This window comes from Onychostoma macrolepis, chromosome 14, assembly GCF_012432095.1.
Source record: "Onychostoma macrolepis isolate SWU-2019 chromosome 14, ASM1243209v1, whole genome shotgun sequence".
In the NCBI taxonomy this organism is placed as follows: Eukaryota; Metazoa; Chordata; class Actinopteri; order Cypriniformes; family Cyprinidae; genus Onychostoma; species Onychostoma macrolepis.
This window is the reverse complement of record NC_081168.1, coordinates 2245141-2389319: the sequence shown is the minus strand read 5'-3', so window position 1 is coordinate 2389319 and position 144179 is coordinate 2245141. Positions and strand designations below refer to the sequence as shown.

Here is a 144179-nt window from a genome sequence, read left to right as displayed (position 1 = left end):
GATCTCTAGATGTTTCTGTGCCGTTTGAGTCAGAGAGTGTTAATGTGTAATTCCCTGAATCTGCTCTGATCACACGGTTTATTATCAGAGTCCCATTAATGACTGTCACGTTAGGTCTGTTATTATAAAGATCACATTCACTCATCCTCATCCTGCCATTCTTTACTCTACAAACTGGATCATCTTTTGTGTTGTTTTTTCTCTTTATTATCTTCAGGTCATATTTACTAGCGTTCAGCACCATCAGCAGATTGAGTTTGTGTCCCAGAGCTGCGTAACAGGGATCAGTCTGACCAAACCTGCAGAACTGATCCAGACCTGAAGAACAACACACACAAACACATTGAAATGTACAAAAATCTACAGACATCATGAACAAAAATCAGGCACAAATAGGGTTACCACCTGGTAATTATATGAGTGTCATGTCATAAAATATTTTAATATGACTGAATTTTTATGTAATATGATCACAATTTAATAAAAAACATTGTAAGTTACTAATTTACCAAAGTTTTACTAAATTTACTAAAGTTACTAAATACACAGTTATTCAAACAGTGAATAATACAGAAAGCAAGCACTCTCTCTTTCATTCAGGTTCCTGGGCACCACTGTCTCTCAGGACTGAAGTGAAAAAGGCCCAGTAGAGGCTGTATTTGCTTCGCCAGCTGAGGAAGATCAACCTGCCACAGTTCTACTCTGCCATCATCGAGTCTGTCTTGTGTTCATCTATAACGGTTTGGTTTGGCTGAGCTACTAAATCAGACATCAGAAGACTACAACGGACAGTCAGGATTGCTGAGAGGATTATTGGTGTATCTGTAAATAACTAGAGATGTTCCGATACCCTTTTTCCCTTCCCGATACCGATTCCGATACCTAGGCTCAGGGTATCGGCCGATACCGAGTACTGATCCGATACTGTGTATCTGGTTATACAGCTATACTTACTAGCCCTGTATGAATTGATACATACAATTATTTTACGGTGCGCTTCACCATAGATAGATAGTCTGGCGAGTAAACAAAAAATATAATATATAATGTTTGGAAAAAAGTACACTCTTAACATCAGTCAGTCAAGCATTATAAATATATTATGATAATCAAGTATTATTTAATGATAGAACTTTAGCAATTAGAATTAAAACTTGGTAACCATGTATGAATGCATATTAGTCATTTTAACTGAACTTAGGGAAAAAGGGTGGTGGTGCTTTTTTGATCATTCAGTGTTTCTGTAAAAATGGGGAAAAAACTATCAATAATACTGATAAGATAATAATAATCATACTATGAATTCTACTAAGAACAATATAAATGCACTAAGGATTAACGAGCTGCTGGATTCATGAATATTAATCACGTTGTCTGCATTGGCTCGAACTGATTGGCTGAAATCAAAACAGGGACGATAATAGGTGAGCGCCAGCCAATGAGATTGTCGTTTGCTCATTAGCTCCGCCTACTACCGGAGAACCCGGTAGTTAGAATTCCAAAGGAACTCTGTTATTTTGACAGAAAAATACAACAAAGAATATCGTTTACATACCATTCGGAATTGACGCGCTACATGTAAAAGACTCTCTCTCTGCGTTTGAGAAAAAAAGCAAAGCGACGGCGAGTTGTCTGCTTCACACTAGAGCTTACGGTACGTCAAATACAGGTGCGCTGCGCATTCATTCAGATGATCTGAAAAATAGATCGCTTGACGGAGAGAGAAACTCTGAAGTGCTCAGTCAGAGTGTTCGGCGAGTGACAATATATCTCTGCTAAACTTATACATAGCCTCCAACTCACACACTGGCGAGTAAAATCTGATTATTTATCAGCCAGTGGCTAATATTAGACATCATTTAGTCGCCCAGGGTGAAGATTTAGTCGCATATGCAAGTGATTTACTGGCAATGTGCTTGCGCGTTTGTATTTCTTCTTCGCTGCTCTAAATAGTGGTTGCTTGTGGCAACACAGCACAGCTTCCTGTGTTTGCATTCTGAGCAGCGAAGAATAATTGATTTCCTATTTGCAGCGTAAAGCAAAGCTAGCGCGCATAACTATAGGTCTTGTTTAAGAAAATGGTATCGGATCGGTACATGGGTTCAAGTACTCGCCGATACCGATGCCAGAATTTTTTGTGGTATCGGTGGAATTTCCGATACTAGTATCGGAATCTGAACAACCCTATAAATAACTTATCAAAACTTTCATTTGTTAATAGCACATATGCACATTCACAATTCTGTCTATTGGACATTTTTATTTTTCTCTATATTGTTATTTAGAATTTGTTGTCTATTCTCTTTATTATTAGTGTTTTTATTACCTTAAGATACACGTATATCTGCACTATATTTGTATTTTTTGTACTGGAAGCTTCTGACACCAAGACGAATTCCTTGTGTGGGTAAACACACTTGACCCTTTCTGATCTTGAATGTGTGTACAACAGTTAGCGGAAGCCATGCAATTTATAAAGTTTTAAATATGGATATGTTTCTTACAAAAACGCATTTATTTGCTTTAAAAGGCCTTTATTAACCCCCTGGAGCCGTGTGGAGTATTTTATGATGGATGGACGCAGTTTATTGGATTTCTATTGGACTATTGAATCTCAACACCCATTCACTGCCATTATAAGCTTGGCAGAGCAAGGACATTTTTTAAATATAACTCCGATTGTATAGAAGGAAGTCATATACACCTAGGATAGTTTGAGGGTGAGTAAATCATGAGGCAATTCTAATTTTTGGGTGAACTAACCCTTTAAATGCATTTTACCAGATTCAGTGCATCTTGAACTTGTAAGATCTGGCAGGTTTGATCAGAATGGATGTGTCTAGAAGTAGTTCTGTTTGGAGTAGCTGTATTTAACGACTTTTGATGAGTTCCACACTGATTTCTTTGCTTCGCTTACGCAGTCGTCATCAGCAGAAAAATCCCTGTCTGTGAATGCACTGACTGGTTATTTCCCCGCTCTATAGAAGATGACGACTGCGCAAATGGATTTTTAATAGCCAATCACATCTTTTTTTTTTATTGTGGTATTTTATTTTCAGGAAGAAAAAATAATAGAGCCTATAGATCCCTTACTGCCATTATTAACATTAGGTTTAATTGTAATTTACACTATTTGTTGTAGCTCAGCACTCACACATCCTTGAAGAAAGTGCTGTAGGTGACATTCACACCAGCTGATGAGAAACTCTTACCGTAATCTGATGTCTGTGTCGATGTAGAGGTCAAACTAGAGGTCACGGCTGCAGGAGTTGGTCCTGTAATAAAACATCAGTGCAGAATCACCTGCTTTCTCTCTTAATTTTAATTAATGCAGAGATAATTAATCATTTTGAAGAATTAAGTGGCTGATTGAGAGAATCGATTTGTCTGAATCTCATGAAACCTGTCAAGGACACGTCCAGGTCACATTTCATTTCAAAACTGTAATTAGTAAATTATATTTAGCATGTTTCATTTAATGTTTTTAGGGCATTAAACCCTTATGCATTGTGACATTTACCCCTCAAATCTCATTTCTGACATATGAGGAAAATGCAAAAAAAATCTCAGTAATTTCAGTTCAGAAATTCTCAGTACATTATTGCAAAAAAACAATATTAACTATAATGTTTATAAAATATACCTGACAATAAAATGTACTGTACCTGAAAGAAATGTATCATATTGCAACACATAAATATGTATGGTATTGTATGCAATTGCAGTAATAAGAATCAAGTAACATAATATCATTATAAATAATTGCAATTATCAAAAAAAAAAAGAAAAAAAGAAACTAAAACATTAAAGATCAAAAATCTAAAACATTGTAGTAAAGAAAAATTAGGGAGTAGGAGTGCTTTAACTTGTCATGAAAATAATGCAAATAAAATGAATGGTTGTAAAATAGTCCTTATTTTCTATGCAAAATATAATTTATTTTGATTTTGGGGTGAAATTTAATGCCATGTCAGCGACTGCCAAAAAACAAGTGAAAAATAGTCAAAGTAAATAAATAAAATATATATAAACATCAAACAAAATCAAAAAGGTTTTAAAGTTTATTTTTTAATTTTTTAAAAAGAGACCATGAACCTAACCTCACTTTATTAATAATCTTTCCTTAAGAATCAGCCAAAAAGAAGAGTCATAGAGCAGTTAAAACCATCACAATCCATCAAAATACACTTCAGAAATACTGCATTCTGGCTCAAGGGGATTCTGTGGTGAAATATGACTTTGCATGTTCTTGACAGGTTTTCTGCATCACTCTTGTTGCTGTTGTTTAGCAAATACTTCAATCATGAATTAAAATCTCACCAGGACAGGGTTTGAGTCTAATGGTCTTCTGTGTGTGACTGACGTGGTTCTTCACACTGCAGATGATGTTTCCATCAGTTCCCTCATCCAGATCAATGCTGCTGTTTCCATCCATCAGTGGATCTCCATTCAGAGTCCAGCTGTAGAGGAGCTGATCCCCCTCAGAGGAGCAGAACACCCTCATCACCCCACTGGAGGAGCAGTTGATTGACACTTCCACTGAGCCAATAGGAGCTGGAGGGAGGGACACATCACAGTCACATGACAAACACAGACAATCTTGTTACTATTACTGGAGGATGTAGTGTGTTTACTGTGTGCTACAGGAATAAAAACCTTCACAGAGATTCAACTGATTCATTTGCATGAGAGTGAGATCTTTGGAGAACATGAGATTGTAATGAGTCTGATGAGAGAGTTTCTGTACCTTCAACAATCACTTGAAGATCTCCAGATGTTTCTGTGCCATCTGAGTCAGCGAGTGTTAATGTGTAATTCCCTGAATCTGCTCTGATCACACGGTTTATTATCAGAGTCCCATTAATGACTGTCACTTCAGGTCTGTTATTATAAAGATCACATTCACTCATCCTCATCCTGCCATTCTTTACTCTACAAACTGGATCATCTTGTGTGTTGTTTATTCTCTTTATTATCTTCAGGTCATATTTTCTAGCGTCCAGCACCATCAGTAGATTGAGTTTGTGTCCCAGAGCTGCGTAACAGGGATCAGTCTGATCAAACCTGCAGAACCGATCCAGACCTGAAGAACAAAACACACACAAACACACACACACACACACGTTTATTTGACTATATTACAGAGCTCTTTTCATAGAACTAACCCAAATCCTAAACACAATCCTCACAGAAACCGGTGCAAAACACTACATTTAGAGCATAAACATTTTTCTTAAAGGTGCCATAGAATGAAAAACTGCATTTACCTTGGCATAGTTAAATAATAACAGTTCTGTAAATGGAAATGACATACAGTGAGCCTCAAACACCATAGTTTCCTCCTTATGTAAATCTCGTGAATAAAAAAGACCACTGAAAAATAGGCGAATCAGAACATAACACCGACTGTTATGCAACAGTCGGGATCACTACGCCCCCAGCATTTGCATATACCCGCCCATGTTCGAGGCCAGCCACCAGCCGAACCATCAGAAGTTCTGCAGGTATTGTGAAACAAGTGAGGACAACAGCGAAAATGGCAGACCATGGAAATAAATGTTATATTCCAGGCTATGCAGGGGATGTGAAGTGCAGGGATGGGTTGGTGTCTTTATTAGATTAGATTAGATTAGATTAGATTCAACTTTATTGTCATTACACAAGTACAGGTACAGGGCAACGAAATGCAGTTTAGGTCTAACCAGAAGTGCAATAGCAGCAAGTGCAGGATATACAATGGTTGAATAAGTGCAGGACAAGGATATGTACTGAATATATGTATAAATATATATAGAAAGATGGTTATTAATATAAACATAATTTACAGGTGAATATGTATAGTGAATAAATATACAGATGGCTATTACTATAAACAGAATTTACAGGTGATATGTACTATCAATATAATATATATACAGATGGCTATTACTATAAACAAGGTGTAAAAGTGCAGTGGAAGTGATTGCATATTACAATTAGACATACGGTGCAAAATGTTAATGTAAACATTGATAATGTAAACAACAGTCGGCAGTGCAAATGAGCATAATCCAATTTAGGTATGGTAGTGCAAGACACAAAAGTAAACAGTTGTTACTGTAATAAAAATTTACATTCAGTAGTGCAAATAAGGCCGATGTGAGGTAGGACAGAAGAGTTAGTAATATATGAGGAAGTGGATCAACGGGGGGTAGAGTTCAGTAAAGAGACAGCTCTGGGGAAGAAACTGTTCTTTAATCTGCTGGTCCTGGTCCTGGTCCGGAGGCACCTGAAACGCCTGCCGGAGGGCAGGAGAGAAAACAGTCTGTGGGCTGGGTGAGAGGAGTCCTTAAAGATGCTGCGAGCTCGATGCAGACAGTGTTTCCTCTGGATGTGTTCGATGGCAGGTAGTGGAGTCGCTGTGATGCGCTGGGCAGTTTTCACCACCCGCTGCAGTGCCTTGCACTCCGCAACAGAGCAGCTCCCATACCATACTGTGACACAGTTGGTTAGGATGCTTTCTATTGCGCAGCGATAGAAGTTCACCAGGATAGCCGAGGAGAGCTGATTCTTCCTCAGTGTCCTCAGAAAGAAGAGGCGCTGGTGAGCCTTCTTGACCAGGCTGGAGGTGTTGGTTTACCACAACATATCCGCCGAGATGTGGATCCCCAGGAACTTGAAACTGGAGACACGCTCAACAGCCATTCCATTGATGTGGATGGTGTCGTGTGTGCCTCTTGACTCCTTCCTGAAGTCCACGATGAGCTCCTTCGTTTTGGTGGTGTTGAGGAGCAGGTTATTTTCAGTGCACCATGTGGCCAGGTGCTGGATCTCCTCCCTATAGGCAGTCTCATCGTTGTTACTGATGAGGCCAATCACCGTAGTGTCGTCTGCAAACTTGACGATGGGCGGTAGTCATTAGGGCACCTCGGACTAGAGTGTTTTGGCACTGGCACAATGGAAGTGCATTTAAAGCATGTTGGTACGGCTGCTTGGGCAAGAGACAGATTGAAAATGTCTGTAAAAACCCCAGCGAGCTGCTCCGCACATGCCCTGAGAACACGACCAGGGATGTTGTCTGGTCCAGCAGCCTTGTGCGCGCTGATCCGGCTCAGTTCCTTGCAGGCATCTGTGGAGGAGAGTATGATTGGTGGGTGGTCATCTGAGGGATTGAGCTTGGTGGCAGTTTCTCTGTTGTCTCTTTCAAAGCGAGCATAAAAGTAATTTAGCTCGTTCAGGAAGTTGACATCAGTGGCTGCGGGGGTGGAGTGGGTGGGTTTGTAGTCACTGATGGCCTGAATGCCCTGCCACATGCGTCGAGGGTCAGAGTTGGAAAAGTGTCCCTCTATCTTTAGCTTGTAGCAGTGCTTGGCCTTTTAGATGCCCCTCTTCAGGTTTGCTCTGGATGTGCTGTAGGCTTGTGCATCTCCTGATCTGAAGGCAGTGTTGCGTGACTTCAACAGGAGTCGCACTTCCTTGTTCATCCAAGGCTTCTGATTTGGATATGTGGTGATCTGTTTCTGGGTTGTAACACTGTCAATGGTGATATTGATATGATCCAATACAGAGGAGGTGTAAGAGTCAATGAGTGCGTTTACATGGACCCTCTTAATGCGATTATAATGAGATTTTGGCGATATTGCGATTATGCTTTACCTCATGTAAACGCAATACTTCGATCTAAATAATACGATTAAGCTCATAATCGCAGCAAGCATAATCGTATTAACATAGGTGGCGTACGCCGATTTTAATCGGAATATACAGGCATGTAAACACCTTAATCGCAGTATTGCCGCTCTGACCAAAGTGCGCATGCGCTTGTGACATATATGAATAACGTGACATGCACCTGTAATAATACGGAGATTAGAAACGATGGAGGGGAAGAAAGCATCGCATTCTGAGGAAAACACAACAAGCTGCCAGCAGTCTCTGTGCAACATGATCTCACAGAATTCCGTGCAATGTTCACGGACTTAATTAACCCCGAATCTGTGGTGGCATCACGGAATCGCCGAAAATTCCGTGATGGGCTCACAGAAAAAATTCCGTGATGGACTCACAGAAGTGATACCAATGTAAGTCAGTGACAGGCATCAGCCGTGCTCCACGCACGGAAACCAGTGAATCCGTGCATGGACCACGGCTGATGCCTTCTGTGAGCCCATCACGGAATTGTTTCTGTGAGTCCATCACGGAATTTTCGGCGATTCCGTGATGCCACCACAGATTCGGGGTTAATTAAGTCCATGAACATTACACGGAATTCTGTGAGATCAGGTTGCTCTGTTCCTTACCCTCATCCAGAAAGGACGAACAGAACGCGACGGCAGCGTATAGGCAAACAAATTCCATCATATTTCTATCATGGCGCCGAAAAAACGTGGAATACAGCGATACAAAATCATTATGCATTAGACGTAAATAGATTAAAACAGCGACCAGTAACACTGCTCTTTCTGAGTCCATCATTTGTGCTGTCCAGTGGGGTATGTGAATAATGGCAGTGAAAAAATTAACCACAATTCTTAGCGAATAATAAGAATAATGGAAATTGCATGTAAACGGGAGTAAGAGCTTTGCTCTTGACATGTAAACATCAAAATGCGATTAAGTCCTTACTCTGATTATTGGAAATAATCGCAATATTCGTGCGCATGTAAACGCAGTCATTGTCTGTGTGAGCGCCACTGGTGGCTTGAGAAGCAAACATACTCCAGTCTGTGTGTAGAAACCTTTCCTGGAATGTGGAATCTGCCCCCGCAGGCCACACCTTGATGGTCTTCACTGATGGCTTCACACGGTTGATGAGGGGTGCATATTTGGGGGTGAGGAACAAAAAAAGGTGATCTGACTGTCCCAGGTGGGGGAGGGGTGTCGCAACGTAAGCTCCAGCCATGTTTGTGTAAACATGGTCTAAGGTTTTGTTTCCTCTGGTGTGACAGGAAACATGCTGGTGAAACTTGGGTAGCACTGACTTTAAGTTTGAGTGATTAAAGTCACCTGCAACAATAAAAGCCGCTTCCAGGTGATCAGTCTGTTGTTTACTGATGGCTGCGTGAAGTTCTTTCATAGCAAGCTTGGCATCAGCATCCAGGGGAATATAGGCTGCAGTTATAATGGTGGAAGTGAACTCCGCGGTAGATAAACGGTCTACATTTAACCATGAGAAACTCAAGGTTAGCTGAACAATGACTCCCAACAATAGCAGAGTTTGTGCACCAAGCTTTGTTAATGTAAATGCACAATCCACCACCTCTGGTCTTACCGGAGCCATCTATTGTTCTATCCGCCCGAGTGTGTGGCGTCCGCTAGCTCAATAGCGGTGTCCGGTATTCCGCTGTTTAACCAGGTTTCCGTGAAGATTAGGACGTTACAGTTCAAAAGTTTCTTGCTGTGTGTGATGCTGAGTCGAATCTCCTCCATTTTGTTCACTAGCGACTGTACATTGGCAAGGAAAATGCTGGGTAAAGAGAGCCGGTGTGGTGTTAGCCTTAGCTTAGCTCTTAGTCCTCCGCGCTTCCCCCGCCTTTGTTTACGATCTCGACGCCGCCTGCGAGCACTTCCGCCCGGCCGGGTAGGGTGCATAGCCTCGGTGTCCTAGCGATCTCAGGAAGGAGTCAAGATTGTCCATAAAATGTCGGAAATTCGCAAACCGATATCCAAAAGCTCACAACGGGTGTACGATGTAAAGGCACAACTGTTCTGCACGAACAGGCCCGAGATGAGTAAGAAAAATACCGCAAAATTGCAAAATCTGGAGAGACCCAGAGCCTCGCGATGTACTCGCGCCGCCATCTTGGGTGTTATTCAGAAAGGCACGGAAAGCAAATAACGTGTTCTACTAAAATAACGCGAGCCACTAAAGGGACATGATTAGCTGCTTGCTAGCTGTAGCCTGTTACAGTACATAAGATTTCACTTACCACATAAACAGAGTAAGGAGAGATGACTGAGGATGATGGCGAATGATTTACAGATCCTGAGCACCACTGACAAGCATCTGATCTTGTAAAATGTGTGGTAAGTACTGCCGCTGCATAGTATAAAAAGAGTTTGTGCGATAGTGTATCTTGAAAGTGAAACTATAACGCGATTGACCGATCATTCAAAAGCCGTTTCAATGCCTCGTGTATTAATAACGGCTCCCTGATGCCCGCATTTTATATACAGGTGCATCTCAAATTAGAATGTCATGGAAAAGTTCATTTATTTCAGTAATTCAACTCAAATTGTGAAACTCGTGTATTAAATAAATTCAATGCACACAGACTGAAGTAGTTTAAGTCTTTGGTTCTTTTAATTGTGATGATTTTGGCTCACATTTAACAAAAACCCACCAATTCACTATCGCAACAAATTAGAATATGGTGACATGCCAAACAACTAATCAACTCAAAACCATCTTGCTTTTGGATTTATTATAAAATGACTATTATAACAGATTTGGTTACACTTTATTTCGATAGTCCACTTTAGACATTCTACTAACTATAAGTAACTTTGTAACTACATGTCAACTACATGTCAACTAATTCTCATTAATTTGTAACTACATGTCTACTAACTCTCAGTAGGGTAGGTTTAGGGTCAGTAGAATAAGTTGACATATACTTGCAAAGTTTCTCATAGTCAGTATGTTGTATGTTGTGGACCCATCAAAATAAAGTGTTAGAAGATATTAAGCAGACAGTCTACTAATACTCTAATGACTGCTAGTTGACATGTAGTTACAAAGTTACTTACTGTAAGTAGAATATCTAAAGTGGACTATCGAAATAAAGTGTTACCACAGATTTTTGTACTTTTACTGTACTGAAGTATGAATAAATATGTTAATAGTATAATAATTAAGTAATAACGCATTAATATTTTAACTTTAACTAGAAGCTGCTAAATATATTCAGCCAACACAGACTTGTCACTGCTGTAGGTTTATTATTCTGAATTTACACTGCATCACTTAATGCACAGGTCTATTTTGACATCGGCTTGCCAGATAGTTCATTCTATCCATTGCTACAATATTTATCAGTGTCAATCATGGCAATGACTTGTGGAAGAGTTTAGCTGATTCACTCGCATAATTTTTTACGCTCATGTTTGTCATTCCTGAACTTACGTGGACAAACAAAACTTTTCTTCAAATTTTAAACGGATTATGAGAGAAGCCTTTTTTCTTGATATAATGGGAAGATCTGCAAGCGTGTAGAACTCCGTAAACTTGTGAAAGCAATAAGTTCAGAGTGGATTCTAACTAACCTGTAAATACCTCTGATCTGATTCTGATCTGATTTGTGCATGACACGTCGCTATGAAAATCATAAGATGATACGTATAGTTTATTTTATTATTTCATATTGCGTTTTTGTATAATTACCATTGTCCACTGACACAATATATCACCATAAAAAAAAAAAAAAAAAAATCAAGCTGTCATTTCTTGGGGGTCCTAAGCAGCCGCTTAGTTCGCTTATGCCTTGGGCCGGCTCTGCCGCCTCCAAAACAAGACATTGACGAATAATCATCATCTCACCATAGGCCCCGCCCACTGACATTCAGTTGCTTAACGGCTGACTTGTTTACACTGATTGTGAGTGTTGTCCTGCGTCAAAAGCAAATAGAACCCATTAAAATAACTGCTGCTGTCTTGCCTACACTAGATACAGTATACAGAAGCATGTTCACTTTCTGACATAGTCTCTTGACAATAGGACAAACAGAAGAATGAAAGACCATTTGATTTGACGCGTTTGGTTTAAACAGCTCATTCATGACTTTGAACAGACATCAGAAGGATCCCAGTGTTAGAAAAAAGCAGATGTTTGTTCGGAGCATTTTGTTTTGTAAAGGAGGCACAATGTAATGGAGAGTTCACAAAGAAACATTTGTTGAAAGACAAAGTGGTACTGAATCTGAGTGCAGCTGCATCAGAAACCACAAGTAAATGATTTCATAATGCTTAGTCTGTAAATGATGGTTTTATATAGATCCTGTTGTCAAAACACTTACTCAAAGCGTGAATAGTGAGGAGGCATCGATACTGTTTTATATGCAATGTTTTTCGTGCAAAAACTTTATTAACATTATAAGTGAACCTCAAGGAACTTATTAAAATTATAATAATAATAAAAAAAATACATGTCATGACCCCTTTAAAAGGTAATGCATTTTTATCAGTCACTTAATGTTATTTGTACAGAGGTACAAAAATCAGCTGTTGAATTTTTCCTTAGAAGACTATATGGAGACTATAATTATAAAAACTATTCATTTGATTTTATGGGCCTTTAACGCAGACACTGTTTTACTTTAACTAGGCACTTCCTTCTGGCATAATATTCTATTAATACACACTGCTAAGACCAGAAAACATCTTTTAAATAATATTACAGTGTTTTTATTTGAGAGATTGATCAGCAGCATGAGTTTGATGTGAAAGTGACTCACATGCAGCAGTTTGCAGCAGCAGCATCAGTCCAAAGATGAGCATCATTTCTCAAGTTTTGAGCATCAAGTCCAGATGAGCATCAAGTCCAGTTTCCAGAAGAGCTCAATCCCAGCAGAAGAGTTTTAGATTGAGTCTCACTCACAAACAGCAACTCCACTGACACATCAGGATATTACATGACTTTAACAAAGAAAGAAGACAGAGGAAGTTTTTCAGAGAGGGTCAATGCGGGTCAAAGGTTCGTACTTAAATACCTAAAATAGACACAGCAAATGAAGAGAAATCAACCAAAACCAACAGAATAATGTAAAAGAACAGAAGCAGACATGTTGAAATAAGAGCCTGTCCTCCAACAAAAAACGACCCTATAGGTCGTTTGTGCAAGCCCTTATTACGACCTATATTTACGTTTTAAAGTTAAGCGCCCTCTAGCGCGCGTAAAAATAATGACAGTCTCGTGTTGCGTCTGTCGTCATGAAATGACGTATGACTGTCATTACCAATCAAAATGCGTGTTTATTTAAATGCAATATGTGGACTTTTTACACCGATCTCACAGTATTCGTACATATTTTACTAGGTGGCTAATTCATACGAATGACCACACCTAACCCTACCCCTAAACCTACCCCTTACAGGAATCATGCTTTTTAGTGCACATTTTATGAGCGTGTGCGTTCTCTGGGATCGAACCCATGATCGCATGATCACGTAATTACATATCATCATATAGCGCAATGCTCTACCAACCGAGCTACACGAAACCCATAGACATAGATAAAAGTGTACAAAACATTAATATGAAAATGTCCTGTTGCCGATAGAGGCGCAATTGTAGCATACGCTCTGATGGGTCGTATTTCAGGGATTTGGACAAACGACCTATACGGGCGTATTGGTTGGAGGACAGGTTGTGAAATAACTCTACTGATGGAGTGTCAGGTCTGAATCTGATGAGAGAGTTTCTGTATCTTCAATATTAACTTGAAGATCTCTAGATATTTCTCTGCCATCTGAGTGATCGAGTGTTAAAGGGGTGGTTTACTGCGATTTCACTTTTTTCATTTTAAATAGTGTGTAATGTTGCTGTTGGTGCATGAACAGTATCTGCAAAGTTGCTGCGCTGAAAGTTCAACGTAAGCGGAGATATCGTCTTTTAAAAATCAGGAAGTTTAATGCCTACAAAAACGACTCATATGGGACTACAACGAGATACTTCCCACCTTTATTTATATAGCGCTTTTACAATACAGATTGTGTCAAAGCACTTAACAGTATCAAATTGGAGGATAGAGTGTCAGTAATGTATAATGATAAGATTAAACACTCAATTTTCAGTTAAAGGCATTTCACAAGCATACGTAAAAAACCCATCAAACCCCTCCCTCCGGAACATGCCAAAGAGGGGGCAAGGCCATGTTCTGCGGCTGTGTCGAAGAGGAAGAGTTATAGTGGAGAGTTGTAGCCATGCCGTCGAAACGGTGTAATTTTCACCCAGCTGTCAGGTCTTCTGTGTTCGGGCTTCCTACGGAGGCTTGTAGTTCATCAACAATGGTTAACATTTATGTTTGATTATGTTCCTGACAATTACAATCCTAATTTAGCTCTCTGTGCTGCGCATTTTACGGAAGACCGCTTCCAGAATCTACACGAATTCAATGCCGGATTCACACAGAAACTATTACTAAAACATGGAGCAGTTACAACTTTAAAACCAGAGGCAGCAGTTGTTGGGCCACAACCTGTAAGTAAGATTTCATCATTTTAAATGTATTTGCATGTATAATTTCAGACGTAATGTTATAGTTTGATCAAGGACGTAAACAAATGCCAACGCTGGCTTTAGTAGCCAGTTAGTTAAATGATGTTTCGTGTGTCTATGACAAACGCGTACAAACATTTTGGACCCGAATTTGTAATTATGTACTAATTTTGTAAATGTATTTTCCATGTATACTTTATGACGTAATTTTTCGATTTGATCAAGAACGTAAACACAAGCCAACGCTGTTTGGTTATAGTGGCCAGTTAGTTCGATGCTATTGTGTGTATAAGACAAACGTGTACTAACTTCAAACAATTATATGTAATCACAACAGCAAACTTCCATTCAGTAACGTTTGTAAGAGCCGTGCTTGCGGAAGTTTTGCTTGACTCTCTTCATTACCGATTTCTGGGTCTGATTCTGGCTCAAACTGATACGGCAATATTGACACCATTATTTACATTTGACCGCAGCACATGCAGCTGTCGCCAGTGAAGGTAATGGGCGTGAAGTTTCCGGACAATGTGCAGTACGCGGTTTAGCCAATCACAACACACCGGCCCAACTAACCAATCAGAGCCCATTGCCTGTTTCTGAGGGAGTGGTTTCATAGAATCAGGAAGTCAACCGGTCGTTCAAATGACAGAGGAGAAAGCGGCTTACAATAAAGGTGAAATATATGAAAAATAAGGCGTTTTTTAACAAACGAAACATGAAGACATGTTATATTGCACCCCATAAACACAATCAAGCAAAGAAAAAAAGCAGTAAACCACCCCTTTAATCTGTAATTCCTTGAATCTGCTCTGATCACACAGTTTATTATCAGAATCCCATTAATAACGGTAACTTCAGGTCTGTTATTATAAAGATCACATTCCCTCATCCTGCCATATTTTACTCTAGAATCTGGATCATCTTGTGTGTTGTTGTTTATTCTCTTTATTAACCACGGTAAATATTTAATAGCATCCATAATGTTTTAAATGTGTTTAAAGAATATAATATTACAATTATAAAATAAAGTAATAAAATATAAAAAATAAGGTATTCAGTAAACTAGCACACAGATGAATGCAAAGATACAATGAAAAAGAAAGTAATTTAAGAAAATGGAAAGACCTATTAGTGTTTCACATTCAGTTCTGTTGTTTTAAAAATTTTAGCACAGCACATTTGTATGCAAATGCAATCAACCATAAGTTAATTCTATCTGTGTTGGCATTATCGTAAATATTGTGTGCTGAATGAATAAACATGTTCTATGTATAACATCATGTAGGCGTCAGCAACTAGACCACAGTCTTTACCCTTTAGCACAATGCTGACCAAACTTCAGCACAGCATTGACTGCATAGCAGTCAGCATAGCACTTTCCATTAACTGATATTTCTACAGTTCTATATTTTCATAAAGACATTTACACTTTGACTGCTTTTATAACAGCAGAGCTCATAATAAATCGTGATTTCACTTTTACCCAAGTCAAACTAAAATGTGAGGGTGAAAATGACATGCGCAGTGAGTCAAATATACAGAAACAAACTGCTAAATATAGCACTTGTCATAAGGATATAAGTCAGTTTTAAAGCTTGCATGTGTCGGTTGAGTGTATATTAACAAATCTCACTGATTACAGCAGTTTGTAAAAATATTTTCTCCTGATAAAGAAGCTTGGTTTGTGCTGAAATGATGAAACTGAGAACTGTCATTACTCCGGTTCAACACACGAGGTCTTCGTCAGCACAGAGCTATCCATCTGCTTCCTGTTTCAGCCTCTGCTTCATGTCGGACCTCAATCTCCTGAAATTCAAGAGAAATTTGACTGGTTTTCAGATCGGATTAGATCAAATATTGAAAATGATTCGTTCATAAGAAAAAAAAAATGGATTTGATCATGTAACCCAGTGTTGGTTCTGATCAAACCTTCTGTAACGTATGAGCCAGGACAAGGAGGAGCGAGAATCCAAATGCAAGCACAGGGGTTTATTAACACAAAAAAACATAATCCAAACAACGAATCAGGGTACAATCCACATAGAGGAGTCAGGAACATAATCCACATGGCGCCGACAAGAGCAAGAGCAGAAACCAGGAACACACATACAGGAAACAACAACCAACAAACCACACCTGAAACACAGGCCTTATATACACGCAGGCTTAACAAGCTAATGACACACAGGTGGAAGTAATCACACAACAAAGAGTCCAGGCAAAGGTTTATGGGAAATGTTGTCTGTGATGGAATGGCAAAGGAGTAAGGAGCCCTCCGGTGGAGCTCATGGCACTCCAGCTGGTGATTGTGACAAGGAGGCTGTAATGAATTCAGACCAGGGCTGGATTGGTAATCGGGCATAGCGGGCGTTTTCCCGGTGGGCCGACGCACTTAAGAGGCCAACAGAATGCGTTTTTGTTTTTTTTGCCATCATGCAGGGACAGCGAGCAGCCAGTGGCCCATTGATTTGTCTCCTGTATTGACAGCGTAAACCACCCGATCACAAAGCGCTATAGACGGAGCGATTACGTATTTTGCTCCGCCTACACAAAGATCGCTTCACTTCGTCGGCTTTTCCCACGTTTTCACAGCAGCTTTATCGAGAACAGGCTTGCTCTGCGGTGAGAAATGGCCCAAAGAGCCAGGCAGGAGTTTTTGAACAGTAGCCTAAGATTTTGAATGTTTTTTAAAGAATTATCTTCTGCTCACCAAGCCTGCATTTACTGTGAAATATTTTTACTATTTAAAATAACTGCTTTCTATTTGAATATATTTTAAACTGTAATTTATTCCTGTGATCAAAGATGAATTTTCAGCATCATTACTCCAGTCTTCTGTGTCACATGATTCTTCAGAAATTATTCTAATATGCTGATTTGCTGTTCAAGAAACATTTTTACATATTATTATCAATATTTAAAACAGTTTTTTTTCTGGATTCTTTGATGAATAGAAAGATACAAAGATCAGCGTTTATCTGAAAAAGCTTTTGTAACATTATACACTATACCATTCAAAAGCTTGGAGTCAATATTTTTTATTTTTTACTTTTGGGGGGGGGGGGGGGGGGGTTATAGAAATTAATTATTTTATTTAGCAAGGATGCTTTAAATTGATCAAAAATTATGATAAAGGCATTTACAATGTTACAAAATATTTATATTTCAGATAAATGTTGTTCTTCTGAACTTTCTATTCATCAAAGAAACCTGAAAAAAATTCTACTCAGCTGTCTTCAACATAATAATAATAATAATAATAATTATTATAAATGTTTTTTGAGCAGTAAATCAGAATATTTGAATTATTTCTGAGGGATGATGCAACTGGAGTAATGATGCTGAAAATTCAGCTTTGAAATCACAGGAATAAATTACATTTTAAAATATATTAAAAAAGAAAACAGTTATTTTAAATAATAAAAATATTTCACAATATTACTGCTTTTGCTGTATTTAGGATCAAATAAATGCAGACTGGTGAGCAGAAGAGACCTTTGACGGGTAGTGTATATCAATGCCAGTCCAGCCCTGATTCAGACTCCTGATTTAGAACTTCAGTAATTAACTTAAATCTACAAACTTCTAAATGTGATTTCCGAGGTCTTTAATGCTGAACTCTGTTACTGTGACTGAAACTCTTCCATCTCACAAAATAAAACTTCTCTAACTCTGCACTGTTAATAAAACACTATTAACACAGTAAACACATAATTTAAACACTCGAGACAGAAACCTATATTAATAAATTGCTGTAGACTACTTTGTAATGTAATATTACAGAGCTTTTATTTGAGAGGTTGATCAGCATGATAAGAGGAGTTTGATGTGAAAGTGACTCACATGCAGCAGTTTGCAGCAGCAGCATCAGTCCAAAGATGAGCATCATTTCTCTAAAGTCCAGTTTCCAGAAGAGTTCAATCCCAGCAGAAGAGTGTGATGCTGCTTCAGTCACACAATCACTTCTCACTCAGACAGAAGAGCGACTGACACTCAGCTGTGCTCACAATACAGTTATTAAACTACTGCACAGTTTCTGTCAGATAAAAGGAAGTTGAGATCATTCACAGGTTGGGGTTTTGAACAGGACACAAAAATAGCTGAAACATATGATTAACCATCAGGGTGGGGACTTTCCATTGACTAATGCTTCTGCAGTTTTATATAAAGACATTATTTAATACAACCTGAATTCCGTAAATGTTGGGACATTTTTTAAATTTGAATTAGAATTGCAAATCACATGAGCCAATATTATGCACAAAATTAGCTCATTTCAAATTTGATGCCTGCTACAGGTCACAAAATAGATGGGACGGGGGTATGTTTACCATAGTGTAGCATCTCCTCTTCTTTTCAAAACAGTTTGAAGATGTCTGGGCATCGAGATTATGAGTTTCTGGAGTTTTGGTGTTGGAAATTGGTCCCATTCTTGTTTGTGTGGCGAGAGTCATTACAGGTTTTAACAAACAAGCCCAAGTTCATCAACTTGTAGAAAATGTGACTACGCCACCTGGGGGAGTTTCGCTCAGGAAATAGAAATAAACACCAAAGTTTGTTATTAGGTCACACAGGTTCGTTTCTCCTATACAAGAGTAGGCAAGAGACGTAGGTACCGTATAAAAATACAGTTTTTTAACAGGATAAATTCACAAATATAGAAAAATCACTTAAAATAGCCTCAGTGATACTATGCCACCCCTGGCAGCTCTTTACAAGGACATGTTAAAGAGGCAGTTAAACTAAAGAGTATTAGTAGACTGTCTGCTTAATATCTTCTAACACTTTATTTTGATGGGTCCACAACATACAACATACTGACTATGAGAAACTTTACAAGTATATGTCAACTTATTCTACTAACCCTAAACCTAACCTAACAGTCTACTCTGAGAATAAGTTGACATGTAGTTACAAAGTTACTTCTAGTTAGTAGAATGTCTAAAGTGGACTATCGAAATAAAGTGTAACCGTGACTTTTGACTGGAAATACACTATAGATTCATTTTAAAACATTTTATTTTTATTTAACTTGATACCAAAGTTCATTTTAATTTCAACACTGACTCAATTACAGTTTTAAAGAAAATTGTTTATCCACATTCAATAATAACACACAGAGCTTATGAATAAAAAAATACATATGTGTGGCTAAACAAGTTAAACATTATGTAAAATACAGAAGATCTGCTGCTGCTCTCATGAATCTTCTGCTGTGTGTTCATGTTGATCTGTAAATCTTCTCATCCTCACTTTCTGATCTTTCTGTTTCTCTCCTAAAAACATCATCATCATCATCATCATCATCATCATCATCATCTTCACACTCTTAATATCTGCATGTCAAATAATAATGATGATAAGTGTCTCTCACCTGACGTGTGTCTCATGTAGATGTGAAAAGCTCCTAACAGACCCAACAGAACCATCAGCTGGAAACACCAGACCAGCACAAACACCACAGACACTGAACAACACAAACACAACATTCAATCAACAATTAGGCAGAAAACAAAACCTTAATGTTGTAAGCAGTGACACATTCTGATGTCTGTGTGCTACTGATCACTGATATTAACACTATTCACTGCTGAGAACTAATGACACTTCTCAAGAATTAAGAGAACTAACTGTTTTACATCATTGGTGTTGCTGTGGTTTTTATATATACAGTATCTGGACATTCATGTATTAAAAGCTCACCAACAGGACAGGGTTTGAGTCTAATGGTCTTCTGTGCGTGACTGACGTGGTTCTTCACGCTGCAGCTGATGTTTCCATCAGTTCCCTCATCCAGATCAATGCTGCTGTTTCCAAACATTGGTCCTTGCTCTAGTATTTTTCCATTCAGAGTCCAGCTGTAGAAGATCTGATCTCCCTCAGATGAGCAGAACACTGAAGTCTGATTGGAGGAGCAGCTGGATGACACTTCCAATGAGCCAATAGGAGCTGGAGGGAGGGACACATCACAGTCACATGACTCTTTCTCAACCTATAATCAGCATCAATCTCAAGGCATTTCTAAAATAAAATATATTGCTGAGAGCTTCTATACCTTCAACAATCACTTGAAGTTCACTGAGAATGACCATATCTATCTCAGTGACCATTGAGCTGTAAGTCCCCGAATCTGCTCTGATCACATTGTTTATGGTCAGAGTCATATTATCAAAGAAAAACTCAGATCTGTTTCTGATGGATTCATGTTTATTTATGATCAGAGTCACATTTTTTAAGAACTCAGATATGTTTCTGATGGATTCATAATCATACTCTTTATTTTTATTTATGCTAAAAATTTTCAGTCTACTGCCATCATTTAACGTCTTATACAAATTAAGGTATTGAAGTGCAGGGTTCAGCTTCATCTGCAGATTGAGTTTGTGTCCCAGAGCTGCGTAACATTGTTTGATCGTATATAGTTTATCAAACCTGCAGAAGTGATCCAGACCTAAATAACAAAACACACACAAAATTAAATTCACCGACATCGACAGACAGAGTCAGTTACTGCTGGTATAAATATCATCTCTTATCATGAATTTCAATCAGACACAAATCACACAAACATTCATAATGAGTTCTACAGAAGACACGTATCAGACTCTTGATCTCATATCAGATTAAAAAGTAAATAAAACACATTTTCTACATTTCCTGAAACTTTTTGAAAACTTTTTTCAAAAACTTTTTTTAATAAATAAATAAAAAGCTGGCAGAAGGCATATATAACTCACAGAAAAACATCTCCAATCCATCACTGCTCATAATTTAATTCATATAACAATAAATACACGTACAGCAGCCAGAATATCAGAGGTCTGGTGTATAAACCTTAGCTTCCATGCACATATCTGGATTTATAAATAAAAATGGCAGTATGTGTGCTCAATGTAAATAGAAATATCGAAATATCATGTATGACTTTAATAGAAATGGCATGCTACATTTTAATGTTTGATAACATAGAGAATTGCTTGGCTGTGAAATTTCTGTTTTGAATTTTGCTCTTTTGAGTGCAAAGAAAATAGTTTAATTCAAATAATGACTGCAGTGAAAAATAAAATATAATGAACCATTACTGATATAGAGGCATGTTATCAGAAAATAAAAAACAGGAAAGAGAAAGTTAGAGAATCGTTAGCAGCGATAAAGCTGAACCATGTGATAATGTGTGAAAACAAGAATTGAAGTGCAAATCATTTTATATGCAATGCTGGTTTAGTTTGCAAGCTTCAAGTTAAAGTAGTATGTCGTAAATGCTATTTCCGGATACATAATCAGCTGTTATTCTTCACAGAAGCAGATTTCTGAGGAGCTCTGTCAGCTGTGTGTGTTCAGACTCCTGCACTTTATTTATGAATTACCTCCAAAAACTAAAGACATTTTTATTCCCACATAATTTTGGGATCTTTAACAAAAAAACAAAAAACAAAAAAAAATCCAACTCTTTTACTTTAAGTTTTGCAATTAATTAAATATTTATTTGTATTTATTTCAGAGATTGATCTGATTGATCAGCATGATAAGATGAGTTTGATGTGAAAGTGACTCACATGCAGCAGTTTGCAGCAGCAGCATCAGTCCAAAGATGAGCATCATTTCTCTAAAGTCCAGCAGAAGAGAATCAGATTGAGTCTCACTGACAGACAGCAGCTCTACTGACACGTCAGGAAATTACATGACTTTTACAAAGAAAGTAAGAGGAAGTTTTCAGAGATCGTTACTGTGATTTAACACTTCCTACTTAAACACACATTCACACACACACTAATGACACTTCTCAAGAATTAAGATAACTGACTGTTTTACATCATTGGTGTTGCACACACACACACACACACACAAACACAAAACTGAAAGTCAGAGAACGATAAAACAAGAAGAATCATTTCACAGTCTCATTTCTAAAAGTGTCTGCAATTATTGTTTGGCACGACTTTGTTTGAATTTTATCAATGCAAACTTTCTATGAACAAAGTTAAAATAAAAGTTAAATTGTTTACGAGCTCATCAAAGGCTTTTGATTAATATCAAACAGACTTCAGTGTTTATTATGAGCAAATGCAATATAATACAATAGAAATGGTGTCTGAAATGCATTTGTGATGTGGAGCCTAAAATTAAAACAAAGGAAAACAAATCAGTGAAACCCAGTGAAAAGGAAACTTAATTTCTCAATTCATATTTCTGAAGAGATCTTGTGAAGAAATATGTGACTAAACATGTTGAGATCTGTTGAGACAAAGCAAAGCAGAGATCAAAAATCAACACCATAAAACTGACACATGGATCAAGAGGAACAGTTATAAACAGATGAAACAGACACTGTTAATGAGGAGAAATCAACCAAAAGAGCAGAAATGTGAAATAAAGCAGATTCTAGAAGAATAAACATACAAAAAGATCTGATTCAGAGAAATAAAAGAGTTTGATAGTGGATGAACAGAAGGCGTTTCATGTAATGATATAAAAACACTGCTAGCTCATTCACAGCAGAAAGACAAAAAAGCAATAAAACAAATGTCCAGAAAATAATCCAATCAAAAAAAGAGCTTCATAATTAAAACTACACAAAATGTCTTCCGGCTTTATTCTGTAAAATCTCCTGCAGTCGACAGGTAAAAGCTGGATTAATGTGAGAATCTGTGAGATTATGAAGTCATTTCTCATAGATGTGATGATCTGCTGCTGCTCTCATGAATCTTCTGCTGTGTGTTCATGTCCTTCTCTAAATCTTCCCATCATCACTTTCTGATCTTCCTGTTTCTCTCCTAAAAACATCACATCATCATCATCATCATCATTCAAACTCTTAATATCTGTATGTCAAATAATGATGATGATGATAAACATCTCTCACCTGACGTGTGTCTCATGTAGATGTGAAAAGCTCCTAACAGACCCAACATAACCATCAGCTGGAAACACCAGACCAGCACAAACACCACAGACACTGAACACATGAACAACAACCATTAGACACAAAACAAACCCATCCTTCATGTTTCCAGGAGTGTGTTTGTTAAACTCGTACCACATTCTGATGTCTGTGTGCTGCAAATTACACAAATTAATACCCGCGTCTCCTGATGGTATATTGAGGTCTTATGAAGCGAAACGATCGGTCTGTGCAAGAAACTGAACATCATTTACAACATTAATATATAATCCAGAGCCTCAGGGAAATGGGGAATGTGATTCTTTTCCGGAAACTGTTCTTTTTGCATGACATATCTACAATAAATTAAAGCACCCAATAATTATGTCAAACATTATTTTTTTATTTTTTTATTTTTTTTTGTGTCTAAAGCATATAAAGTGAATAAACTAGTCTTCATCAGCTTATCTTTTTACATACACAATGAGAAACCATAAGAAATTTACTTTTAATTTCACCGTTTCATTCAAGTGTTCGGTTCACAAATGCACATATCAGCGGCTCATTAGTCTTCGGTTCGAGTCAAACTGTTTCCTCAGTTCAGTGACTGTTAGAGGAACTGGAGCACTAAATGAGTTAATTCATCAAAGGATCAGATTCGCCGCTATTTTGCAACATTGTAACAACTTGTAGTTTTGTGCTGCTCAAGCCGCGAACTGTTTCAGATGCTTCAGTTCGATTTGGTGAATTTATTCAACTAGTTCACCAAAAAGAACTTGTTCAAAAGAATGATTCGTTCGTGAACCGGACATCACTGCAGACCGTTTGCCTGAGGCTCTGGATTACAGATAATAATGTTGTAAATAATGTTCAGTTTCTTGCACAGACCGATCGTTTTGCTTCATAAGACCACAATATATCGTCAGGAGCCACGGGTATTCATTTGTGTTTCTTGATATGTTTTAAAAACGGGCAGCTGCTGACTTGCATTTTATGAATCACCAAGGACCACGCTTTAAGCTAAAAATCTTCTTTACTGTTCTACTCTACAAAAAAAGTCATCTAAATCTCAGATGGCCCGAGTGTAAGTAAATCAACAAGATATTTTAATTTCTATGGCAATATACAGTAAGCAACATACTGCTATTTAAGATGCTTTTGACTAAATTCTTCCAGAGATTCAATAATGAGCTGCATGAATAAAAACCTTCAGAGAGATTCAATGGATTCATCTGCATGAGAGTGAGATCTTTGGAGAACATGAGATTGTAATGAGTCTGATGAGAGAGTTTCTGTACCTTCAACAATCACTTGAAGATCTCTAGATGTTTCTGTGCCATCTGCGTGATCGAGTGTTAATGTGTAATTCCCTGAATCTGCTCTGATCACACGGTTTATTATCACAGTCCCATTAATGACTGTCACTTCAGGTCTGTTATTATAAAGATCACATTCACTCATCCTCATCCTGCCATTCTTTACTCTACAAACTGGATCATCTTGTGGGTTGTATATCTTCTTACATATCTTCAGGTCATATTCACTCGCGTCCAGCACCATCTGCAGATTGAGTTTGTCTCCCAGAGCTGTGTAACAGTGATCAGACTGATCAAACCTGCAGAACCGATCCAGACCTGAAGAACAAAACACACACACACGCACAAATATAACAAATATAAAGTAAGAGAGAACATTGTGGATACGAAGGGGTGAAAGAGGAAGTTGGACAGAGAACTGTTAAAAAAAAAAAAAAAAAATTCTGCAGAAGAGTAGCTGAACCAATTTCAATAAAATGTTTACTAGCTCCTTAAAAGGTAAATCAATATGGTTTAGTTGCTCAGTGAATGTACAGCTGTTACACTCTGCACAGTGAGATTTTATACAGATGAAGGAGGTTGTGAAGAATTCTGACTCCTGACTTTGAATATCAAAAATGAACTTAAAGCTGCAAACTTCTATGTGAATTCATGGGTCTTTAACGCAGATGCTGAACTCTATTACTGTGACCAAAACTCTTCCATCTCAAAAATTAAAACTCTACACTGTTAAGAAAACACTATTAAACTAAACTAAACTAAACTATTACACTCAAAACAGAAAACTATATTAATAAATTGCTGCAGACTATTTTGTAATGTAATATTACAGTGTTTTTATTTGAGAAATTGATCAGCAGCAGAAGTTTGATGTGAAAGTGACTCACATGCAGCAGTTTGCAGCAGCAGCATCAGTCCAAAGATGAGCATCATTTCTCTAAAGTCCAGTTTCCAGAAGAGTTCGATCCCAGCAGAAGAGTGTGATACTGCTTCAGTCACACAATCACTTCTCACTCAGACAGAAGAGCGACTGACACTCATCTGTGCTCACAATACAGTTATTAAACTACTGCACAGTTTCTGTGAGAGAAAAGGAAGTTGGTTGAGATCATTATTGAAGCAGTTTGGGGTTTAAGATCTTGCACAAGAACACAAAACTAACTGACACATACATGTGCTTTTCTTTCTTTGTGTGACTACAATTAAGGAATAAAAACACTGCTGACTAACAAACATCTACTAAAGAAAACATCTGTCACGATTTGCATGTCTTCTGTCAACTTTTCTAAGTCTGAATCCACGAGGTCTGACACAAAATCATAATGGACGATGTTCCCTGTTACTGCACTGGAAAACTGACCATCAGAAGTTTATCTAGGATATCTGAAGTGTTTATTTATTTTTTTATATTAAACCACAAACAAAAATGAGGCACAAAATGACCTGTGCTGTGAGTGAAATATTCAGGAAAAACAGCTAAATAAAGCAGTTGACATAAGGATATGTATAAGTTAGTTTTAAAGCCTGCATGGGTGGTTTGAAAGTGTATTAAACTCTACTGCAGTTTGTAAAAACCTTTTCTCCTGATAAAGAGGCTCAGTTTGTGCTGAAATGATGAGACTGAGATCTCTGTCATTACTCAGGTTCATCACACGAGGTCTCCATCAGCTCAGAGCTGTCCATGTGCTGCCTCTTTCAGCCTGGTTTTCATTGATTTAATACTGAAAATGGTCTGTTCAAAAGGGGAAAAAAGATTCTAAAATTGGATTAGATCATGCAATCCAGAACAAAATGTAAAACAACTTTAAAATTGGTCAAATATTACAATGTCTGTATCATTGTATCAAGTCACTCAGGACTTCAGAACACAGGGGTTGCATCTGAAACCGCCTACTCAATGAGTAGGTACTTAATTTCAAGAAGTACTTACTTAACGAGCGCTAAAAGAGTACGTACTCTACAGCCAAATCTCGTTGAGTATGAATGAGGTCCGCCATGTTTACGTTATCATGTGATTTATGACGTTATAACAAACGCAAACACAAAACTGGCTTAAATCTCCTTGTTGTCCTCTTTTTCTGATTGAATATCTCTCTCGTTTCATCCCTGAGGCTTATAAATAACAAAAACAAATGCAATTTTAATGCATTATATGATTATATGAATTTTATGATTATTCAAAGAGAGTCAATCTTTTTTTTCCCTGTGTATAATATTATACTATGATGTACGCAAACCCATTATAGTTATGTTTTCTTTTCTTTCTTTTTTTTGGTCATTATGACTGTTCATTGTTTAAGATACTACCATATTTCCCTGAGCTTGTATGTTCTTCAGTAATAATAATAAAGGAAAATAATGTTTTGTTACAATATGATATTACAAACATTGCAATGTTTGTAATATCTGCACAGAGACGTCAATCAGCTCAGAAGATCTCATCTCTGGAGAAGACTGTTGATTTTACAATCGAAAAATGTGAGTATTACTACTTAGAAATTAAGATTACCTCAGAAAGCAGTGGTAGCCCAACACTTATGAACAATAATAATGATAAATGCTGACCAATAATTATTTTTTTTAGTAAAACAAGCAAAATGTAATTTGCTTTTTCATATGCCATAGCTATGCATGACACACTAGACAAATGCAGCCAAAGTGAATACATCTCAATTTTCAGTCAAGTAATGAATTAATGCATGTGTTAATGAAACAATTATATTTTATTTACTGACAACAACAGGAAACATTAATAAATGAGTAAAATGTAAATAAAAGTAAGCATGACAATAAATAAATACAAGTCTACAACACATGAAACAAAGCTTTATTCAAACATATTGTTCTGTTAATCATGTATTTACACATGGTGAGCCCACATCAACACAGCTGATCCAGTTCTGCAGCTTTATTCTGATGAAGCAGCTGACCACCGTGTCCACCTTCACCTGTCTCTGCCGTCCATCACGTCCCTCACTGCTGCAGTCACACTGAATCCGATCATGGATGAGAAAGAGACATCGAGGCTATCATTGTCTGAGAGCACAGAGAGGATGAGTACCACACAATCTTGAACAAGAGCAGAAGAATGCGTGCAGGACAATCTGCTGCTGCTGTGTCTGCTCCAAACATCTGTGTGCCTGCTCTCTATGAGAACAACTACCTGTAACACATTTACACGGAGCAAAACATATTACATATGTTGTTAGCATTCCATTTCTTGACAAATTTAAATTTCATACGTTTACAATTACATGCTAATTTTTGATATAGCTTCGATCGTTACTTTTGTGGTGTAATGAATTGGTCTGCAGAAGGTTGCTGGTTTGATCTCCGCAGTCGTCACCACCGGTGTCTTTACTCCGAGCTGCTGCGGGGGGGATCGGGGTCTCTGTAATAAGAGCATTGTAAGTCACTTCAGATAAAATTGTCTGCCAAATGCATAATTGTAAATGTAAAAAAAAGTGAATAAATTAAAATTTAAATGTAAATGCTTTTTTGTGCCTTGGCACAAACGCTCAATAAAGCTGCTTATTTCTTAGTTTATTTCTTCAAACATACATATATATATATATATATATATATATATATATTCAGTCATTATTTACTTGCCTCAATGCTGTTCAATCCTTGTGTGTGTGTGCGCGTGTTCCCCCCAACTCAAAATAAACTACACCTTAAGATTTAAAAGATGTTTTATTCATTTCTATAGTGTACTCACTCAAAGTGAGTACACTATAGAATGGCAGCATTCCTCCATCAGTCAGTCTTCAGTGGATAAACACTCGTGTGTCTCTGTAACATCAGACAAGAGTCAGTCAGCTGTGATTTATCTGCTCAATACTGCATTTACATGTTGAGGTAGACGCTGATGCGTTAACTCACTTTTTATTCAACACACATCTTCCTCAGTTTATCTACAATACTAATGGACAAATAAAACAGATAAGTTATGTTTAGTTACTCCACGTAGATTTGTATATTTACATTACATTCATCTAAAGCAGTGTTGACAGTGAATTCTACATAATAGCACATACATCACTCACTCAGATGTGTGTTCATGTTGTGATGTGCTCATCTGTAATTCTTTTAGTACATTTTCCTGTCTAATGTTAAATAGACATTTAGTAATCGTCTTTAAGATGTATATGGTTTATGTAAATGCACTCTGGAGACGTGCATGTGTTTACTGGAGCTCCGCTGTTCGCTATACATAATGAGACGTGTTTTTACAGCAAAATCACAAATATACTGTAACATTACTGTCTAGCGTCTTTACACCTTCAGCAAATCAACAGTTTACTCTAGACGCACGTCTGAATCTCGCGAGAATTAGTATGTCACCCAGGAATTCTCGCCTACTCTATTATGGATACTGAGGTTTCGGACATACTTATTCGCTCGCTTACTGCTTTTCGCCTACTATATAGTAGAGAAGCAGGCGGTTTCGGATGCAGCCAGGGACTAATGGGATCATTAATGGCACAACAGGTGGGAACAATGAACTGATCAAGACACAGGCAAAACTAGGTCACAACATGAACTCAAAACACACAGACATGTAACAATCATGTGGTTTATACATATTTAAAATTTAATTCTATTAATCCTTTCTGTGCAGTTAAAAAAATATTTTGTCCCCATAATATAATCCCCAAACATTTGTCAATATTAATATATTTATAATATTTATATTTTTCTATTTATATATTTGTTATATATTTATATTTATTTGTTGGGAGTCGAATGAGGGAAACTGAAAATAATCAAACTTTTCAAAATTAAACAACTAAAGTGACCCAACAAATCTTTGCATTGTTACTGTAAACTATTATGCATGTTCAGTTACTAAAACATGTTCAGTTTTATTTGTCAAAGCCAGTTTTTACCTGCAATTTATTTATTTAGTTATTTTTGTGCTTTGTGAATCTGCATTTCAGACCCTGTGATGGAGCTTCACTGAACTCTAACACTCATCAGTCATTCTGTCTTTGACTCGGATGCAGTCAGCTGGTGTGTGAATGAAGAGAGGATTGTGATCTTCTGTTGACTGGAGCAGAGACTCATGGGACTCGTTGAGTTTGTAGCTGCTCAGAGCGACACCTGCAGGAGGAAACTACAACTACAGCTGCACTCCTTCACCATCATCTGACCTCATTTCATTCACAACAACAGGGTTAAAATCAGCTTAATCTGATTTATCTGAACTTAACTTATCATTAAAGATACATTGCAGATGTTTGTTTAGGTAAAATTAACAAATTACTCAATTATCAACAAAAATGATCAGATAATTGATTAATTCCTTAATAAATGAGTGAGTACATTAAAGCATCAGGATTCAAGTTCATGTCGTTATTTATGGTAATTAATCTATATTTTCAGCCGTTTTATCAGATTTTGTCCTATGTCATATTTAATTAGGTTAGTGTCATTGCCATGACAATATTGTTTGACTTCCTCTGTTGCTATTAAAAATAACATCTGGCCTGACTGAGACAGATTTTTTGGGGGAGGTTTGTTTGTGGTTCATGCTCTCTCAGAAAAATGTACAAAGCTGTCACTAGAGCACAGGTATGGGCAGAATTTCAGAAACATGTATTTAAAATACATATTTGAAACATATATTAACATATTTGAAAGCCTTTTGAAAAATTCAAATGTAATTTATGTATTTAAATACATTTAAGATTAGTATTATTGTATTTGTACCAGTCAACCTCTGTAAGTCAATTTGGATAAAATTGTCTGCTAAATGATTAAATGTAAAGCAATTATGTTTTAACCACAGATTGTGACAGAGAACAAATCTGCATATCTAACTGCAGATAAACTTCAAAACAGGAAAAATATATTCTGTAATTTAATGAATAACTTAGTATTGTATAATTTTTTCCCCCCACTATACTTGCAAATGGTAGAAAATAAATAGTGCAATCATCTAGATAACAGAATGACAGCTCTTTATTTAGATAACACAGTAGGATAAAGCATCAGGCTGCACATGCACTTATGAAAAAATGACACAGTCTCATAAAACACAAGTGAACTATAATCCTAATCAATTAATTGACAAAAAAAACGCAGCATTGGCACACCCATAAAATAGCAGCACATGGGATAGAGACAAGACCCATCCACAGGGGGTAGTACGAGAGAGAAGATTATTCCCAGCAATCAGCATCGATCACTGATGAAAACATGAAAGTCACCTCATGTCCGTGTTGTCAGTGTAATGTTGGCGCAGGTTGAACAGTGAAATGAGTGCAGTTTGTGCAAATGTTACGGTAACACAAGACAGACAGCAACTAACTCAACTACCTCACATTTACCCGTTCGGACGGCCTATAGCCTCTGAAAGCTCAATAGCTAAATATAATTAATTCAGGACCTACATTGGTCTGTTATTTTTCACTTCCAAAACTGTATCGGAGAGATGCTTCTGTGACCTTTCTTTTCTCATGGAGCTCCTGAGATGAAATTACAATTCCATGTATATATACACTGTATATATTTATATATATACACATACATACAGAGTTGGGTAGTAACTGATTACATGTAATATGGATTACGTAATCAGATTCCAAAAGTACTTGTAATTAGAGTACATTCCATTTTATAATGTTCATAATTAGATTACAGTTAGTTTATGGATTACATGATTACATATTCACACTGTGGCAGTCGATCATTCAGAATTTATTGATTCTTCCTAATTCTTCTTTTTTTCATTTAATGTTTACAGTTCACAATGTTTACAGTTGTCACTTAATGTGCTATTAATATTATGCATCCTTTCAGAAACAGTAAACCACGACCAGTGGTGTAACTTAGTAATGATGGGTCTATTACTATGGGTCCCCTGGGCTGCACAGTTATATCCCTCCCTTTTACACGTTGGTGGTGCGTCCGTCACCATATCACCTGAAGAAACCGCCCCTGATAGATGGCACTCATGGAAACAAAGCTCTTTATGAGCCGCATACTAGCAAGCTCAGGTTTTCTGTGACTCCTGAATTTCAGTTGCTTTGAAATGTTTTATTTATTCAAAATCACCAACTGCTGTGTTTTCATTATTTATGAGCACTTGTGCACATCGATCAGCTACTCGAGATTCACGATTAAAAGCTGACTCTCATTTAAGCTTTTTCTTGCCTTCATATTGTCACAGCTGCAAATCGAGAAGTGCTAAAAACAGAAGTGCTCAGTGGATTGGGGAAAAATAACATGCAATTGGATTCCTCTTATTTTCATTGTCTTGCTTGCTCTACATCTCATTCTCTGGAGCGTTTGAGTGGTTCGGAGTGAACGTCACCTCGCCGTACTGAACCTCATCCTCCTCCTCCTCCTCCTCCTCCTTCTTCCTCTTTGTCTGCCTTCGGACCGCAGCGTATTCCACATCAGCAGCAGGGAGCGAATCTGTGGAGAAGCGATGAAAGACGAGACATTACTGGACGTCTCCACACATACTGAGGAGCTGTTGCTGTTAGTCTACTGCAGAAATAGCAGCTTTACCACTGACTGACAAATCAATGGAGTGAAAACATTTTACTGGTAAAGTAACAAACAGTAATAATGAAAAGACTCAATGCAGTGCAAGTTAAGAGACTCTCAGAGCAGCTAGAGATGAATTTCATGCGTTTATGTCCTGTTCATATATTGAGGCAGCAGAGGCTGAAAATATCGTGAGTGTCATGTGTGCTTCAGTATGTGCGTATAGTAAACAAAACCGCACGTCTGTGCCGCTTCATTCACACAGAGACATGCAGAACATGCAGGATTCCTATTTAAAAGGGACACAACACACACATTTTCTGCCAATCTCGTGTTAATCTTGAATACCTATGGAGTAGTATAGTCCAATTTCAGTGTTTGCAAACAGTGATGCATGCTTTTAAAAGACAGATACATTTCTTTTCTTTTAGTCTGAAAGGGTTTGAAGGGTCTAAATATGAAGTAATACATTGATTAGAAAACTTTTTATTTTGCAATTAGTGATAGTGAACATATGACATTGAGTTTTAGGCAGTAACGTCACTAATTCAATGATTGAGGCTAATAAACCACAAGCTGACAGATTCTTGTGTTGTTTTACAGAGTAAAGTAGATCTCTGAGCTTCTCTGAGTTTCTTACCTGTATTCTTCTTTTCATCCTTTTTTTTAAAATAGACATCACTGTATATGAGCTCCGTATCTCCAGCAGCGGCTGATGGGAAAACACTTACATTAGCAACAGATCAACTACAATCTCATATTTCAGTCATTAAAGTATTGGCTTCAAAACTAGATTTATAACAGATCATGCCAAACATTTTTAACATATCAGACTGTTTGCATGTAACGCATTGAGAAAAAGGATAGGAAAGAATACAGTAGTATCAGAGTAATTTGCATATGTAAGTACCCTCCAAAAATGAACAAACACTTCATTAAACCTCAGACGAGTTAAACGTGTATGTTAATGAATTCCAGTCATTTGTAAACAAGGCGTGCATGTGTGCACATTTACAATTGGCAATTTATTCCAACATTAAACATACTGGTTAACTCATTCATTTGTAATTACATATATGGTAAATAGTGTTATTGAAATGCAGTGTCAGAAGAACACTAAACATTTAAATGTTTTAAGTGAGTTTCAGAAGTTGATGTAAAAAACCAACTAACAATGTGAAAATATGATCACTTTCTTGAATCAGGACAGCTTTATGAATCATTTACAGAAAAAAATAATTAAGCTCATGTTTCTTGAATAAGGCTAAATGACTTTAACCTTCCTATTCATAACGCGATCATACGCGAGTACTAGTAAAAAAGTAATGCTCAAAATCATTATCAGTCATGAGGCTTGAGGAATAATATTGTTTCAAAGCCTTTCTGCCATTTTATACCAAATTAACACCAGAAAGTTTGTCAAATCTCCACCAAAACTGGCTCAGATAGTCTTCATAACATTTATAGTGTTTCTACTTTTAGCGTAATTGTCTTTGAAACTGTCTGTAAGAGAGAGCAATGACCAAACAAATATATGCAGCACGTATAACATATGATCTACAAATCTTCTCAGCATTTTAAGGTATGATAACCCGGGTGTTTGGCTCTGTAATTGACGCTTCAATAAAATATTACAACATTTTAACATTCATCAGTTATTAAATGAACTACAGATTTAAAACAAACTGACCTGGTGTCGACTTGAGCTGTTTCTTCTTGTAAACGTAACATACAGTGATGAACAGCAGAATCAGGATCAGAGCAGCGCAGCCCAAAGCAATCAGAGAGACATCTAAAATAATGAAAGAAAAAACCCAAGGCCATTTAAATCAAACTCCAAAAACTGCTTCAAGAAGTTCAAGAAGTTGAAGAAGTTTGCTTCAAGAAGTTCATATGAGGACAATGCAAAAATGACAATAAATAAAATAAAATGATAAATTCACAATACATTAATGCAAAAATCTATATTAATTATATAATATGTATAAAATAACTAAAATCATCATATCATCATAAAATGCACCTCAGAAATACAGTTGCATCAAAAAAAATGTATTGAATCAAGTAACAAAACATCACTGTAAATAATTGCAATTCCAAAAAACAAAAAAAAAAAATTGAATTGAATTGAATTCTAAAACATTAAGAAAGTGTAGGAGTGTATTTAATTGTCATTAAAATAATGTCGCAATGCAAATAAAACGAATGGTCCTTATTTTCTTTATGCTAAATATAATTTATTTAGTTTTTTGGATGAAATGTTTGTTTATAATTTAGTGCCATGTCAGCGACTGCAGAGAAACAAGTGAAAAATAGTAAAAGTTAATAAATAAACTACAGGAGCATCTAAAAAAATTAGAATATCGTGAAAAAGTGATTTTTTTTTAAACTTATTTCAAAAAGTGGAACTTTCATATATTCTAGATTATTTACATGTAAAGTAAAACATTTATTTTTATTTATTTATTTATTTTTTAATTTTTCAATTTTTTTTCAAAATTTTATTTTAATGATTAGAGCTTACAGCTCATGAAAGTCAAAAATCCAGTATTTCAAAATATTAGAATATTTACATTTGAGTTTCATTAAATGACCATCCTTACAGTATAAATTCCGGATATCTCTTGCTCTTTGAAATCACAATAATGGGGAAGACTGCTGACTTGGCAATGATCCAGAAGACGAACATTGACACCCTCCACAAAGAGGGTAAGTCACAGAAGGTCATTACTGAAAGGTGTGGCTGTTTACAGAGTGCTGTATCAAAGCATATTAAATGCAAAGTTGACTGGAAGGAAGAATTTGGGTAGGAAAAGGTGCACAAGCAACAGGGATGACCGCAAGCTTGAGAATACAGTCAAGCAAAGCTGATTCAAACACTTGTGAGAGCTTCACAAGGAGAGAACTTAAGCTGGAGTCAGTGCATCAAGAGTCACCACGCTCAGACGTCTTCAGGAAAAGGGCTACCAAGCCACTTCTGAACCAGAAACAGCGTCAGAAGCGTCTTACCTGGGCTGTGGAGAAAAAGAACTGGACTGTTGCTCAGAGGTGCATTACTCTTGCTGCTCTTGCGGTTGTTTAGCAAATACTTCAATCATGAATTAAAATCTCACCAGGACAGGGTTTGAGTCTAATGGTCTTCTGTGCGTGACTGACGTGGTTCTTCACGCTGCAGCTGATGTTTCCATCAGTTCTCTCATCCAGATCAATGCTGCTTTTACACTCCGTACTATGTATTTTCTAAAAGTCAGGTATGCATCTTACTCTTAGATTAATCTTTGAGAATTTGATGTTTTGTACTGATATGATTTGATAACTCTGAATTGGCTTCTAATTGTTTTGTTATGTGATTGGCGTAATACAACTTTACCTGACTAATAATAAATTGTTATATTTGACTTATTCTGATCTCTTCTGAAATCATATTTTCTAGTAGATTAGAGTTGTAGTCTAGTGTTTCCACAAATCTGCGTCCAGGATAGATCATACCGAAGTACCACTGAAAGGACCATGGGGGACATCTTTAGGGATCTTCTGATTATCGCTGGCTTAACAAGTTACAGTTTTGGTGATTAGAGAAAAAATATCTTTGTTATAAGTTAGCAGGGTGCAGCTGACTTAAAGGTATCTAATCACCCTGTATCCTCTGAGTAAGTACAGAACTGGCGAGTTTGTGTCCGTGAGTTCACTGTTGGGCGAGTGAATTGCTAAGCGACACTGGGTCGCCAATGAACGAATGATTGAAAGTATGGGATTTCCAGAATAATCAAATATCTAAATTAATATACCATTGATATTTCTGATCAGTTTTTAATTATAAATATTTCCTAAATTTAATGATCATGTGAAATTGGAGTCAGATTGAATGCGGAGCTAGACTAAAATTGAAATTAAGTCAAAAGCGCAAGTAAAAGATCGAACACACATTAAACCTTCAACCAGGCCGCTAGATTCCACTTTTGGGCTGGCGGGTGGATCCTTACAATTTACTCACCTTCATGGCTTGACTTTGCCTTTCAGACGAATACAATCCGATATTAAAAAAGTCCTGGCTCTTCCAAGCTTTATAATTTATAAAAGCCAATCGCATCATTTTATTGTGATATTTTAATTTCAGGAAAAAAAAAATATATATAGAGCCTATAGATCCCTTGCTGCCATCATTATTATTAGGTTGTTATTTACATTATTTGTTGTAGCAGCTCAGCGCTCACACATCCTTGAAGAAAGTGCTGTAGGTGACATTCACACCAGCTGATGAGAAACTCTTACCGTAATCTGATGTCTGTGTCGATGTAGAGGTCAAACTAGAGGTCACCGATGCAGTAGTTGGTCCTGTAATAAAACATCAGTGCAGAATCGATTTGTCTGAATCTCATGAAACCTGATGAGCACACGTCCAGATCACATTTCAGTTCAAAACTGTAATAATTAGCATGTGTCATTGAATGTTTTTAGTGGCATTAAACTCTTTTGCATTGAGACATTTACCCCTCACATCTAATTGTTGACATGCGAGGAAAATGCAAAAAAAAAATGAAAATAAATTAAAACAAATTCAATTTAAAAAAAAAACAATATTAACTATAATGTGTATAAAATATCTAAAATCATCATATTATCATCATGAAATGTACCTGAGAGAAATGGATCATATTGCATCAAATAAAAATTTATTATATGCAATTGCAGTAATAAGAATCAATTAACAAAATATCACTCTAAATAATTGCAATTACCAAAAAAAAAAAAAAAAAAAAACTTAATTCTAAAACATTTAGAGAGTAGGAGTGCTTTTAATTGTCATGAAAATAATTCAAATTAAATGAATGGTTGTAAAATAGTCCTTATTTTTTATGCACAATATAATTTATTTTGATTTGGGGATGAAATGTTTGATGTTTATAATTTCAGGCCATGCAAGCAAGTGAAAAATAGAAGTAAATAAATAAACTATATATATATATATATATATATATATATATATATATATATATATATATATAAACAAATAAAAGGTTTTAAAGATTACTTTTCATTAAAAAGTGAGACCATGAACATAGCCTCTTATAATTAATAATCTTTCCTCAAGAATCATCCAAAAAGGAGAGTCATAATGCATCAAAATACACTTAAGAGATACTGCATTCTGACACAAGGGGATTCTGTGGAGAAATGTATCTTGTTGCTGGTGTCTAGCAAATACTTCAGCAGTGTATTAAAATCTCACCAGGACAGGGTTTGAGTCTAATGGTCTTCTGTGCGTGACTGACGTGGTTCTTCACGCTGCAGCTGATGTTTCCATCAGTTCTCTCATCCAGATCAATGCTGCTGTTTCCATCCATCAGTGGATCTCCATTCAGAGTCCAGTTATATTTGATCTGATCACCCTCCTTAGTGAAGCAGGACACTGACCTCTGATTAGAGGAGCAGATGATTGACACTTCCACTGAGCCAATAGGAGCTGGAGGGAGGGACACATCACATCACATGACAAACACAGGAGAATCTTGTTACTATTACTGGAGTATGTAGTGTGTTTACTGTGTGCTACAGGAATAAAAACCTTCACAGAGATTCAACTGATTCATTTTCATGAGAGTGAGATCTTTGGAGAACATGAGATTGTAATGAGTCTGATGAGAGAGTTTCTGTACCTTCAACAATCACTTGAAGATCTCTAGATGTTTCTGTGCCGTCTGAGCGATGAGAGAGTGTTAATGTGTAATTCCCTGAATCTGCTCTGATCACACGGTTTATTATCAGAGTCCCATTAATGACTGTCACTTCAGGTCTGTTATTATAAAGATCACAATCCCTGATTCTGCCATACTTTACTCTACAAACTCAGATTGAGTTTGTGTCCCAGAGCTGTGTAACAGTGATCAGACTGATCAAACCTGCAGAACTGATCCAGACCTGAAGAACAAAACACACACACATATATGTTTGTTTGACTATATTACTGAGCTCTTCTCATAGATCTCCATTGTTTTTTATATGAAGTTAATTATATTGTCTGTCTCCTAACCCCAGTCCTAAACACAACCCTCACAAAAAGCAATGCAAAACACTAGATTTTTATCGAAAGACAATTTGACTGATTTATAAGCAATTAACGTTACTTCAAAAACAGCGATTATATCACCTCGTTGCTGGGGAATATAATGTAGTGATCTAGTATCTATCTTTTATTTTAGTAATACAAATCGTGGGGAAGCGTTGACGTTGCAGTTTATGTGTGTGTGCAGCACAATCTGCGATCTCTGACCTCTCTCTCTCTGTGTATGTGTGTGTGTGTGTGTGTGTGTGTGTGTGTGCACGAGTGATGCCTGTTGGTTAGTGTGCATCAATTAAAGCAGCGCATTAATACGGAACGGTGATTAAATTGACTTGGAACTACCTGTGCATTAAACGGTTATACTGCATACCTGCCAGCCAATCAGAATCCAGTATTCAGACAGACCATGGAATAAATGTACTTATTTTACAGGGCGAGACCCTGTTCAGTTGTTTAGTTGTGCTGATTTTATATTCTTTTTACTATTTTTGAATCTCTGTGCAGCACTTTGGTCAGCTGTGTGGCTGTTTTATATGTGCTATAAATAAATTGAAACTTGAAACTTGACTTCTTTTCAAATGTTTATGACTTTTTGCCCTTTCAATAAACATTTGAAAAATGCACAATTTAATATGGAAAAAGGTAGATTTTAGTAAGTTTTCTTTGGTCAAATTAGAAGTAATGCTTCTCCCGCACGTTCAGTGGAGAACTTGGAACAATACAGAGATGTAATACATATATGATTTTTAAAATAGACATTTTAGAATCCTGGGAATTATATCTTCATGAAATTATATATTGGGATATAATTTTTTCATAATTTTGTTTGCTTATCTGGGTCATGGTATCGGAGAGGTCCATGCACGGTCACTCAAAGCAAGTACAGTTCATCATGTTGGCTCTAAACACAAGGCTTTGATATATAGGGCAAATCTCCAGATACAGGCAGGCCCGGTTCCAGAATCAAATCACTGCTTCTGAAATCAGTGAGGGTTCTCTAGCATTAATGTCCATCTATTTTGACATATTTTCACCCTGTCTATTGATAATATCATCTGCATATAAATGCTGCATTGTAAGATATCACTGGTCCTCTTAGCATCATGAAAAACAAAACTTATTCAAATTCTGAATGGATTAGCCAAGAAAGCGTGCAAAGAGCACTCCCTTTATTATAAATATAAAGCTGTCATTCATTTCAGTTTATCGCGACCTCACAACGTTCCGTTATAATCAATGAAGTTCTACACTGCACAATGAATCTTTTATTTACATCATGTTACACTTTGTTTGTTATAATGAGAGACTACCGAGCGTGCAGCACTGAACAAAACTGTGGCGTGGAGTTGATTCTAACTTAAAACGCTTGGCTACTGCATTTAGGAAATCAACAGAAAATTTAGGTGATTGGCTATTGATCAGTGCTACAAAAACACGTTGAAAACAGAAACCTCTAGGGTTCAAACACAAATACACACTGGAGCATTTGGAAAATATGTTTCGCCAGTATCCTATTTCTACAGCTTCAACTGACGTTCTCTCATTTTGTTCACTATAGGACTCCTGTAGAACCTGGCCTGGATACAGTTAATTGCAAAGAAATATCTAATGAATATTTCATACATGTTTTTAATGTTTGAAAAATGATTAAGATCATAAAAATATCGAAGCCAAAGGTTTTCATTAAGCAGTAGGTTACTGGTAGCCATGTCAGTAGCACAAGAGGGTGCTTATAAAAAAGCTAGACATTAAATTGAGCATTTATATATACTGTATTTAAAAACAAGCTTTATATCATTTTTACGATTTTTAATGAAATACGAATTTTGAATAATGAAAATTAGTTATTCTATTCATCAGTGTTTGAACCATTAAAGAAGAAACTGCTTTTTATAAATTTCATTTTTGGGTTAAAAATGAAAAATTGATGGACGCAAAAGTACACAGACTGAACATTCATGTCTTAATCTTTAACACCTGAAGTTAGATGTTAGAGAGAGAGAGAGTTAAGAGGAGTAACAGAGTGATGTGATGCAGTGAAAACAGGAATAGAACCAATATTTTCAACATCAAATGTTAGCTTAGGTTTAAAGATCTTTGAAAGGTAATGCATTTTCATCAATAATGGGATTTCATGGGTCTTTAACACAGACACTCTTTTACTGTAACTATACACTTCCATCTGACATATTATAATAATCCACTAATACACACTGCTAAGATCAGAAAGCGTATTAGATCACTGACGACATCTTTTAAATAATATTACAGTGTTTTTATTTGAAAGATTGATCAGCAGCATGAGTTTGATGTGAAAGAGACTCACATGCAGCAGTTTGCAGCAGCAGCATCAGTCCAAAGATGAGCATCATTTCTCTAAAGTCCAGCAGAAGAGAGTCAGATCGAGTCTCTCTGACAGACAGCAGCTCTACTGACACATCAGGAAATTATACAACTTTAACAAAGAAAGAAGACAGAGGAAGTTTTTCAGTGAGGGTCAATGTGGGTCAAAGGTTCGCACTTAAATACCTAAAATAGACACAGCAAATGAAGAGAAATCAACCAAAACCAACAGAATAATGTAAAGGAGCAGAAGCAGAAATGTTGAAATAACTCAGGCAGGTCTGAGTCTGATGAGAGAGTTTCTGTACTTTCAACAATCACTTGAAGATCTCTAGATGTTTCTGTGCCGTCTGAGCGATGAGAGAGTGTTAATCTGTAATTCCCTGAATCTGCTCTGATCACACGGTTTATTATCAGAAGCCCATTAATGACTGTCACGTCAGGTCTGCTATTATACAGTATTACAATTATTACAATTATAAAATAAAATATATATAAAAATAAGGTATTATAGCACACAGACGAGTGCAGATATACGGAATGATTTTAAAGCTACAATACCATAATTTTGATTTCATGGCTGTTAAAGACAGACATTTAGCTCTTTCACTATTTAAACACTTCCATCTCACACATATTAATACACTGACATTGTTATTTGAAGGGGAGACATTGTAGTTGAACTGATGTAACTAAAACATTGAGTAAGTTCAGTTAAATTGAATAGATTACAGTTTAAATGGAAGGACCTATTAGTGTTTCACGTTCAATTCTGTGGTTCATTTAAAAAAAGTTTTTTTAACACAGCATGTTTGTATGCCAATGCAATCAGCAAGAAGTTAATTGTATCTGTGTTGGCATTATCATGAATATCGTGTGCTGAGTGAATCAACATGCTCTCTGTATATATAACATCATGTAGCCGTCCGCAACCAGACCTCAGTCTTTACTCTTCAGCACAATGCCAACCATGAACCTCAGCATAACAGAAACTCTTTTAAACATCAAATATAACTCTAATGGGTCTTTCTCTTTACATAAAAACCGCATAAAATAACCTTTAATTACAACATTTACTCTCCTGACCAGATTCAGTTAATACGCCAGAAATGCTTCACGAACTAGGGAACTACGAAAATTTCAGAAGCTGTCACAAAATTTTATATTTTAAGTGTACTCCATTAATATACACTATTAAGAAGAAGAAATACACTTATAGACTTTTCTTACTGCAATATTTTAATATTACATCACATGTTTTCAGAAGAGCCCGGCTGACACTGTTCACAGTGTATTTATGAGACCAGAGCACTGTTTCTGTGAGAAAAGGAAGCTCAGATCATTCACAGGTTGAGGTTGAAGGTCTTGTACAAGAGCACAAAAATAACTAACACATACACGCGGTTTTATATGGTGGGGACTTCCCATTGACTAATGTTTCTACAGTTTAGACATTATTTAATATATTTATAAGCTGTTTTTATCACCCTTTCATTGCTTTTATAACAGCAGGGCTCATGATAAATCACAACATATAATTGTCCATAAAAGCCATTGCTGTCTGACAAGCATCTACTAAAGAAAACATCTGTCATGATTTGCACGTCTGACACAAAATCATAATGGATGATGTTCCCTGTTAACAACACTGAAAAAACTGACCATCAGAAGATTATCTAGAATATCTAAAGTGTTTTTTTTTTATATTTCTCACATTAAACCACTCAAACAAAAATATGAGGTCAGGTCAAAATGGCCTGCGCTGTGAGTCAAATATACAGGAAAAACCAGCTAAATAAAGCAGTTGTCATAAAGATATTTATAATGTCAGTTTTAAACTTTGCATGTGTGGTTTGAAAGAGTATTAACAAACTCTCACTGATTACTGCAGTTTGTGAAATCATTTTCTCCTGATAAAGAAGCTCAGTTTGTGCTGAAACGATGAGACTGAGATCTCTGTCATTACTCAGGTTCATCACACGAGCTCTTCATCAGCTCAGAGATGTCAGTCTGTTGATTATTACTGTAACAGCAGCACAACCGGAGGCTGCAGTTCTAGGACCCTATTTTTTGTGACAGCGCCATCTAGCCAATTCTGTTCCAACAGAGGAGACCTGATTCAAACATCAAACAAACAGATGCCAAGACTAGATCCATGGAAACTATTCATTTTTTTTTTTAATCTTTCCATCTTATTTTTAATGTAAGCGCTGGTGTGAACTTGAGTATTCGAAAGGGTGTCAGCAATCTCTATTTAGCCTGTTTAGCTGTGCAAAGCAGTTCATTGTGCTGCTGGATGTTGCAAACTGGTGTCTGTATTCAAATTGTTTTGCATTTACTACTAATAGTAAACATACTAATTTGTAGCGCAATTGTTTTACCGTTTACTGCACTTTAAGTGTGTCACACATCAGACGTGAAGCGCTGAAGTCTCACAAAGACACAAGCCTTTCTTTCCAAGAAAACTGAATTTAAAACCAGAATATATTGAAATAAATTAGGTTAAATATTTCAAGAGGGTCATCAGCAGGTATGTAGGAGTTGGCTAGGAAAATAATTAAGTGTATACAATTAAATAACTACATAATTCCTAAAAAATAATAATATAATTGAATAGCAAGTGCTATAAAATAATATGAGCCGCTAATACATACATACATACAAAAAATGTATTAATAAAATAAAATAATTAAAAAAGTGTAGGGTCCTAGAAATGCGGCCCTGAAACTGCATCCTCCGGTTGTGCAGGAATACCCTTCTCACCTGTTTCAGCCTCTGCTTCATGTCTGACCTCAACCTCCTGGACTTCATGGGGATGGATGCAGAGTGAACTAATACCTTTAAGTCGGTTGCCACATCCTCGCTCACATAAAAGGCATAGTTTCCTTATTCACACAATTGCACCTTGCTAAGTCAGTGATAGACAGAAATCAGAAGGTCCGACATTACGTGCCACACGCTCCATTCATTGGACCTTTAGTTTGATCCTGGATGCAGATTTGTTATAATACCAGACTCCACTTAATCTACTAGTCACAATGATTTCAGAAGAGATCAGAATAAATCAAATATAACATTTTATTTGTCAGGTAAAAATGCATCATGACAATTGCATAATTAAACAATGAGAATCCATTTCAGAATTAATTTCAGATCAATACATAACATCAACTGCTCAAAGATGAATCTAAGAGTGAGAGAAGCATACCTGACAGCAGAGAAACACACAGCAACATGTGAGAGATTTTCATGCAGATCTCCAGAGACACACTGTGGGGTTTTCTGAATCCCAAATGACTGCATTGGCACTTTGATTAGATATCCAGACCAGAACAAAGAAATCTTCAAATTAGTTTAATTAGGTTGGTCAGGATCTTTCAATCTTTCTCATAATATAAGTGACTGCTGTGAAATTGAGACCATTTTACCAATCGCACTGAGACATTTAAAATGATGCCAAACATAAAAGGGGAAAAACAGTAGATTCACAAGACACATCATATGTGTTATATAGACCTTCTTACTTGAGCTTAGTGGAGGAGAAAGTGAGAGGAGAGGGAGGGGATCATAATTAAGCAAGGAGACAAGATTGGTCATGCTGGTGTCTTTTGCTTTTTCTGTGAGATCTTCTCTCCAGATTAGTGAGTTTATCGTTTTGTTGCATGGCATCTGTTTTGTGAGAGTTCTTGAATTTTGGCTTCATGAGGAGATCAAAGTGGCCTCATGGTGTGATCTATTAAATGCAATTAACAAACCATCTAATACTATTAAATCTGAAGCGTCTGTTTAATGTGTTCTTTAGTTGATAATGTCATACATAAACATATCAGAGATGTGTCTTTCTTCTATAAGCGGTGCAAGAAATCAGAGAGATACTATACATACAGTAAAAGCAGAGGAACAGGAATTATAGCTGGACTCATTTATTTAAAAAGAAGTCATTTGATTTTTGTTTTTATATATTGTTTGTTTTTTATGAATTGGGCTTAAGCTGCTGCTCTCACGAATCTTCAGCAGACATCTTCTTCAGTGTGTTCATGTCGTTCTCTAAATCTTCTCATTCACACTTTCTGATCTCCCCGTTTCTTTCCTAAAAACATCACATCATCATCATCATCATCATTATCTTCATTCTCTTAATATCTGCATATCAAATCCATAATGATGATCCAACAGAACCATCAGCTGAAAACACCAAACACCTCAGACACTGAACAACACATCAATCAATCAATCAGTCTATGTGTAGTTGATATCTGATGTACATCCGAGTCAACAAGACGGAGAGAATTTAGCGAGTGAAGGGCATAAAAAAATGAACCGAGATTCATCTGATTAATTTTCATGAGAGTGAGATCTTTGGAGAACATGAGATTGTAATGAGTCTGATGAGAGAGTTTCTGTACCTTCAACAATCACTTGAAGATCTCTAGATGTTTCTGTGCCATCTGAGCGATCAAGTGTTAATCTGTAAATCCCTGAATCTGCTCTGATCACACGGTTTATTATCAGAATCCCATTAATGACTGTCACTTCAGGTCTGTTATTATAAAGATCACATTCACTCATCCTCATCCTGCCATTCTTTACTCTACAAACTGGATCATCTTTTGTGTTGTTTATTCTCTTTATTATCTTCAGGTCATATTCACTCGCGTCCAGCACCATCAGCAGATTGAGTTTGTGTCCGAGAGCTGCGTAACAGGGATCAGACTGATCAAACCTGCAGAACCGGTCCAGACCTGAAGAACAAAACACACACACACACACACACACTTATTAACATGAAATCTAAAGCATTTAGTTTTATTTACTGTCACGAATCCGGTCTATGAACTTCCGTTCACTCACCACCAGAGCTCACTCGCTCACCACACTGACTCTCACAGCGCACATCACACTGGACTCAATTTCCCATCATCCATTGCACTGATTGCACACACAGCTGATTGCACTGATCACTCTGCTGCTATCACCAATCACACACTCTACTTAAGCCATGGTCTTTCTCTCCCTCACTGCCGAGTATTGTATGTACATATCCCTCTCCTAGCGATAGCTACTCTACAGAGCCCTTGTTAGTTATCCTAGTCTTGCCTTGCCTGTTTTCCTGTGTTTGTATTCTAGCCCGTGTTTCCTGGATTAACCCTTTCCGTGCCAGTCCATGTTCCTGTTCAGTTCCTGTATTGTCCTGCGTTTTTCACTCCCCGAGTGTTAGCTGCTTTACGGACCATTTGTTAATTTCTAGTCTGTGTTCCCAGTATTTACCCCTGTCTCACTGTTCGGACTCTGTTTATTCCCTTGCCTGGATTACAGCCCGTGTACCTGGATTATCTCTCTGCCTTGCCCTTTTGGATACTGTTCGCCCATCGTCGACCTTCGCTTGCCCTAGGATTACTCTTTGTCTTGTCCCTGCCATACCTGTTTGCCATTGTTTCAACCCTGCCTGTATATATGACCATGCCTTTAAATAAAAGCTTGCACTTGGATCCGCAAGTCTCACGTCTCGTCAGTGCTCTTTTCCACATTCATTCACATGTATTAATTTAGCAACTTTTATCCAAACGATTTCCAAAAGTTATTTTAAAAACTTTTAAATCCAAATCCTTTTTAAATCCAAAGTCATTTAATTATTATTATGTATTATTTTTCTTCTTTTCTTCTCTTCTGTTTTTATTATTTGAGATGTTTGTTCTTTGAAACGCTTTCTCAAAGGCCAGCAGCGTCTCAGGGTTTCACTGCAGCTGTTTATTCTGTTCAGAGAACCAGTGAGGAATCTACCGCTCGCTCCTCTCTCTGTCCTGTTTTTTTCATTCAAGACAGTATGAGATATTGTCTTGAATGAAGAAAAAAAAAAACATTAAACTTAAGAGTTTCTAGAGAAACCAAAGTGTTTTCAATACTTTTGCTCTCCGTTCCCTACGTAGTGCACTATAAGAAGTGTTGGCCATTTTGCAGTTCAGAACGAGCATTTTATTTCCCTATATATTTCACTCTTTGATACTGTGACGATTGTTACCAGAGAGAAAATACAGAGGGAATATGACAAACAGAAATTGTCATAAATCATAACATCCATAAAACCAGAAAAATGGTATATTCAAGATACACACTAAACTTTGCCATTAAACAGGAAAATATTATAATATTATGTATTTTTGTAAGTAAATACGTTATGTTCATATCTGTAGATGAACAGAACTGAGATGAGAGGAGCAGAACACCCTCATCACCCCACTGGAGGAGCAGATGATTGACACTTCCACTGAGCCAATAGGAGCTGGAGGGAGGGACACATCACAGTCACATGACAAACACAGGACAATCTTGTTACTATTACTGGAGTATGTAGTGTGTTTACTGTGTGCTACAGGAATAAAAACCTTCACAGAGATTCAACTGATTCATTTGCATGAGAGTGAGATCTTTGGAGAACATGAGATTGTAATGAGTCTGATGAGAGAGTTTCTGTACCTTCAACAATCACTTGAAGATCTCTAGATGTTTCTGTGCCATCTGCGCGATCGAGTGTTAATGTGTAATTCCCTGAATCTGCTCTGATCACACGGTTTATTATCAGAGTCCCATTAATGACTGTCACTTCAGGTCTGTTATTATAAAGATCACATTCACTCATCCTCATCCTGCCATTCTTTACTCTACAAACTGGATCATCTTTTGTGTTGTTTATTCTCTTTATTATCTTCAGGTCATATTCACTCGCATCCAGCACCATCAGCAGATTGAGTTTGTGTCCCAGAGCTGCGTAACAGGGATCAGACTGATCAAACCTGCAGAACCGATCCAGACCTGAAGAACAAAACACACACACACACACACACACACACACACACACAGAGAGAGAGAGATAAATGTGTATAAATATGAATTAAAATCAGACACAAATTCCACAAACATTCACAGAATTAAGGTTAAACAGGAGAATCGTTTCTGATCTCAGCTCTCAAATGATGTTCCTTATGAAATAGATCAAAATTCATTAATTCATCTCAGTGGCAGATGTGGAAGTGAGTGATTTGATTCTTCCATCTTTTCTCACGAGCGTTCAAGTCTGAACACAATCACCTGAGCTTTGAATTTCATGTGACTGATAACTCTGGAGCTGCAGAACATTTACTAAAATAAACTGAAATATTAGCAATATATGTTGCTACCAACATAAAATTGAAAGCATGGAGGGAAGGGAGAAGAACCGAGTGGATTTGAAGGAGTGAAAGAGGAAGTCAGAGAGAAGTAGGAAAGAAAAAGCAGCAGGAAAGTATCTGAACCATGTGATAAGGGGTAAAAAAAAAAACAGGAAGAAAACTGTGAACTGTTCAAATACAATGTTAACATATGTTTGCAAGCTTTTATGAGGTAAAGTTATGTTTTAATCAGTCAGTAAATGCTGTTGGTATTTTCAGATACAGAGGCAAAATAAAATCACCTGTTATAGGTCTAAAAAGACTATAATTACAGAAACTATCATTTTGATTCCATGAGTTTTAAACACAGACGCTCTTTTACTGTGACTTTAACACTTTCTCTCACATATTATAATACTCCACTAATACACACTGTCTACAACAAGAACACACCATGACTGGGTCACTGAAGATATAATATTAATTATTAATGTAATATTACAACATAAATGTTTTATGTGAGAGATTGATCATCAGCATGAGTTTGATGTGAAAGTGACTCACATGCAGCAGTTTGCAGCAGCATCAGTCCAAAGATGAGCATCATTTCTCTAAAGTTTTATTTCCAGAAGAGCTTAAACCCAGCAGAAGAGCTTTAGATCGAGTCTCACTGACAGACAGCAGCTCTACTGACACATCAGGAAATTATACGACTTTTACAGAGAAAGAAGAAAGAGGAAGTTTTTTCAGAGATGGTTGCTGTGATTTGGCAGTTCCTACTTCAATACCTAAAAAAAAGACAAACTTACAAGAAGTAGATTTCTGAGTCACATTTCTAAAAAGTCTGTACTTAATCAAAGGCTTTTGACAGATTTATATCAAACTGACTTCAGTGTTTATTATGAGCACGTGCTATACTTGAGGGGACATTTGGACTCCATAACATAGAGAATACCAGTACACACACACGCACACATGTTCGTTTTTGTGAAAAGTGGGGACATCCCATAGGCGTAATGGTTTTTATAGTGTACTTACTGTATGTGCTATTGCCCTACACCAACCCTATACCTAAACCTACCCCTTACAGGAGACATTTCAACTTTCCCCAAAAAAACCTCACTCTGTGTGATTTATAAGTGTTTTGAAAAGTGAGGACATGGGTCAATGTCCTGAAAAGTCACCTTCACCTTGTAATACCTGTCATACCTTTGTCATTATACACATCTATGTCCTGACTTTTCACAAACACACACACACACACACACACACACACAGACAGAGAAATGTACCAAAATCTATAGAGTCAAAGTGATACTGCTAATATAGATCTCTCTCATCATTATTTAATATCAGACACAGATTACATTAGATTACAGTTTTTTATTCACGTTGGTACCCTTTTCACACGAAAGGTTTTCAAATTCAAACTGATCAAAATTGTAACACTGCTAGACAATATTTCAAAACCTGATCCCATGTTTTCAATATAGTTAAATATTTTTAGTTCACATAACTATTGTTTTGAAACAAGACTATAGTAATATGTAAAAGGAATATTTGGTTTAATCATGGAACACAAGAGTATGATCTCTCTAACACACACATACTGTACACACACACACACACACACTTTGAACATTGTGTTTTATCATGAGATGAATCGCTCAGTCTTTTGCAGTTTTTCTTCAACTGCTTACATTTTCAAAACTTTGCCTCTTTTTTTTTTTTTTTTACTTTACACACAATTTTTTTTTTTTTTTACTTTACACACAAATCCAAGAATTGCACACACATAATACAAAATGCCTCACATCTCTTGCAAAATGAAGCACTGCATTCAAAATGATTAAATATTAAAAATATTCTGAAATATTAAATGTATTAAATGTTATGTCCCAATGAGTGCTGGGCCTGTGTTTTTCTCGGTTTTTTTTAGGGCGGGGGTGTTTTTCCACCTGAGGCTCATTATTGGGGCTATAAGTGCAGCACTGATGAGTGTGGATGGAATGATGTGACACGCTGTCGTTCTGGATTGCATGAAGAATAGGATGTAGGAGAAGAAAGTTTAACATTCTTCAGCAATAAAAAAAAAAATGAAACCCAAATGTTATGTTTATGTAAAGTCATTTTTGCATTTTTGAATTTGATCATCAAAGGTTGGACATTGGTTAATAAAATGGGATTAAATACAAAGGATATCTGTGTTATTTAACTTATTTAATTACTGCAGGTTTGCGTATTATTCTGAGTTTGTGTTTCACTGTTATTATTCATTTTGAGAAATACTATGATTTGGACTATCATCCGATGGAGGCAACATATTACTAGTATCTCATTTTAAAGAATTTTACTAAATATAAAAAAGCAGTAACCAGTAATATTGACTTCTCCACTGTTGGAGGCAGTCGTTGTACAAGTAGGATGGTTGGTCGCTATTTAGAAGTTCAATGAACTGTGAATTAACATGAACCGCATGAGCTGGAGCTGAAAACACAGAATACAGGCGAGAATCACATAATACTGAACAAAAAGACACCAGGCAAGGGTTTGTTCAATAAACTTTATTCTGTCAATAATAATCTCCGGTTGATCACATGATCACATTGATGTAGATGAATTGAATCATCTCAAATTGAAGCTGTTTCAGATGATTGACTCACTTCAGCAGCTGTTTGATTCTCACATGGACTGGAAGGAAACTGAAGTGAACCAGAACTGCATTCACACTGGTATCAGTTTGATTCAGATCCATCATTAACAGCCTCTCAATAAAACTGCATCACAATATGACACATTCATGTTTACTAACTGAATTTAAACCAGATTGATCACGACTCATCAGAAGACACTTTCACACGGCATGAAACAGATCTGTTTACAACTTAACTGATACCTCAAATAAAAGTTACTCACGCTGGATACTGATATAATCAAACATTGTCTGAGCAGATTTACATTTATGCACTGAGTAGATGCTTTTATCCAGAGTGACTTTCAAATAAAGAACATCACTATGAATTTGTCACAGAGTCAGCCATATTCATAGTGTACAAGAAGATTAATAAAGCATCACAGCAGTGACTGAGTGAGAATAATAGATTCAGTCCTGCTTTCAGATTAATGCCACACAATTCTTAAAGTTGTTCAATATCACTTGCAGTTCATGCAGTGCATTGCTGTATTGGAGACTAGTGCATGATATCACAGATTGAAACACATAAGCTTCTATAAGCAAAAGATGAAAATAAAGATGCATAATTAATTAATTAATTATATTAATTATTATTATTATTCATTGACTTTCATCCCTTTCAAAGATAGTCTCAATATAATCAACAAGAAAGTAAATCATTAGTAAGAAAAACAAATGTTTTGAGTTCAGTCGAAGGAGCTTGTCGGTATCTTACTGTCAAGGGCTCATTATTAACTCACTCACTGAATGCTACACGTGTTCTGACCTGCAAGTTTCATTGTGGCTTTGGCTGCAAGTGTTTTAGCCTTTCTACGACTGATTCCTTTGCTCTGTGCCTCCTTTACTGCAAGCTTTTCCTCTTCACTTCTCAGTACAGTCAGAAAAGGATAAGCTTCAAGAGCTTCATAAACAAATTCCAAAAAAGATAGCTGCGCTTCATGTTTTGACTCCTCTACTAACCTCCAGTATATTTTCTGCCATTCTGATTGAGTGACTTGTTTGTTCTCCTGTTTGAACCGCTTCACTTTTTCATCCAGTTTCTGCTTCTGAATCTCCTGAATGTCTTTCTCTGTTTCTTCAAACATGTCATTGGTGAAGTGTGTCCCTCCATTTTCTGTCACCATCTTCTCTATTTTACTGATCAGATCTTTGAACTGTGAGGAACTAGCAGACTCATTGTTCAGACAGAAGAATCGATTTCCACAACTGTCTACAAATTCTTTCAGATCTGGATTACCGTTTTCTAGAAACTGCTCAATGGTTATATTTTTCTTCTCTAACTGATCTTTGTGAGTGAAGAGGACTACAGTGTATTTTTCCATCTGTTCTCCAAACACTTCTTTGAGCTCCTTTACTGTATTTTTCTCCTCCTCAGTAAATCGATCCACTTTAATCACAAAAATAAAAGCATGTGGTCCTGGAGATGCGAATGTTATGGATTTAACTATTTCTTTCATAACTTCTTCATTACTGAGTTCAGTATCATAAAGTCCAGGAGTGTCGATGACTGAGATCTCTTTACCCTTCCTCACTGTAGCTTCTGACTGACACTCTTTAGTCTGAGAGCTGGAACTGGATGAAGAATCAAACATGTTTCTGCCGATGATGGTGTTTGCAGTGGCACTTTTCCCAGATCCAGTTTTTCCCAGCAGAACCAGTCTGATCTGGTCTTTCGGATGCTCAGGTGAACATTCATAAGTTGAACTGTCCCCTGAAACTACAACACAACAATCACATCAATGTGCAATTCAATTATATAGCCTTTCTCTAACAGCTATTCTCTTTTAAGATCAGTAGTATTCACATATCAGGCGTTTGCAGATGTTTATAATTAGAGCCCAACAATATTGGTGCCTTTCATTTAATAAACAGTTTCGCTTAATCTAGAGGTGTCAAACTGTATTTCTGTACAGGTCACATCAGTGTTACTTAAAATCAAATACCAATTTTGTTACTTATAGTTAGAAGTACCTTTAATTCAGATTATTACTGTTTTATTAAGAATGTGCTGCTCTGAAAACAGTAGGTATTACAGCTGTGGATCCAACCAGGAGGCCTCAGCACACTTCCATGGGGGCCGCAAGATGATTTAAAATAAGACAAAACAAGCTTTAAAACATCTAGATATATTAGAAATTTTAAAAGTTTGAATTCTAGTTCTGAAAATGTCATGTAAATAAAAAGTCTTAAAAAGTAATGGAATTTTTTATAATGAATAAAAATGTTTCTAGTTTTGTTAAGCTCTAAAATATTCAGGTAGAAATAGCTATTTAGGAGTAAAATAAAAAAAGAAATAAAAAAAGAAATCTGTATCACAAATGACTAGAAAAGTAATGTAATCTCATTCATAGTAAAACCCTGAAAAACATTCAGCCATATACACTTCTGGAGTTATTGCATTTTTAATTAATTATAATAAAATTGTTATTTGAATATATTTCCACTCGTAGATTGCAAATATAAAAGTTTGAAAATGATCAGCTTTGTCATTACAGCAGAAGCACTCACAGCATGTTGTAATTTCAAGATGAAAACTCGTGAGGTTCTACTCACAGCTGTTCACATTCTCAGACTGGTTGTCTAACAAGTAGACAAAACCATAACGCAACAAGTAACAATTGTTACAGTAATGCCTTATTAATAAACTTATAATTTATTTATTTTTAGGGATGTCCTGATCAAGTTTTTTGTGCCCTGATCGATCTAAGTCATTGAATATTGAGTATCTGCCAATACCGATAATTATTTTATTTGATATATCACTAATATAACAACTACTTCAGTAATTATATTAATGTAATATAATTACAATGGTAAACATTGTAAACACAATATTAAAAATATGGGACTATTGATAAAGATGTATTGTATTTTATATGTACAATAAGCAGAATAATTGCAACCTAAATAAAAAATGTGGAGATAAGTTTACAATCATGAAGCTGGCAGTGTCAGAATTCCAGTCTGTCAATTAGAAGCAACCTATAGCAACACGTTATGGCACCATCATATCAGCCAGTCTGACGGCAGATAAAAATAAACAGTAAATAGGTTAAATGACTTTGAGTGATTCGGTACAAAAGTGTGCATCAAATATTATAAACACGGAAGCTTGTGACGCGATAGAACGGTTCTCATGCACATGAGCTTCTTTACCTACTGCACTCTGACTGTGTTTGTTCTGTTGTTGAAGTCTTTAAAAAAAAAAGCTTCTTTACTTTACTTGATCATGTGACACTTTGCCCTGACTTGTGTTTCAGTTATATTTCTGTTTTTTTTAGGGTTATTGGGTTATTTTCTCCATTATTATTAGACATTTTACTAGGTAAATGTTTTTGGCTAGTAGATCTGTGTAATTACATGTCTAAGACATAAAATAAACATGACATGGTTGAAAACACTGAACAGCCCCTCGGTCTCTCTGACTAAAGCTGTATGAATACGTTACACCATGAATAAGGTTTTCACACCAGTGCGATTTAATATTCACAAGGAAAACACTTGTTTGTAGGATTAAGAGATTAATTTATGGGCTAATGGAAATATGACAGGATCACTGTGCAGTTAAGTTATCTAGGTCTAGGAGCAACTTACAATTGACAATAGTGTTCTTGCTGTCGCTCCTCCTCATTTGTTCCATGGTAAATTTCCCTCCGTTCTCCATCATCGTTCCTTCAATCTTCTGCAGTAGTTCTTGTACCTGATCTTGTGATTTACTCTTGTTTTCGAAACAGTGAAACTTTCCTCCACATTCAGTCACCAGTCGCTGAAGATCTTCATGGTTTTGTAGATGTTCATCAATGGTCTCCTCCAGCTCCTCCAGCTCATCTCCATGTGTGAACAGAATCATGATGTACTTCTGAACTTCAGGACCTAATAACCACTTAATATAATCCAGGATCTCTTCCTCTTTTTCCAAAGGTTCCTCTAAAGGAACAGTGATCAGAACTGAGACCTGCTGAACATTGAGAGACCAGCTGCTCTTTCAGTTTCTCCAGCTTGTCTTTATTCAGATCTGGATCCAGTAGATCTGGACAATCAATCACATGCACCTGCTTCTCTCCAATCTGGGTTACTTTCTTTCTCCCAGTATCGTGTTTCCAGATGAGCTTTTCCCAGAACCCTTTCTGCCCATCAGAATAATCTGGATCACTGGATCATCTGGACCTGCTGACATATCTGAAAGAGAGAGATCATATGGAGTATGAATGTAAATATAATGTCAATGTATTATTTTTGGGGCACAAAATGAAATTGATGCAGCCATTTTCAAAAATTGGGCCATTTGTTGTTGTTGTTTTGCAATGAAAACCCACCAAAAATCATGATTTACTGATGTAATTAGTGTTACTGACAGTGAGAATATCATTACCTGTTAATATTTATGTGCATAATTACTGGAACCCTTGAACTAAAAATGTGTATATCCAGCAAAATAATGTGAAATCAGGCATTTTAAAAACTAGCAAATATTCACCCTAATCCGTTACATTCATTATTTTAATGACTTGGATCTTTGAATCTCGTTCAGAAAATTAACTAATCTTTTTTCAAGTCATTTTGTTCATTTCAGCAGAATATAATTAAAATGTTAATATGTTAATAGCCAAATTCCCCAACACAATTAGATACGCAAACATTGATCACAAGTGGGTTTATATATTTTTATCAGTTTTATTTTGATAAACGTAACACAAAATACCTTAATTATGGTTACATGAAAGGTAACAGTAAAGATAACAATAAAAAAAAAAAAGGATCAACTGATCTGAATGTCCCAGAATGAACAAGAAACCCACGTGATTGTTGCCATGTGTGATTCTGGCCAATCAAGTAGCTGTGTCGTGTAGCTGTGCCATCATCAGAGCTCATGCAGCCGCTCTGGAGAAGCTGCGCTGGTTGACCTAACCGACTACACTCCAGTCGCTCTCGCCGTACTTTGATGGCATACATCACATTCATGTGGCGTTGGTGTGGCAATACGGGAAAAAGTCTGTGCCAGTCCTTACCCACAATTAGGCGGAAGTATGGAAAACGTAAAAATATATAAGGAGTAAAACGAAAGTTAAGGTGCATGTGGGATGGAAATCTAAGTGTTACCTGACGGCTGATGCATGTGGCTGCTGCGGCTGTGTGCTGGATTTTGTATGCATAGAACGGGTGCGATTGCAAAAATCACAAGAAAAGTGCTTCCACATGGTTTGTCGGTTGCAATATATCTCCGCTGTCTCAAGTCAGACAAAAATACTAAGCAGCATGCACTGCTTCAAGTCAGACACCAATCGGTCAACGTCGCTTCAAGTCCAACACACCTATGTATAGTTATGAATGGAAGCAGCATCACCAACTATTTCTAATGGAAAGTAGCTGCTTGAGTGTGACAGAGGGGGTATGCAGAAGGACATTAAATACCTGGGGGTAAGTGACTGTAAAAAGTTTCAGAACCACTTACCAAGACCATATGAATAACAAACTCTAAATGGATAATTAATCATTCTTTTGGACATCAGTGTTTAATTGGCTAACATTAGCCATTAGCCAGAATCCTCTGGAGTAACAGCAATTCCAATTATTTCACTACTGTAAGTTAATGTTGTTAAATATAGAAAACATTTTACACACGTCAGCATGACATCAGAGCAAGGCGGACATAACTCGAACACTTTTCTAACCGGCATGCATCTCGCGATGATCACCGATGATCGGTTCTGTGCAGATTTTGCTCATCTCAAACAAGCATAATAATTTCTGTTTTATGTAGCTACACAAGCGATGAATGTGCAATGTGCGAATGTGCGATGAACACAAAATAAACTAATCACTCGCCAGTTCCAAATCTCCTACCAGTTTTCGATTGTTCGGATGCCTAGCATTCATCTGGGGAATCTCTGCTCTCTACCCTTCTACTCCTTCTGCTCTCCCGGATAAATAAGGATTTTTCAAACTCTGCTGCTCTGTGTTTCACGGAAACCAGGCTGAACGATGCCATTCCGGACAGCGTGATTCATCTGCCGAGATTTCCGCTGTTTAGAGCGGAGGCGACGCAGAATCACCGGGGAAATCGCGTGGCGGCGGGACATGCTTTTACATCAAAGAAAGGTGGTGTACAGATATAACAGTGTTAAAGAAGATGTGCTGTTCAGATCTAGAAGCGCTCTTCATTAACTGTAAGCAGTTATACTGGCCACACGTGAGTTTTTACATTCCACTGCAAGCGCACGTGTATGGAATGCCAATTCTACCATAATTAGAAATAAAGAAATAAATGAATAAATAAAGAAATGTACAAATAAATTTAAAAAAGCAAAAATAAATAAATATACAAAGAAAAGTAAAAAAGCAAAAATAAAGAATTATTTATAATTTTATTTCCTTATTTATGTATTTCTTTCTTTTTTCCCCCACATTTATTTATTTATTTTATTTATACATTTATTTATTTCCACTTTTACTTATTTTCACATTTGTTTATTTACGTATTTATTTCTTTATTTCCACATTTATTTATTTATACATTTATTTATTTTCACATTTATTTGTCCGTAGGGTAATGAGGAGGGCGTGTTTTACCGCAGGAATAGCAATCGAGCCAGAGTAGTCGAGGGGTAAGCTTGAGGCCACAGTGACACCTTGTGGTGCCCAAACGAAGCACAAGAAGTGTAGCCTACATGACACGCCTGTTGATAGTGTGGGATGAATGACTGAGATGGGCGAAATGGGCAAAATGTTATATCACGGTTATTATTTCAGTTTCACGTGGGGGGTTGTTTCGGCTGGGAAGCCTGCTATCTGTGATCGCGTGCATTTGCTGAAGCTCTCGGAAGCGTGCTATCGCTTTCTTAAGCGCGCTGTTTTTTTAGATTTCACTTTCAACGCATACAACGCATGTTTCCAAGATTCGGGAATAGAAGGAGGCATCGGTTACTGTAGAAGATTTGTTGCCTCACGCCACTTCCCGTGTGGACAGTCACCGCATCAACTGATTATAATGGGTTCTCTTGGTGTAGACAGGGCTTTAGATACGGATTAATCACGAGTCTTAGACTGGAAATATCCAGAATTAGGTCAAACAAAAGGTGTTCATGGGACGCATGGCCACGAGAAATAAATGTTGTTCTCTCAACATAAGAAGTCGTGCTCCCTCGATCAAGTCCCCTACCTGCCATCTTTTTGATCATTTTGTCATGAAAATATATATTTTATTTTTTTAAATAGGCACATTAGGCCTACATATAATTATCACAGAAACAAATCCACAGCTGAACCGCAGCAACAAGTAGTGGTGTTTTCGTAATCAGCATAACCTATTTGAAAGAATCAGGACTGAACTCACTCATTAAGACAGTGACTTGGCACCACATAGTGTCTGTTTTAGTTTCATATTAAACGTATCATTTAATTAATTGATATATTTCATAATTTCATAACATTTTATGCATTTGTAGGCTAATTGCAGTGTAAATGCATTCAGTAATGATGTCTCTGATGGCTTTTGTTGACACTGTTTAGATTTTTACTAGTTACAGCCCTTTATTATTTTAACTGAATTTATCGATTGGAATTAAGAATGTGGCATTCCATATTCATGATGCATACATTAATACGGTTTGAAAAAAATGCCCCTGGACATCAGGTTACGTGTTTGTTTCTGATACTGTCAATGTTGTTTTTGGTTTTTGGTTACATGAAAAAAATGCAGTTAGCTCAAAAAGCTGAGGGCACACGGCAGGCGCTGTTTAGATGAGCATGATGCTTGTATGTTCAATGCATGTCGTGTGTGTTTCCCTAGCTCCGTTCCCATGAACACCTTTTGTTTGACCTAATTCTGGATATTTCCAGTCTAAGACACGTGATTAATCCGTATCTAAAGCCGTGTCCACACCAAGAGAACCCATTATAATCAGTTGATGCGGTGACTGTCCACACGGGAAGTGGCGCGAGGCAACAAATCTTCTACAGTAACCGATGCCTCCTCCTATTCCGAATCTTGGAAACATGCGTTGTATGCATTGAAAGTGAAACCTAAAAAAACAGCGCGCTTAAGAAATCGATAGCACGCTTCCGAGAGCTTCAGCAAATGCACGCGATCACAGATAGCAGGCTTCCCAGCCTCAAAGCTCACCCTCGACTACTCTGGCTCGATTGCTATTCCTGCAGTAAAACACGCCTCCTCATTACCCTACGGACAAAGAAATGTATAAATAAATGTAGAAATAAATAAATAAATGAATAAATAAAGAAATGTACAAAGAAATGTAAAAAGCAAAAATAAATAAATAAATATACAAAGAAAAGTAAAAAGCAAAAATAAAATAATTTAAAAAATAAGAAATAATTGTATTTCCTTATTTATGTGTTTCTTTCATTTTTTCCCACATTTATTTATTTATTTATTTATACATTTATTTATTTCCACTTTACTTAATTTCACATTTATGTATTTATTTATATATTTATTTATTTATTTATTTCCACATTTATATATTTCCACATTTATTTATTTCTACATTTCTTTGTCCGCAGGATAATGAGGAGGGCGTGTTTTACAGCAGGAATAGCAGTCGAGCCAGAGTAGTCGAGGGGTAAGCTTGAGGCCACAGTGACACCTTGTGGTGCCCAAACAAAGCACAAGAAGTGTAGCCTACATGACACGCCTGTTGATAGTGTGGGATGAATGACTGAGATGGGCGAAATGGCCAAAATGTTATCACAGTTATTATTTCAGTTTCACGTGGGGGGTTATTTCGGCTGGGAAGCCTGCAATCTGTGATCGCGTGCATTTGCTGAAGCTCTCGACAGTGTGCAATCGCTTTCTTAAGCGCGCTGTTTTTTTATATTTCACTTTCAACGCATACAACGCATGTTTCCAAGATTCGGAATGGAAGGAGGTATCGGTTACTGTAGAAGATTTGTTGCCTCGCGCCACTTCCCGTGTGGACAGTCACCGCATCAACTGATTATAAGGGGTTTTCTTGGTGTAGACACGTCTTTAGATACGGATTAATCACGAGTCTTAGACTGGAAATATCCAGAATTAGGTCAAACAAAAGGTGTCCATGGGACGCATGGCCACGAGAAATAAATGTTGTTCTCTCAACATAAGAAGTCGTGCTCCCTCGATCAAGTCCCCTACCTGCCATCTTTTTGATCATTTTGTCATGAAATGATTTTTTATTTTTTTAAATAGGCACATTAGGCCTACATATAATTATCACAGAAACAAATCCACAGCTGAACCGCAGCAACAAGTAGTGGTGTTTTCGTAATCAGCATAACCTATTTGAAAGAATCAGGATTGAACTCACTCATTAAGACAGTGACTTGGCACCACCTAGTGTCTGTTTTAGTTTCATATTAAACGTATCATTTAATTAATTGATATTAGGGCTGTCACGATATTAGATTTTTCATATCACGGTTATTGTGGCCATAAGAATCCATGATATCGATATATCGCGATATCTATAGAAAACTTTGGGGTATCAGTCAAATTCTTTTTACTTTGTTTATTGAGTTTTTCTTTTTCACCCAACGAACATAAGGATACTGATAAACACAGGGTACAAGACTCTGGCTTTCTCTGTCTTCTTTGGAGCTCCTATAAAATAACAAGAGAGAAAATACTGACAAGCTCAACAGTATGATGAATAAATATTAATGGTAACACTTTACAATAAGATGTCATTTGTTAACATTAGTTAATGTATTAACTAACATAAACGAACAATGCACAATACATTTATTACACAATTTATTAATCTTTGTAAATAAAAATACAGTCGTTCATTGTTCATGTTAGTTCACAGTGCATTAATGTTTACAAACACAACTTGTGATTTTAATAATACATTAGTAAATGCTGAAATTAACGAACTAAGATTAATAAATGCTGCAGAAGTTTTGTTCATTCTTATTTCATGTTAACTAATGCAATTAACTAATGTTAACTAATGAACCTTATAGTAAGGTTCTAGCTTTTGTAAATTATATTTTTGTAAATCTAGCTTTTGTGCGTACGTACACTTTTAGGATGAAATCTACGGAAAGTTTTATACATGAGGCCCTTGGACTTATGTAACATTCAACAATGATAAACCATGGTTTATGGCAAAACTCAGACATCTTCGTCAAGCCAAAGAGGACGCCTATAGAAATGGGGACAGAGTCTTGTACAATCAGCCCAGGAACTCACTGAATGAGGAGATTAGAGTGATGACTTTGTGGTGGCGTTCATGTGCGTTCAACTCGTAAATACGATGTTTCCGACATGACTTGAACACACCAGTAGATGCGGCCGCCATCTTGGAATGGTCAACTTGACGTCATTCACCATACTGTAGGTTCGCACAGAGCCGTTGGGTTCGCAGACCAAAGGCTGTGCAGGATTGTGGCATATTTCAAATATTCAGTGTTTACTATGGTGAATGACGTCAAGTTGACCATTACAATATGGTGGATGGCTTACGTATAGCGGCCCATAGAAACAGTCACTAATGAGGCATCTACGCATACATATCTATGCATATATCCGCCATCTTGGATTTCCGGTCTAGCGAGTGTGTGCATAGATAGGCTACTTCCGGTTGTGCTAAACGCCAGTGCAGAGAACTGGGAAAATCCAAATATTACCTTCTATATATGTTTACAGGATTTATAATATCACTTCAAAGGCAAATAAGATCTACACTGTATTACTGTTTGTATTACATTGATTTTTATTTCATGAAATTTAAGTTATTAGACATGGGCTTTGGGCTGCGATTGATCCTATATCCATTTCTCAAAAGTGCATATAGGCCTACATCAGTTTGTTCCATCATCATTTTCACATATTTTAACATTTTAGGCTACACATAGTTACTCTGCATCAAATATTTTGAAATTTAAAAAAAAAGTATGTAAAAGGATACAACTAATACATGACTAATTTAAAGATTTGTTTAATTTATGCAAAATAAATCATAAAAATAGCCTAAGTGCACTGCTTATAGACAATGATTTATGCAACAGATCTTTCACAAAACAGATAAATATTAATAAAAACACAGTGAAATACAAACACTGGTCTTTTAATTAATGCAAACCTAATTACATGATGTTAAATTGTAAAGTTAAAGTATGTTATCAAATAAAGTTAATATGAAGAAATCTCTGAGTGTCTCATTTGACAGTCACACACCTGATCTTATAAGTAGCAGTCAGAACAAAATCAACTCTCCGGACAGTATTGCACATTTGAGTGGTTTGTGTTTGAACTAAGAGATCGCTGTGGACTGACGCTGAAGCGCATAATCAACAGAAGAAAGAATAAAGCAATCTCCACCTTTTAGCTTGATGAATTTCCACACAGAGGTACTCGGTGTCTTTGATATACAACTATAAAAACATTAATTATATCTATCGAGCCAAGTTTCGCATGTTCCTTTACAGTAAATGCATATGTCGCAAGATCGGAAGTACTGTATACACACACTTGCTTTGACGAAGCTCACTGGCGCAAAACAAAACAAAAACAACAACAACAAAGGTCAGTTCTTGTTTCAACGTTGATACGATATGGAATATAAAGCAGAAGTATTGTCGATAAATGGATTTGTTATTGTGGGGGTGGGAGGAAGACAAAATGCATGCATTTGTTCTCTATTATAGGGCGGGGGACTTATATTTTGAGAACGAACGATCAAACGCATTGAAATGTATTTTTCCTCACATTTCATGATTTCCCCCATAACCATGTCGCCATAAGAGCTCCATAATGTTGCAGGATTCTCTTACCAGGCGGTGGTTCAGGTCCCGTCGCCATCTTCACTGGGCTATCTGATTGCAGATCGCAGCGCAACTGCGCGTAGAATGCTTCCTAATACACAAATGCATTCAAAATATAAAAAACAAACTTAATATATGTCTCCCATTGCTTATATTATTAATAAATCAACATATTTGCATAAAACAGGAAATGTAAACTCGCCACAAGTCGAGCTGCTTTGATCAGACTTATGGATTCTTTCACTTTCGATTTCACGTCATTCTCCCCACTGCAGTTATACGTCATATGACACACAGCAGCCACAATACCACTGTAGACTGATATAGTTTATATTCCCAAAATATATCATGAAATATCTCGATTCTCAAATATGTGTAAGTAAATGCATTTTGCACCTTTATAGATTGTTAGTTGATCTAAAATGCGTGATGGGAAAAGTAAGTTAGCCTAATAGTGTAATATTAACTTTGCATAAAAATCCTTCTTTTTACTTAAGTACCAGATGTCATACCATAAAATGAGTGTCATACCACAAACATATAACACGACTGACTTTGTATTTTATGTGGATTTAATTAAAACATAGTAAGTTACTAATTAGCCCATAACACTTTCATTGTACAAATAGAGCAAAGAACGTTTACATTATCAAATAACTTTTTCACTTCAGTCCAGCGCGTTCAAGCACTCTCAAAAACTCCCATAATAATCTCTAAAGCTGTTTACACTGTGAAATTAAAAAGTTTGTCTTGCAGAGATTGACTAAAATGAGCTCCTAAAACTTACTGCCAGATTCTGGAAGATTCTTCAAACAGTGGTACAAGAGGACGTGATGCTGGTCCTTCAAGAGTCTTATCCGTCCATAAAGCCTATACAAAATCAGTCTTCATGTATTTCACAACACTTTAGCATGTTATTCTTATTAAGTGAGGGTTATTTTTTAGCATTTTTTACCCAAGCAAGGTCTCTGAGAACCTGACACACTGCACTTCTGGAGACTCCAGGAAGGTTGCAGTTCTGGAAAATGATGGCGCTGGAGACTAAATGATTCCTGATGGTTTCTCACCTAATTCTTCACCTTAATTCTTAATTCTTTTGCAGTTAACGTGTCTTTTCTTCTCCACCTGTTTTTTCTGACCCTGCTGACCCAATGAGCATTTAGCTGCCCAATGATCATGCCTTAACTTTGCTAATTATATTATTTAATTAATATTGCATCCTTCTCATGGGCATTTATTTATTTTATTTTTTTACTTTGAGTTCAATCTCTTTTTTGGCTCATTTTATCTGTAAAAGAAAACCTGCCTAATAATTCTGCACACCTGAAATAAGGAGTTTTTGACTTTCAGCCTTCATGGACAATTATATATAACTTAGAAATTATTAAATACAAAATCAATAGTAGTTATTAAGATTGATGTGGTTTGGAATTGGTAAAATTTTCTTGGCAAAAAAATATAACCAGATTATCAACTTGCCTAATAATTCTGCACACAGTGTAGTTTATGCCCAAAGATGAAAGAGGCACATAGTCCATACAAAGAAGGAGCCATCAGAAACCTCTCATATCCATCAAGGAAAAAAGCTTCTAAAGGCTGGAATACAATAGGCTTCTGAAACAAAAATATGAGGTTCAAAATGACCTGCGCTGTGAGTCAAATAAAAAACAGCCAAATAACAGTCATAAGGATAATTATAATGTCAGTTTTTATGTGTGGTTTGAAAGTGTATTAACAAACTCTCTCTGATTACTGCAGTTTGTAAAATCATTTTCTCCTGATAGAGAAGCTCAGTTTGATCTGAAACTATGAGACGGAGATCTCTGTCATTACTCAGGTTCATCACACGAGGTCTCCATCAGCTCGGAGCTGTCCATCTGCTGCTGTTTCAGCCTCTGCTTCATGTCTGACCTCAGTCTCCTGAGAAATTTTACAGCTCGGATTAATTCGGATTGGATCAAATAATGAAAATGGTTTGTTCGGAAGAAAAAAATGGATTTGATCATGCAATCCAGTGTTGGTTCTGATCAAACCTTCAGTCTTTTTAGCAGGACTAGGATACATTTGATACAAAAATATCAGGATTCATTGTGGATTTCAGGTTTAGAAACAAATCATTTGAACCCATTGCTTTGGAACGCTACACGCTGGTGACGCTTGCTGGTCAGATGGGTGGATGAGTGGGAGACTGACTATTAATGTAGGACATCTAAACTTTAGTGCATTTATCTCTTCTTTTACAACATTATGGTGAACATGCTTGGTGTTGAATTCAAGCAGGGGTGTCAAGTTATTGAAATCACTTGACTTTCTGGAAATTATGTCAGAAATGTAGCCATGAGAATCTTCAAACAGGAAGTACCTCTTGTAAAGTTCACTCAAAGGTCAGTGACATAGGATTTAGACAAAACTAATGTTAAGGATATAAATCTGTTATAAATAAAACAATGTTATTCAACTGATAAAATGTGCATTAAGAAAGTTAAATGCCATACATGTAATTTTGTTCATTTTTGAGCTTATAATGCAGCAATATTATTTGTTTTAAGGCCATGGCCATGACTACTCATTTCTGTTATGGAGTGTTTTTATCATTATTACAATTTGCTTAACGCATGCTTTTGAAAATACATGTTATTCTTACCATGTGCAGAGTATAGAAGTTTAATAACAGTTTTAAAGTTTTAATAACAGACAAACTGATGAAGATAGCAAACACACCATAGGCCTACTAAATTAATTCAGCAAACATGGGTATGCACATTTAACCAGGAGTGTTAAATATGAAGTTTGCTTTGTAAAAATAAAACTATTTCTAACACAAAACATAGTGTCCCAGATTTGAGCATGCATTAGAAATGCACAAATTCTTGAATGATTTGGCACAAGGAGCACTAAAATGTGTGCCATTTCCCCTTTAAGTACAATGTCTGATAAATTTCTTCTGATATAGTTAGGAAACATCTTGGGGATTTCAAAATGGTATAAGATTTTGATTTATTGTTTTGGCTTCATATGGAAATATGATACACAAGTCAAAATTGCAAAAAGTGTCCCACCCTAATCCACCGTAAATGAAATAAAAACACAGACCAAACATGCATAAAAACACCATTTACAAACCAATTGCAAATGATTTATTGAAAGTGTAATATACTCAAATCCAGTTAACAAATCATCTAATACGATTAAATATGAAGTGTCTGTGTTCTTTTATTCACATGATTGTTTGTTTTATGGAGAGCTTGGTGAATCAGACTAATAAGAGACTTAAGAGTTAACTAGCCTACTACTCTTGCTTTAATACAACTGTGTCTTTACAAATGTCTACGAATTTATAAAACGCATCTGAGATCAGGTAAAAGACATATAGATGCTGGTTGGGTTCACTGAAGTCGCCCACTAGCGGTGAATCACTGAAATCCTGAAACAGTTATGACGTAACAAAGCCTCATTGATCTCAATCACGTGACGTTGGCAGTTTGACATGCAGCTAAATTTGGTTCATCATTTATATTTTAGTGGTCAACCTGTTCTGTATCCACACAGTTCAATATTCCATGTTACAACTGCATTCTACAACCGAATTAACTCCTGAAAATTCAGGAATTTGACACCTAACCCCAAACCGGAATCGACACCTTGACCACCAAACCCTTATGAAGTTAAATGAGCTTGTGACTTTTAACTGGAAATACAGATTCATTTCAAAGTATTTTATTTTCATTTAACACCACATGCCAAAGATACCAAAGTTTATTATTATTTCAAAACTGACTCCACTTACAAATTAATAAAAAATAGACATCTGTGTCTAAACATGTTAAAAATCATATAAAATACAGAAGATCTGCTGCTGCTCTCATGAATCTTCTGCTGTGTGTTCATGTCCTTCTCTAAATCTTCTCATCCTCACTTTCTGATCTTCCTGTTTCTTTCCTAAAACATCACATCATCATCATCATCTTTACACTTTTAATATTTGCATTTGCAAATCCATAATGCAGATGATAAATGTCTCTCACCTGACATGTGTCTCATGTAGATGTGAAAAGCTCCTAACAGACCCAACAGAACCATCAGCTGGAAACACCAGACCAGCACAAACACCACAGACACTGAACAACACAAACACATCAATCAATCAATCAATCAATCAATCAATCAATCATTCTATGTGTAGTTGATATCTGTAGATGAACAGAACTGATCTCACCAGCAGGACAGGGTTTGGCTCTAATGTTCTTCTCTGCGTGACTGACGTGGTTCTTCACGCTGCAGATGATGTTTCCATCAGTTCCCTCATCCAGATCAATGCTGCTGTTTCCATCCATCAGTGGATCTCCATTCAGAGTCCAGCTGTAGAGGAGCTGATCCCCCTCAGAGGAGCAGAACACCCTCATCACCCCACTGGAGGAGCAGTTGATTGACACTTCCACTGAGCCAATAGGAGCTGGAGGGAGGGACACATCACAGTCACATGACAAACACAGGACAATGGTGTTACTATTACTGGAGGATGTAGTGTGTTTACTGTGTGCTACAGGAATAAAAACCTTCACAGAGATTCAACTGATTCATTTGCATGAGAGTGAGATCTTTGGAGAACATGAGATTGTAATGAGTCTGATGAGAGAGTTTATGTACCTTCAACAATCACTTGAAGATCTCTAGATGTTTCTCTGCCGTCTGAGCGATGAGTGAGTGTTAATGTATAAATCCCTGAATCTGCTCTGATCACACGGTTTATTATCAGAATCCCATTAATGACTGTCACTTCAGGTCTGTTATTATAAAGATCACATTCATTCTCTCTCATCATGTCATTCATGACTATACAAACTGGATCATCTTTTGTGTTGTTTATTCTCTTATGTAACCCCAGGTAATATTTCCTAGTGTCCAGCACCATCTGCAGATTGAGTTTGTGTCCCAGAGCTGTGTGACAGGGATCAGACTGATCAAACCAGCAGAAACGATCCACACCTGAAGAACAAAACACACACACACACACACACACACACGTCTGGTCATTGTAAGGACTCTTCATAGGTGTAATGGTTTTTATACTGTACAAACTGTATTTTCTATCGCCCTACATCAACCCTACAGCTAAACCTACCCCTTACAGGAAACTTTGTGCATTTTTACTTTCTCAAAAACAAAAAAAAAAACAAACAAACAACAACAACAAAAAATCATTCTGTATGATTTATAAGCTTTTGTACCCACGGGGACCTCAATTTAGGTCCCCACCGTGACACGAGTCCCCATGAGTCTGTGTGTATTCAGGTCCCCACCAGAATATATAAACCTGCACACACACACACACATTCTCTCTCTCTATGAAGCATATAGTTTGATTTGCATTATCTGTAAACATCTGCAATTTTAAACAATATATTAAAAGCAGTTTGAAAATGTTTAATAATAATAATTAATGTTTAAACGAAATAATTTTAAGAAACATAAATTAATATTAAAATCAATTTGAATTTGAATTAAATTAAATATTATGCAATTCTTTTCTTTATCATAGTAAAATTTCATTTATAATTTACCATAAACATATTTGTCACGTTACGCTGTAGGAAGGAGCATGAGAGAAACGTGAATACAATCAATAGTCTTTATTCCATAGAACACAGGGGAAATCCACACAATAGGCGCTGGCGCAAACACACATACACAATGAGTAGACCAGACAGGGGAGAAACACCCAGACAGGAACTTAAATACACAGGATAATTAATTAAACACAGGTGCATGGAATGAACGAATTAGACTAGACGAGGACAGGAACGTGAACAAATAAGGGAACACTGAACAGAAGCAGAGGCAAAACAGGTCCATGATCTTGACACTATTGTAGGTTCACAGGTAGACATACATTTATTTTTATTCCCACGGCCTATGTGTGTTGAAATTATTTTTACCTTTCAAATCTTTACATTTTCCATATGCAGCAATGCTCTTTTCCACAATCATTAGCATTTATTAATTTAGCAACTTTTATCCAAACGATTTCCAAAATATATTTTCCAAAACTTTTAAATCCAAATCCTTTTTAAATCCAAAGTGATTAAATTATTATTATCTCTTCTGTTTTTATTGTTTGAGATGTTTGTTCTTTGAAACTCTTTCTCAAAGGCCAGCAGCATCTCCAATCAGTGAGGAATCTGTTTCTCAAACTTTCTACCATTCTCTTCTGTCTCTGTCCTGCTTAGATCCAGTTGATTTTCTTCGTTCAAGACAATATTGTCGTTTCTAGAGAAACCTGTCACTTTTTTAACTATAAGAAGTGTTGACCATTTTGCAGTTCACATTGAGCATTTTATTTCCCTATATATTTCACTCGATTAGGGCGATTCACTTAATACACATAATGCATTATAAATTGTCACATTTAATTATGAACAATATCTTTGCTGACTAACTCATTTAGAGAATCAGAATCAGAAAGAGCTTTATTACCAAGTATGCTTGTGCATACAAGGAATTTGTTTTAGTGACATAAGCTTCCAGTTCACAGAGACAACAACGACACACAGACAATAAAAATAAGATGAGAATAAAAAAATACTCATATGTAAATATAAATAGACAAAAATTGAAAAATAAATAAATTGTATGTACAGTTGTGCTATATAATAGAATGGAATAGAATAGAATGAGATGCAGGGATGTGCAAGGATGGAGGTGGTAACAAATAAATATAAGGTTATTGCACATGTTCATTGCATAATGTGGGGAACATTTAACTGTTCATAAGGTAGATTGCCTGGGGGAAGAAACTGTTCTTGTGCCTGGCTATCCTGGTAATTGGGGCTCTGTAGCGCCGGCCAGATGGCAAAAACTCAAAAAGGGGATGACATGGATGCGAGGGATCCAGAGTGATTTTCTGAGCCCTTTTCCTCACTCTGGATGTATACAGTTCTTGGAGGGAGGGCAGGGGAGCACCGATAATCCGTTCAGCAGTCCGAACCATTCTCTGTAGTCTTCTGAAGTCTGATTTTGTAGCTGAACCAAACCAGACAGTTATTGATGTGCACACAACAGACTCGATGACTGCCGAGTAGAACTGTTTCAGCAGGTCCTGTGGCAGGTTAAACTTCAGCGAAGGAAATACAACCTTTGTTGGGCCTTTTTTACAATGGAGTTGATGTGAGTGTCCCACTTCAGGTCCTGAGATGATAATGGACCGGTCGCGCCTGCTCTCTCAGAACAGCCTGTGACTGGAGAGAGTCAGGTATTATGCAGTGCCCAGCATCAAAGAGTGAAAATGTGCTTTATTATTTGAAGTTTTGAGTTAGTATTAATCATAAAGGTGTTATGAAATTGAAACTAGTAAGCATGTGCAGTATTTACCTGTTTTTTAATTTACCATTTTGATGTATATTCAGAGTTTTATGAACGCACATGTTCGTTTCATGTTGCCGCCTGCGCACCAAAATTGAGCATGGGTTTTTCCGTGTTAATAAGTGTTCTATCATATAATTTTGGGCAGATTGAGTCTGTGGGAATGTCATTGAGTGCAGTAAATGTGGGAAACGTCTTTTAATGTCAGAATGTATGTTTACAGAGAAATCTGTGTACACGAATTGCAGTTGCTGTTAAGGAGGATATAATTGAGATATATTAGCCATGATGTCAGAGTAAATGAATGTACTGCTGATTAAGTTTATTTTATTGTTTAATTTGTTTTGTGTAAATGTCAATTCCCATAAGTAAGACACAGAACGACAATGTTCATTGTGATACAAAACTTTGTGTAGAACAGCAGAACAGCCTGTGACTGGAGAGAGTCAGCTGAATCAGTGAGTCTGAAGTGGTGTGTGTTAATTGGCTGTCCTCTTTCAATAAACTGCAGACTCGTTTCCCCAAAGAGCCTGGTGTCTGTGGTCTATTTGTGGTGAAATCCGCTACACATACTCATCACCTTCCTGGATGAGACCGATGACTGTAGTGTCATCTGCGAACTTCAGGAGCTTGACAGAGAGGTCTTTAGAGGTGCAATCGTAGGTGTACAGGGAGAAGAACAGTGGGGAGAGAACATATACCTGAGGGGCACCAGTGTTGGTGGATGATGAATCTCCCCAGTCTCACTAGCTGCTGCCTATCTGTCAGGAAGCTGGTGATCCACTGACAGATAGAGCTAGGGACAGAGAGCTGAGTTAGTTTGGTCTGGAGGAGTGTTGGGATGATGGTACTGAAGGCCAAACTAATGTCCACAAACAGGATCCTCACAAAGTCCCTGATTTGTCCAGATGCTGCAGGATGAAGTGCAGTCTCATGTTGACTGCATCATCCACAGACCTGTTTGCTCGGTAAGAAAACTGCAGGGGGTCCAGTAAGGGTCCAGTGATGTCCTTCAGATAAGCCAGAACCAGTTTTTCGAATGACTTCATGACTACAGACGTTAGTGCCATAGGTCTGTAAGTCCTAAAGTCCTGTTATCTTGGGTTTCTATGGGACGGGGATGATGGTCAGCTGGTCAGCACAGGTTTTCAGACAGGCTGGTGTCACACCGTCTAGGCCTGGTGCCTTTCTTCTCTTGTTCTTTCTGAAGACCTGGTGCACATCTTCTTCACTGATCTGGAGTGCAGGTGTGGGGGAGAGGGGGGTTACAGGAGGTGTTAAGGGTTGTGTAGAGAGATGGTCAGGACGGGTGTGGGGGGTCTACAGTACAAATACAATAAAACTCATTCAGGTCATCAGCAAGTTGTTGATTCACCTCAGTGCAGTGGGGATGGTGTCTTGTAGTTGGTGATGGCTTTCAGACCTTTCTACACTGAAGCTGAGTCATTGGAAGTGAACTGATCTTCCAACTTTTTTGCATAGGTCCTTTTAGCCACTCTAAACTCCCTTTTCAGTGTGTGCCTGGCCTGATTGTACAAGACTCTGTCCCCATTTCTGTAGGCATCCTCTTTGGCCTGACGAAGAAGTCTGAGTTTTGCTGTAAACCATGGCTTATCATTGTTGAATGTTAAATACGTCCTGGTAGGAATGCATATATCCTCACAGAAACTAATATAGGATGTTACAGTCTCTGTGAGCTCGTCCAGATTGGTGGTAGCAGCTTCAAAAACGCTCCAATCAGTGCATTTGACACAGGCTTGTAAAACTCACTGTGTTTTGTTGGTCCATCTCTTTACAGTCTTTAATACAGGTTTAGCAGATTTAAGCTTTTGCCTGTAGGTTGGTATAAGATGAACCAGGCAGTGGTCAGAGAGCCCCAAAGCTGCCCGTGGGACAGAGTGATATGCATCTTTTATTGCTGTGTAACAGTGATCCAATATATTACTGTCTCTGGTGGGACATGTAACATGCTGTTTGTATTTTGGCAGTTCATGGGAGAGATTGGTTTCTTTAAAGTCCCCGAGAATGATTAAAACAGAGTCTGGGTGTTGTGGTTCTGTGTCTGTGATCTGATCGGCAAGTTTCTGTAAAGCTGAGCTCACGTGCGCTTGCGGTGGAATGTAAACACTCACGAGAATGAACGAGCAAAACTCCCGCAACAAATAGAAAGGCTTACAGTCTATGAAAAGAGCTTCTAGATCTGAACAGCACATCTTCTTTAACACTGTTACATCTGTACACCACCTCTCATTGATGTAAAAGCATGTCCAGCTGCCGTGCGATTTCCCCGTTGATTCTGCGTCGCGATACGCTCTAAGCAGCTGAAAACCCAGCAGACTTAACGCGCTGTCCAGAATGGGGTCGTTCAGCCAGATTTCCGTGAAACACAGAGCAGCGAGAAATCCTTATTTGTCCAGGAGAGCAGAAGAAGTTCATCCATTTTGTTGGGTAGAGAGCAGAAATTCACCAGATGGATGCTAGGCAACGCTGTTCTAAATCCGCGCTTCCCCCGTTTGCGCGTCCTAAAGTGTTTGATCAGGGCCGCTGATCCGCCAACTACTATGTTCAGCAAAACGTCTGAATAATCGAAAACCGGTAGGAAATTTTGTGGTGTGTTCTGCCGAATGTTCAGTAGTTAATCCCTGGTGAAACTGATTTAATGAGGTGACATGTTATTAACTATGATGACTGTTACCAGAGAGAATATACAGAGTGAAGATGACAAACAGAAATCATGATAAATCATGATTGATATTAGAAAGCTAATATGTTATTAGATATTATAATCATCATTATTTTCATGGTATATTTAAAGGTCCCATGACATGCTGCTTTTTGGATGCTTTTATATAGGCCTAAGTGGTCCCTAGTACTGTATCTTAAGTCTGTTTCCCGAAATTCAGTCTTGGTGCAGAATTCCAGCCACTATGAGCCAGTCCCACAACGAGCTTTCCTTAGGACGTGCCATTCTGTGTCTGTAGCTTTAAATGCTAATGAGGAGGAGAGAGGCGGGGCAAGGTGGAGGGTGGGTGGGGTGTGTGGCCTTAACCAGCTTGTGCTACCATGCGCTAATGTTGACAGTGGATGTATCGCAATGGCTCGTAGACACACAGTTATTCAAGCTTTTCAGTTTGACCCAGAATCTGATCGGGATGGAGAAGCACCGGATGAAGAAGTTGCAACTCAGCGGCTACAGCATTATCTACAGCACAAAATATTGTGTCTGGATACGGTACTTTAGTTGGTTTGTTTATGTATGCTGTTACAGTTATTATCATGTAGCTAATGCTAGCCATAGGCTCGGATGAGGGAACTAAAAAAATACTTTGGTGTTCATTTGTACATCCAAACACTGAGCAACTGTCATGCTTCGCTCGTGTGCAAGCCATGGTGTCTCTCGAGGAAAAAAAAATATTGCGCTCGCCTCGCACGGTAGTAGCTCATTTTCTCATGGGCGGGCAAAGCAGAAAAAGGGGAGGTAACCTTTCCCCGTATGACGACATAAAGGGAAGATTCCGGATTGGGCCATCTGAGCTTTAATTTTCTCAAAGGCGAAGCAGGATACCCAGGGCTTGGTTTAAACCTATCGCCATTTCTAGCCACTGGGGGACCATAGGCAGGCTAGGGGGACACATATTAATGTTAAAAAACCTCATAAAGTGAAATTGTCATGCCATGGGACCTTTAAGATACACACACTAATCTTTGCCATGAAACAGGAAAAGATTATGATATTATGTTTTTTTATTTTTTTTTTTATGTAAATATATGATGATGCTGATAACTGTAGATGAACAGAACTGATCTCACCAGGACAGGGTTTGACTCTAAAGGTCTTCTGTTCGTGACTGACGTGGTTCTTCACGCTGCAGCTGATGTTTCCATCAGTTCCCTCATCCAGATAAATGCTGCTGTTTCCATCCATCAGTCCACGTGTCAATGGATTTCCATTCAGAGTCCAGCTGTAGATGATCTGATCACCCTCCTTTGTGAAGCAGGACACTAGCCTCACCTGATTGGAGGAGCAGCTGATTGACACTTCCACTGAGCCAATAGGAGCTGGAAGGAGGGACACATCACAGTCACATGACTCTCTCAACTCATTATTAATCAATATCAAGACATTTCTAAACAAAATACACTCGTTGCCAAAAATATTGTCACCCTTGGTAAATATGATCAAAGAAGGCTGTGAAAATTAATCTGTATTGTTGATCCTTTTGATGTTTTATTTAAAAAAATTCACAAAAATCTAACCTTTCATTGGATAATAAGAATTTAAAATGGGGGGAAATATCATTATGAAATAAATGTTTTTCTCAAACACACGTTGGACACAATTATTGTCACCCCTAGAAATTATTATGAGTAAAATATCTCTGAAGTATATTCCCATTCATATTCACAATTTTGAGCACTCCAGGGTGATTATGAACATGAAATTATCCAGCCATGGCTTCCTGTTTCACAGAAATATAAATAGGAGGGAAAACAAAGCCCAAATTCCCTTAATCATCCATCACAATGAGAAAAAACAAAGAATATATGTCTGATGTGCAGCAAAAGATAATTGAGCTTCACAAATTAGTGACGTGGCTTTAAGAAAAGAGCTAGAGCAGTGAAAATTCCCATTTCCATCATCAGGGCAATGATTAAGAATTTCCAATCAACATAAAATGTTACGAAACTGCCTGGAAGAGGACATGTGTCTATATTGTCCTAGTGTACGGTCAGAAGGAGAGTTTGAGTGGCTAAAGACTCTCCAAGGACCACAGCTGGAGAATTGCAGAAAATAGGTCAGAAAACCTTTTAAAAAATTGTCAATACATCAGCACATGTTGTTTGGGAGGGTTTCAAGAAAAATTCTCCTCGCTCATCCAAAAACAAACTCCAGCATATTCAGTTATCAGACACGACTGGAACTTCAAATGGGACTGGCTTCTATGGTCAGATGAAACTAAAAAATGAGCTTTTTAGCAGCAGACACTCAAGATGAGTTTGGTGAACACAGGGATAAAAAGTACCCCATGTGTACAATGAAATATACTGCTGTATTTTTGATGTTGTGGGCCTATATTTCTGCTGGAGGTCCTGGACATCTTGTTTAGACGCATGGCATCATGGATTCTATCAAATACCAACAGATAAAAAATCAATAAGTGACTGACTCTGTTAGAATCTTATAATGGGCCATGTTTGGATCTTCCAACCGTACAATAATCCAAACACAAACCTCAAAAACAACACAAAAATGGGTCCCTGAGCACAAAACCAAGCTTCTGCTGGCCATTCCAGTCCTCTGACCTGAACCCTGTAGAACATGAGTGACCTGAAGAGAAGAAGCAGCAACATGGAGCTGTGAATCTAAAGGGTCTGGAGTGATTCTGGATGAAGGAATGGTCTCTGATCTCTCGTCAGGTGTCTCTAACCTCATCAGGCATTATAGGAGAACATTTAGAGCTGTTAAACTGGCAAATGGAGGTTTCAAAAAGTATTGAATTAAAGGGTGACGTTAATTGTGGCCAATGTGTATTAGAGAAAAACATTTATTTCATAATGATATTTCCCTCAATTTTAAATTCTTATTATCCAATGAAAGGTTAGATTTTTGTGAATTTTTTAAATAAAAGATCAAAAGGATCAACAATAAAGATTAATTTTCACAGCCTTCTTTGATCATATTTACCAAGGGTGCCGATATTTTTGGCAATGAGTGTATATATCTGATATGATTGCTGGACTCACTAAATTAAACATGCAGCGCAGGTCAGTCAAGTGACAACAATGTAGCAAATTGTTATTTTTTAAAATAGAATACAGTAAGCAACATGCTAGTATTTCATTTTGAAAATAGTCCTACATGGAAAGTGCAGAGGAATTAGATTAAATTCTTGCAGACTTTCAATAACGAGCTGTAATAAAAACCTTCACAGAGATTCAGCTGATTCATTTGCATGAGAGTGAGATCTTTGGAGAACATGAGATTGTAATGAGTCTGATGAGAGAGTTTCTGTACCTTCAACAATCACTTGAAGATCTCTAGATGTTTCTCTGCCGTCTGAGTTATCGAGTGTTAATCTGTAATTCCCTGAATCTGCTCTGATCACACGGTTTATTATCAGAGTCCCATTAATGACTGTCACTTCAGGTCTGTTATTATAAAGATCACATTCACTCATCCTCATCCTGCCATTCTTTACTCTACAAACTGGATCATCTTTTGTGTTGTTTATTCTCTTTATTATCTTCAGGTCATATTCACTCGCGTCCAGCACCATCAGCAGATTCAGTTTGTGTCCCAGAGCTGCGTAACAGGGATCAGACTGATCAAACCTGCAGAACCGATCCAGACCTGAAGAACACAACACACAATGAAATGTACCAAAATCTATAGACATCATTAATTAAAATCAGACACAAATTACACAAACATTCACAAAATTAAAGTTCAGCTGAAGAAACATGACAAACAGATTCTTGATCTGATCTCAGTTCATCTAATGCTCATCTTCATCATACAGATTTGTATCATTTGTGTGTCTCCTGACTTATTACTAATTAGCAGTATACTGAACATAATCACATTACTGGACAGATTTAACTCAGTTTAGTGTGTAATAGAAAAATAACTGTTAAAATAAAACATTCATTTTATTTTAAAATGTCTGTTTGACACTATGATATAGCTTTTTTTTTTTTTTTTTTGTAGGGCCAAATCTAAATATTGATTGTATTCAAATTTAACTGCAAACACTTGATGCATGTTGACTTGATTTATTCTGTCCAATTACATTAACCTGTGACATTTCTCTCTTTATAAAAATAATGTCTTGATCTTTCTGACATCACATTTAATGGACTGACATCATTTGATGAATCCTTCCTCAAACTTTAAGCACAACAGACATAAAGAAACACACACACACACACACACACACACACACACACACACACACACACACACTTCCTCTCACATTTAACACTCCACTAATATAAACTGTATAGACCAGAAAAGTCTATGACTAGATACACTACACTACAGACTCTTATGCAACTAGACTGTTGATTTCATGTGCTAATTGCTGTGAATAATTATGGGGGAAAAAATAATTTGTTAAAAATATTAACACAAATAATGCACCCCGCCCGCTCAGAGCTGTCCATCATCTTACAGTGATGCAGCTGCTGATGAACATGATGCAGGACGACTGACTGTGTGATGAAGTTTATTAGAATCCAGTTATATGCCACTAAAATAAGATGGCAAAAGTGTACAGGTTAATGTTTTATATTTATATATATATATATATATATATATATACAGTATATATATACAGTATAGTTTAGCAATATCAAGTTTTTCCTCAATATCTGCACAATTCCAATTGTAATACTGATTTTATACAATAGTTCAATAAACAAGAAGTTAATATTGTGCTAAATTGTCTGTTTCGCTCAATTTCACAAATGAGAATAGTTCAGAATTGTTGTGCGTCTCTGAACAACACACAGCTGTTGGTTCCTGTTTGGTTACTGAATTAATCCAGTAAAGTAAAAATCAATGAGTTTTTAAGACATGCAGCCTCTGGTTGTAAAAACAGCAGAGATTTCAATTCCTGAAGAAATGGGATAAACTTTTACAGGTGAGAATGAGTTGGTTTGTGTTTTTATGTGTTAACTCAATATAACAGGTATTTGTATTTGAGACTAAGAGTATCCCATCATTCATCACGTTCAGGAACTCATGTGTACGGTGGCCGAGAGAGCTCAACGCGCTGCAACTTCAGAAAACACATGCAAATAGAAAAAGCACCAGCAAATCAAGAAAACAGCTTCATCAGTTTGACAGCAGATCCTGCAAATGCTCACAACACAAACAGATGAAGAAACACGCTGTAAATGCTCACAGTAATATCACAACACACTGAATTTTATTTGCAGTGTGTTTCTTTATTTGGTTGTGTTGTGAGCATTTGTCAAATTGACGAAGTTGTTTTCTTAATTTGCAGGTGTTTTTTCAAGGTGTTTGCAGCGCGTTGAGCTCTCTCGGCCACCATAGTACATGTGCCCTGAAATCATGAGATGTTGAGGAAAACTTTGCTTTGTAAGTTTATTTAATAAGAACACTATATCACATGCAATTTGTGTCAAATGTAAAGTATTGCACATTTTATTGGTACAGAGATGGTTATGTGTATTTTGTAAAATGTTTGCAACTGCTTTTTATCACTTAATTAGAAGCACCACAATTAAATTGTCATAGGGACAACTGAAGAGAAATGTATATTTACTAAATTATTGTGTATACAAAAGGTGTTAAATAAAGCTCTTAACCTGCTAAATAAGTTTTTTTTATTATTATAATTTTTTTACTTAAACGAAAGTACTACACTACACTTTGCAGTGTACATGTGGTCATCAAACCCACTTGAACACTGCAAAGACCGCAGGTGTGGACATTGGAACGTGTGTATATATATATATATATATATATATATATACACACACACAACAGTGTACGTTATAGACGCAAATAGTAGTAGTTTGTCCCAAAGCTTGTCTACTATTCTGCTCTCACTCAAAATTATGTATATACGTTTTCTTCACAGAAAGAGCACAGACTTTTAGGGCAGATTGGGAAGCAGCATCTTTGAGAAGTGAGAGAGAAGAACAGAGTGGATTTGTAGGGGTGAAAAAGAGAAGTTGACAGTGACAGAGATCTGTAAGAGAAGAGGAGCGGAAAAGATGAACCATGTGATGAGCTGTGAAAAGATCAGTACTGCAGGCAAAGTGTTTAAAATAAATGTTAGCTCAGTTTGCAAGCTCTTAAAAGGGAAAGTAATATGTTTTTAATCAGTCAGTGAATGCTATTTACATTTTCTGATATAGAGGTACAAAAATCTGACTATATACAGATTATATGATTTTATGGGTCTTAAATAGTCTCTCTTTTACTGTGACTTAAACACTTTCTCTGATATATTATAATACTCTACTTATACACACAGTTCAAGAAGGTCAGAAAACTCTATTGCTAGATCACTGCAGACTCTTAATGTACTATTATATTCATCAGAGATTGATCTGACTGACCAGCATGATAAGAGTTTGATGTGAAAGTGACTCACATGCAGCAGTTTGCAGCAGCATCAGTCCAAAGATGAGCATCGTTTCTCTAAAGTCCAGTTTCCAGAAGAATCCAAACCCAACAGACGAGCTTTAGATCGAGTCTCACTGACAGACAGCAGCTCTACTGACACATCAGGAAATTACATGACTTTGAGAAAGGGGAAGTTAGTTTATATTATGCAATACAAGTAGGAATATATTGAGAGAGAGAGAGAGAGAGATAAAGACTTTTACTTTTACAAACCCTTTATTCTACACAAAAATTATTAAAAACATTAAATACATATAATCTCATTCACAATAAACATCAAACATTGCACTCCTACATATCTGCTATAAAATAAACAATAAGTTGCATTACCAATTAAAAACCAAACCACCAAACTCAATCACTATAACCAGAGCTTCCTTAAAACACCATTTAAAAAAGGAATATTATCAATATGCATGTAATGGATATATTCCATAAGATTTAAATATCCTTCCCTGTATTTTTTTTTCCTGATGACATTTTAAAATTGCTAATTTAGCTTGACCTATTACGAAATGAGCAAGTACACATTGTTCTTGTAAATATCTCTTATAACAACAACCCAATATAAATAAGCTATTAGTATACAGATAACCTAATTTTGTCATTGTTTTTCTTAACAGCACAGAAATAGGATCATAGGTCTATTGGGCAATCACAAAACATATGGAAGACCGTATCTAAAGCATCACAAAAAGGACAATATGATGTAACATTTTCATTCATCTTTGCAACAAACTTATTCGTGGCTAAAATACAATGAATCAACCTCCATTGAAGATCTCCACAACTTTTTGAAATAGGTGATTTACACAAAAGTCTCCAAGATGGAAAGATATCTTCAGATACAGAAAGTTGAGATTGTTCCTTTCAATTGATTGAAATGTAAAGTTTTAACACATATGTAGCCTAATACAGTAATTGTTTCCCCTAAAAATCAAAACTAGTTTTTCCATAACCCTTTAATATGGAAATACCAGCATTTTCATCAATTCCACAATCTTTAAATCACCTTTAACTGAGGAAAATTAAGCAATGCAACACCATTCATCAAAGCGTAATTTACAAAATTATCAATTGATGACAGGAAGGAGGATTTAAAACCCCTGACAAGCCCTTCTATAATTCTGACAGAATGTAAACCAACCTGATCAGCCAGTGACTCTATAGTTTTCCATTGACCTCTATTTATATTAATCATATCAATAATCTTAGTGACACCAGCATTTAAAAATGTATTAATCAAATGTTGTGGTATGCTTGATTAAAACTCTATGAGTTGATTTTAAAAAAAAAAAGAGGTTCCTCCATGCCATAATGCTCATCCACTGTTCTTGATACTTCAAACAATTCCCATGATTTAAGCACTGACACACTGTATAAAAACTCAAAAACAAATCAGATTTTTTTTTTTTTTTTAACAAAAGATCATAATTGTAAAAAATTATTGTTTATCAATGCCTATTCCCCCTATATATTTAAGTATAGACCTCCCAAACACCACCCAGGGCACCTCATCTGAACTATACAATAATGCAATGTTTGTAATCTCCAAATGTATAAGCCCTTGACCACCCTCTGTCACAGGTAAAGGACCCCTGGATGAAGCCAATGACTGCCATTCCAGAAAAAATAACAAAGGCTTTTTTAATGTTCTTCAGCAAATCTTTAGGAGGCTCTAAAACATTAAATCTGTGCCACAACATGGAAGCGTCTAAATTATTAATAACTAAGCATCTTCCTCTAAAAGAAAGCTGTGAAGGTCCATTTACACGAGCAACTAATCCCTCCCAATTCTTCTTTTCATATTGATCATTTCCAAAATAAACTCCAAGCATTTTGAATCCATCCGTGCCCCACACTGCTTCGTTAATTTAGGAGGTCCAGAAATTTGCCATTCACCCAGCAATAAAGATTTATAATGCAAGCAGATGATACTTTTTGGAAGTTATTTAAACAAGAAATTAACTTATTAACATCCTCAGTATTTTTGATGGCTGTCGTTACATCATCAGCATGCAGTAAGTTTAATAGAGGCTATTTCAAGAGATCCAGGAAGAGAGACACCATATTTCTGTTCTCAATAGACATTGCATAAAGAAGACAACCTTGCCTTATGCATCTAGTCACAGAAAATGGTATACATATCTTTATAAAGCAACTTAATACATGATACAAAATATGGACCAAATCCAAAAGCTTCCAGAGTCTTAAACATATAATGATGATGGCCTACTCGGTCAAAAGCTTTTTCCTGGTCCAAAGAAAGCAAACCAATGTCCAATTTATATATTTTTGAAATTGCAATGATGTCTCTCACTAAAAATCAATTATCAAATTAAATTACTGTAAAGCTTTATCTGTTCATCCTCTGAAATGTTCGGCAAATCCTGTAAAAAAAAAGGTCTGCTGAAATCCCATCACACTGCTGAGAGCAATACAAGTCCTCATAAAAAGATATGACATGGCACAAGACTGAATCTCTTGTTGATCGGTTGTCACTCATCCATTTGGAAGTTTCAGCTGATTAAATTGTTTCTGTTGTTTTGTCTTTTTTTCCAAGCCCAAAAAATATATATAGTGGGTGCATCTTTGGAAAATCTAGTTCTTAAAAAGCAAGTTTTCCTCTTTCCTCCAATAGATTTCTCAGAAGAAGCTTGTCCTCTGTAATATGATCAATAAAATTCAAATCATCATGAATATTATTGACACTTTGTTCAAGAATACTTTGTTCCAGAGTCTTCATTTCTACTTTGAGACTTCTGATACTTTGTGCAGTATAATTGTGACAAAAGATCTTTATATGAACTTTGTCAATATCCCACCATTGACTTAAAGACTGAAATCTGTCTCTCTCGAATTCCCGCCAAGAGCTCCAGACAAGTTATTTGAATTTCTTTTTAGCCAAGTATATTGCCTGGCTCCAGGAAATGTCTGCCTCCATATACAGTATCAACAAAATCATGACGATTAACTAGGTTTTTAAAAATCCCAGCAGATAATAGATGGGGTTCATCATGATTTCTATCTAAAACTGAATTTATTGTACAATTAAAATCACCCCGCATAAAAACAACATTATCTTGAGGACACTGTAACAAAGATCAGATAATTTACCAAAGAAAGGTACACGTTCCTGACCAGCACTTGGTGCATAAACATTAAAAAAGTGAAACTTGTCTCACCGAGAGTAATATCAACAAGCAAAATTCTCCCAAGCATAACTTCTGTCATCACTGGGTGGCCACTAACACATGATGAAAAGAGCATGGCAGCACCTGCACTCAAACTTGTTTCATGGCTCAACAATACATTTCCCTTCCAACCTCCAACCCAGTGTGCCTGATTTTGAAGATCTGGGTTTTTTGTAGCAAGACTATATCTGATATTATTTGTTATTTATTGCTATAATAAACAGGCCCAATGTTGTTGGGTTTGAACTAGTCAACTAGCTAGAATTTACAACCCCGGGACAAACAGAAGAGATCAAAATCAGCATGACAGATCCGCTCTGAAAACAGCAAACATCGGTAACTGTAACGATTCCTAAAACCTCAGATTCCTCCGGCGCAAAAGAGCGATGATGATGATGAAGCACATCTGACAAAGTATTTCTACAGAAACAATGTACATCTATAATATAAAATAATACAAGTCTAATAATGTAATACACTTTCTTTGTTATTAGCGACATCTGCAGGAGAAAACAAGAGTTACAGTTGGACTCAATAAAATTACTGGATGTATTGTTTTTGTATATGGTTTGTTTTTAAGTCTGTGTAAATTAATTGTGTGCTTTCTGTGACTTAAAATTATTTCATGCAATAAGCTTATTGCAAATACAGTTTTATTTCAATGCGTCTTATTTCCAACACTGACTCCATTTACAAATGCACTAATTAAACATGTTAAATGTCATCTAAAAAGACAGTCAGTTTAAAAACTGTCAGAAAACACCAGACACCCCAAACTGAGAAATGGATCAAGAGCTTCAAACAGATAAAACATCTAAACAGATGCTGTAAACTAAGAGAAAGCAACCAAAACAAGAATAAAGTAAAAGAGCAAGAGCAGAAATGTGAAATAAACACAGTTTGATGTGAGATTGATGTGAGAATGTGTGAGATTATGAAGTCATTTCTCATAGATGTGATGATCTGCTGCTGCTCTCATGAATCTTCTGCTGTGTGTTCATGTCCTTCTCTAAATCTTCTCATCCTCACTTTCTGATCTTCCTGTTTCTCTCCTAAAAACATCACATCATCATCATCATCATCACACTCTTAATATTTGCATTTGCAAATCCATAATAATGATGATAAGTGTCTCTCACCTGACGTGTGTCTCATGTAGATGTGAAAAGCTCCCAACAGACCCAACAGAACCATCAGCTGGAAACACCAGACCAGCACAAACACCACAGACACTGAACAACACAAACACAGCAATCAATCAATCAATCATTCTATCAGTCTATGTGTAGTTGATATCTGTAGATTCACAGCCATGATCTCACCAGGACAGGGTTTGAGTCTAATGGTCTTCTGTGTGTGACTGACGTGGTTCTTCACGCTGCAGATGATGTTTCCATCAGTTCCCTCATCCAGATCAATGCTGCTGTTTCCATCCATCAGTGGATCTCCATTCAGAGTCCAGCTGTAGAGGAGCTGATCCCCCTCAGAGGAGCAGAACACCCTCATCACCCCACTGGAGGAGCAGATGATTGACACTTCCACTGAGCCAATAGGAGCTGGAGGGAGGGACACATCACAGTCACATGACAAACACAGGACAATCTTGTTACTATTACTGGAGGATGTAGTGTGTTTACTGTGTGCTACAGGAATAAAAACCTTCACAGAGATTCAACTGATTCATTTTCATGAGAGTGAGATCTTTGGAGAACATGAGATTGTAATGAGTCTGATGAGAGAGTTTCTGTACCTTCAACAATCACTTGAAGATCTCTAGATGTTTCTGTGCCGTCTGAGTTATCGAGTGTTAATGTGTAATTCCCTGAATCTGCTCTGATCACACGGTTTATTATCAGAGTCCCATTAATGACTGTCACTTCAGGTCTGTTATTATAAAGATCACATTCACTCATCCTCATCCTGCCATTCTTTACTCTACAAACTGGATCATCTTGTGTGTTGTTTATTCTCTTTATTAACTTCATGTTATATTTACTGGCGTCCAGCACCATCAGCAGATTGAGTTTGTCTCTCAGAGCTGTGTAACAGGGTTTAGATTGTTTAAAACTGCAGAACCGATCCAGACCTGAGGAACAAAACACAAACACACACACACAGTGAAATCCACATTCAGTAAAATTAACATGAACTCTAAACCATTTCATCATTCCCATTACTCTATTATTTCAATATTTAAGTTATGTACAATTTTTTTTTACTATAAATAAACGACATAAGGCACGCGTCCCACTACAATTAGCCGTGTTCCAATTCAAGGCTGTGTCCTTCGTATTTGAAGGCCCATTGCATCACCATGGCGCTACAAAGACTGTCCCAATTTGAAAGGTATCTTCAAATGCACCCTTTGTTTCTCGTGAAACGAAAGATACAACAGATGGATCGAAAGCAAAAACGCCCTATGAGTGAGTTAGTGTCCATTCACTCAAAAATGATTAAATAAATAAAAAAAAAATGTTATACTTTATTTTAACTTTGCACACCATCTTACGAGGCTCAACTGATAAACAACTGGGGAAACACTGACGCTTCACTTCATAGAGATCAATGCATTGACCAAAGCTGACGCCTGAAAAAGCATGCTACGACAAAGATGCCACTTTCATCAGCAGATGTGGACACAGCAAAATGATTTATAACAGATTTATGAATTGACCTAAATAATCTTTCTCCCACAATTCACTACTCAATAATACCTACTCTACTAGACTAATAACTTACTAAAGCCCCATCCATCGTTACTTGTTCTAAAGTGACGTCTTCAAATGAGTAACATAGGCTTGGGCTCAGCTATTAAACTGTCTAATTGAGATTTGAATCCGTGGTGGAAGTAATATTTTGACACACAAAATGTTTAAGACACCATGGTTGTTTCTTATTTATTTACACATTTGTACCATCAAACTTTTATACAAACGCAATATCACACTCATAGTCATGCAACGTCACTCTATATTAACACAGCCATGATTCAGCCATGGATGCTTTATTATTGATGATAACAGTTAAAAGGTAACTGTTATTTCAAATAGTAATACTAATTTGCAACATTAGCAATATTTTTGACTGTCAATTAAATGCCATTTCCATGAAGTATCAATTACATAATTATTTTTAATTTTGAACATATATAAAGGAAGGAATAACTGACAATGTGTCACTAAATTTTTGAAAAATATTTTTTCAATAATTCAAAAGGACTGCAGTACATTTATTATACAGAGAGAGATTTTGATTTTCGAAAAAAACTTTATTACAAATAATTAACATATCCAGACAATCAAATAAAAAAAAAGAGAAAAAAAAACAAAAAAACACATTAAAGCCAAAATAGGGGCAAAGATTAAGTTTTCAAAAACCTCACACAAAGCTCCGCTATAGCACCAAATCAAGTCGAAAGAAAGAAGATCATTCATAACTTTGAAATAATGAAAATCAATGAGAATCCTAGATTGTACTGAATAAAAAATAAAAAATAAAAAAGCCAATAAACTATAACTCATGTTTTGTTCAATTTTGTGTTTCCTAGTACCATAGATAGCCATTTTAGCTTGACCTAATAAAAAATTCAAGAGTTGATAATTAAAACGTTTTCTCTGAACATATTTAAAACCACAAATAAAAATCCTAATAGAAAACATCTCACCAAAACACAAAATAAATTCTGTAAAACAGTAAACAATGGTCTAGAACACTGCATAAATGCATGCAATACAGTTTCTCTCTGCAGACAGAAAGAGCAATCATGACCAACATCAGGATTTAAAACTGAGATAAAGGCATTAACTGCAACTGCCCCATGTAAAATTCTCCACTGCAGATCCCCAAATTTGTGACTTGTACAACACTTTCCATTCAGGGTACTCACCTGCAAAAAATTACGCCAGGGAGTATCCCCTCTATTATTTAAAAATATTTTGTTTAAAGATTTAACACACATTTTATACATTTATTTTCCCGAAGCTGGCTCCAGGCCAATTAATGTCACATCTTCACAGTGCAAAAAAACACCTTTACAATCTTCTAAATTGAGAGATAATGACAAAACAGGGAATGGATCATCACTGTTTGGAACAATTAGCCCCTCATAATAGTCCTCCAGCAACTTGATTTCTTCCGCTGTGAGAGCAGCTCTCCATTGCTCAAGAAGTTTAGCGACTGTACGTTTTGAACGAAGTCCCAAATGTCCAGCAACTAAGTCACCATTTTTGAAGTCTTTTCCAGCTGACTGTAATAGGCACCCAAGAGTTGTTACTTTAGAAGAGAGAAGAATTCCATTGAGTGCAGGGAAAGGGCCCTCGAGAGATATGTCCATGCGTGACCCACAGAATAAAGGTTCTTGTAACAACCAGTATAAGGAACATATTCCGCAGGGTCTTTGCACAGTGAACAAAGTCCACACCTTAAAAACATTACGACAAATCTATCTTTTTAGGATTCAACCAGAACAAAGTCTTGTCCATACCTAAGCTTCCAAAAGACTGCAGAACCATGAAAGCTAGATCTCCAGTTCGAGTCCACTGATCCAATCAAACGTCTCTGTACAAATTGAAGCCGAAAAGCTGCTGTTCTGCTCTGGAAGTGCATAAGTCCATGACCACGCTCTTCCTTGGGCAAATACAAAACAGCTTTTGGAACCCAGTGCAGTTTATCCCCCCCCCCAAAAAAATCAATCAAAATTGACTGAATTTTGAATAAGAAGTTTGATGGAGGATCAACACATATTAACCGATGCCATAGAGAAGATGTTAACAAGTTATTGATAATCGATATATGGCCTCTATATGACAACTTTGGAAGCAAAAATTTCCATTTATCAAGGCCATCTTTTATTTTTCCAACAGCTCCTTCAAAGTTTTTTTGTACAACCATTTAATTACCTAAAAACACTCCAAGATACTTGAAACCCTCTCTAGTCCAAGTTAAACCATCTGGGAGGTTTGGATCCCCACCTAACCATCTCCCAACCAAAATGGCTTCACTTTTAGACCAGTTTACTTTAGTAGATGAAAACACTCTGAAATCTTTCAACAATTTTAACAGCAAATCTACATCATTCTGACAACTAATTAAAATCACAACATCATCAGCATATGCCGATAATTTAAACACCTTTAAACATTTTGGAATATGAAAACCATGCAAATCTGTTCTTAACTTACTTAAAAAAGGCTCAATTGCTAAAGCATAGAGCATACCTGATAAAGCACACCCTTGCCTTACGCCTCTAAAAACCTTAAAAGGAGCACATAAGTCACCATTAACTTTCAAAATACTCTCAATGTTACTGTACAAGACCTTAACCATTGAAATAAAATTGGAACTAAAGCCAAACGCCTCTAAAACATCCCATAAATACTTATGTTCAACACGATCAAAAGCTTTTTCTTGATCGAGTGACAAAAGGCCAAAATCTAAATTAAGACTTTTACCAAGGTCCAAAATATCCCTAATAAAATATATATTATCAAAAATTCGTCTACCAGGTACACAATAGTTCTGGTCAGGATGGATCACCTGCTCCAACACTTCTCCTAATCTACAGGTGCTGGTCATATAATTAGAATATCATCAAAAAGTTGATTTATTTCACTAATTCTATTCAAAAAGTGAAACTTGTATATTATATTCATTCATTACACACAGACTGATATATTTCAAATGTTTATTTCTTTTAATTTTGATGATTAGAGCTTACAGCTCATGAAAGTCAAAAATCAGTATCTCAAAATATTAGAATATTACTTAAGACCAATACAAAGAAAGGATTTTTAGAAATCTTGGCCAACTGAAAAGTATGAAAATGAAAAGTATGAGCATGTACAGCACTCAATACTTAGTTGGGGCTCGTTTTGCCTGAATTACTGCAGCAATGCGGCGTGGCATGGAGTCGATCAGTCTGAGGCACTGCTCAGGTGTTATGAGAGCCCAGGTTGCTCTGATAGTGGCCTTCAGCTCATCTGCATTGTTGGGTCTGGTGTCTCTCATCTTCCTCTTGACAATACCCCACAGATTCTCTATGGGGTTCAGGTCAGACGAGTTTGCTGGCCAATCAAGCACAGTAACACTATGGTCATTGAACCAGCTTTTGGTACCTTTGGCAGTGTGGGCAGGTGCCAAGTCCTGCTGGAAAATGAAATCAGCATCTCCATAAAGCTGTCAACAGAAGGAAGCATGAAGTGCTCTAAAATTTCCTGGTAGATGGCTGCGTTGACTGTGGACTTCAGAAAACACAGTGGACCAACACCAGCAGATGACATGGCAGCCCAAATCATCACTGACTGTGGAAACTTCACACTGGACTTCAAGCAACATGGATTCTGTGCTCTCCACTCTTCCTTCAGACTCTGGGACCTTGATTTCCAAATGAAATGTAAAATTTACTTTCATCTGAAAAGAGCACTTTGGACCACTGAGCAACAGTCCAGTTCTTTTTCTCCACAGCCCAGGTAAGATGCTTCTGACGTTGTCTCTGGTTCAGAAGTGGCTTGGTAGCCCTTTTCCTGAAGACGTCTGAGCGTGGTGACTCTTGATGCACTGACTCCAGCTTCAGTTCTCTCCTTGTGAAGCTCTCACAAGTGTTTGAATTGGCTTTGCTTGACTGTATTCTCAAGCTTGCGGTCATTCCTGTTGCTTGTGCACCTTTTCCTACCCAAATTCTTCCTTCCAGTCAACTTTGCATTTAATATGCTTTGATACAGCACTCTGTAAACAGCCACACCTTTCAGTAATGACCTTCTGTGACTTACCCTCTTTGTGGAGGGTGTCAATGTTCGTCTTCTGGATCATTGCCAAGTCAGCAGTCGTCTCCATTATTGTGGTTTCAAAGAACAAGAGATACCCAGAATTTATACTGTAGGGATGGTCATTTATTCAAACTCAAATGTAAATATTCTAATATTTTGAGATACTGATTTTTGACTTTCATGAGCTGTAAGCTCTAATCATCAAAATTAAAAGAAATAAACATTTGAAATATATCAGTCTGTGTGTAATGAATGAATGTAATATACAAGTTTCACTTTTTGAATGGAATTAGTGAAATAAATCAACTTTTTGATGATATTCTAATTATATGACCACCACCTGTATTTGCCAGAACTTTGGAAAGCAATTTATAATCATTGCACAACAAACTGACTGGTCTCCAGTTTTTAATGTCATTTAGGTCTCCCTTTTTCGGCAACAAGGTGAGAATTGCTCTACGACAACTTGTGGATAGCCACCCACTGGCCAGGCTTTCCTTAAGCACCTCTAATAGGTCCGGACCCACCTCTGTGTGTATATCACTGTGTGTTTCTTGAACAAGCAAGACATCAATTTTCTTTTGTTTAATTATCTCATATAATTGAAACCTTTTCCCAATATCTCTAGCCCCATTCACATTCAGAGAAGCCATAAACATTCCCCCCATAAATAAGGAAGGAAAAAAATTTTCCTTCAAAATTAAAATAAATGAGCACAGCCAAAGGAGACAAAAAAGGAGAAAGTATTTATGTGCTATCGTTACTAGCATTGAGCCTTGGTTGAGCATGTTTCAGATTGACTCAAATCACAGTTGTCTGTCTTTTTAGTCTGTTTACCGGTGTGCTGTTGCTTTAATCGTCTCTTCTGAGGCGTTTTAAAAGTAACATCGTCTAAACCCATCATAAAAATCTGATCCTTCTCTATGTTGAGAGACGTTTGTTCCCCAACTGTAACAGGGTTACCGTCATCTTGCTGTTCGTTCACCAGAACCTGCACTGACTGCCCATCTACCGGGGAAGACCCATCCCTTCCACGTCAACCGCAGCGTTCTCCCTCTCATCAGGCATATCAGTTGGCATTACGTCTGTAACGATTTTGTTAACTACTGCCTTTGGTACTGATTTCTGAGGCAGACTTGTGCTAGGTGCATCAACAGCAGCAGGCAACGCAACAATAACATTCTGCATCTCATCATCGCGTGCAACATTATTTTTTTCACCATCAGCCGGTAAACGATTTAATCTGCCTGGACAACCGCGGATCAAATGACCCGTTTCCCCACAAGCAAAACATTTCATGCTGTTTGTTGTGACAAAAATAACTTCATTAAACTCATCCAGATGAAAATTTAAAGCCAAATCCAATTTATCCAAATTGTCTTGTAGAATCATATAGGCATAACGCCTAAAAGACACAACATGCTTTAAAGACAGGGACTTGCACCCGAATTGGGATCATCTTTATATGAGAAACAAGTTTGCCATAATGAGAAAGCATTCCAGTCAAAACCTCATTCGAAATAAAAGGTGGCACATTAGACAAAGTTACTCTTTTCGATGGAGTAGAGAGGGGAAGCACTGGAGTGAAAATTCCATTAATCACTACGCCACTTTCAACTAGCTGGTTCGCTAAATCAACTGTCTTTACAAACACCACAATAGCATTGTTCACACAGGATGCAGACAAGATGTTTCTAGTACCAATCACTTCACCTATAGCCAGACTGCAATCTTCCACACTCACAGCAGAGTCTACTTTAACACCATGACGCCGTGTCAGGAAGTCAAAACTTCCACTACCCGAGGTTGCCATGTTCCTAATACAAACCGGGAGCAAACACTCCGGTAAATATAAAAAAAATACCTTACCCTCCCAATCTAAATATACCAATAATATTCAAGAAAGGAAAGAAAAAGATAGAAAAAAAAGTGTACCACTCAACGCTCCACCCATTCACTCAGCACATGCACACAGAGAGAGAGAAAGAGTGAGAGTGTGTGTGAGAGAGAGAGAAATACACAAAATCATCCTTCATAAGGTAAAGAACATTCTGTGAAAATTTATCCTTCATATCTTTAATATTGACTGAGTAAGGTCATGTCAAAGATTGAAATTATAGTGAAATGAATGGTTGAAATCCAAATTTGATGCTTGTTATCTCATAATTAGATTTTGAGATTTTAGTCTGGATTTCACAGAGAGGGTCATATATAAATACCCCCACTTTATTGGTATTTAAATAGTATATGTTAATGTTTGTCACGAATCCGGTCTATGAACTTCCATTCACTCACCACCAGAGGTCACTCGCTCACCACACTGACTCTCACAGCGCACATCACACTGGACTCAATTTCCCATCATCCATTGCACTGATTGCACACACAGCTGATTGCACTGATCACACACCCTACTTAAACCATGGTCTTTCTCTCCCTCACTGCTGCATATTGTATGCACTTATCCCTCTCTTAGCGATAGCTACTCTACGGAGCCCACTTAGTTGTATTAGTCTTGCCTGTTTTCCGTTTTCCTGTGTTTGATTCTAGCCCGTGTTCCTCGGATTAACCCTTGCCTTGCCGTTTGGACACTGTTTGCACCTCTCTTTAATTCTAGCTCGTGTACCTGGATTATCTCTCTGCCTTTCCCCGTTGGATACTGTTCGCCGATCGTCGACCCACACTTGTCCTAGGATTATTCTTTGTCTTGTCCCTCCCATACCTGTTTGCCATTGTTTCGACCCTGCCTGTATATATGACCATGCCTTTTAAATAAAAGCTTGCACATGATCTGCATGTCTCACGTCTCGTCAGCCCCGTTACAATGTTGAACTTTATTCACGAACAGATGGCGCTGTATTAAGCAGTATATAAAAAGTGTTTCTGTTGCTCATGAAAACGTTTCTGTGTATTTGAAAAATATAGCATTTAATTAACTTCATCTGTGTTAAGAATGTGCAAATACCGTTCTGCTCACTACCGGGAGCAGAAAGTGTCCGACTTGATGTCTCCACTTTTAATTCTGCCCCGACTGCAAGCGGCTCCTCTCTCCAGCCGGTGGCAGGCTAGTATAGTTCATCTCGAACGCACCTATTGTGTTCAATAGCTGAAAAGATCTCACCAGGACAGGGTTTGAGTCTAATGGTCTTCTGTGCGTGACTGACGTGGTTCTTCACGCTGCAGCTGATGTTTCCATCAGTTCTCTCATCCAGATCAATGCTGCTGTTTCCATCCATCAGTGGATCTCCATTCAGAGTCCAGCTGTAGAGGAGCTGATCCCCTTCAGAGGAGCAGAACACTGACCTCTGATTGGAGGAGCAGTTGGTTGACACTTCCACTGAGCCAATAGGAGCTGGAGGGAGGGACACATCACAGTCATATGACACAGAGATTTATTTGCATGAGAGTGAGATCTTTGGAGAACATGAGATTGGATGAGTCTGAGTTTATGTACCTTCAATATTAACGGGAAGATGTTTGTTTAAAGTTCTTGAGCCATCTGAGCCATAGAGCTCTAATCTGCAATTCCCTGAATCTGCTCTGATCACGCGGTTTATTATCAGAGTCCCATTTTCAAAGATGAACTCAGATCTGTTTCTCATGGATTCATGTTTTTTCTCTTTATTGTTCTTTATTCTAAAAACTTTCAGTTCTCTGCTATTGATTAACTCCTTATACAAATGCAGCTCTTGATCTCGAGCGTCCAGCACCATCAGCAGATTGAGTTTGTCTCCTAGAGCTGCGTAACAGGGATCAGACTGATCAAACCTGCAGAACCGATCTGGGCCTGAAGGAAAAAACACAAACAAACAAAACATGATTAAATTACTAGCCCATTTGGCCATTAATTTTTAAGTTACAGGCCATTCAGAACTTTACAAACCATCACAAACATATCAGGAAAAAAAATCACTGCTTTGATACAATTTTATATACCATAAAAACAATATAAAATAGAAATAGAAATAAAAACAAAATGTTAATAAAACAGGAATAATTTTTTTATAACTTCCAAATATATTTCACTCCAAAATCAACATTTAAATTTAAATGTATTCTACGAAAAGCCGTAAAAATAGGCTCCAATGCAGCCTATAGCCTAATATGCCGGTTTTCTATGGATTTCATTTTTCTGTGGATGTTGAAGAGGACAGGCTGTTAATTCATAAAGTGATCACCAGTTCAGCCTTACAACAGTCAGCATACAGAGTTCAGCATATTGAAGCTATTGACATCCACTGAAAAAGCCAACCTGTTCTTTACTGTTGAAAAACAGCTGCATAAAAGTGCCATGCTTCTGACACAGGTTTTACAGCCCGGATGCATAAATCGTGTTCAAGTTCAAGGTGACAGTCCAAAAGCAGTGAATACAGACACAAGTTCACTTCAAGAACAACCTGATTTCATATTGAATTTGACCACGGCTGAGGTGAGACCCTCGAACAAGACACCGAACCCCCAACTGCTCCCCGGCACCACTTTCACTTCAAGAAGAAGCTGAATACACACATCTTCTGCAATCAACCACCACGCACACTCTTAAACCATTGCACTTACACACACACACACACGTTTGTTTTAGTGGTTAACGGGGACTCTCCATAGGCGTAATGGTTGTTATACTGTACAAACTGTATGTGCTATTGCCCTACACCCCTCCTACACCTAAACCTACCCCTTACAGGAGACCGTCTGCATTTTCAGATTAAAAAACAAAAACACCATTTAGTATGTTTTTTAAGCCTTTTGAATTACGGGGACATAGGCAGTGTCCTCATAAACCACCTTCAAATTGTAATACCTCTGTCATACCCATGTCATTATACAAATTTTGTCCCTGTAAACCACAAAAACCAGTACACAAAATCTTCTCTGCATTTCTCCTCTTCTCTAGCTTGCTTCCCATTTGATGATATTCACAGCATTAAACTACTTGGCACAAGCTGATTGGTTCATGTTGTAAACGCAGCCAATGAGCTTTCTGCTTTACATTTAAATGGCTGGTTAGCATTTACTAGAGCCTGTACTTACTTTACAGCAGCAGCAATAATCTACAACAACAGCAATAACTAACAGCAGCAGCAATTCAGCAGATCTATTCCACCAAGACCTGATACAGCAACATTGTCATATCCATTACCATGATAAAATCTTCTGAGGGTTGTCATTGTAGAACTTTTTTTTATCCTAGAATCCTCCGCATGCAGCAATGCTCTTTTCTACAAATATTTGCATGAATTAATTTAGCCTTCTTTTAAAAGAACAATAGAGAAATCTGTTATTTTTGCATTTCAAATAGACCTATTCCTTGTATAAGACATTATATTGTGATTCCAACATGTCATCCAGCAGCACAACTGCTTACCCGTTTTAACTACTTTAACTGTAGTCATATGACATGAATATTCACAGATTCACAGTCATGATCTCACCAGGACAGGGTTTGAGTCTAATGGTCTTCTGTGCGTATGACTGACGTGGTTCTTCACGCTGCAGATGATGTTTCCATCAGTTCTCTCATCCAGATCAATGCTGCTGTTTCCATCCATCAGTGGATCTCCATTCAGAGTCCAGCTGTAGAGGAGCTGATCCCCCTCAGAGGAGCAGAACACCCTCATCACCCCACTGGAGGAGCAGATGATTGACACTTCCACTGAGCCAATAGGAGCTGGAGGGAGGGACACATCACAGTCACATGACAAACACAGGACAATCTTGTTACTATTACTGGAGGATGTAGTGTGTTTACTGTGTGCTACAGGAATAAAAACCTTCACAGAGATTCAACTGATTCATTTGCATGAGAGTGAGATCTTTGGAGAACATGAGATTGTAATGAGTCTGATGAGAGAGTTTCTGTACCTTCAACAATCACTTGAAGATCTCTAGATGTTTCTGTGCCGTTTGAGTTATCGAGTGTTAATGTGTAATTCCCTGAATCTGCTCTGATCACACGGTTTATTATCAGAGTCCCATTAATGACTGTCACTTCAGGTCTGTTATTATAAAGATCACATTCACTCATCCTCATCCTGCCATTCTTTACTCTACAAACTGGATCATCTTTTGTGTTGTTTATTCTCTTTATTATCTTCAGGTCATATTCACTCGCGTCCAGCACCATCAGCAGATTGAGTTTGTGTCCCAGAGCTGCGTAACAGGGATCAGACTGATCAAACCTGCAGAACCGATCCAGACCTGAAGAACACACACACACACACAATGAAATGTACCAAAATATGCAGACATTGTGAATAATAACTCACAGAATATTCACAGAATTAAAGTTCAGCTGAAGAAACACATCATACAGACTCTTGATCTGATCTCAGTTCATCTAATGCTCATCTTCATCATAAACACAGATTTGTATCATTTGTGTTTCTCCTGACTAACCACTAATTAGCAGGATACTGAACATAATCACATTACTGGACAGATTTAACTTGGTTTAGTGTGTAATAAAAAAAAAATAACTGTTAAAATAAACCATTAATTTTATTTTTAAATATCTGTTTGGTATTGGAATATCAGCTTTTTTATATGGTCTCAGTCAAAATATAAATCTAAATGTTGATTGTATTCAGCCTTAATTATCACGCTTTCACTGTCTGCAAACACTTGTATGTTAACATGATTTATTCTGATAAAGCATAAATTGTCTTTGTCCTGCACTTTCCGTCCAATTACATTAACCTGTGACATTTCTCTTTTTTTAAATAATGTCTTGATCTTTCTGATATCATATTTAATGGACTGACAACATTTAAAGAATCCTTCTTCAAGCCAGCACTATGAACATGAAGAAAGAAACACACACTTCCTCTCACATTTTTAGCACTCCACTAATATAAACTGTCTAGATCAGAATAGATCACTACAGTACAACACTAAGAGTGCTGTTTTTGTAACGGGGCTGACGAGACGTGAGACGTGCGGATCCAAGTGCAAGCTTTTATTTACAGGCATGATCATATATACAGGCAGGGTCGAGCAATGGCAAACAGGTATGGCAGGGACAAGACAAAGAGTAATCCTAGGGCAAGCGAAGGTCGACGATGGGCGAACAGTATCCAAAAGGGCAAGGCAGAGAGATAATCCAGGTACACAGGCTATAATCCAGACAAGAGAATAAACAGAGTCCGAACAGTGAGACAGGGGTAAATACAGGGAACACAGACTAGAAATTAACAAACGTTCTGTAAAGCAGCTGACACTCAGGGAGTGAAAAACGCAGGACAATACAGGAACTGAATAGAAACACGGAATGGCAGGGAAAGGGTTAATCCAGGAAACACAGGCTAGAAAACGAACACAGGAAAACAGGCAAAGCAAGACTAGGATACTAACAAGGGCTCTGTAGAGTTGGTAAACGCATACAATACCCGGCAGAGAGGGAAAGAAAGTCCAGGGTGTAAATACAGTGTGTGATTAGTGATGCTGTGTGATCAGTGCCTTCAGCTGTGTGTGCAATCAGTGCAATGGATGATGGGAAATTGAGTCCAGTATGATGTGTGCTGTGAGTCAATGTGGTGAGCGAGTGACCTCTGGTGGTGAATGAATGAAAGTGCAGACCAGATTCGTGACAGTTTTCCCCGAATATCTGCATGATTGCAAATGTTGTATTGAGTTAATGCTGTGTAAAAATCAGTGAGTTAATTGGTACAGAGATAGCGATGTGTATTTGGTAATATGGTGCAACTGCTTTTTATCACTTAATTAGAAGCACCACAATTAAAGTATCATTCATAGGGACTACTGAATAGATACTTTGAAGTTTATTTTGTAGTGCAAAGTATTACAAAATGTGTTAGACAAAGCTCTGTAAAAACGTTAATATTTTTGCAACACTAAGTATAGTTCAAATCTATTAACATTTACTGAATGATAACTCGAGACGTACTAATATAAAAATTATAATTAAACTTTATTTGGCATATTACTTGTGCACAATGCACTTTTCTTAATATTAACTCTAAAATGTGTTTTAATGTCACTTGAGATGAGGATTGTAAGATCTTTGAATAATATCAGACTTTAAATGCAAAATATTTAAAGTGTACCTGAAGTATACTTGCAATAGTTCCACTTTAGCACAATCAAATATACTAAGTGTATCTTTAATTGTACTTCAGCACTACTTCTGCACAATTAAAGTGCATTAACCTGTTTAATCCCAAATTTTTCCCAGACATGAAAATATCCAAATGATGTGTCATAAGTAACCCTTTGAAATAATCAATAATTAATTTTTGAATTTTTTTTGGAAAGGTGTCACAATAGTGACCGGTGGGATAATGTGTGTACTGAAATCACATATTTCTGCAGTCATAAAAATTGTTATATATCTTAGCCCAGCTATTTTAAACTGTTTGATCACATTCTAGGGTTATGCATAAAAAAACCTCATGCAACATTGATAGGAACACTGAGATAAAAAACAAAAACATTCAACCATCACTGCATTTCAAGATTGTTAATTTTTGCAAAATATAACATTACATTTTTATATTTATACTAAGAGTATTGCAACATCATTATTGTACATTTTTTGTAACATTTGAATTTTTAATTTAGTGCAATATTTTGTCATTGCAACATTTTATTGTCATTTTCACTAGCAACTGCAATTGGATTTATATTGTATACCTAAGTTCACCATTATCCCACCGGTCACTATTGTGACCATCAACATGTTTACTCACACTACAAAACTAAATATATGCAAATGCATATATTAATACTAGACAAGATCATATTTAACTGAGACCCTTTATTTTTTCCATATTTGCAGGAAGTGCACTAAGACATCAGTCGGTAAGGTTTTTAGAGTTTTATAAATGACAAACTTTTTTACGGTCACTATTGTGACCGGTGGGATCAGTACAAAATTCGTTGTTCCAATTTAGCAGACTTTAAGTGTACCAGTTTAGTATACTAAAAGTACAATTGCAGGGCATTTTATTAAGTGCATAAATATAAAAATTTGTAGTATACTTGGCATTAAATAAATGTATTTCAAATACATCTAAGTATATTTATTTTTAACTAGGGTATGTTGAGTGTTCCATTGGTAAATTAAAAGTACTGCACAGCTGTGGACTTCAAACCCACTTGAACACTTTGACCAAATACAGGAAATACGTCATGCAAGTAGACAAGCGGTCAAGTGCAAAGATCACAAGTGTGGGCGTTGTGACAGACAATATGTGTATACTGTATATCTCTATGGTTTAAACAGTGACAGGATGCATGTAAAGCGTCAGAGTGTCCGTTAAAGATGCATTCATGATAAAGTAGTTTGTCTAAAACATTGTCTACAATTCTACTACACACTAAAAATTGTTGCAGGTACTTCTTCACAAAATGTGCACATACTTTTAGGATGTAATCCACTAACACAGTAAAGAAGGTCAGAAAACTATTGCTAGATCACTGCAGACTCTCAATGTACTATTACATTCATCAGAGATTCATCAGTGATTGATCTGCATGATGAGATGAGTTTGTTGTGAAAGTGACTCACATGCAGCAGTTTGCAGCAGCAGCATCAGTCCAAAGATGAGCATCATTTCTCTAAAGTCCAGCAGAAGAGAGTCAGATCGAGTCTCTCTGACAGACAGCAGCTCTACTGACACGTCAGGAAATTATTGGACTATTAAAGAGAAAGAAGAAAGAGGAAGTCTTTCAGAGGTGGTCAATGTGGGTCAACAGTTCCTACTTAAATACACACAAAAAAGGCCGAAACTAGGAGAAAGATATAACAAGAAGAATCACTTCTCAGTCACAAAATATTCTAAAGAGTGCAAAAGAGCTACTTTCTGAACAAAAGCGATTTAGATTCACACCCGAGTCTCAGTGGCAATGAACTGTAAAATCAGTGAAACCCAGTAAAAACCATGTCAAGATCACATTCAACCTAATAACTTTAACACTATCTGTATTCACATAGTAGAGGAGAATGCTGGCTAAGTTGAAGTCCATTATCAATAACATCTCTCACCCTTTGCATGAGACTGTGGTGTCCTGAGTAGTTCCTTCAACAATAGACTGGTACAACCACGGTGCAAGAAGGAGCGCTATCGCAGGTCCTTCCTTCCAACAGCAGTTAGACTGAATTGCAATAACAATACTGTGTAGTATGCTGCATGTTTTAGTATGTTTCTTTGTCTATAGTATTGTGGTTGGTCTTGTGGAGTATGCAGTAACAAGGGAATTTCCCCGGTGTGGGAGTATCTACAAGAAATAAACACATGTGTTCATGTCCTTCTCTAAATCTTCTCAGCCTCACTTTCTGATCTTCCTGTTTCTTTCCTAAAAACATCACATCATCATCATCGTCACACTCTTAATATCTGTATGTCAAATAATAATGATGATGATAAATGTGTCTCACCTGACGTGTGTCTCATGTAGATGTGAAAAGCTCCTAACAGACCCAACAGAACCATCAGCTGGAAACACCAGACCAGCACAAACACCACAGACACTGAACACATGAACAACAACCATTAGACACAAAACAAAGTGTGAGATCTTTGGAGAACATGAGATTGTAATGAGTCTGATGAGAGAGTTTCTGTACCTTCATCAATCACTTGAAGATCTCTAGATGTTTCTGTGCCGTCTGAGTGATCAAGTGTTAATATGTAAATCCCCGAATCTGCTCTGATCACACGGTTTATTATCAGAGGGATCAGACTGATCAAACCTGCAGAACTGATCCAGACCTGAAGAACAAAACACACACACACACACACACACACACACACAGTGTAAAGACAGACAGAAGAACATTTGAATGAGTGAAAGAGGAAGTTTCATCATTATGGAAGCACAGAAAAACATTATCTGAACCATATTTAATAACACGTTAGCTTAGTTTGCATGGTGAAGTAATATCTCTATACTGTTACACTTTTGAGAGATTTCTAAGAAGATTTTATACAGATGGTGGAGGTTGTCATAAATTCAGACTCCTTCACATAGAGAACTTAAAGTCACAAACTTGTAATTTTGATTTCATGAGTTTTAACACAGATGCTGAACTCAATTAATGCAACTGAAACTCTTGCAACTCACAGATTTACGGTGACCGAGAAGTGACATGGTCGGTTCACTTAGTTTTGTCATGGCCTCGAGATGCTATGTTGAGGGAACGACATATTTTTATTGTGGCCACGAGTTCAATGCGTAAACAAACCTGCGTGACCATAGCAACCTGGGATTATCAGTGATGGATTCATTAATATTTTATTTAGAATTAAGAAATTACATTATTCAATTATTACCATGGCTACCGTACTTTATTACGTGCCATAGTCAGCATGAAGTTGATCATGAAATGTTAGGTATAAAGTGCTTAAAATAAAATAGACCCACAAGAAAACATTTTTATCCATCCCAGTCTTGTAGATCCATTAACTGATCGTCTTTTTCCCGTAATATTTGTATATTATTATTATTAGCCTATTATTATTGGTTATATTTTGATATTCGCTTATATTCGTTTTTTTCCCGTCATTTTGATCTTTGCTTAACGTTCTGAATTGTAAATGAAAAAATCAGTTTGGGGTTTAAGATCTTGCACAAGAACACAAAAATATATCTGCAGATGCAAACAAAAACTGTCTGTGGTGAGAATAAAAACCACTGCTGACTAACAAACATCTACTAAAGGAAACATCTGTCACGATTTGCACTGTCAACTTTTAGCCAAGTCTGAATCCACGAGGTCTGACATAAAATCACAATGGATGATGTTCCCTGTTAACAACACTGAAAAACTGACCATCAGAAGTTTAGAATATCTAAAGTGTTTTTCTCCATGTGGAGACACATGTAAGGAATATTCTTCACATTAAACCACTCAAACAAAAATATGAGGGTCAAAATGACCTGTGAGTCAAATACACAGGAAAAACAGCTAAATAAAGCAGTTGTCATATATTTATGTCAGTTGCATTTGTGGTTTGAAAGTGTATTAACAAACTCTCAGTGATTACTTCAGATTGTAAAAACATTTTCTCCTGATAAAGAAGCACAGTTTTGTAGAAAAAAAATGAGAAGGACGTTGAAGATCTTGATGAAGATGTTTATTGCAGCAGTGCATGACAAAGTACATGTAGTACCTTGGGTTCAGTCGGAATGAACCCCGAACATCCTAAGTTCAAACCTTTTATACATTTACAGTTTACTACCGTTCATGTAAATGAACTTGCTCCTGATATGGTACAGTATGTATGTTAATTAAGTTCTGACATCCCTTTGTCTGAGATGGTTCTTGGTGTCCCACACACAATTGGTCACCATTTGCTGAGGATGTGATCATCCCAAATGATGCAGAATCAACATAACTGTTACCTTTCTTCTTCTCTATAATATTTAAACCATTTTGGGAAATGAGCATGATCAAACATCTATGTGGAGTGGAATCTGGGTCGGGGCAGACTACAGTTTCTTACAGTTTGTACTGAAATGATGAGACTGAGATCTCTGTCATTACTCAGGTTCATCACACGAGGTCTCCATCAGCACAGAGATGTCAGTCTGTTGATTATTATAGTAACAGCAGCCTGTTTCAGTCCCTGCTTCATGTCTGACCTCAATATCTTGAGTTCAAGATAAATTTTACTGGTTTTCAGATATCAGATTTAATAAAATATTGAAAATAAAAGGGAAAACCGATTTTGAAATTGGATTTGATCATGTAATCCAGTCTTGGTTTTGATCTGGATCAAACCTTCAGTGTTGTTCAAAACATTTTAGTAGGACTGGGATCACAGGCGGAAATCCCGGGAGGATGATTAAATACCACGCTGTTTATTGTTAATAACAATGTTTTATACTTTAAATAATTGTGTAAATAGTAAAACAACACAAACGGGGCAAAAATGCATTTTAAGTTTTTTGCCTCACAGTGCTTTATTGGTCCAAATGCCTGCTTTCCTCTTTTACATCACCTACACAAACACACACAAGTCCGGTGAGAGAGAACAAAGTCAATAGTGGTGGAACTCCAGTAAGTAAGGCTGTCAAGGCTATTATTCACTTAAACATCGGATGAAGAGATTATTTTCTCTTTATGATGTATTTTTCGATGAGTCCGCTATGTTAGCAATAATAACGTTACCTGTGTGACCAAAACCGGCCCAACTGCTACTCAAAACTAGCCCGAACTAACCGCGTTTCAAGGGGGTCCCCTGGTAAAAACCACGTTGCGGGGGATAAAATACACGTTGTTGTGATCACTTCAACAGTGATAAAGTAGCTCAATTCCACGGGAAAACCGCACGGTCTCCCTGCTACACTAACAGTAGTAAGGCTTTCCTCTATACATATCCTTACGAGGACAATTTTAGCTGTATTATTTGTGTCCCCTTCAAAAATTGCTCTTGAGAAATTTTGTTTATTACCCCCCAACTGTTTGATGAAATTTACACCCCTGACAGATACATTTGATAAAAAATATCAGGATTCAGGATGGATTTCAGGTACAAAATATTTTACTTAACGCATCTAGTGTGAAACGGGCCTCACAGTAATAAACAGTAAAACAACAGCTATAATTTCCGGGACCGGTCAGGTTCTGGTGGTGTCGGAGCAGAGGTCCAAACGTATAAAGACCCAATGCATTAAACATTTTTGAATGATCAGTATTGAATTAGAAAGCCCTGATGTATATATTAATTTAACTAAAAAGCATTTAGATCAACACCTCCTGATTATATATTGCCGTTTTAAAAACACTTTTCTCAATAAACAACTAAAATGTACTTGCTCTTCCTGGTAGTGATGATAGAAACGAATTTATACTTTGTATAAATTCATTTCAACCAGTCAGTTCAGAAAGCTGGTGACGCAGTCAAAACAGTGTAAATGCAACAAAAGCCCACATGCATATAAGCATATTTTACAAACCAAATACAAAAGTTTTATTGAAAGTGTAATCTATTAAATGCAATTAGCAAATAATCTAATAGGCCTACTATTAAATATGAGGTGTTTGTGTTCTTCAATTATAGCTGCACTCATTTATTTATAAAAAATAAAAAAAAAAGATTTAGTTTTTATGTTGTTTCTTTTTTAATGTCTGTTTAAATTTTAACATGTGCTTTCTGTTGATGAATATGAAAACTGACTGCATTACATAAATCCTCATAAAAATCAATATCATGATATTGATATTGTGACTTTTGCCTGAAAATATAGTTCCATTTGAAATCATTTTATTTTTTATTTAACTTGATACCAAAGCTCATTTCAATTTTAACATGAACTCCATTTACAGTTTTAAAGAACATATTGTTTATCCTTATTCTATGATAACACAGAGGGCTTATGAATAAAAAATGCAAAAGTGTGGCTAAGCATGTTAAAAATCATAGAAAATACAGAAGTTCTGCTGCTGCTCTCATGAATCTTCTGCTGTGTGTTCATGTCCTTCTCTAAATCTTCTCATCCTCACTTTCTGATCTTCCTGTTTCTCTCCTAAAAACATCACATCATCATCATCATCATCAAACTCTTAATATTTGCATGTCAAATCCATAATAATGATGATAAATGTCTCTCACCTGACGTGTGTCTCATGTAGATGTGAAAAGCTCATAACAGACCCAACAGAACCATCAGCTGGAAACACCAGACCAGCACAAACACCACAGACACTGAACACATGAACAACAACCATTAGACACAAAACAAACCCATCCTTCATGATTCCAGGAGTGTGTTTGTTAAACTCGTACTGCATTCTGATGTCTGTGTGCTGCTGGTCACTGCAGAGGTCACACTAGAGGTCACAGCTGTAGTAGTTGATCCTGTAATAAATCATCAGAATCACCTGCTTTCTCTCTGAACAACCTGATCTCACAGAATTCCGTGTAATGTTCACGGACTTAATTAACCCCGAATCTGTGGTGGCATCACGGAATCGCCGAAAATTCCGTGATGGGCTCACAGAAGACATCACCCGTGGTCCATGCACGGATTCACCGGTTCAACACCAGCGCTGCATCGGACCACGTAAAAAGAGTGACTCCGATGCAGTTATACTTTCACTGGAGTACCTGACCCCACCCCTACCCTAAACCTACCCAGTTCTGAACAATAATGATGACGATAAATTTCCCAGTATCGCGTCGGCATATTGATGCTAAGGGTTTCCGTGCGTGGAGCACGGCTGATGCCTGTCACTGACTTACATTGGTATCAATTCTGTGAGCCCATCACGGAATTTTCGGCGATTCCGTGATGCCACCACAGATTTGGGGTTAATTAAGTCCGTGAACATTACACGGAATTCTGTGAGATCATGTTGCTCTGAACCACATCAACACAATTCACTGCTGAGATCAAGCTGAAACAAACTAGGGTCCCACTTTATATATGGTGGCCTTAACTACTATGTACTTACATACTTACATATTGTTTACAAACATGTTTTTACACTGTACTTATTTTTAAAAATAGATATATGTAATTACATCTGTAATTAATTTCTGCAATTAAATTTATAATTACATTGTTGACCCTTCCTTACACCTTAACCCACCCTTAAACCTACCCACACCACCAAACCTGTCCCTAACCATACCCATATCCCACCTCAATAGCAGCAAATGTGTTTTGCAATACAATATGAACACAATAAGTAAATTGTACTTATTTTTTGATGTAAGTACATAGTAGTTAAGGCCACCTAATATAAAGTGGGACCCAAACTAATGATGCTTTTCAAGAATTAAGAGCCCAATTAAGAGAATTAAGTGTTTTATATCAGTATATACACTGAACAAAATTATAAGCGTTTTTGCCCCCATTTTTCATGAGCTGAACTCAAAGATCTAAGACTTTTTCTATGTACACAAAAGGCCTATTTCTCTGAAATATTGTTCACAAATCTGTCTAAATCTGTGTTAGTGAGCACTTCTCCTTTGCCGAGATACTCCATCCACCTCACAGGTGTGGCATATCAAGATGCTGATTAGACAGCATGATTATTGCACAGGTGTGCCTTAAGCTGGCCACAATAACAGGCCACTCTAAAATGTGCAGTTTTACTGTATTGGGGGGGTCCGGGGGGGGTCTGGGGGGTCCAAAAACCATTCAGTATCTGGTGTGACCACCATTTGCCTCACGCAGTTCAACACATCTCCTTCGCATAGAGTTGATCAGGTTGATCAGGCAAAAACAAAAGTGTTGCGTTTATAATTTTGTTCAGTGTATATACAGTATGTGGACATTCATGTATTAAAATCTCACCAGCAGGACAGGGTTCGAGTCTAATGGTCTTCTGTGCGTGACTGACGTGGTTCTTCACGCTGCAGATGATGTTTCCATCAGTTCTCTCATCCAGATCAATGCTGCTGTTTCCATCCATCAGTGGATCTCCATTCAGAGTCCAGCTGTAGAGGAGTTGATCCCCCTCAGAGGAGCAGAACACCCTCATCACCCCACTGGAGGAGCAGATGATTGACACTTCCACTGAGCCAATAGGAGCTGGAGGGAGGGACACATCACAGTCACATGACAAACACAGGACAATGGTGTTACTATTACTGGAGGATGTAGTGTGTTTACTGTGTGCTACAGGAATAAAAACCTTCACAGAGATTCAAAGGATTAATTTGCATGAGAGTGAGATCTTTGGAGAACATGAGATTGTAATGAGTCTGATGAGAGAGTTTCTGTACCTTCAACAATCACTTGAAGATCTCTAGATGTTTCTGTGCCATCTGCGCGATCGAGTGTTAATGTGTAATTCCCTGAATCTGCTCTGATCACACGGTTTATTATCAGAGTCCCATTAATGACTATCACTTCAGGTCTGTTATTATAAAGATCACATTCACTCATCCTCATCCTGCCATTCTTTACTCTACAAACTGGATCATCTTGTGTGTTGTTTATTCTCTTTATTATCTTCAGGTCATATTCACTCGTGTCCAGCACCATCAGCAGATTGAGTGTGTGTCCCAGAGCTGTGTAACAGGGATCAGACTGATCAAACCTGCAGAACTGATCCAGACCTGAAGAACAAAACACACACACACACACAAACTTACTCAGTTATCTAAACTGAGTTATACTACGGGGCCGTTGAATGCTTGAATCTGATTGGCTGACGAACGTTCTGAGGTGTGCAATTATTTTCAGGGAAACGCACGGCGAATGTAGTTCCAGGCAGCTCTTGACCGCATTATTACATGTCCATATCACTTCGCCAAATGATTTCTGTTATTTCAAAGGTCTTACAACAGCAAAATAACCAAGACCCACAACGACACGGCCAAACAAATAAATATAGTAAACAATATGATAAAAACGACAGATCATGTCCATGTTTTTGCCACAAAATTGCGCTTTATTATGTACGGAAACCACATATCTCTCCCTCACAGACCGCACATACAGCTACAGTTTGCACCAGCATACATCGCGCTAATGTTGTTAGTGCTACTCTGACGATTTTATCAGTAAACAACTTAAAAACTACATGACTTCTGACAAGCGAGGTAACAACAACGGTTCGTGAAGAAATTCAAAGGAAGTAACTGTTAAGTTTCACTATGACTAGAGACATTGTCGCCGAACACTATTGAGAGACGCACAGAGGTAATTTTTCTCTCTCTCTCTCTCTCTCTCTCTCTCTCTCATAACTTAGTCATCAACTGTATTAACTGCATTAGTCTGTTATCAACGGCTCAAGCCTCCATTACTAGGTTTAAAATGACATTTTGGAATTAGCAACGGAGGCGTTGGATGAAATGCGGAAGAAATAATCCTACTCACAATAGCGATTTAAGTAGAAATACTGGACGAATGCCTTGAAATATATCCTCTGATCGATGTCTTGAGGTGTGGCAACCGTAGTATAAGCGGAATAATTGACTTTGGTCCGTTGAATTATTAGAAAAATAATGCATACCCGAGGTGTAACCTCAACGGCCCGTCGTCAATTATTCCTTACATATTGCATATATTTCTATTGTTTTTATATACAGCTGTTATAGCTACATTTTTACAATTTACAAACAACTTTATTTTATTTTTACATTCATCTTAGCCACTTTTTTGAGTTATAACCAGGAAATGTTTGTTTGACATTATACCTCAAAAGTCTAAACAGATCAAAATAAATGAATAAAGTACAGATGCTTTGACTAAATTCTTCTAGTCATTCAATAATGAGCTGCAATAAAAATCTTCACAGAGATTCAACTGATTCATTTTGGAGAACATGAGATTGTAATGAGTTTGATGAGAGAGTTTCTGTACCTTCAACAATGACCTGAAGATATCTAGATGTTTCTGTGCCGTCTGAGCGATGAGAGAGTTTTAATGTGTAATTCCCTGAATCTGCTCTGATCACACGGTTTATTATCAGAGTCCCATTAATGACTGTCACTTCAGGTCTGTTATTATAAAGATCACATTCATTCATCCTCATCCTGTCATTCTTTACTCTACAAACTGGATCATCTTGTGTGTTGTTTATTCCCTTTTGTATCTTCAGGTCATATTCACTCGCGTCCAGCACCATCAGCAGATTGAGTTTGTGTCCCAGAGCTGCGTAACAGGGATCAGACTGATCAAAACTGCAGACCCGATCCAGACCTGAAGAACAAAACACACACACACAGAGAGAGAGTTTGTAACGTGAGAGAGAACAGAGTGGATTGCAAGGGGTAAAAGAAGAAGTTGGACATATATATATATATATATATATATATATGGTTTTATTATGTCCTTGCTAACTGATGAGGTGATTATTATGTCATATCCGTGTTAGTGGTGTAACAAGCAAGAGAAATTAAGGCTAAAAGGAATACGAATGGCGCTACTGAGCATGCGCACATCAATAGCATAATTTTTGTCACACTGTACAACTATGATTACTATTTTTTTCATTATTGTAAGGGGTAGGTTTAGGGTTGGGGTAGGTAGACTCCTGCTTTAAAGTACAAATAAACAAAAACAGGGACAAAATTACCAAATGACCAAAACATACAGGAAAAACCAGCAAAATAATGTCAGTTTTTATGAGTGGTTTGAAAGTGTATTAACAAACTCTCACTGATTACTGCAGTTTGTGAAATAATTTTCTCCTGATAAAGAAGCTCAGTTTGTGCTGAAATGATGAGACTGAGGTCTCTGTCATTACTCAGGTTCATCACACGGGCTCTCCATCAGCACAGAGCTGTCAATCTGTTGATTATAGTAACAGCAGCCTGTTTCAGCCTCTGCTTCATGTCTGACCTCAATTTTGTTTTAAAAAAAATGGGTTTTGACATTGGATTTGATCATGCAATCCAGTGTTGTTTCTGATCTGGATAAAACCTTCAGTGTTGTTCAGAACATTTAATACTCATTCAGATCAAAAACTCATGCCTGTAAAAATATTTGGCAGAGAAAGATATTGAGTGTAGTTTTGACATGAGGCCATGCTAACCAGGAAAACCTTAGTGTCGACATATATTGAAATATATTATTAATAGGAAGGACATCATCAATCTAGAGAGCATTCAAGTAACAAACACCTTTCAAATCAATATCCTTGATCCATCTTTCCCAAAGTTTAAATTGTGTATGTTTAAAAAGCTAATCTTGTAAACTTTGAAATCTTGAAAAGCCAGAAAAAAAAACAAAACATAATTTTGATTAAATGGCTTTTTAACACAAACATTCAGTTTACATCCCACTCATTAATACACTGACTTGTAAAAGACACACTAACTGTAATCTACACCTGATTATCATTGATAATTGAACTGATGTAACTAAAAATGATAATCGGGTGTAGATTACAGTTAGTGTGTTTTTTACAAGTTTATGCCTGTGCTTTAAATGAACTGAATACAATGAATCTATATAAATAAGTTGATTTATAAGTTGAATAAGTTGATAAAGTTGATAAAGTTCAGTAAATTGAACAAACATCTATTAATTTAAGAGTGTAGGCTAGAGGTGTTGTGATATACCAGGCTATTAACAATAATCGTGATATTTTTGTTGTGTTAGTTAGGGGTGTCGCATTATACCGGTATACTGGAATGTACACATACTTTAATATGACACATAATAATCCAGTGCAGGCACCATTATGGAGCGCTAAACTCTCTCATGTAATTTATGTTTCATTCGTAATAATGAAACTTATGTCGTTCCAGGAAAGCCTTTATATGTACAAATGCATCCAGGTGTTGCGGTAGTTGAATAAACTGCAGATAGAAATGTTTTGTCTTTTGAAACATCAAGCGAATCAACAAACGTTTGCAACAGTATATGGTTTATCTGTGTTCTTTAAGCCATCTCAGGTATTTTCATATAGATAATGGAAATTTTATAAGGCAATGCTAATCGACACAGCCTTCATCACTGTATAAAATACTATAAAAGAATGTCTGCCTTATTCTGTGATAAGAATCAGTTCACAGAAGGAAGTTAATTCAAAACTCAATCGACGCTTTAATGCAAGTTTGGAGAAAAAAATATTTTGCTATTCTCAAAAATTAACATAGGCTACTTTGAAAACGGTTAGTATTAAAGACTCTGTTTAGTGTAATTGTTCCTTTTGTATGCAATGGTATGATTCATTGATAAAAAAAAAGAGACTCACATGCAGCAGTTTGCAGCAGCAGCATCAGTCCAAAGATGAGCATCATTTCTCTAAAGTCCAGCTTCCAGAAGAGCTCAAACCCAGCAGAAGAGCTTTAGATCGAGTCTCACTGACAGACAGCAGCTCTACTGACACGTCAGGAAATGATCAGACTATTAAAGAGAAAAAAGAAAGAAAGTTTTTTTCCAGGGAAGTTCACTGTGGTTAAACAATACACTCTCAGAAATAAAGGCACAGAAGCTGTCACTGGGGCGGTACCTTTTCAAAAGGTACACTTTTGTACCTATTAGGTACTAATATGTACCTTTAAGGTACCAAAATGGACACTTTAGGTACAAACATGTACCTTTTGAAAAGGTACAGCCTCAGTGACAGCTTTTGTACCTTTATTTCTGAGTATACAGATTGTGTCAAAGCAGCTTTACAGTATCAAACAGGAAAATAGTTTGTACAATAATGCATGAGGACAATAACAAAGAGTCATTTTTCCAGTTAAAGTCAGTGGTAACACTTTATTTTGATGATACCTTTAGAACATTCTGTTGACATTAAGTAATGTTGCAACTACATGTCAACAAACTCTCATAAGAGTATTAGTAGACTGTCTGCTTCATATCTACTAACTCCTTATTGTGTTGGTCTCCCAACAGATATTCTACTGACTATAAGTAACTTTGCAAGAACGTGTCAACTTAACTAACCCTACCAGTCAACTAATACACTACTAACACTCTAATGAGAGTTAGTAGAAATGTAGGTGCAACATTACTTACAGTCAATAGAATGTGTTTAAGGGACCATCAAAATAAAGTGAAACCAAGTCGGTTAATTCAGTGTGTCATCATCCAGTTCAGCTCTCATCCAATAGTGTCTGTGCAATCAGTCAAGTGTCCCCAATTAAGCAAGCCAAAGGAGACAGCGGCATGGAACCAATACTCCATCGTTTTATAAGCTAATTTTGTATTATTTGGTTTACATTTTTATGATGCCATTGAGAAAAGGGGAAGGTAATTAAGCAATGAGTCAAGTATTTTTGCCAAACTACTTTAAAATATAATTTAAAGAATTATATCCAACACAATTTCAGTCAAAATAGGAGATAAGAAACTATAGCCATACCGTCACTATAGCATATCCAACATCCGCATACCTGGCAAAAACTTGATACTGTGGAGGATCTCATGAAGGTCTAAAATAAGCCAGCACTGAAAAAATGTATTAAATGTTGTGAAAAATACAGTTGCAGTGAAAAGTTTGAATTGTACCAGAGCTCTCCCCTCCTAATCCTATTTATACATAAGGCCTACATACAGAATAAATAGGCCTACAGAATATTACATTCTGCATGATAAAATATAAAGATTTCAACGTGATCTGTGTTACAGTCAGGGCCGGACACAAGGGTAAGTGATAAATATAAGTGATTTTATTGAACAGGTTGGTGCAATTGAGAGGTGAGCAGGAGATCCTGAGGTGAGTAGGCAATCTTGAGATTGTTTCCAGGCGTATGAGGATGATAGTAACAGAGTTCTCTTTACAGTGTTGTCGGGGTGATGAGACGAGGGGATCCACCACGACAGACACACTCGGACGACGGACGATCTGGAAGGAGAGTATAACACAAGATGGTAGAGACAGCAGGTAAGGTACACAAAGTAAGTATTTGCAATAGAAGGATATCTCCGGGAGTTTAGTTCTTGAGGCAGGAGTCCACGTTGCAATTAACGAGATCGGACGCGGTAGTGTTTGCTGTGAGGGTTTAAGTACTTGTGTTGATGATGGCTGTGATCGGGTGCAGGTGCGCGTGATAAGTATTCTGGTGACATGGAATGCTGTGATTGGTGAAATGTAGGGCCTGACTGGTCCGTGACAGTACCCCCCTCTCCACGGCCTGCTCCTGAGGGCCGCCCTCGGCGTCGTGGTGGTCTGCCCCGGTGCTGGGCGATCGGGGTGTGTTGAATGGAACTCTTCGAGCAGTGTTGGATCCAAGATGTCGTCTCTGGGTACCCAAGAGCGTTCTTCAGTGCCGTAGCCCTCCCAGTCCACTAGGTACTCAAGTTTTCCACCACGACGCCGGGACTCCAGAATCTCCTTGACCCGATAGACAGCTCCTTCATCCATAATGAGCGGGAGAGGGGGTTCCTCGTCTTGGTCAGGCCCTGTGGAGACAGGAGGAGAGAAGGGTTTGAGTAATGATACGTGGAATGTTGGGTGAATCTTATATTGTGGGGGTAGTTGTAGTTTATAGGTGACCGGGTTTATGCGGTCACTTTTTGGGACAAAGTTTCCTGCTAGGCAGGCGCAGTCTGATGTCCCTGGTTGACAGCCAAACCTTTTGCCCTGGTTGGTAATCGGGGTTGGTCGATCTTCGGACGTCGGCTGTCATTCGCTGTCTGCGCACTGCCTGCTGGAGCTGATGGTGTGCTGCGTCCCAGACTCTCTCTCTCTCGGAACCAGTAGTCGATGGCGGGGACGTCGGATGGTTCACCTGACCAGGGAAACAGGGGAGGCTGGAAACCGAGTACGCACTGGAAGGGAGTGAGTCCAGTCGAGTTTTGGCGTAACGAATTCTGGGCGTACTCGGCCCAGCCTAGAAACTGGCTCCAAGAGTTCTGGCAGCTATGGCAGAAGGTTCTCAGGAAGCGTCCCACTTCCTGGATCTTGCGCTCGGTCTGCCCGTTTGACTGTGGGTGGTATCCGGAGGAGTGGCTTACGGTCACACCTAGGAGGGAGAAGAATGCCTTCCAGACTCGAGAAATGAATTGGGGTCCTCGGTCTGATACGATGTCCTCCGGCAGGCCATAATAGCGGAATACGTGGTTGAATAATAACTCGGCGGTTTGGAGTGCCGTGGGAAGGCCAATGAGGGGAATGAGTCTGCAAAACTTGGAAAATCCATCAATGACGACAAGGATACAGGTATTTCCATCCGATGCAGGTAGGTCTGTGATGAAGTCGACTCCTAGGTGTGACCAAGGGCGTTGAGGTATGGGTACTGGATGGAGTTTGCCGGCTGGAAGATGACGGGAGCTTTTGGAGATGGCACAGTCGGGGCAGCCTCGCACAAACCTTCTAACATCCCTGGCCATATTGGGCCACCAGAAGCGATCTCGTAGCAGCGAGAGAGTTGCGTTGGCCCCTGGGTGACCAGTACCAAGGGAAGTATGGGTGGTTTGAATTAACGGAGTACGTTGGGTTCTGGGAACGTATTGAAGATTCTGAGGGCAGCCCGGCGGATTAGCTGGTGGAGTGGTTGAGGCAACTGGTGGAGAGGTCCATTGGATGGGGCTGGCTATGATTTTGGAAGGTAGAATGGTCTCGGGTTCATCGTTGCTGTCATCTGGGTTATGGATACGGGATAGGGCGTCCGCCTTGACGTTCCTAGTACCGGGCCGGTAGGAAATCTTAAACTGGAATCTCATGAAGAATAGAGCCCATCTTGCCTGTCTGGGGTTGAGTCGTTTAGCGTCGCGGAGATATTGTAAATTTTTGTGATCTGTCAGGACTAAAAATTGATGTTTTGACCCCTCCAACCAGTGTCTCCATTCCTCTAGGGCGAGTTTAATGGCCAGAAGTTCACGATTGCCTATGTCGTAGTTTCTTTCCGCCGGGCTGAGTTTCCGGGAGAAATAGGCACATGGATGGAGTTTGGGAGGCTTCCCCTGCTGCTGCGATAGGACTGCCCCCACTCCCGTGGTGGATGCGTCTACTTCCACAATGAATGGTAAGCTGGGATCGGGGTGTGCGAGGAGTGGGGCGCTAGTGAAGGCACTCTTGAGACTTTGAAATGCTTCGAGGGCCCTTGGGTTCCAGGTGAGGGTCTTGGATCGGCCTTTGAGCAGGTCAGTGAGTGGGCTGGTGACAGTGCTGTAGTTGGAAATGAATCGCCGATAAAAAATTGGAAAATCCCAAAAATCTTTGAAGTTCTATGATGTTGGTGGGAGTGGGCCAGGAGGTGACTGCTTCCACCTTCCCCTTGTCCATGCGGATGCCACGTTGGTCGATGATGTATCCGGGGAAGTGAACTGAGGGTTGGTGGAATGTGCATTTTTCGGCCTTAAGGTATAGCTGGTACTGTCAGAGTCGTTGGAGGACCTCCGCAACGTGTTGGCGATAGTCGGCCAGGCTCCGGGAGTAGATGAGGATGTCATCTATATACACGATTACAAAACGATGCAAGAACTCCCGGAGCACCTCATGCATAAATCCTTGGAATACCGAGGGAGCGTTGACTAGCCCATACGGCATCACCCGGTATTCATAATGGCCGGTAGGGGTTACGAAGGCGGTTTTCCACTCGTCTCCTTCTTGGATTCGGATGAGGTTGTAGGCGCTGCGGAGGTCCAGTTTGGTGAATATGGTGGCACCGCGAAGTTGTTCCAATGCTGCTAGGACAAGGGGAAGAGGATTCCGGTACTTTACTGTGATGTCATTGAGTTTTCGGTAGTCGATGCAGGGTCGTAGGCCGCCGTCCTTTTTCGCAACGAAGAAGAAGCTGGAAGCAGCAGGGGAGGTAGATGGGACGATGTATCCTTGTTGCAAAGCCTCCTCAATATACTCCTCCATGGCCTTTTGCTCCGGTGGTGATAGTGGATATATTCTTCCTCGTGGTACTGGCTCACCCGGAATGAGGTCAATTGCATGGCCGGTGTGGTAGTAGCTGGGCAGCCCTTTTAGGACAGAAGGCGTCACTAAAGAGGGAATAACAGGAAGGGATGTCGATGGATAATTTCTCCTGGGGACTTTCAATGGAGGTTGTGTGGACAGGTATGTGATGGGATGGTTGTGGTAAGTTGGGGAAGCAGAGAGGGAAGCAATTCTCACCCCACTTTAGGACCTCTCCAGTCCTCCAGGACAGATGGGGATCGTGCTGCACCAGCCACGGGCGACCTAAGATGATGTCCACAGTCGAACCCTCCAGAACCAACAAGTGAAGCTCCTCTCGATGTAGTTGCCCAATTTGTAGTTGTACAGGTCCAGTACAGAGGCGGATGGAACGTCGTGTTAGAGGAGTACCAGTTATGGATTGGACCTCATGCGTTCGGCGTGGTCGAGGTAGGGAGTCGGAGCTGCTGGAGGAGGTCCCCTGAGATGAAGTTCCCCGTGGAACCAGAGTCGAGGAGGACAGTAACTGAAAGGACACAGGAGCGGGCAGTAAGCAGAGCACGGGTGGACAGAGGCTTGAGTTTATTGAATGGAGGAAGTACGGAACTCACCAAGGCTCGACGAGGGCGAAGGGGACACTCCAGGATCCGATGACCATTGTCACCGCAGTACAGGCATAATCCCTGGTTGATTCTACTCATCTATCTTGTAAGGATAGACAAGTAGAGTCCATTTGCATAGGTTCTGGAGGGTCATTCGCCTCTGGTCGGCGTGGAGGAGGAGTGGCAACGGCTGTGTATGGATCAATGGAGCAGGATTGGATAAGGTCGGAACATCGGATGGCTAGTTGGATGAATTTTTCCAAACCAAACGTGTCATCATATGCACTCAGATGGAGACGTAGCGAGGATTGAGCCCCTGACGAAATGCTGTGATGAGAGATGGCTCATTCCAGCCGCTGGTCGCTGCTAGGGTTCTAAATTGCAGTGCATACTGATGAATAGTCATGGTACCTTGACGAAGTTGGTACAGTCTCTCCCCCACGGAAGAGTCCCCCGGCGAACTGCTGAAGACTTCCTTGAAATGGTGAATGAAATTGGCAAAGGTGTGAGTAGCGGGTCCGGCCTGGTTGAGAATGGTTTCAGCCCATTTAAGAGCGGGACCCGTGAGGGAGGTAACAACAAATGCGATCTTCGCTTGGTCTGTGGAGAATACGTGGGGGTGAAGATTTATCGTCAGGGTACATTGCATGATGAAGCCATCGCATTCCTCCGCCGAACCAGAGTAGGGCGCTGGTCGGACCATGGGACTGGCGAATACGATCGGTGAAGTGCTAGTAGTGGTGTGAGAGGGTTGTGATGGTGATGGTGGAGCTGGTGGTGCCGTTGGTGTGGGCGATTGTAGTAGAACCTTCTTTATGGAATCCACCAGCTCTTGAAACGGATCCGGAGTGCTCATCCTGTTCGTGTCGGTAAACGGTCTGATCTTCTGTTACAGTCAGGGCCGGACACAAGGGTAAGTGATAAATATAAGTGATAAATTGCAGGTTGGTGCAATTGAGAGGTGAGCAGGAGATCCTGAGGTGAGTAGGCAATCTTGAGATTGTTTCCAGGCGTATGAGGATGATAGTAACAGAGTTCTCTTTACAGTGTTGTCGGGGTGACGAGACGAGGGGATCCACCACGACAGACACACTCGGACGACGGACGATCTGGAAGGAGAGTATAACACAAGATGGTAGAGACAGCAGGTAAGGTACACAAGGTAAGTATTTGCAATAGAAGGATATCTCCGGGAGTTTAGTTCTTGAGGCAGGAGTCCACGTTGCAATTAACAAGTTCGGACGCGGTAGTGTTTGCTGTGAGGGTTTAAGTACTTGTGTTGATGATGGCTGTGATCGGGTGCAGGTGCGCGTGATTAGTATTCTGGTGACATGGAACGCTGTGATTGGTGAAATGTAGGGCCTGACTGGTCCGTGACAATCTGATTCTGTATTTTTTTTTTTTTTTTAGTTACTAAAACAGACGAGCGGAGAGAATAGAATTACTAGATTAAGAAATTAGCTAGCTAGCGAATGCGTGCATAATAACAGCGTAAACATGAACCATATGCGACCATATATGATTAAATGTTAATAAATTAAGTGTATCAGCAATCATAAATCAAAGAAGAATTTTTTTAGAAATATATTTACCTGGGTAACGATCACTCAGTCGCAGTTACGGGGTTTTGGTGTGGAAATGTGTGCAAATGTGCATTTTGTGCATCATTAAAACGGTGGCATCGCATTATGTTTCCAACAGGTTACAAAGTTTGTTGCAGCTATATGGGCACTCAGTTTTTCTGTTGTAAAATACATTTGGACCAATTATTTTCTGTTGTAAAATACATTTGGACCAATTATTATTTTATAAAAGAGATGAAACGCTACAGTCTATTTAAGTGTATTGGCTATGACTAGATGGCAAATGCTAGCCCACTCTCTGTCCGGTCCCACATGTCTCAGACCTCAAATACATAAAATATGAATCAGTAAATATCAGTAGCACTAAAAAAGAAATTCATCCATAATCAGATGATAAGAGCAGGTGATTTGTAACTCTGATGAGAGCAGTCTCAGTACTATGATACGGTCTAAATCCTGACCACAGACAACATCAGAGGCGTCTTACCTGGGCTAAGGAGAAGAAGAACTGGACTGTTGCCCAGTGGTCCAAAGTCTGATTTCATTTTCCAGCAGGATTTGGCAACTGCCCACACTGCCAAAAGCACCAAAAGTTGGTTAAATGACCATTGTGTTGGTGTGCTTGACTGGCCAGGAAACTCACCAGACCTGAACCCCACAGAGAATCTATGGGGTATTGTCAAGAGGAAAATGAGAAACAAGAGACCAAAAAATGCAGATGAGCTGAAGGCCACTGTCAAAGAAACCTGGGCTTCCATACCACCTCAGCAGTGCCACAAACTGATCACCTCCATGTCACGCCGAATTGAGGCAGTAATTAAAGCAAAAGGAGCCCCTACCAAGTATTGAGTACATATACCGTAAATGAACATACTTTCCAGAAGGCCAACAATTCACTAAAAATGTTTTTTTTTATTGGTCTTATGAAGTATTCTAATTAGTTGAGATAGTGAATTGGTGGGTTTTTGTTAAATGTGAGCCAAAATCATCACAATTAAAAGAACCAAAGACTTAAACTACTTCAGTCTGTGTGCAGTGAATTTATTTAATACACGAGTTTCACAATTTGAGTTGAATTACTGAAATAAATGAACTTTTCCACGACATTCTAATTCATTGAGATGTACCTGTACATCACAGAGACGTCAATTTGATGTCTACATTTACATCTGCATGATGTATTTTTTTATAGTGTTTGCTCATCTGCAATGTGTCTCTATGATGTTTCCAGATGTCAAATAGGCATTTAGAAGATGTCTTTAAGATGATTATGATTAACGGTCATTGCACGCTGAGTCTGAAATTTTTCGCACGTTAGAAAATAAATACAACCTCACGTTGTGTCAATCACGTTTGTACACTGCCTCCGAAACTTTCGTCCGTCATAAAAAAATTCAGATCAGGTTTGATTTTCTGCGTTTTCGCCTCCGTAACAAGTATTTTGATAGGAAAGGATGACGAATGCGAATTTCGGACTCAGTGTGCAAGGACCTTTAGAATGTATGTAAAACTGCTGTTTAAAATATGTTTATCCAATATGTGTACACAACAGATGTTTTCCTGATGAAATGCTCTTCAAAACACATTTTGTAGATGTACATATTGTGCATATTGTATGTGTTGTATGTATTGTATTGTTTGTGACTGAATATTGTAATTTTGTAACAGCATCCTGCCCAGGGACTGCAGATGCAAATTAGCTTTATAGCCAACTCTGGCACAACACTTTTGTTTTGCATTGTCCCTGTATAAATAAATGTAATTAAAAAAAAAAAAAAAACATGCCTGGGTAATAGAAAAAGCATCATAAATGTTGCTTTTGCATATTTTATCTAAATTTATAGGCTATACAAAGATGTAAAAAATATTACATCAAAATGTCATTAAGCGATTAACTTGAAACATTGTTTTAAGTAATCAATCAATCAGTACAAACTAATAAAATAACAAAAGACAATAAATAAATAAAATAATAAAATAAAGAACCAATAAAATGCTCCCTAGGCTCCGCAGCAAGATGGCTGCCCACTGCTCAAGGTGTGTGTGTGTGTGTGTGTGTGTGTGTGTGTTTGTGTGTGTGTTTGTTCACTACTCACTGCTGTGTGTGTGTATACTTGGATGGGTTAATTGCAGAGCACAAATTCTGAGTATGGGACACCACTCTTGTTGTTCTGCTCGTGCATCTCTCTCTGATTTCTTGCACCACACATACAGAGGAGAGACGCTGATACACATTTAGGAAAGGAAAGGAGAGTAGGACGTGTGACCAAGTACTTCCTGTACTTTACAGCTGAACTCATCCATAAAAAAAAAAAAAAAATGATTTCTGTCTGGATTTATTGTTTTTATATGTTGTTTTTTAATGTCTGTTTAACATTTAATATGTGCTTTCCATTGATTAAAATGAAAATTGACTGTAATGCATAAACCCTAATACAAAAAAATTGAGAAAGTGATTTTTGACTGGAAATGCAGTTTAATTTCAAAGCGTTTTATTTTTATTTATCTTGACAGGAAAGTTTATTTTAATTTCAACAAAAATTAAAACACAAACATCTTATGAATAAAAAAAAAATACATGTCTAAACATATTACAAATTATGTAAAAACATAAGAATCTTCTGCTGTGTGTTCATGTTGTTCTCTAAATCTTCTCATCCTCACTTTCTGATCTTCTTGTTTCTTTCCTAAAAGCATCATCATCATCATCATCTTCATACAATATTCGCGTGTCAAAGCCATAATGAAGATGATAAATGTCTCTCACTTGACGTGTGTCTCATGTAGACCCAAGAGAACCATCTAATATATACTTATATATATATATATACAGTATATATGCTAATATATACTTCGCAGGCATTACAGGCTTGTATTTTTAAATCCATAATATTATAAATTGACAGTTTATTGCTGGTCTGTGGTTTTACACTGCTGTAATTTTTAAAATGTCATATTACACACAACAACGCCTTCATTTTCTTCGCAGGCTGAAGAAGGTGGAACTTCCCATCACAGCCATGACGTTGTTTTATAGAGGGACAGTAGAGAGTCTGCTGACTTATTGTATCTCGTCCTGGTTTGGAAGCTGTACAGCAGAGGAGAGACACAATCTCAGCCGGATTGTGAGAACAGCGGAGAAAATTATTGGTGTCTCACTACCACAGCTACAAGACATTTACACAGAGCGCTGTGTACGGAGAGCTGGTAGTATCCTGAAGGACTGCATACATCCACTTAATGGATTGTTCTCATTGATGCAGTCAGGAAAAAGATACCGTAGCATAAAAACCAGAACTTCTCGGCTGTTGAATAGCTTTCTTCCCACAGCAATTAGGCTGCTAAATCAGAGTTTATGACTCTTTTGTGATTTATTCTTTTAACATTTTAGAGCATTTGAAATAATTTTATTAGAATGTTTATGCTTTATTATTTTAAATAATTTTATTGAACTGATTTATATGTATTATATAATGCACTGAATTGTAAGATGTGGACGTGTGAAACACAATTTCGTTTCTATGTGACATAGAAATGACAAATAAAGTATCATCATCATCATCATCATCATTATTGTAAGGTCAGCTTAAAGGATACATGAAAATCACACAGCTTCAGTGTGACATCAATAAGAAAAAGTATAATTTCATAGATATTGTTAATAATAGTTGTTCATATTAATTAAAATATGTATAAACTTAATACATGGCCTAGATTACTTATTCTGCAAAATCTTGTCATTTTAATAAATATTACATGAAATTTATTAAAAATTGTTGCTGCTCCAATTAAGCTCAGTGTGCTCTCTTTAAGCTCTTCCACACTGAACGTCTATGTAAATACTTCATAAACCAACTTTAAATATTAACTGATGGTTGTCACTTTAAGTTAATCTTTATAAAATGATTAATAACTTATTTTAACAGCTTTAAGATCACAAAATCTAGACGTAACTATAGTTTATGCCCAAAGATGAAAGAGGCATGTAGTCCATAATAATGATCTTCGTCCTGTGGCTTTGACTTCAAATGTCATGAAGTGCTTTGAGAAATTTGTAATTTCATTTCTGGAAAAAGAAGTAGAGCCACTACTAGACACCTGTCAGTTTGCCTACAAGCAGAACAGGAGTACTGAGGATGCTGCTCTTAGCATAGTTCATCTTGTGTCTAAGCATCTTGAGAATACTAAAGCCTATGCTAGTATTTTATTTGTTGATTTTAGTTCAGCATTTGATACAGTACAGACACATTTGCTTTTAGAGAAGCTGCACAGCATGGGTGTTAGTACTTTTTTAATCAAATGGTTTTATTCTTTTTTTAAGTAATAGAACTCAGCAGGTCAGGGTCAATGGGACACTTTCTGAGGTCAGATATAGTAACACAGGGCTATGTTTCATCGCCTGTGCTTTTTGCTTTGTATACGAATGATTGCAGGAGCACATATACTAACAATAATATCATGAAATATGCCGATGACACTGCCATTTTAAGTCTTTTACATAAAGACATGGACTTATCATCTTACCACAGTGAAATAGATACTTTCATTCAGTGGTGTGACAAGAACTGTCTTGTTTTAAAGAGAAAGAAAAAAGAGGAAGTCTTTCAGAGATGGCATCGTGGGTCAACAGTTCCTACTTAAATACACACAAAAAGACCGAAACTAGGAGAAAGATATAACAAGAAGAATCACTTCTCAGTCACAAAATATTCTAAAGAGTGCAAAAGTGCTACTTTCTGAACAAAAGAGATTCAGATTCACACCCGAGTCTCAGTGACAATGAACTGTAAAATCAGTGAAACCCAGTAAAAACCGTGTCAAGATCACATTCAACTTGATAACTTTAACACTATCTCTATTCGCATTTCTGAAGCAATAGTTTGTTTGTCAAGATTTGGTAAAATATATTACTAAGAGAAATATAATACTAAACGTTTAAAAAAAAAAAAAAAAAAACCTCTAAATCAGAAGATTAAAACCACAAAATAGACAGCAAAACACCAGACACTAGGGGTGTGCAGCGAAGCCAGTATTTGTATCTGTATTTGTATCAGTTACGATCACAAAATTATTCGTATCTGTATCTGTATTCGGAAGTAGGCGGAGCTTGAACCAGAACTTCGTACAGATACACCTGATAAGACCGTTATTATGTTCATGGCATTACAGCCTATCTTTTTTCGTAGTTATCACTGAACAAATATGCTGTGTTTAACTAAGATAATTATGTTTTATGATTATAACATTTATTTAAATATCTTCTAACAGTCGAAGCCGATACCCTTGTATTGTATATAGGCAGTGCTTCGAGCAACGGAGTTCGAGTCCCTGTCACGGCCCTGCTGGTGTGCCCCGGTTGGCCACCAGATGTCACTGTGTGTGTCAGCACATGGCTTATTGTTTGTTGTTTGTGCCATGTGCTCTCCTGTCTATTGTCTGACCCCGCCCTCCTTGTTATCTCATTATTGTTTCAGTTCCTTCACCTGTGTCCTCCTCGTTTGGCTCCCCATATAGTCTCCTGGTGTCTGCAGTCCTGTGCTGTGTCGTTGTTTTATGTCAGATGTTTCATGTCGTGTGTGGGTTCGTTTACATGTGCTGTGGTCTCTGCCTGCCTGCTCGTTTTTCCCCTTCGGGTGGTTTTGTTCTCTTTATTATTAAAAGACCCACTTTCTCCTGCACTTGAGTCCTCGCCTCATCTCTCGACCATCCCGTGACAGAACGACACAGCCAAAATGAGGACTCAGCGGAGAATGGGCTCACACCATCCACCAGCCGCTAACGTCAGCAGCCCCCTCTACCAACGCATCCTCCAGTTCCAGGCCCCAGCTAGGGTGGCTGCAGCGCCCCCAGCGACAATCAAAGGGGCGTCAGAGGCCTCGTCTGCCGCACCCAGTACCTCCAGCCCGCTCCCAGAGCGTCCCGGGCTGATACGAAGCGTGCAGGAACCCCCACTGATGTCAATGCGAGCAGCGTGGTCGGCTCGCGCTCCCGAGGCGGCGGTGTCCGCACACGTTCCTCCCGAGGCGGCGGTGTCCGCTCACAAGGTTCCCGAGGCGGCGGTGGCCGTTCACGATCGTCCCGAAGCGGCGGTAGCCGTTCACGATCGTCCCGAAGCGGCGGTGTCCGCACACAAGGTTCCCGAGGCGGCGGTGTCCGCACACAGGGTTCCCGAGGCGGCGGTGTCCGCACACAGGTTCCCGAGGCGGCGGTGTCCGCACAGGGTTCCCGAGGCGGCGGTGTCCGCACACAGGGTTCCCGAGGCGGCGGTGTCCGCACACAAGGTTCCCGAGGCGGCGGTGGCCGTTCACGATCGTCCCGACGCGGCGGTGTCCGCACACAAGGTTCCCGAGGCGGCGGTGGCTGCTCACGATCCTCACAGGATCCCCGAAGCGGCGGTGGCTGCTCACGATCCTCACAGGATCCCCGAAGCGGCGGTGTCCGCACACAAGGTTCCCGAGGCGGCGGTGTCCGCACACAAGGTTCCCGAGGCGGCGGTGGCTGCTCACGATCCTCACAGGATCCCCGAAGCGGCGGTGGCTGCTCACGATCCTCACAGGATCCCCGGCGGCGGTGTCCGCACACAAGGTTCCCGAGGCGGCGGTAGCCGTTCACGATCGCCCCGGCGGCGGTGGCCGTCACGATCGCCCCGGCGCGGCGGTGTCCGCACACGTTCCTCCCGAGGCGGCGGTGACCGCACACAAGGTTCCCGAGGCGGCGGTGTCCGCACAGGGTTCCCGAGGCGGCGGTGTCCGCACACAGGGTTCCCGAGGCGGCGGTGTCCGCACACAGGGTTCAGGCGGCGGTGTCCGCACACAGGGTTCCCGAGGCGGCGGTGTCCGCACACAAGGTTCAGGCGGCGGTGTCCGCACACAGGGTTCGAGGCGGCGGTGTCCGCACACAGGGTTCCCGAGGCGGCGGTGTCCGCACACAAGGTTCAGGCGGCGGTGGCTGCTCACGATCCTCACAGGATCCCCGAAGCGGCGGTGTCCGCACACAAGGTTCCCGAGGCGGCGGTAGCCGTTCACGATCGTCCCGAAGCGGCGGTGTCCGCACACAAGGTTCCCGAGGCGGCTTTGTCCGCTCACGATCGTCCTGAAGCGGCGGTGCCCGCTCACGAGGTTCCCGAGGCGGTGGTTCCCGCTCACAGAGCTCCCGAAGCGGTGGTGTCCGCTGAGCTTTTCTCCGAGGGGGCGGGGCTCATCTCAGGCCTTTCCGAGGCGGCGGTGCCCGCTCACGAGGTTCCCGAAGCGGCGGTGGCCTCTCACGTTCCTCTCGAGGCGGCGGTGCCCGCTCACAGAGCTCCCGAAGCGGCGGTGGCCTCTCACGATCCTCCCGAGGCGGCGGCGCCCACTCACAAGGCCCCCGAAGCAGCGGAGCCAGCCACTGCCTGTTTCAGGGTGGCAGCTCCACACACACTGCTGTGGTGGCCGCTGGTTCTGCCCTGGGTCCCCATCCGCCGGGCGCTGCCTCAGTGCCCAGGTCCCCCTCTGCCGCTACATGGGCCTGGCCCACCATCTCTCCCCCTGATCCGCCTCCGGCCCTCCTCCCTCCCAGACATTTTTTGGTTTCTGTTTTAGTGTGTGGAGCGTCTGGAATCCGCTCCTTAAAGGGGGGGTTGTGTCACGGCCCTGCTGGTGTGCCCCGGTTGGCCACCAGATGTCACTGTGTGTGTCAGCACATGGCTTATTGTTTGTTGTTTGTGCCATGTGCTCTCCTGTCTATTGTCTGACCCCGCCCTCCTTGTTATCTCATTATTGTTTCAGTTCCTTCACCTGTGTCCTCCTCGTTTGGCTCCCCATATAGTCTCCTGGTGTCTGCAGTCCTGTGCTGTGTCGTTGTTTTATGTCAGATGTTTCATGTCGTGTGTGGGTTCGTTTACATGTGCTGTGGTCTCTGCCTGCCTGCCTGTTTTTCCCCTTCGGGGTGGTTTTTGTTCTCTTTTTATTATTAAAAGACCCACTTTCTCCTGCACTTGAGTCCTCGCCTCATCTCTCGACCATCCCGTGACAGTCCCAGCTTGGGGACATTTCGTGATCCGATAAATAAATATTTAAATATCTTCTATTTAAAACAGTAAGGGTTCCTACGCAGTTTAGAAATATGGAAATTGATTTAAGTAATTTCCAGGAAATGCATGGAAGGCAGCTGCAACACTGCTATTTTATTTGCGCTTATTTAATTCATAGGCTATTTTAAACTTATTTACTTCACACACTTCTTACTGCGTTGTAATTTTAGAGGTTTATGTAAAACAACATGATTTCCTTTGGCTCAACGGTTCCTGCTCAGTTTAAAAAGTATTCTACTAAAGTAATTTGCGGGTCTGGAAAAGTAGGCTGTGGAAAAAAGGGAACAGAGTATGGAAAAATATTTGTTTTGACTATTTGCCATATTCAGTGTTCTAAAATATAAAATTAAAAAGTTCTAAAAATAAATGTATCATACAAGTAGAGAGATTTCAACACAAACATTTAGTGATCATTTGAACATGACTGAATTAATTCAAGGCGCACATTTTCATTAAACAAGTCTTTTATTTTTTTTATTTTTTTTTTAACTTCTCTAAACAAATGTGTGTGTGCCACGCAAACCAGCAAAAGATAAAGAAGCAAACATGTAGGCCTACTAGAAAATGTATCTGTATCTAAGTTCATTATTAGCCTACTCTTGACAGAGAGCTGGTTTGGTTTTTGAGAGATGGGCAACGCGGCTGTTTGATTGGTGATCGCACTGTGCTTATTCCATTCATTCGTGTAGCCTATCATATTGTAGCCTATAAGGTTTAAATCATTGCCTTTTAAATATAGCCTACACAAATACTAGAACGTGTATGATGTATTATTTTAGGTAATATTACTCTTGCCAAGCTCTGGTTTATGAGAGATGCACGGAGAGGCAACAGCAAGCTGTATTTGATTTGCGCTCTTTTCTTCCATAAAGTTTACATTCATTCACTTCACAAACTCATCATTCCGTGAATTTAGAGGTTTGTGTAAAATATCACGCTGATCCCCGGCTCACCTGTGAATCTAGCAAACATGTGCTGCAGCCTCAGCCGAATATTCGGGCAGAATTATTCGTTATCCGTTATTCGTTTTAAAAGCCATTATCCGTGCCTTTCCGAATAAGATATTCGGCTTCGGGCACACCCCTACCAGACACTGCAAAACCAAGAAACAGATCAAGGGGAACTGTTTTTATTGTATAAAACATATAAATAAATAAAAAATATAAATTAAAAGAAATCAACTGAAACCAACAGAGAAAAAGTAAAAGAGCAAGAACAGAAATGTGAAATGATTCCAGATGTGGAAAACAAACACAGAATAACTTCACAATCTGCCAGAAGAGTTTTGTCATGAATGAACAAAAGGTGTTTCATGTAATAAAATAAAAATACTGCTAGTTCATTCAAAGCATAAAGACTAATAAATAAAACTGATGCAAATACAAATGTAAAAACAATAATAGTAAAAAAAGAACTTCATAACTAAAACTGATAATGAGCAGCTTATTCAGACCTGACAGAAATAATGCTTACAAAGTCCAGAAACATATCAACATATTCTACAAGAACTAAACACATGTAAAGATCAGTGTCGATTTTATAAGCTTCTTCTCGTGGTTTTATTCAACAGCTGAAAGCTGAATTAATGTGAGAATCTGTGAGATTATGAAGTTGTTTCTCATAGATGTGATGATCTGCTCTCATGAATCTTCTGCTGTGTGTTCATGTCCTTCTCTAAATCTTCTCTTCCTCACTTTCTGATCTTCCTGTTTCTCTCCTAAAAACATCACATCATCATCTTCTTCATCACATCATCATCATCACCATATTTTCACTCTTAATAGCTGCATGTCAAATCCATAATAATGATGATAAGTGTCTCTCACCTGTGTCTCATGTAGATGTGAAAAGCTCCTAACAGACCCAACAGAACCATCAGCTGGAAACACCAGACCAGCACAAACACCACAGACACTGAACACATGAACAACAACCATTAGACACAAAACAAACCCATCCTTCATGTTTCCAGGAGTGTGTTTGTTAAACTCGTACCACATTCTGATGTCTGTGTGCTGCTGGTCACTGCAGAGTTCAAAATAGAGGTCATGAGCTGAACTCAAATATCTAAGACTTTTTCTATGTACACAAAAGGCCTATTTCTCTCAAATACTGTTCACAAATCTGTCTAAATCTGTGTTAGTGAGCACTTCTCCTTTGCCGAGATACTGCATCCACCTCACAGGTGTGGCATATCAAGATGCTGATTAGACAGCATGATTATTGCACAGGGGGTCCAAAAACCAGTCAGTATCTGGTGTGACCACCATTTGCCTCATGCAGTGCAACACATCTCCTTCACATAGAGTTGATGAGGCAAAAACAAAAGTGTTGCGTTTATAATTTTGTTCAGTGTATATACAGTATGTGGACATTCATGTATTACAATCTCACCAGCAGGACAGGGTTCGAGTCTAATGGTCTTCTGTGCGTGACTGACGTGGTTCTTCACGCTGCAGCTGATGTTTCCATCAGTTCCCTCATCCAGAACAATGCTGCTGTTTCCATCCATCAGTGGATCTCCATTCAGAGTCCAGCTGTAGAGGAGCTGATCCCCCTCAGAGGAGCAGAACACCCTCATCACCCCACTGGAGGAGCAGATGATTGACACTTCCACTGAGCCAATAGGAGCTGGAGGGAGGGACACATCACAGTCACATGACAAACACAGGACAATCTTGTTACTATTACTGGAGGATGTAGTGTGTTTACTGTGTGCTACAGGAATAAAAACCTTCACAGAGATTCAACTGATTCATTTACATGAGAGTGAGCTATTTGGAGAACATGAGATTGTAATGAGTCTGATGAGAGAGTTTCTGTACCTTCAACAATCACTTGAAGATCTCTAGATGTTTCTGTGTCGTCTGAGCTATCGAGTGTTAATGTGTAATTCCCTGAATCTGCTCTGATCACACGGTTTATTATCAGAGTCCCATTAATGACTGTCACTTCAGTTCTGTTATTATAAAGATCACATTCCTTCTTGCTGCTATATTCTACTCTACAAACTGGATTATTGTCTGTTCTGCTTCTCTTTATCTTCAGGTCATATTCACTTGCGTCCAGCACCACCAGCAGATAGAGTTTGTGTTCCAGAGCTGCGTAACAGGGATTTGATTGATCAAACCAGCAGAACCATTCCAGACCTGAAGAATAAAACACACACACACGCGTGTTTGTTTTTGTGAAAAGTGGGGGCATCCCATAGGCGTAATGGTTTTTATACTGTACAAACTGTATGTGTTATTGCCCTACACCTGTAACAGAGCCAACGAGACGTGAGACGTGCGGATCCATGTGCAAAGCTTTTATTATACAGTGACGTGGTCAAAACACAGGCAGGGTTAAACAACGGCAAACAGATATGGCACGGGTAAGACACAGAGTAATCCTAGAACAAGCGTGGGTCGACGATCGGTGAACAATATTCAACAGGGTAAGGCAAAGAGATAATCCAGGTACAAGAGCAATAGTCCAGGCGAGGCATAAACAGAGTCTGAACGGTGAGACAAGGGTAAATACAGGGAACACAGACTAGAAAACAAGAAATAGGTTCTGTATCGCAGCCAACACTAGGGGAGTGATAAACGCAGGACAATACTGGAACTGAACAGAAACACGGAATGGCTCAGTAAGGCAGCTAGCACTAGGAGAGTGCTATACGCAGAACAATACTCAGCGATTTGTCAAAGGAAGTCCATGGCTTAAGTAAGCTTTGTGATCAGTGCAATCAGCTCTGTGTGTGTGTGTTATCAGTGCAATGGATGATGGGTATTGTAGTCCGTGGGTGACGTGCAACAGTAGTGTAGTGCAAGAGTCAATGTGGTGAGCGAGTGACCTCTGTTGGTGGGTGAACGGAAGTTCATAGGCCGGATTCGTGACAACACCTAACCTTACCCCTTACAGGAAACTTTGTGCTATTTCAGGTTTTCAATACACTCCATTCTGTGTGATTTATAAGCGTTTTGAAAAGTGGGGACATGGAGTAATGTCCTGAAAAGTCACCTTCTCCTTGTAATACCTGTCATACCCTTGTCATTATACAAATTTATGTCCTCATTTGTCACAAAAGTGCACACACACACACACACGTTTGTTTGTGTGAATTGAAGGAACTTTCCATAGACTTCTATTACTTTTATCCTGACCAAACAATATTTTCTATCCCCTAACCCTAAACCTACCCCTTACAGAAAACCTGTTTGCATTCTCACACTTTTAGACCGCAGGCTGGTCCCCACAATGTCAAAAATTTCAGGTTTTACTATCCTTGTGGGGACACAATGTAGCATAAACAAGTACACACACACACACACACACAAACTTACTCAGTTATCTAAATTGAGATATTGCATAGATTTCTATCGTTTTTATATACAGCTATTATAGCTACATTTTTACAATTTACAAACAACATCTTTATTTTATTTTTACATTCATCTTAGCCACTTTTTTGAGTTATAACCGGGAAATGTTTGTTTGACATTATACCTCAAAAGTCTAAACAGATCAAAATAAATGAATAAAGTACAGATGCTTTGACTAAATTCTTCTAGTCATTCAATAATGAGCTGCAATAAAAATCTTCACAGATATTCAACTGATTCATTTTGGAGAACATGAGATTGTAATGAGTTTGATGAGAGAGTTTCTGTACCTTCAACAATGACCTGAAGATATCTAGATGTTTCTCTGCCGTCTGAGTCAGTGAGTGTTAATCTGTAATTCCCTGAATCTGCTCTGATCACACGGTTTATTATCAGAGTCCCATTAATGACTGTCACTTCAGTTCTGTTATTATAAAGATCACATTCATTCATCCTCATCCTGTCATTCTTTACTCTACAAACTGGATCATCTTGATTGCTGTTTATTCCCTTTTGTATCTTCAGGTAATATTTACTAGCGTCCAGCACCATCAGCAGATTGAGTTTGTCTCCCAGAGATGCGTAACAGGGATCAGACTGATCAAACCTGCAGAACTGATCCAGACCTGAAGAACAAAACACACACACACATACACACACACACACACAGAGTTTCTAACGTGAGAGAGAACAGAGTGGATTTGAAGGGGTAAAGAAGAAGTTGGACATATATACATATATATATATATATATATATATATATATATATATATTTATATACACACATATATACGTATATGCTTTTATTATGTCCTTGCTAACTGATGAGGTGATTAAGATGTCATATCCATGTTAGTGGTGTAACAAGCAAGAGAGATTAAGGCTAAAAGGAAAATACGTATGGCGCTACTGAGCATATACAAATGTGAAATCATTTTCTCCTGATAAAGAGGCTCAGTTTGTGCTGAAATTATGAGACTGAGGTCTCTGTCATTACTCAGGTTCATCACACGAGCTCTCCATCAGCACAGAGCTGTCAATCTGTTGATTATAGTAACAGCAGCCTGTTTCAGCCTCTGCTTCATGTCTGACCTCAATTTTGTTTTCAAAAGGGAGTTTAAAAATGGGTTTTGAAATTGGATTTGATCATGCAATCCAGTGTTGGTTCTGATCTGGATCAAACCTTCAGTGTTGTTCAGAACATTTAATACTCATCCAGATCAAAAACTCATGCCTATAAAAATATTTGGCAGAGAAAGATATTGAGTGTAGTTTTGACATGAGGCCATGCTAACCAGGAAAACCTTAGTGTCGACATATATTGAAATATATTATTAATAGGAAGGACATCATCAATCTAGAGAGCATTCAAGTAACAAACACCTTTCAAATCAATATCCTTGATCAAAAAAGGATATCCCAAAGATTAAATTGTGTATGTTTAAAAAGCTAATCTTGTAATCTTTGAAATCTTGAAAAGCAAAAAAATTTAAAAAAATAAAAACTAACAAAAAAAAACCAAACAAACATAATTTTGATTAAATGGCTTTGCATGAGCGTAAGGGATGCTCAAGGGTTCGGTTGGGCACTAGTAGAAATGGTGGTAGGAGTTTCCGGTTAGAGAAACGGGAGCAAGAGAACAGGTCCCAGTTTAAGGATTTTATTTGGTTTATCCTTGCATGTTTGAATGGTTACAGGCACTTGCCCATAGGAGGTGCATATGGGCTTTTGTGTGGTCTACAATGAACAGAGAAAACAGTATACAATATGAAATTTGAAATATAAGCACGAAATATAAACAATCATTTGGCTAGCATAAGGAAATGAACATTATCCATCGCCGCAGTGACAGTGAATCACAGTATCAAATATCAGGTAATAAAGGCATTGAAGTTGCATTTAAATAGCTGCATTACTTTGGCAAAGTGTTTATCATTTAAATATGTACCGTAAACAGGTGTACAATTTTAGTTTATGTATCTAAATTATGCAATGGAACATGCACAGTTAAGCAGTATTAAACGAGTGTCAACATTTAACTTAGCATAGACCTAGTCAGCATGCAACTCCCGCGAATTATACACTCTATTCAAGTCATTATTTGAACTAGTAAAGTTTACAGGTGATAGTAACAGAGTGAAGAAAAAAAAAACATTTCAGTTTGACCAGCATAGAATGTAAAACAGATAACTTATTTTTTAATCAATCACTCACAGAAGAAACAAACATGCAGTAGTCCATTTTATTGCACAATGAACAAGTCAATCGCTCCACCCATACATATAGACTGCCTCCTGACACTTGTCTGGGCATGTCTTGATTTGTTCAGCTTTGTCCAAGCATTAAAGTTATAGACATAAAGATACCACTGGGTGGCGTCGTTGGGCTTTCATACATAGCCGCCCCCAAATGTCACTCGGGACATTTGAACATGTTAGTAAGCCCTACCTTGGTGGCAGGATTGGAGCTGTCATCCTCATCAAGTTTGGGAAGTGGGATTAGCCGGGCCACCAGTCTGACATAAATTCGGTCCTGAACCTGAACTGCAACTGTCCTTATTCGTCCGTCAGGCCCAGGGAAGGTACGGGTCACTTTGCCCACTGGCCAGAGGGCACGTGGAAGTTGAGGGTCCATGATGAGTACTACCTGGTCGACCCTGAGCTGGTCGTTGTCCTTTTGCCACTTTTGTCTTTCCTGGAGACTTGGCAGGTAGAGATTAATAAATCTGGCCCAGAACTGGTCCACAAGTACCTTACTATGTCTCCATCTCCTGGTTCCTTGAAGATTGCTGGAGTCATACATCACTTGTGGGAGGGAGGAGTCATGGCGTCCCATGAGCATGATGCTAGGTGTGATCGGGTCTGGATCTGCAATATCGGATGATACATAACCTAAAGGCTTGGCATTCATAATGCCCTCCACTTCAATGAGAACAGTGCGGAGGACAGTTTCAGGGACTGTCTGTTCCTTTAGAATGACTTTCAAGGCTTGTTTCACTGATTTGACTTCCCTCTCCCAAATACCACCAAAATGTGGAGCGCTGGGAGGTATAAATCTGAAGGAGATTTTCTGTTCAGCTAATTGCTCTTTGAGTTGGGGTGCCATAGCTTCATATGCCTCTTTGATCTCTCTGTTCCCTCCAGTAAAGTTGGTGCCATTATCCGAGAAGAGCTCAAAGGGCTTGCCTCTTCTAGATTTAAATCTCCATAGAGACATCAAGAAGGCATCGGTGTCCAGACTCTCGAGTAGATCCAGATGGAGGAATCAGGTGGTCATACAATTGAAGTATATTCCCCATCTCTTTTCAGTTCGTCGTCCTATTTTTACTGTGAATGGCCCAAAACAGTCCATTCCAGTGGAATAGAAAGGGGGCTTGTTAAGCCTAAGGCGAGCTGGTGGGAGATCTGCCATCATAGGGATCTTGGGTTGGGCCCGCCACTTTTGACATTCCACACATGCAAGTTGATGGGTTTTGATGGCTGCTCTACCTCTCAAAATCCAATAGCGACGTCTGAGCTCTGCAAGGACTCGTTCTGGCCCAGGGTGAAGGAGGTTGGCATCATATTCCTTAATAAGGAGTTTGGTTATTTGTTGATGGGGGTCAAGAACTATGGGATGCAGAGCATTAAGGTCTATGTGTTCAGCATGACGTAGTCTCCCTCCAACCCTAATTAGTCCAGCATCTTCATCATATTCGGGAGACAGGGACATTAACCGGCTATTTGATGATAAGGGTCGGTTTGATGAGAGAGCCTTGACCTCCTCTGGAAATGAATCCCTTTGGGCTTGTTGAAGGAGGAGCTGCTCTGCTTCAAAATAATGCTCAGCTTCATCTGTCTGGGTGGAAGACTGAGCCGCCCAAGTCCTTCCATGTGTTATACTGATTTGCGTCTGGGAGTTGAACATCAAGACTAGTACATAGGTGCAGGCAGAGTGCAGATTTCTTTACTTCAACATCCAGTTCAGAGTCAGCAGCCGGCATGGTTGGCCAGGAGGCTTCTGATTGATGCAAGAAGTCTGGTCAACTAGCCCAGCGGCATGATTGTGTCAACTCCTTTAAGGATTTTCCAAGGGTTATGTCATCTGCTACGTTCTTTCCTGAATCCACATACCTCCAGGAATTGACGTCTGTGAGGGACTGAATTTCAGCAACTCGAGTGCCTACGAAGACCTAATACCTGCAGGAGTTAGACAGGAGAAGGACGGTGGTAGAATCTGACGATACAATGACTTGCCTGATGGTGACTGTGAGCTCCTTTTGGAGGACTTTGGCCATCTGCGCTCTAGTAAGTGCTGCACTCAGTTCAAGTCATGGCATGGACATTTGTTTCCTGGGTGCTACACGTGAACAAGCCAATGCGAATGAAATGTGTATACGGCCATTCTTGTCTTCTGTGCGTAGATATGATATTGAGCCATATGCTCTTTCAGATGCATCACAGAAAATGTGCAGGTCTCTGGTGAATGCTTCCTCATGCACTTGAAATGGAGTTTAGCATCTGGGGATCTCTAGCTGTTCCAACTTGGGCAGTTCCTGTACCCAAGTTTGCCATCTGTTTTGTAGGCTGTCAGACTCGATGATGTCATCCCATCCCAGGTGAATTTTCCACAGGTCCTGAAGGTTCAAGTATCTTGGCCTGGGTGGTGAATGGAATTAGGTACCCAAGAGGGTCATACTGTGATGCTAATACCTTGTAGATATTTCTCAAAGTTGGCTTGAGACATTCCACATGCCGAGGTCTGTATCCTAAAGAATCACGGAGACAGTCCCATCTCAATCCAAGTGTGCCCTCCAAAAGATCTGGGCTCTTTTGGGATAAACATAGCTCACTGCTTTGTGACCTTGCTTCTGTCGGAAGGTGTTCAATTGCTTCAGGTTTGTTACTGGCCCATTGGCGAAGATTGAACCCTCCAGTAAGCAGCAATTGCCATAGGCCATCTACAAGAGTTCTGGCCTTTTTGGTTGATTGTGTACTTTGAAGACAATTGTCTACGTAGAATGATTGGGTGACTGATTCGGCTAAAGTAGGATCAATTTCACCGTTGTCATGGGCTACTCGTTGCAGTGCATATATAGCACAACAAGGACTGCACGTTGTGCCAAAGGGCAGGTCCTGCCACTCAGATCTTTGGCTGCTCAGTCCTTTGCATGTTTCTCCACAGGAAGCGCAGGATCGCCTTGTCATCTGGCAGTAGGCGAACCTGGTGAAACATACCTTTCACATCTGCGCTAAAAAAATTAAAGTTATAGTCATAAAGATACCACTGGGTGGTGTCGTTGGGCTTTCATACAGGTTTTTTAACACAAACATTCAGTTTACATTCCACCCATTAATACACTGACTTGTAAAAACACGCTAACTGTAATCTACACCTGATTATCATTGATAATTGAACTGATGTAACTAAAAATGATAATCAGATGTAGATTACAGTAAGTGTGTTTTTTAGAAGTTTATGTCTGTGCTTTTGAGTAAACCGAATGGTGTTTCATGTTCAGTTCTGTTCATTTAAAAGAGTTTCTGCAAATGCAATGAACAAGTAGGATGTTTCTTGTTGCTGTGTTGGATCTACTAAAGGCAACAAGTGAAGCCACATGAACTACAACATCATGAGCCGGCCACAACCAGACCACAGTCCGTACCCTTTAGCACAATGGGTCATTCCCTTTACATAAAATGCATGAAATAACCTCTAATTTCAACATTTACTATCCTCATAGATTTAGTTAAAACAACTGAAATGATTCATGTAGTCAACACAAATGAACTAAGGGAAATTAATTTTTCCATATTTAAATGAACTGAATACAATGAAAATAAGTTGATAAAGTTCAGTAAATTGAACAAACATCTATTAATCTATTAATAATATTAATTTGTTGTGATATACCAGGCTATTAACAATAATCGTGATATTTTTGTTGTGTTACTTAGGGGTGTCGCATTATACCGGTATACTGGAATGTACACATACTTTAATATGACACATAATAATCCAGTGCAGGCACCATTATGGAGCGCTAAACTTTCTCATGTAATTTATGTTTCATTCATAATAATGAAACTTATGTCGTTCCAGGAAAGCCTTTATATGGACAAATGCATCCAGGTGTTGCGGTAGTTGAATAAACTGCAGATAGAAATGTTTTGTCTGTTGAAACATGAAGCGAATCAACAAACGTTTGCAACAGTATATGGTTTATCTGTGTTCTTTAAGCCATCTCAGATATTTTCATATAGATAATGTAAATTTTATAAGGCAATGCTAATCGACACAGCCTTCATCACTGTATAAAATACTATACAATAATGTCTGCCTTATTCTGTGATAAGAATCAGTTCACAGAAGGAAGTTAATTCAAAACTCAATCGACGCTTTAATGCAAGTTTGGAGAAAAAAATATTTTGCTATTCTCAAAAATTGACATAGGCTACTTTGAAAACGGTTAGCATTTAAGACTCTTCTGTTTAGTGTAGTTGGGTAACACTTTATAATACTGTTCTGTCATTAATGAATAATTACACAGGAACAAATGGCTAATGCACTATTAACATTGTAGTAACTACTATTAACTAACAATAAACTCTGATTAACGATTTATTAAGTAATAGCGCTAAGTTGAAACTGGTAGTTCACTATTAGCTAACCAATAACTACTATTTTTTTCATATATCCTGAGAACTCTTAAGAACTACTTTATACAGGTTCATAATTATTGTGAATTATGCATAATGAATAATTAATTCTAAAATGAAGATCATGGTAACCCACTAGTAATGACTCAAGTATTGCCAAATCCTTCTAAAGGAAATACTAATTATTTGGATCAGTATTCTAAAGTGAAAATCATCATAACTTCCTAATATTGATTGACGTCATTGTGAGCTTTTGAGATATATGTAAGGTTTTGGATAGTAATGACTCAAGTGTTACTACATCCTTCTGAAGGAACTACTAATTATTTGGATCAGTATTCTAAAGTGAAAATCATCATAACTTCCTAATATTGATTGACGTCATTGTGAGCTTTTGAGATATATTTAAGGTTTTGGATAGTAATGACTCAGGTGTTATTACATCCTTCTGAAGAAACTACTAATTATTTGGATCAGTATTCTAAAGTGAAAGTTATCATAACTTCCTAATATTGATTGACGTCATTGTGAGCTTTTGAGATATAAGGTTTTGGATAGTAATGACTCAAGTGTTACTAAATCCTTCTAAAGGAACTACTAATTATTTGGATCAGTATTCTAAAGTGAAGATCACGGTAACGCACTAGTAATGATTTAAGTGTTAGCAAATCTAGCTAAATGAATTACTAACCAGGACCTTACAAAAACCTCAAAAGTTTACAATGACTTCAGTAATTACTAGGGAGTTATCACGATCTTCACTTTAGAATACTGATCCAAATAATGACTAATTCCTTTAGAAGGATGTAGTAACACCTGAATAATTACTATTCAATACTTTACAAAAACCTCAAAAGCTTACAATGATTTCAGTCGTTAATAGGGAGTTATCATGATCTTCACTTTAGAATACTCGTCCAAATAATTAGTAATTCCTTCTGAAGAATTTGGTAATACTTGAGTCATTACTAGTGGGTTACCATGACCTTTACTTTAGAATTAATAATACATTATGTATTATTCATATTAATTATCAACCTGTATAAAGTAGTTCTTAGTAGTTCTTGGGGAGGTATGAAAAAAAATAATAGTTACTGATTAGCTAATAGTGAACTACCACATTCGACTAAGCACTATTACTTACTAATTCATTAATCAGAGTTGCTTGTTAGTTACTAGTAGTTACCAGAGTGCTAATATTGCATTACTCATGTGTTCTTGTGTACACTGAAAAAATAAGAATTTAAATTTACTTAATTTTTCTTTTGCAAGTTTTTGCACAAATATTTTTTAAGTAAAATTTTAATAAGGAATTAAGTAAAATCTACTTAACTAAGTTATCTAAAATTAGTAAAGGAAATAAGTAAATTTAACGTGACCAGGTAGCGTTTGATGAGTAATTTCTACTTAATTATTTTAAGTTTACCCTACAATACTCAAACAACATAGCACTGAAAAGAAAAAAAAAATGCCTATAAGGCATGTGGTTAAGTTACAAGCATGTATGTAAGCAAGTAGACTGCTCGTTATTCATTTTAAGGTAATATGTTGACTCAATATAGATCTTAACTGAATGAACACAGAGACCTGAATACTTGGCACATGATACACAATGATGGTGACAATCAGTGAATAGTGTTTGAGTATGAATGGATCATTTTGAGTAAAAAATGAACTCCAGATGTCACAAAACAGCAAGTTACTTAACCTAACAACAAAAGCAACCACAAAACAGTGTAAATACATCTCGAAAACAGAATAAAAAAAACCTTATTAATTATTCATGCCCAAGTGCATGATGGGAACAACGGGATCATGACTTTGATACTTACTTAAACAATATTTGTAAACATAACAAACAATTCCAAGTAAAATATACTTATAAGTTCAAACTTTAAATTCTACAGGCTTAAATTGAGTACTAATATTGAATCTTTTCTGTAGTATTTACTTCACCATAAAATCATTTTTATCAGTGTAGTTATTCATTAATGATGGAACAGTATTCTAAAGTGTTACGGTGTAGTTGTTCCTTTTGTATGCAATGATATGATTTATTGATCAAAAAAAAAAAAAAGAGAGAGACTCACATGCAGCAGTTTGCAGCAGCAGCATCAGTCCAAAGATGAGCATCATTTCTCTAAAGTCCAGTTTCCAGAAGAGCTCAAACCCAGCAGAAGAGCTTTAGATTGAGTCTCACTGACAGACAGCAGCTCTACTGACACATCAGGAAATTATACGAATATTAAAGAGAATAAAGAAAGAGGAAGTTTTTTGGTGTTACCAGTTTTTTCCAGGGAAGTTGTGATTAAGTGGTTAAAAAAATGAAAGTAAGAGAAAGATATATGAAGAAGTAACATTTCTGAGTCACATTGCTAAAAAGTGCAAAAGTCTGCAATTACTGTTTGGCATAGCTTTGTTTAAATCTAGCCAATGCACACTTTTTATGAGAAAAAATTAAAAATAAAAATGAATAAATAAAAATCAAGTGTTTATGAGCTCATCAATCAAGTCAAGTCACCTTTATTTATATAATGCTTTAAACAATACACTCTCAGAAATAAAGGCACAAAAGCTGTTACTGTCGCTGTCACTTCCGTTCATAGGTAAGATTATTGAAAAGGTAGTTTGTAATCGGCTGAACAACTACTTAAACTCAAATGGATACTTGGACAATTTTCAACCTGGTTTCTGAGCGCATCACAGCACAGAGACCGCGCTTATTAAGATAATAAATGATATTCGTTTCAATTCTGATTCTGGCAAAATATCAGTGCTGGTACTACTAGATCTTAGTGCTGCGTTTGACACTGTTGATCATAACATACTTCTAGAGAGACTGGAAAACTGGGTCGGACTTTCTGGGATGGTACTCAAATGATTCAGATCATACTTAGAAGGGAGAAGTTATTATGTGAGTATAGGAGAGCATAAGTCTAAGTGGATGTCCATGACATGCGGAGTCCCACAAGGCTCAATTCTTGCACCGCTCTTGTTTAGCCTGTATAAGCTCCCACTAAGTCAAATAATGAAAAAGAACCAAATTGCCTATCACGGCTATGCTGATGATACCCAGGTTTACCTAGCCTTATCTCCAAATGACTACAGCCCCATTGACTCCCTCTGCCAATGCATTGATGAAATTAACAGTTGGATGTGCCAGAACTTTCTTCAGTTAAACAAAGAGAAAACTGAAGTCATTGCATTTGGAAACAAAGATGAAGTTCTCAAGGTGAATGCATACCTTGACTCTAGGGGTCAAACAACTAAAAACCAAGTCAAAAATCTTGGGGTGTTTCTGGAGACAGACCTTAGTTTTAGTAGTCACGTCAAAGCAGTAACTAAATCAGCATACTATCATCTCAAAAACATTGCAAGAATTAGATGTTTTGTTTCCAGTCAAGACTTGGAGAAGCTTGTTCATGTCACGGTTCATGGATTCACTGACTCGCCTTTGCTATGTGTGTGCGTGTTGTATGAATGGGCGCGGCTCATCAGCACGGCTCGTTATCGCTGATGAGCTGATCAGCGCCAGCTGTGTTGAATGAGAATGTCCTATATATTGTTTGTCACCTCGTCTTGTCTTTGTCAGATGGTTGTGGAGGTTCAGGTTCAGCTCACAGTTTCTCTCCCTCGCTCCAGTTCCTGTGTTCCTGTTCTGAGATTCGCCTGCCTGTTCTGAGGATCGTCTGCGGTTCGTCCGTTGCGTTCTGCCCACGGAGTCCTGCGTTGCCGAGCCTGTTATTCTACTGTTGCCTCGTTTCTCACCTGCACTACCTCTTCTATTTGTGTTTAATAAACACCTGTTCTCACTTGCTATTGAATCCGTGACTTTTTCCTGCGAGTCATGACAGAACCATCTGACCAGACTATGGATTCAGCGAGTGCAGCCACCTTCGAGCAGATGTATGCCGGTAATCACGCCCGCATGGACCGTCAGGATGAACAGATCGGTGCCTCGGGTCGGGCGATACAGGCTCTGGTAACGCAGGTGTCCGAGCTCACCTCTCAATTACAACGTCTGAGAGGTCCCACTGCGCCCACTGCCCCCGCCTGTTCCCCCGGAGAATTTCAACATCAATCGGCCAGAGCCACGCATCCCCACCCCCGAGAGGTATTCCCCATCACACCTCTGGAGCACAGTATCACCATCCACTCACTAAGTGGACAGGAACTTCCGGGCATCACTCACACCACTGGACCCATCAAACTTATCACTTCGGTTAACCACACCGAGAGAATCTCACTCTACCTCACTCAGTCACCGCACGCCCCTGTTGTCCTGGGTCATCCGTGGTTAGTGAGACACGGACCCAGGATAGAGTGGGGTCAGAACTCCGTGTCCAGTTGGAGTAATCAGTGTTATGCCTCATGTCTTTCGTCTGCTGTTCCGTCTGTTTCTTGTTGTGTGTTGCAGGAGGAGCCAGTAAATCTGTCTAACGTGCCACCAGAGTATCTCGATCTGAAGGAAGTGTTCAGTAAGTCTCGAGCTGCTTCTCTTCCTCCGCATCGTCCCTATGACTGTGCTATAGATCTACTGCCAGGTACGTCTCCGCCTAAGGGCAAATTATATTCGCTTTCTGTTCCAGAAAGGGAGGCTATGGAGAAATATATTTCTGATTCTCTAGCAACTGGATTCATCCGCCCTTCCTCTTCTCCAGCGGGGGCGGGATTCTTTTTTGTGGGGAAGAAGGATGGCTCTCTGCGACCTTGTATTGATTACCGGGGGTTGAACAGCATCACGGTAAAGAATACTTATCCTTTGCCGTTGATGTCTTCAGCCTTCGAGAGGTTGCAGGGAGCATCAATTTTCACAAAATTGGATTTACGTAATGCATATCATTTGGTTCGCATCAGGAAGGGGGATGAATGGAAGACTGCGTTCAACACCCCCAGGAGGCACTTTGAATATTTGGTTATGCCGTTTGGGCTTTCCAACTCCCCAGCAGTCTTCCAGGCACTCGTCAATGACGTGTTGAGAGACATGGTAGACCAGTTCATATATGTTTACCTGGATGACATATTGATTTTTTCCTCGTCTCTCCAGGAGCACGTTCAACACGTCAGACGAGTGCTTCAGAGGTTGCCTGAGAATGGGCTTTTTGTCAAGGCGGAGAAATGCGCTTTTCATTCACAGTCTGTTCCTTTCCTAGGGTACATCATTTCGTCTGAGGGAATGCGAATGGATCCTGAAAAGGTTAAGGCTGTGGTGGAGTGGCCAAGCCCAGATTCCCGTAAGGCCCTACAGAGGTTTCTGGGGTTCGCCAACTTCTGCCGGCGTTTTATTCGCAACTTCAGCCAACTAGCCGCACCTCTGATGGCCTTGACCTCCCCCAGGACGACGTTCAGGTGGTCAGACACAGCTGAGGCTGTGTTTGCTAAACTGAAAGGCCGCTTCGTTTCAGCCCCCATCCTTATAGCCCCTGATCCATCACGTCAGTTCGTGGTGGAGGTCGATGCGTCAGAGGTGGGGGTAGGAGCAGTGCTATCCCAGCGCTCTCCCACAGACGACAAGATGCATCCCTGCGCGTTTTTGTCCCGTCGTTTATCGCCTGCCGAACGTAACTATGACATTGGTAACAGAGAGTTGTTGGCAGTAAAGTTAGCGTTGGAAGAATGGCGTCATTGGTTAGAAGGGTCAGGGGTACCTTTTATCGTCTGGACCGATCATAAGAACCTGGAATATATCAGAACCGCCAAAAGATTGAACTCCAGGCAGGCTCGGTGGGCACTTTTTTTCGGTCGTTTTGATTTTTCTCTCGTACCGCCGGGTTCCAAAACATAAACCCGACTCTTTATCGCATATTTTTGACCATTCTGATCGCCCGTCTACTCCCGAGTGCATTTTACCCGAGACCCTATTTGTCTCCACACTCACATGGGAGGTCGAGTCGAAGGTCAGATCGGCCTTAGAAGGGGTAACGCCTCCGCCCGATTGCCCACCGAATCGTTTGTTTGTGCCGGAGGGATTACGGTCCGACGTTATTCAGTGGGGTCATTGTTCCAACGTAGCTTGCCATCCAGGAGTTACTCGCACTAGTTTTTTAATCAAGCAACGGTTTTGGTGGCCATTGATGGCTCATGACATTCACAGTTTTGTTTTGGCTTGCTCGGTTTGTGCCACTGGTAAGACTTCCAATCGACCCCCAGATGGGTTACTTCAACCGCTGCCTGTCCCTTCGAGACCCTGGTCCCACATAGCGCTAGATTTTATCACCGCCCTCCCACCCTCTCAGGGCAATACGGTCGTTTTGACTGTGGTGGACCGGTTCTCGAAGGCGGCTCATTTTATTCCCTTGCCCAAATTACCCTCAGCCAAGGAGACAGCGTTGACCGTTGTTGATCACGTCTTTCGCTTACATGGCCTCCTGATAGACGTGGTTTCTGACAGAGGACCCCAGTTTGTGTCCAAATTTTGGCGAGAGTTTTGTAAGTTACTGGGAGCAACTGTCAGTCTGTCCTCAGGGTTTCACCCCCAGAGCAAGATTTGGAAAGGGTGTTACGATGTTTGGTCTCCAAGAATCCTTCCTCCTGGAGTCAACAACTTTCAATGGTGGAGTACGCACACAATACGTTGCCAGTGTCGTCCACGGGCCTATCTCCGTTTGAATGTAGTGTAGGTTACCAGCCACCAATCTTCCCCAGTCTGGAATCCGGTCGCGGTCCCCTCCGCTCACGCCTTCGTTCAGAGGTGTCACCGCACATGGACTAGAGCCCGTGAGACTCTACTCCGGGTGGGGGCGCGCACCAAGGCTAAAGCCGATCACCACCGGTCTAAGCCTCCCGTATACGTCGTTGGTCAAAAAGTGTGGCTTTCAACCAGGAACATTCCTCTCCGCTCCGTTTCTAATAAACTTGCTCCCAAATTCATTGGCCCGTTTACTGTCACCAAGATCATTAGTCCGGTGGCAGTCCGCCTCAACCTCCTCCAGCGTACAGAAGGATTCATCCGTCTTTCATGTGTCCAAAATAAAGCCCGTATTTCGTTCTCACTTTAATCCGCCTGCCCCGGTTCCTCCCCCGCCGCGACTCGTAGATGGGGAACCTACCTATTCGGTCAATCGCATACTGGACTCTAGGCGGAGGGGACGCGGATTCCAGTACTTGGTGGACTGGGAAGGTTACGGTCCGGAGGAGAGAAGTTGGGTTCCTGCTAGGGACATCCTGGACCACTCCTTATCGATGATTACAATCGACAGGTAAGGGTGTCTGGGAGCATCAGGCGGCGTTCCTAGGAGGGGGGGTACTGTCACGGTTCATGGATTCACTGACTCACCTTTGCTATGTGTGTGCGTGTTGTATGAATGGGCGCGGCTCATCAGCACGGCTCGTTATCGCTGATGAGCTGATCAGCGCCAGCTGTGTTGAATGAGAATGTCCTATATATTGTTTGTCACCTCGTCTTGTCTTTGTCAGATGGTTGTGGAGGTTCAGGTTCGGCTCACAGTTTCTCTCCCTCGCTCCAGTTCCTGTGTTCCTGTTCTGAGATTCGCCTGCCTGTTCTGAGGATCGTCTGCGGTTCGTCCGTTGCGTTCTGCCCACGGAGTCCTGCGTTGCCGAGCCTGTTATTCTACTGTTGCCTCGTTTCTCACCTGCACTACCTCTTCTATTTGTGTTTAATAAACACCTGTTCTCACTTGCTATTGAATCCGTGACTTTTTCCTGCGAGTCATGACAGTTCATGCCTTTATCACCAGCAGGGTGGATTATTGTAATGGTCTCCTCACCGGCCTTCCAAAGAAGACCATTAGACAGCTGCAGCTCATCCAGAACGCTGCTGCCAGGATTCTGACTAGAACCAGAAAATTTGAGCATATCACACCAGTCCTCAGGTCCTTACACTGGCTTCCAGTTACATTTAGGATTGATTTTAAAGTACTTTTACTCGTTTATAAATCTCTCAATGGCCTAGGACCTAAATACATTGGAGATATGCTCACTGAATATAAACCTAACAGACCACTCAGACCATTAGGATCGAGTCACTTAGAAATACCAAGGGTTCACACAAAACAAGGGGAGTCTGCTTTTAGCTATTATGCTGCCCGCAGTTGGAACCAGCTTCCAGAAGAGATCAGATGTGCTAAAGCATTAGCCACATTTAAATCCAGACTCAAAACTCATCTGTTTAGCTGTGCATTTGTTGAATGAGCACTGTGCTACGTCCGAACTGATTGCACTATGTATAATCATTTTCTATTCTTAAATGTTTTAAATTCTTTTTAAATCAATTTTTAAATCACTTTGTTTTTATTGTTGTGATTATTATTATTTTGAATTCCTTGTTATTATTATTTTTAATGACTATTTCACTTCCTTTTATGTAAAGCACTTTGAATTACCACTGTGTATGAAATGTGCTAAATAAACTTGCCTTGCCTTGCCTTGGGGCGGTACCTTTTCAAAAGGTACACTTTTGTACCTATTAGGTTCAAATATGTACACTTTAAGTACTAATATGTACAAACATGTACCTTTTGAAAAGGTACCGCCTCAGTGACAGCTTTTGTACCTTTATTTCTGAGAGTGTACAGCAGAGGTGGGTAGAGTACCCAAAAACTGTACTCAAGTAAAATTAAAAGTACTTATAGAAATATTTACTCAAGTAAAAGTAAAGTAATAGTCTGAATAGTTACTTGAGTAAGAGTAAAAAAGTAGCAGTTAAAAAAACTACTCGAGTAGTTAGTTACTAGTTACTTTGGATCATATACTGTATAGTCTATTTTTGTTTAGATATATAGATACAATTTATGTAATGTGTGTATACACACACACACACATACTGCCTTTCAAAAGATTTTTAATGTTTTTTAATGTAATTTATTTCAGTGATGCAAATCAATTTTTATCAGCCTTTACGCCAGTCTTCAGTGTCACATAATCCTTCAGAAATCATTCCAATATGTTGATTTATTATCAATTCTGTTCTTTTTAGCTTTTTATTCGTCAAAGAATCCTGAACAAAATGTCACAGGTTCCAAAAAATATTAAGCAGCAAATCTGTTTCCAGCACTGGTAATAAATCAATATATTAAAATGATTTCTGAAGGATCATATGACTCTGAAAACTGGCGTAACAGCTGATGAAAATTCTGATTTGCATCACTGAATTAAATTATATTTTAAAGTATATTAATTAATTATATTATATATATATAACCTCTGACATGGAGAAGAGTGAAAACTCCTCACATAACAGCTACCGATCATCTGAACATAACGAAACAATTGCACTAACGCGGGTTTGGCAGGTGTTCATCTCACAGAATTCCGTGTAATGCCCATCACGGAATTTTTGCCGATTCCGTGAT

At 38.4% G+C, this 144179-nt stretch overlaps 4 protein-coding genes and 1 long non-coding RNA gene across 7 annotated transcripts in view; 1 reads left to right on the top strand and 4 right to left on the bottom strand.

Moving 5' to 3' along the window:
* Positions 1–235, bottom strand: part of LOC131553287 (uncharacterized) — an 8718-nt gene extending 8483 nt beyond the window's left edge. Inside the window, exon 1 of the mRNA XM_058797844.1 lies at positions 1–235. This exon is cut by the window's left edge and continues 18 nt beyond it. Coding sequence (XP_058653827.1) covers positions 1–151 — 151 coding nt within the window. The 5' untranslated portion in view covers positions 152–235.
* A 1300-nt stretch (positions 236–1535) lies between these two features.
* LOC131553289 (uncharacterized) lies at positions 1536–4512 on the top strand. 2 transcript variants are annotated; one of them, XR_009274159.1, is made up of 4 exons: positions 1579–1654; positions 2377–2439; positions 2531–2720; positions 4383–4512. It is a non-coding gene; the product is annotated as an uncharacterized LOC131553289 (long non-coding RNA). The 2 variants fall into 2 exon arrangements; XR_009274158.1 differs by lacking the exon at positions 2377–2439 and having other exon boundaries at positions 1536–1654.
* Positions 4513–43356: 38844 nt separating this feature from the next.
* LOC131553953 (uncharacterized) lies at positions 43357–109121 on the bottom strand. Its single transcript, XM_058798943.1, has 14 exons — positions 109003–109121; positions 106662–107000; positions 105077–105412; positions 94242–94577; positions 93812–94047; positions 92777–92876; positions 91834–92166; positions 91501–91731; positions 83366–83701; positions 73072–73320; positions 66550–66888; positions 46771–47106; positions 44703–45038; positions 43357–44386 (listed from the first exon to the last, which is right to left on the bottom strand). The coding sequence occupies exons 1-14, from the start codon at positions 109046–109048 to the stop codon at positions 44358–44360; spliced, it is 3582 nt and encodes a 1193-aa protein (XP_058654926.1). The 5' UTR covers positions 109049–109121; the 3' UTR covers positions 43357–44357.
* Positions 49999–62187, bottom strand: LOC131553225 (GTPase IMAP family member 9-like). 2 transcript variants are annotated; one of them, XM_058797718.1, is made up of 3 exons: positions 61912–62187; positions 53731–54315; positions 49999–51853 (listed from the first exon to the last, which is right to left on the bottom strand). In XM_058797718.1, exons 2-3 carry the CDS (start codon positions 53984–53986, stop codon positions 50877–50879), a joined length of 1233 nt encoding a protein of 410 aa, XP_058653701.1. In that variant the 5' UTR covers positions 53987–54315; positions 61912–62187; the 3' UTR covers positions 49999–50876. The 2 variants fall into 2 exon arrangements, with proteins under 2 accessions (XP_058653701.1, XP_058653702.1); XM_058797719.1 differs by lacking the exon at positions 61912–62187 and adding an exon at positions 54936–55022.
* Positions 109122–124983: 15862 nt separating the features above from the next.
* LOC131553227 (uncharacterized) lies at positions 124984–128951 on the bottom strand. Its single transcript, XM_058797720.1, has 5 exons — positions 128521–128951; positions 126686–127009; positions 126255–126491; positions 125687–125774; positions 124984–125577 (listed from the first exon to the last, which is right to left on the bottom strand). The coding sequence occupies exons 1-5, from the start codon at positions 128780–128782 to the stop codon at positions 125535–125537; spliced, it is 954 nt and encodes a 317-aa protein (XP_058653703.1). The 5' UTR covers positions 128783–128951; the 3' UTR covers positions 124984–125534.
* Positions 128952–144179: the final 15228 nt, after the last annotated feature.

Coding starts and splice junctions, on each gene's coding strand:
- LOC131553953 (XM_058798943.1), bottom strand. CDS start 109,048: ATGATGCTCATCTTTGGACTGATGCTGCTGCTGCAAACTGCTGCAT. Junction 105,413..106,661: donor TCTTCAGGTCATTGTTGAAG/GTACAGAAACTC, acceptor TTTGTTCTTCAG/GTCTGGATCAGTTCTGCAGG. Junction 45,039..46,770: donor TCTTCAAGTGATTGTTGAAG/GTACAGAAACTC, acceptor TTTGTTCTTCAG/GTCTGGACCGGTTCTGCAGG.
- LOC131553227 (XM_058797720.1), bottom strand. CDS start 128,782: ATGGTGCTGGACGCTAGTAAATATTACCTGAAGATACAAAAGGGAATA. Junction 126,492..126,685: donor TCTTCAAGTGATTGTTGAAG/GTACAGAAACTC, acceptor CCCTCCCTCCAG/CTCCTATTGGCTCAGTGGAA. Junction 125,775..126,254: donor ACTCGAACCCTGTCCTGCTG/GTGAGATTGTAA, acceptor TCATGTGTTCAG/TGTCTGTGGTGTTTGTGCTG.
- LOC131553225 (XM_058797718.1), bottom strand. CDS start 53,986: ATGATTCTGTTCACACATGGAGATGAGCTGGAGGAGCTGGAGGAGACC. Junction 51,854..53,730: donor CAAGAACACTATTGTCAATT/GTAAGTTGCTCC, acceptor GTTGTGTTGTAG/TTTCAGGGGACAGTTCAACT.